The 137,388-nt window shown below is 36.3% G+C and overlaps 1 protein-coding gene across 1 annotated transcript; it reads right to left on the minus strand.

Annotated features, from left to right (window-relative positions):
• Positions 1 to 50,940: 50,940 nt before the first annotated feature.
• Positions 50,941 to 116,245, minus strand: SLCO4C1 (solute carrier organic anion transporter family member 4C1). Its single transcript, XM_047731617.1, has 13 exons — positions 115,764 to 116,245; positions 111,836 to 112,099; positions 83,577 to 83,759; positions 77,946 to 78,042; positions 75,962 to 76,083; positions 74,529 to 74,647; positions 72,044 to 72,188; positions 71,437 to 71,632; positions 65,602 to 65,755; positions 61,690 to 61,880; positions 60,347 to 60,411; positions 58,108 to 58,245; positions 50,941 to 51,327 (listed from the first exon to the last, which is right to left on the minus strand). Exons 1-13 carry the CDS (start codon positions 116,107 to 116,109, stop codon positions 51,167 to 51,169), a joined length of 2,181 nt encoding a protein of 726 aa, XP_047587573.1. The 5' UTR covers positions 116,110 to 116,245; the 3' UTR covers positions 50,941 to 51,166.
• Between the last annotated feature and the right edge of the window lie 21,143 nt (positions 116,246 to 137,388).

Here is a 137,388-nt window from a genome sequence, read left to right on the forward strand (position 1 = left end):
TGAGAGTGGCTCACTATTTCCAACTTTCTATACCCCAGGCAGAAGCAAAACTCTGGGTAATCTTTTAAGTTGTCTTTTCATTAAAAACCCAGCAATAAAGTCCTCAAATGATTAATGAAGTGTGCTATGTATGTGTTTTCATATGTAAACATATGCATAAGTGACAATGAGAAGATTTCATTTTATTCTTAAAGTTATAAAAAGTTTAATGAAGATTTTCAAAAACTCTGAAGTGTAATGTAATTTATTACAAAATTTAGGCTAATTTCATAGTTGATTTATACATTGGCATTTTATATTGGATGCCAGTGAGCATAATGAGATATAAAATTACAGGACTACATAAAGCTTGTGAAGAGGACAGGAATATATATCAAATGTAAGTTACTGTTCAAGGAATTGCTGATTACCTGTCCTTTACCCTGGGTTATTAAAGATTAACGTTTTCAAGTATAACCTGAGAAAAATATAGTCTGGGGATCCCCTCTCTGCTCTCTCTACGCACTACATGAACAAATAGCAATACTTTATGAATTTTGCTCTTCAAATAGTTCAGTGCCTTCAGTCTTTTGCCTCTTAGCATAAATTTTATAGCTTTACCTAAGCCAACTACTGAAATAAATAAGGTCTCCCTCCAGAAACCAATTTAAAAAAAAAAAGCCAAAAACCCCTGAAGAAATCCAAAGGAACCATCAAAATTATGGAGCTATCTCCTTGAAAATGTAGCCAGTGATACCATCAACACAGCATTGATTATAGATCCCAGCCCAGAAAAAGGACTGCCCACTACTGGTATGTAGTGGTATGCCAATCAGAGAACTCAGGAGAAAGACTTCACAGCCATCATAGAGGGAAGGGTGAAATCAACAGTAGCACAAGCACTTGAACTTCCTATGTGAAGAATACAACACAGAAAGGCATGCTCCAGTGTCTTGAATCATTCATCACAAAGATTAATGAGATTCAAGCCATACTTCGGTGACCACTTGGTGTAACACATTCCACTGGCTAAAATAAGTTTTTCATCAGCTCTTTTTGGGAGCTTATACCTCTTCACTCTGGATTCCCTCACATTTTGTAGAAAATGCTTAGTTTGAATCCTGAGAGAAAAATTAGCATCTTTTAAAAAATTAGCATCCTACATGGCCACAAAGAACCTTAAACTTAAGTACGGATATTTTTTGTAAGTATTTTTTTAAAGATTTTATTTATTTATTTGACAGACAGAGATCACAAGTAGGCAGAGAGGCAGGCAGAGAGAGAGAGGAGAAAGCAGGCTCCCTGCTGAGCACAGAGCCCGAAGTGGGGCTCGATCCCAGGACCCTGGGATCATGACCTGAGCCAAAGGCAGAGGCTTTAACCCACTGAGCCACCCAGGCGCCCCTTTTGTAAGTATTTTTTTTAAAGATTTTTATTTATTTGAGAGAGAGAGTGCACAAGAGAGGGAGAGAGAACACTGGCAGGGGGAAGGGGCAGAGGGAGAAGCAGACCACCTGCTAAACAGGAAGCCCCACTTCAAAGCAGGCGGGGCTCCATCCCAGAACCCTGGGATCAGGACCTGAGCTGAAGGCAGACATTTAACCGACTGAGCCACCCAGGCACCCCAGTATGGGAAGCATTTTGATTAGGATTGTGCAACAATTAATCCAAGATGACAAAGATCCACTCACAAAACTCACCAGACTCACAGAACGGGATAGAATTTTATTTTTCTACCCTCTTAAGTTACATATACAGAATTCATGGAATTTGCCCTTTGTTAGTTCTTATTAATCCTGTTGCTGTTAGAAAGAATAAAGGAACCTCTTCTTTTGTCCAAGTCTTTAAAACTTCCCAAACTTTCAAACTCTCTTTAGAGTCTATCAGGATCCTTTGCCTTCATGGAACTAATACTTCCTTGTCAGATATGCATTTTCTCCCCTTCGCACTGCTGTCTCCTTCAGCTGTCCCTTTCTCAGAATCAAACTTCTGTTTTTCCTCCCCAACTCCCTAGATTCTCAGTTGTCTGCCTCTTTTATCTATCCAAAGATGCTGATGTTTAACAATGAAATGAAACATGGGCTGTATCAGTGCTGAGTGAATAGGAATGAAAAATTTTCCTGGCAGTTAAAGATTTAAAGACCAGAATGGAAAATAGCTGCTGCAGAGACCTAAACTCAAGGATTCACTTTACTTTGAACGATGGATACTTCATATATTTTGCTCACACCAAATGCCTTCAACCTTCTTATCACATTGTTAAAGAAATAGAATTACTCAGGAAACATAGTATTGACCAATTAGGGTGTTGCGGCATTAGATTCAACCTGGAGAATATCCCATACCACTATTATAACAGGTTTACAGAAACTAGGAAGTAGCTTTATTTTTCTACAAACCTTGCTTTCAAACACATTCCATTTAATCTCCGTTCCTATTTCCCGGGTTGTATTTCATATGTATGCCATGATTTCTGAGTCCTTTTAGGGGATCAAAATCCATCATTTAGCAACCAAGATTCACATTCAGGTACTAAAAATCTTCATCTGCTCTAAGTTAAAACCTTAACCTCCTGTTCGACCCCAAACTCCTCCTTCAGCACAAGCCTGGACTGTTGTTCAGATCTGTGTAGGAGATGTACCCTCTCATCTTTCACTTTCACTTGACTCCTTTCCCTGCCATTATCCGGCTTTTCTAAAGCCAATGAGAACTCAAGAAACCAGGCAAGTTTTTATATCTGCACTTCTCCCTTTCTGACTCAGACTGGATCACCTCCGAGGTCTTAAATGGCAGGGAAAAAATGTGGTCTTTTTTGTGCAGGACAGGTAAAGTTCCTTGAGGACTCTGGGAGAAGTTCAGCCTTTCACTTTTTGTAGATTTGGCTATTACACTTGACCTGAAGTTTTGGGATCCACCCCTGTTCAATTCACCCTTGCCGAAGCATGCAATATAGCCTACTTTTGGACTCTCTATGTCCCAGCATATTACCATATTGCTTTTAAATTACTATCTTTGCCAGAAAGATTAAAGGACAAGATAGTCCTTTTCCATTATGCCACACGATTCCAGTGGTTTTCTTGCTTTTAAACCTCATGATAATTCTTGAGTGAAGTTTAAGATTCTCTCATGTAAGTGAAGTACACAAAGATAAAGGACTGATATTTCCCCAAAATATTGGCATATTCTAAAGAAGTAAAAATTGGTTAGTCTTAAATATACCACTGTAGTAAAGAAATGCAAAGTGAACAGCCAGACTTTCTTTTCTTTGAAAGTATTTTATTAATGTCCATCTAAAAGACATCTAGAAAGAAGATTGAGATTTTCAGCTCTTTACAATCTGGGTCTATCCTTCCAGGATACAGAAAAGACCACCAATGTCAAGAAGATTCTTCTTTGACAATATTAAATGTAAATACACCATTACAAATTCCCCTTACCTAAATTTATTGTCATTTTTCCATCTTTTACTTTGTAACTGACCAGCCAAGAACTTGAATGTCAATCGTATTCAGAATAACGAATTTGAGATTGACAGTGACAGAAATTCCCACTGTTGACTTCTCTTAATATAGGAAAAAATACTAGAAGGCTGTGAATTTCACAGAACCGACACTGAAGCTTTTTATCATTGGAGACCCGCAATGTTGCGCAAAGCAAAAATGCCAAATAATTCACACATGGCAAACACAGGCCACAATGAGAGAAAGCAAAATCTATGCATACACCTGTTTTCTACTTACATGCTTCTTTACACATGCTGGAGTTTGCCCGAAGTGCCGGACTTCACAACACCAGGTAAATACAGAAGCGCAATTTATATATTACATCGAATACACATGTAACAAATATTTAGCTGTTTGTATTCTATTTGTTTGTAAAATACCTGCCTACTCTAAAGAGAAGATGGTCTTGAGAAAGGGGATGTGGTCCTAGGCTGCTTCTAAGGCAAAAGTAACACAAGAAAAAATCACAGTGTAGTAATCCTTCTCCCTGCCCACACTGTTCCTATGGGTCAAACCAAGGTGAAACCAACATTTAATACTGTCCAGAAAGGATCAAAACACACACACACACAGACACACAGAAATGCCTGGGAGTTTCCTGGCATTCTCTCTACCTCTTGTATACTCCTGCCAGTTACCTCCCGAAACTTCTGTGTTTGTCTTTTTGGTCCAGGCTGAGCACCTGAATAGAAAACCTCATAAACAGCCCCTTGAAGCCTTTTGCCTTTTGTTTGGTTGAGTAAACGGAGAGCACAGCAAGATCCTGGAGGGAAGGATAAGGAGAGTGGTAGAAGGGTATTCAAGGTGCTTGTTCTCCAGCTCCCTCTCCGAGAAATCACCCGGATCGCCAATCTCCTCCCACCCCCGCTGAAGGTCACAGCTTCACTCAAGGTGGCTCCTCTCCACAAGGAGGTCTTCTTCCAGGTTGTAGAAAACACTCCCCTTTCCTTGTTTCTCCAAGTCAAGAGTGAGAGCAGCTGTTCCACTCCAGGATACCACCTTCTACCACTTTTAAAAATATTCTTCTGATTGAGCCACTCTGGAATCATCCAGTTTGGCATGGGTTATGGTTTCCTGCTAGAACCCTGGCTGACAGACAGGAGGGTGGCCAATACACCTGCTTCATTCCCCATGAGAGACAGAGTTGTCAGGATAAGACATGACAAGGGCACACAGAAATTGTTGAATTCAAGGAAGGAAGGAAGGAAAGAAGGAAGCAAGCAAGCAAGCAAGCTAGGAAAGGAGAAAAGAAGGAATAAACAGGACTACAGGGTTTACATTTAAAATTAACAATGGAGAGGCTTACCAAAAGTTCCCTCTTTTGCTTATTACCTGGGAGGAGTATCCAGACTAACTGTAGTGAGTCTCTGTTTTAAATCTTCCCTCCTCCAATCTCACCCGGACTTTAAAAACAGCTTTGACTGCTTTCTCTGTTTTGATTTTTAGATCTCCTCTAATTCGTTCTCTGTATAGCAGTTAAGATCTCTCTAAAAATGCATACTTCACCCCTGCAGCTTCCAAGCTACTCACAGGTTTGTAGGTCAAGTCCAAACTTTTGAATGTCCCACATAAAATTTGCTATCTCTGGTTCCCACCATCCTCCTTAGACTTATCAAATGAATGTCAATCCTCAAAACTGTGTTCCAGGATACAAAGCTACTATGTGAAACAGCTAATGTCCATTAACATTGCATTTAGTCACTTTTTTAAATTTAGGAAATAAAAACAAACAGTACACAAATTAGTAAGTAAGGAAGGTTAGGGACTTTAACATGTTGGCCATAGAAATAAGCTAAGGTTGATGAAGGACTAAAAGGATAATTTCACAATGTCTTTTGGATCACAAAAATCCCATTAATACAGACCTAAATTACTATACCAAAACTGAAAGTAAAAAAATCCCCCTTGAATGTTTAAATTTATCATTTAATAATTTGTTTGTGATATAAAATACAGTTCAACTTTTTAGAGGATTATTCTTCTATTTAAGTATTTTAAACTTACTTTCCTTCTACCCCCCCCCCCCATAAAGACCTGTTTCAGTGGAGGAACAGCTAACCCAAGAGAAAGCCCCATGGATTAAATCTGATACACCAAAAAAAAAAAAAAAAAAAAAAAAAAAAAGTCACATTATAAGAACTGTTCAGAAGAACAATTAATCAACAGAGTAGGACGTACTTATTGTGTTGTTTTTATCGTGATGTGCAAGCTAAACACCATGCTTTTTGTTGTTGCCATTTCACATATCTTGGAGAACATAATTACAGAATTATAGACGGTCTACTAAGGATGGATGTCTCATCTCAAATAGATCACACACAGCTTGTCCCATTTGTTTTGGTCCCTTTTAATATCAATTACAATGACTGTCAATTTCACACAATTTTAGGACAAAGATTATAAGATTATACCTGGTTATCTATCACCCACAGAAGGAAAATGCCATGTTTCTCATCTCTATTATATAGCCTTTTTCTGTCCATCTTCAACATTTATAGCTATCTAAGGAAGGGGGGGGGGGTCAAAGTGATAAAGTCCTATCAGTGGAAACTACAATAAAACAGCCGCCTATTTTCACGTATAAGCTTCTCATCTATTGGGTACACTTAGGACACTCTCGGTTATAAACGAGTTCACACAATCTTAAGTCAAAAGACAAGTGTTCGCTGCAAGAATGTTGAGTGTGACTGCCTTTTGCCATCAAATTGATGACTAGGACCCCAAATAAAAACCAGAAGCTTTAAAGCTTTAAACATTCCTCATTTTATTACAATTGACCCAATTGTTAGTCAATGCTGTAGGTTAAGTTCTCCAGAAAGCAGACTCTGAGACAGAGTTCAGTACACAAGAGCTCAAGTAGTAAGTCCTTCCTTGAAGAGATTCTAAGAAGTACATATGCCTGTGTATACAGAGCTCTGCCCCACTGAGCTGTCTCTGTGTGTCTGTTCAGGAAACAGAATCCTCAGGAATCCAGTAAGCATCACTTTCGTAGAGAAATGTTAAAACAAGAAGGTTAACAGATAGGAACAGCTGGCCAGGCCACCACCAATACTGATACTCTCTACCACTACTGGTGCTAGATTTCTCTCGAAGCTACCTCCTCTACTGGTTCCAGGGGCTTATTTGGCAACAGGACTCAAACCCTCACTCCAGAGGGGACTAGGACCCATGTTGGTATATTGTTTGCAAACCAGAATTACTCTAACCATACAGTGACAGGAAAAAAAAAAAAAAAAAAAAAAAAAAAAAAAAAAAAACTGGCTGTAGGAATATATTAGTCTAGTCAGCCCTCCCTAACAGAGTGTCACAGACAAGGTTTGAACAATAGAATTTATATTCTCACAGTTCTGGAGGCTGGAAGCCTATAATCAAGGTCAGTAGGGTTGATTTATGGTGAGGTCTTTCTTCCTGGCTTGCAGAAGGCTACCTTCTCACCAGGCACTCACATGTCCTTTTCTCCTTACATGTGCAGGGAGAGCACATGCCCTGCATCATAGCTCTTCCTCTTCTAAGGATACCAGTCTTGTTGGATTATAGCTCCTCTTAGGACCTCACTTAACCTTAATTATCTCTGAGTACTCTATTTTCAAGTGCCATCATATTAGGCCTTAGGGCTTCAGCATACAAACTTGGGGGGAAGGAATACAATTCAGTCCATAAGAAGGGGGACCCAAGGTGTACCGAAAGACCTTACCTTGCCCTGCCCCAACTGTGTATCCAAAGTCCTACAATTTCCTTATGATCAAGTTCAATTACTCCTGCCAAGATGTTATCTCCACTTCTCACCTACTAGCTTCTGGACGTAAGAAGTTCTAAATGCCCAGTTGGCTGATGAAGATTGCAATCCAAAGCTATCCAGGTAAGTGCTGCTCACTATGGGGATATGGACATCTAGCCCTAAAGCCTAGAGTTGCAGGGATAGGAACCCAGTTGCTGGATAGGAATCCAGCCCCACTCAGTAATTAGGAGTAACAGAAACCAAGATCACTCCTGCTTCTCTTTGGTTCGGCAAAGATAAACATAGCTGAGCATTGGTTAAAGTAGAGAAAACAGATTTTACTGAGTAACTACCTACAGGAAGAGAAAGGGTTGAGAGTCTTTCTGATTTGTGCAAAGGTAATTTGAGCATCTTAAGGGAGAATGAGGGAGGGAGGAGACGTTATGCATATAAAACACATTTTAAAGTTTTAATCAACATGAATTAGTTATTAATTCTATTGTCTGCGTTTCCAAAACAGATAATTGGATAAAAAATTTTAGCTGTAGCTTTGTGACAAGACCAAGCTAACTGGTTCCTGTGGATAATTACCAATGTAGCAACAACCATGACTACTACAACAAATAATAATAGTGTTACAATAACAATTTTTGCATGATGTCTATGTACCAAGGACTATACTAAGTGTTCTACATGGATTACTCCCTTAATCTTCAGGAAATTTCTATTAGGTAGTTACTATGTATGTGCATACAGATCCACACACACATATATACATGCAGACACACACACACATTCCAGATCCTAAGAAATAAAACATTCCCTGGACTTATTTAACAAATATATACCTGAATATTTCAAACTGCATAGTCCTAAATACATTCAATGCTTTTTTTTTCTCTGTAATGAATCCTACATTCTACAATACAGATTCAAGCACCTAAAAGATAAATTTTTCATAAAGTAAAGCTCACCATGTATTCTCTCACAGAGAAAAACAATGAACTCCTGATGCATTGTTAAGATGACTTTGCTATAAAAGAACAAGATTTACTGCCTTACAAAAGCTAACTCCTTGATGGAATTTACTCAGTCTTCATTTCACAGAAAAATAAAACCAAAGTGTCTGCTATTGTCCTTCAGTGCCGGTCAATGTCATTTGAAACCTCCTTGTTACTGGGTAAAGGCCAAATGCATGGGTCTGCATCAACCATTTTACTCAAGTACCTCAGAGGAGAAAAGATGGCAAAATGTGTAGTTGTAGAATCATATTGGCCCAGCCTGCATCATTCTGGCTGGAGGTCACCCATCTCCTGAACCGTGGCACAAACATTAATCTGTTGTGGGGTTACAGTTTCCAGTTCAACTTCAGTATTTGCTTAAAGTGGATTCTGTGGTCTTTATATTCCTCTGAACTTCGTAAAATAATGTTCAATAACTTTTGAATTTAAATTGTCATACTGCCATCTTGTGGCTGCAGAAGAGGAAATTGATGGTCACTGGGAGCCTCTCCCTCTGCTTGGAATTTGGGTTAGAAGGACAGGGTATCTCAGCTGCCTCATTGACTTAAGGGAGGATGAAAAGACTCTGTTGCTCTGACTGACAGCCCTAGGACCTGAGAGAGGGCAGAAATTTTGTATAAAATGGGGATGTGATTGCTGAGCAGAAAAAACATTTTCTAAATTAAGTGTAAAGTAAGTAGAAAGTAAAGTAAGTACAAACTAAGTGAAAATCTGAAAAGGTCTTGGTATGAAGTATCACACAGTGCTCCATAGAAAGGCAGTGAAGTCCTATGCTCAGGAGCCTCAACTATCTTCTTGAACTTGAACAATTACAGAATGAATGTGCTCAATAGCCTAACAGATTGCACATCCAATTCATCCTGCTAGAGATCAAATTTAAAGCAGAAACCACTCTAAGCAAAGTGTCCCTGCTTGGCTGATTTGAGAGCTCCACTAAGGCCTGGACTGAGACAAATACCAAGGTCGACTATGTTGCCTTAAATTCCCAACCGGTTTCATTTTTTCTAGGAAAAAAAAAAACTATCTGAACATAAATTGCATACCCTAGAATGGCTGCCTATTAATGTCTAATTCCATTTGCCAGTGCTTTCATTAATTCACCAAAATTTGCCAACTTTTGTGTTGAGAACTAAGAAAAGAAGTATGAAATTTGTGAAGTGCAAGTTGTTGTTTTTTAACACATGACAGAACAAGGAAATTTTCAAGAGAAAGTCGATGCATATAGGTAACCAAATAAACAGCTCTTGCTAAGTTAGCCAGTGGGGAGGGGCATGTATCCTGCTCTAGGAAGCCTCAGAGGAGGAAAAGGGGAACAAAAGACAATGCAGGGCATTTAAAGAAAATACAGAATCTGGAAGACTCGGTTTTATACTGCCTTCATTTGAGAATGTTTTGCAGTCCATGACCCGTGACCATCTCTGTGACACTCCAAGGAAACTTGAGAATAATTGGCTGTTCCCAAGAAACTGGCACCATGACGGAAATGAGCAACCACAGACTGAAGAGACTCAAAGAACTTGAACTTACCTGGTAGAGCTGCTGCTCTCCAAACACACCTGTTAGCTGCTCCACACATACTCTATTTCCAAAATTCTGTTCATCAAGTAAGAATTCTACTCATGAACTAGTTCTTGCTATCCTTCAACATGTCCCAGCCAAACTGTGGAAAACACCTGTTTGCTAGCTTTGAAGGGCCATTTTCCATTGCCTTTATATCCCTAAATGTCTACAAATCTTTCAAGTGTTACATGTTTTCTTACTACAGTCTCCCACTGACTTGATATAGGTGGATTTTTATCAACAGAAATGTGTATCTCTATCTCCACTTCAACAAAGAATTTCTACCCCCTGTATGTATTACCTGTGAAGAGGTAGACAGTCAAGATTATTATTTGGGGGAAATTCACTGTCTTTACACACATGGGTGCTCACTTTAGAAGTTAGCAGAACCATCACTCCGTCTCAGAGAATGGTTTACATTTGGATCACGTGCCATTGCTTGAGAGCGGTAACCAGATCTCGAGAGACCTTTGGAAATCAATTTACAAAACAGAGCTGCTCTTGAACTATAAGGAAACAACACAGAGAAATCATTTTCATAGGAATCAAAATTCTACTCTGCTCATATATCAGTCATCTGAAGAATACTTACTTTAGGTAATCCTTGTAAAGACAAATATCATTTCAGGAATTTTTGACTTAAGGAAATTGAAAATAACCTATAAAGAAGAGATTTTTCAGGCAAGTCAAAACACTGGCTTCAGTTTTAATGGACACCTTTATTCAGGTGCAGTAATTGGTGAAAGGAACAGACTCTGGGAAGGAAGAGTACTGGGTCATTTTAATATTTACATTACAAAAATCTACCAAATACCAGCTGAGGTCAAACTCAATGGCTGGATATTTCTGCTATTGTGTTGCAGAGGACCCAGCTGGAGTACTTTGCTGGGAATCAGTTGTTAGCCATGATAGAGGATTCCTGGAGGAGTGTACAAGCAGGTTAAGTTTTGTGGCCTAAACTAATCTTCATGGATGCATGAATTCTTAGCTTATTCTCAGACTGGAATCTGGGCCAGTTGGTAGGTGGAGCTGCAGGCATACGTAATTGAGCTATATTCAGGGCATGCTAGATTTGGTTCGAGTCCTGAGAGAATTTAAGCTGGTATCAGAAAAATGAACCTTCTCTCCCGTTCTGCTAAACACTCATCACACTGTGATGAGACTGTATCACCCATCACCCTGGGTCCCAATTTTGCAAGTATCAGAACTAGTTTCTGGCATGGACACTTGCACTCTCAAGGTGGGCATCAGCTACAGTGACAGACACACTCCCACGCTTTTCAAAACCAACAGCCACCATGGAGAAGGCCAGAGCTGCCAAGGAAGAGTACAGCAGATATCCACAAGACAACTGGAGAGGAACAAGCTTTTAACATCGTCTGCCCTCTCCTCCTCTTCTGCTGGGTTGGCGCGAGCAGCATCGTGGAGAACAAGACTTCTAACGTATAGCAGTAGCTTTTGGTTATCTGAAGGTCAAAATCCAGGCCAGAGACATTACCTTACTCCAAATCCATTGCCTATCCCCTCCTAACTGCCTCATGAATGTGTAGAGCTATGTGGGTGCAGGTTACTCACCTCAAGTCTTTACCAAGAGAAGATTAAGTATCACAGAGCAAGACCAGCCTTTTGTGTTCTAATCTTTATGCATTAGCAGAATTGCAAACTTACTCAGACTTCAGGATTTTTATTGTTGGTGATGTGTATTAATTTGAAAGCATGCAGCTTAATTTTGTGATAATCAGTTGAGCTCAAAGTACAGGCTCTGAAAAAATTATGCATTTAATCTGACAGCACAACTGATATGAAAATTATAATTGGTTAATGAATATAGAACAGTTGGATAACATTCATTTTTCTGATTACTTTCATGGGCTTCCTTCAATTTGTTTTACGATCATATATTTCATTTTTAACCTCCATTTACCAAAATAGGAAAAATACGGACACTAACTTGAATAAACTGCAGAATAACAGGAGTATATCCATTGACAGTTGCCCTGGACAACAATGAGCATGTGGCTGCTTGTGTCCCCGTGGGGCCTTGTTCCTGAGGACCGATACTTGTGAAGCCCTGAGAGAACCACATCTGAAATAAGGTCAGTCTGACAACCCTGTGAGGTCTCAGAAAATTCCAAACTACATCAGTATCTCTAACCCTAATGTCTTGTCCTCTCATGTTGCCTTTCCCTCAGCAGCAGCCTGAATGGGACTGGCAAGAAAAATAGTAAATACAGGAAGAAGAATAAAGACAAGATTAGGCAGGAAGACCACCTAACCAAGTCAGAGAAATTGGACCTTTACTTCAGCTAACCACTAAAATAACATGCAAAGGTTGTGTGATTAATGATTAAGAGTGATTTACATATCCTAGGAAAGCTACGTAAACCTATCGGGCCTGGATTCTGGACTCTGGAATGAAACAACAGTCTCCTTCCCTCCACCCTCTCCCCAAAGCTCAGGAGGCCACCTTATTCTTTTCAAATTATACACATGTACTAGTCCAACAATTTTTTTTTCAAATTTTGCTCAACTTGTACTGTATTTCAATAAGAACCACCCAAGTAATTCAAGGAAGTGGGGGAATAATTTAAGCCTGGAAATTATCTCATAGACCATCTAAACCCACAGACAAAAAGAAGTATAAACTGTATTCCAGTGCTCGCTTCAGCAGCAAATATAGTAAAAACTGTATTCCATGATTACGATAAAAAAGCAGAAATACTTTCTCTTTCCACCAATCTAAAGAATGTAACGTTTTCTTTTCCCAATTACATTTTCCTGATCTCTCTGAGAATACATTTTTCCTTGTTATGAAGAATGTAAGAGTCAGAGTCATTTGTAGTTTTGAAGAGATATGTAGCCCCGGAACAAAATTAAAACTATCATTTAACAATGATTATTGTTATTGCATTTCATTACCCATGCTTTCCTTTAATTTTATTTCAGGTGAATTCAGTTAACTACCTGTGTCATTGTTACCTACTGTTTTTTGTTTTTCAAAATCTCTAGATGGGAAATGCCATGTTGTTGAATCACACTCGTTCTAGATCATCAAATCTGAGATTTTTCACCATTAAACAAAACACTTAGACTGCTCTTTTTACTATGGTTATATTAGAATTGATTTTAGTTTTCCTATTTCATATTTCTACTTCATGATTTCTTGACACTTTAGAATTTTGTCTTCATGTATGCACTAAAACATATTTCTGTTTTTATTATTTACAAAGTAAATATCCTTTATAAATATCCTAATAAAAATTACTTTATTCGGATTACTTTAAACCACATATTAAGTTGTACATTTTTATAACTAAGAAAAATTACTTATAATTTACTTTTATTAATGGCTACTATAAAGAATTAAATTGCTCTAGCTCATATTATAAGAGAAAGACATCAAAAGAAACAACATGTTGAAGTTAGGCTAGCAAAATTTAAGACTGATTTGCCTTACTGTTGATCTTTATCTTTGGAAAATAATTTCATACCAATAGAAAAAAAAAAAAAAAACCAGCATTGGCATGCTAGAGAACTTTACCTTCCGTCTTTCCTTGTGTTTACCATGGTTCTTGAAATGTAAGTTCCTTTATTAGTCATGCTATTGGACACAGATCTATTGCTTTCTCTTCATCCCCCTCTTATATTCTATTTCTCTTTCACAATAATGATTGCCATGTTCCTTTTACTGCTACATTTCTATCTTGATTAGGCAGCTGTTGCTACATTATCTTAATTCTCACATTCATCCTACACAAAGGAAATCAAAAGTCTTTTGAACTTTATTTAAAACAGTTGATACCATTTATAATCTTATGGTGAAGATGTCTACCTTTTCCGGAAGTGCAAATAATCTTTCCACTATTAAAAAAAAAAAAGATGGTGATCAGCCTTACAAAGTCCCTGAGCAGACAAAACCAATTTACTCATACAAGTAAAGCTTTATTTAGCTTAATTTTAGGTCTGCCTTTGACCTACATCATTTCTTGCCAATGCCTCTGGGAATTATAAGCAAAATTCAAACTGTTTCCTGAACAGACTGAAACAAGGTAACCACAAAGCAATTTCCTACCATTTAAGAAAATTCTAACATTATAACAAATTGCTATGAAGAACTGTCACTGTTTTCTCACCATAGAAGCTGCTTTATAACAATATACACCTGAGCCTCATTCCGTGTTTTGGTTTGAGCGCTCGTGGTTCAGAACGTTTTTTTGGTGTCCACTCAATGAACTTTCCACAACTACTACTTCACCTATTCTTTGGCTTTATTTTTTTATTTCTGAACTTGTGACACCAATTCCTTCAAAATTCATGTTTTAAAAATATCACTGTAGGACATCTACCTCTAATGGTAAAGCATTAAATGGTACCAAACCAACCTTCTTAATAAAAACAAATCCAAAATATGAGCGAAATGAATTTAATCTATTTGACAACATAAGTGACCTGCAAAGGCTTTAAGTTTTAAGGTATTTGTGGTAGATGGATTTCAAATAAGCCCCCAGTTCTCTGCTCCTCTCATTGGTACCCACCCTCTTTGCAATTTGATGGAGTAGGTAAAGGTGGCATCTCTTCCCCACCCCAGTATGCAGGTGATTGGGGACTGGCTTTTAGCCAAGAGAATGTAACTGAGGATATGTTGTGTCAAATTCCAAGCCTCATCTCCAGGAAATTTTTGAAGTTTTTGTCTCTCATAGCTCCCAACCACTGCCATGTGAACAGGGTTAGGGGAGGAGACACCCAGACTGAGAACCAACTAACCTTTAGAAGGACATCTAAGATAAAGAAACATGTACCCCATCTAAGATAAAGAAAGAAACCCGGCTCTAAACAAAAGAAGGCCTCAGCACGGTCCAGACTAAAGTGCAAATCTACAAACTCAAAGTTAAATACAGGTTTGTTATATTAAGCTGCCCATATGCAGCATGGCTAGTCCCACAGCAGCCGCTGACCAGGGTAACACCGCAAGAAAGACCAGGACCACAACTGAGCTCCGGGGGATCTATCCTGCGACAATAAAGAAGTAGAGACATTCTCAGACAAGGGAAAATTAAAAGAATTTGTCATAAGACCTACCACTGAAGAATGGCTAGACGCGCATCTCCTCTCCTCGTTGGTCCAGCTGCCGGGGCATACGCTCCCTGGTCCCCGCAGAGAGCCCGGGTCTACCCCGCTACCCAAGCGTTCTCCTACCTCAAAGTGATCACAGACGCCTTTTGCCTGTCCTGTCTGGGCTGTCAGTGCGGGCGGCTTCCGCTCACGATCGCTGTCCTACGGTGGCAGTGGGCATGCTTGGCCTTCTGCATATTCGCCCCCGCTGGACCCGAGCCTCGCGCCGAGCACCCAGTATTCTATCATCCCCGCAAACAAGGAGCAGCCGCAGGAGCTCTACAGCACTTGGCCACGTGTTTTTCACGAAGTTGCCCCAGCTGGAGACGCAGGATGCAAAGGAGGCCTCCACGAGAAACTCCCAGAAAGGCGAAAGGTTTGAAGAAATCCTGGAGGAGAGAGTAACCTCTACCAGGAAAACCAAGGAACCAAATATAAAAGAAAAATACATTTCAAGCCAAGAAATATACAATTCCGTTGCAAAAAAAAAAATAATAATAATAATAATTAATTAATTAATGCCAAAGAAGGAATAATATTCCTTCGGCTTTAGTAAACAGACTATTCCTGAACCGAAACACCTGTCACCATTGCAAAATGCCTTCATGGCTTCAGTGTCCCATTTAGCAATGAATACTTACTTTCTCTAATAAGAAAACCATGCCTTAGATTGGGCACTGACTGCAGTCCTAGAGCAATCTCAGAGAAGTTATCTAGGAATACTGCTTTCTCACCTAAAGCTCAGGTTTCACAGCAATAGATAATTCCAGTACAGGGGAAGGACAGACTACGGTGCTAAATCGTGATCATGGTCACTTGCTGTGAATTGAAATTAAAACTGGTATCCACACACTTTCCTACCCATGACCTAGCTATCGAATCCCCCTCTAGACACTATAAAACAGAAGATCACTGCCAAAGAGAAACCAAACGTCCACAGGTGATGCTAGATGCTTCACAAATGATTGGAGTTTATTTATTTTTTTTAAAGATTTTATTTATTTATTTGACAAAGAGAGATCACAAGTAGGCAGAGAGACAGGCAGAGAGAGAGGAGGAAGCAGGCTCCCTGCTGAGCAGAGAGCCTGATGCGGGACTCGATCCCAGGACCCCGAGATCATGACCTGAGCCAAAGGCAGAGACTTAACCCACTGAGCCACACAGGTGCCCCGGTTGGTGTTTATTTAATGCACACTTTCCCTCCCAGCCTCCTCAATTCCATGTAGCCTTTTCTTCCCTTCAGGAAAACAAACCCTTAGTGTTGATTTTTTCCCTTTTTAAACACATTTAATTTCTTCTCAAAAGAGTTTGCCTCCCCCTTAACTCTTTTTGCTCAATGAATATAATTAGATACATCTTGACCATGTCTATGATCTCAGTAATAACTTCACCCTGCCCATTTCATATCCTTCCAGTTCTGTAGGCTTAAAACTAATGGTATCAGTAAGTTTTAAGGATTTCACCCAACAAATAAAATAATAAAAAGAGTTTCTAGATTTTAGGTTTTCAGCTTATTCAAATCCATTTAATTAGGGAAAAACCTGATTAGGAAAAAACTTTATTAAGAATGTAACATTTGACCTTAACTTTATACGCACAAGAATAGTTATCCCAAACTATGATTAAGCTAACTTTAAATTGAATAGCATAAGCTAGAAGTATTTGTATGAATGGAAAAGGGTATAACTTACTGTCCTATCAAAATATCAAATATCTCTGAATGAAACAATGAAAGATCTATAAGACCTCTACAAATAAGTTACAAATCATCACTGAGTAGAATTAGAACACAAATAAATGGAGAGATAGAACACTTTTGATACTGTGAATACATTATGTCTCTGTTAATTGATTTGTAGATTTGGTGTCACACCAATCAAAATCCAAGCAGTTCTTTTTATGGACATTGACAGGCTGATTCTCAAATTTCTATAAAAAGGCAGAGAGGCATGGACATGTAAGACAACATTGAAGAACATATACTTGTAGGACTGTAGTAATTAAGACCATGTGGTACGGTGCAATTAGGGCAATAGGAAAGAGTATGGCATCCAGAAAGAGAACCACATAGAAATAGAACGTGATTTATGACAAAGCTTGCTTGAAAAAAAAAAAAAGACACATTTCTACTAAGTTTTCCTGACTTTATTAGATATGCGTGAAGAAAAAATGGGTTGCTCACTATCTTACAACTTACACATGCCTTCCCACACAAATCATACCGTTCTCTAATTCATCTTGGTGGTTATTTCATGAGGTTCATTTTGGAAAAAAAGAATCACCAGACTTTACACTCATGATTTATCCACTTTTCTCCATGTGTGTTATACTTCATGTTATACTAAAAAGTATATTCAAAAAAAATCCTTATAAAATTCTTCTGTAAGTTAGCAACATTAATAGCCTCCCTGTGTCCATATATTTGCTCTGAAATTTTGTAGATCTCATATTATTCTGCTACGGGTGGTTTAAATAACCAAAGTTTATCTCTCACAATTCTGGAGGCTGGAAGTCCATGATCAAGGTGTTGGCAAATTTGGTTTCCCCTGAGGACTCTTTCCAGAGTGTACACTAGAACTCAGACTGAAACTTTTTAACTCACTGTGTCCTGAAAAGGCTTTTTCTCTGTGCATGTTCATCTCTGGTGTTTCTTTCTCTTCTTGTAAGAGCACTGGTAATATTGGATTAGGACTCCACCCTTATGACCTCATTTATCTGTAATTAACTCCATAAAGGCCCTGTCTTCAGATACAGTCCCATTGGGCATAAAGGCTTCAACATCTGAATTTTGAGGGGACACAATTAAGTCTGTAATATTACCCATTTTGATTTTGGGGCCCAGATGTGTGACTTGCTTTGCCAAACTGGATGTGAAAAATACAATGCAGAGCCATGAGCCCAGATTCAGGATAAGCATGCAACAGTGAGGAAGTAGCCAGCCATAAACACACATTTCCAAGAATATAATAAAAAGTCTTAATGACTCAATAAAAACAAAACAGGAAAAAAGGAAAGAAAGAAGGAAGGAAGGGAGGGAAAGAAAGAAAGAAAGAGAGAGAGAGAGAAAGAAAAAAAGAAAAAAAGGGAAGGAGGAAGGAAAAGCCACAAAATATGACCTTACAAACAACAACAAAAATGAGATGGAAGGAGAAAGGACAGATAGTGACCTATACTTATAGACTGTGACTTATGCCCTCCTCAAGACTTTGGCCCAGGGGACAGTATACTGGATAGTTTGAAAGGAATGTTAAGGACAGATGGGTTTAAAAAAAAAAAAATCAGTTTGTAGGTTGACCCACATGATCTTCTGGCAGCTATATTAAGGCAAGGTGAACTACATCAAGTCAGTATACATGAATTAAGCACCACCATTTGCTTAGATCTGTGCTAAATATTTTTTTAAAGTATATGGAAAATTTAAAAAGAAATATGTAGAAGATAAAATATTCTCCCTGCTTTCAAGGAGTACACAATCATTTTGGAGAAAGAAGACAATACCATCAGTCCTACAAATAATGTGCACAAGTTGTCAGATGTAGGAATTGTATAATCAACTATAGGGAAACAGCTTTTGCTAGAGTGCTGTGATGCATACCTAGTTGTAAAATTAAGATTGGTATTTAAAGGAACACCCTGCCCAAAATCTTACTGCAATATGTTTCAAAATACATTTATACACAAATATTTCATTGTCAGGGGCGCCTGGGTGGCTCAGTGGGTTGGGCCCCTGCCTTTGGCTCAGGTCATGATCTCAGAGTCCTAGGATCAAGTCCCTGGGATGGAGAGCATCAGGCTCTCTGCTCAGCAGGGAGCCTGCTTCCCCCTCCTTCTCTGCTGCCTCTCTGCCTACTTATGATCTCTCTCTCTCACTCTGTCAAATAAATAAATAAACAAACAAATAATCTTAAAAAAAATTTCATTGTCAGTATGTCAATAAAGCCAAATGCCACACGGATTCCCAGTCTCCCTTCTATAAGGCTGCACATTTTTAGTTAAAGAAACTGAGCTCGTATTAACCTCTAAATAAATGTGTATTGACTAGCTTCTTGAGAAACCCACTGACAGGTAGAAATGAAGTCAATTAAGAGATGCCTGATCTCAACCCCTTTGGATGGCTTTGTTGATTTTATACTTGTTTTAAATTTGAGATAAATAACTGGTTTATATGTTGTTGTGTTTCTACATGGCCTTAGGCAAAGAATTAGAATCTGCAGACCCTCTTTTGTGTGTAGTTTTAAAGCCAAGAGTACAAAATACACTTGGTATTTGCTTTTCACAATGCAGAGAAGTATGGCCTGTGCTGAAGGGGTCAAGTTCAGAGTACATTTTCACTACACATTATAAAACACTTATAGGATAATAACCATTTTCAATTATATCCAGTCAGCCAGCAATACTCAAAGATTATTTTAGTAAAATCTCATTCCCATTCTTTCAAATAAGCAAGTCTTTCCATCCAAAGCCATGCTTTTTAAAGTGGAGTCAAAACTTTCCACGAACATATAAGCTTTTGCCAACGCACAGAACTCTGAGGCAGTTCTGTATCCTCAATTTATCCACGATTTGTATTTTTTCTGTCCTCCTCACGTCTTTCATTGCTTCCACAGAGACCTTTATTGCTTTGCTGTTTTTCAGTTTCTCCTCTCTTCTTTTATTGGTATTGCCTTACTATCTTTTTTCCCTGACTTCCTTCTTGTCCTCCTCTCTGCTTCCCTCTCTCCTTAACACATACCCACAAGCATTATTTTCTTCCCCTCTCTTTAAACTGTAGCACATAAATAAACCGGAGCCAGATTTCAGTGTGATACGGTGTGACCTTCGAGGCAAAAGGAAGCTACTCATGAACAGATAATGATATTTCGGCAGCAAAAACAGTTCTTATTATCCAGATAATTTGTGGTGAACAGATATGGGCCTATATGCACACAGTGGGGGCCAATAAGAGCACCTCACTCTGCAGTCCAAACAGAGCCCAGTATTGGGCAAGGTGTGCACACCAGGCTATATGGAATCCTTCCCTGGTGAATTTTCTGTTACTAATGATGGAAAGGCCTTCTACCTCTCAGGATGTTCACTAAATGGACAAAACTTCCGGGATGCTCAGGACCATGCAGTCTTGAGGCTCTTAGTGTCTTCAACTGATTGAATGAGGCTCACCTACATGATGGAGGGTGTTCTGCTTTACTTAACGCCAATCGACTATAAATACTAATCATATGTAAAAAATACTTTCCCAACAACATCTGGACTATGGTTTGACCATAAAACTGGGCACCATAGCATAGTCGGGTTGATGAATACTATTAACCATTGGTGAAAGTATGTGAACAACTAATTGTGTACAGATGATTTTAGGTAAGACATTGATAAACTTTTTGAAATAGCTACATGTGATATCTGTTTTCATGTGATTTGAAAAAGCATAATTAAAATACTCAAGCTATGATATGAAGCAGATTATTGCAAAGAATAATTCCCCAACTATTTAAGATCAAGTAAATGTATTAATTAAAAGTACAAGGTGTATGTGTCAAAAATTTGAATGTAGGACTAAAATGACTAAAGTTTGGAAAATCCTAGCCTAAGACCTATACCATTACAGATGAAAATTTCCTTCAATTTTAATAAAACTAGTAGATATTTTTCAAGGAGTAGATTTTGATGAATGGAAGCCATATGCTAAGGATAGCATAGGATATACATTCTTTGTAGTTAGAAATGACCAATGAGGTAAAGGCAGAGATTGGGGAGGGCTTTGGGAAATACTTTGTTATTTGCCCTTCCTCTTTCCTACAGCTTAGAAAGAGATTCTAACTTCACAGCCATACTGGACCACAAGGCAAGCTTAGGTTGAAAGCCACATGCTACAGGTGGCAGAATAGAAAGACAGAAGTAGCTAGTGGCCCTGTTGTTCATGACACCAATATACTATTCCTTGGCTGCCCACCTCTAATTTCTTATACATGAAGAAAGAAATAAACCATTCCTTTATTAAAGCCACATGAAGTAGATTGCTGCTTCTGGCAGCTGAATGCCATCCTGGATGCTACGGGATGGAAATTTAAGAAGGACATTTCACTGGCTGGAAAGTTAGGAGGAGATGTTAGAGACAGGACATGAAAACAAACTGCTAAAATCAATTCTAAAACAGACAATAACCCCAGTAAGAAACTGACGATTTTTGAAATATTTAAGACTAGTGAATAATGTTATCATAGTATTTTTTTCCATTTTAACATTTAATCCTTCTTGAGTCTTGTTTCTGTTGAAATGGGATATAGAAATGTGATTATACTCAATAAGCTTTGACCTTGCACAGTTCAGGGTAGGGACAAGCCAAGACTGGAAAGTTGTAAAAGGAAATATGAGAGGGTCTATATGAGCTAAAGGATTAAAAATGCAAAGTATGGGGCACCTGGGTGGCTCAGTGGGTTAAGCCGCTGCCTTCGGCTCAGGTCATGATCTCAGGGTCCTGGGATCGAGCCCCGCATCAGGCTCTCTGCTCAGCAGTGAGCCTGCTTCCTCCTCTCTCTGCCTGCCTCTCTGCCTACTTGTGATCTCTCTCCTCTTTCTCTCTGTCAAATAAAAAAAAAAAAATGCAAAGTATGAGGACACACGCACACACCTAAAGAAAAAGATCACTAAAGAAAAATTAATACTATTCTTCCATTTTATGGTTAATTTAATGATTGCTAGCTTTTCATGGTCTCTACCACTACATTAAATTCAGAATAATAAAATCTGAATTTACCAAATAGGCTTATTTATATTTTTCTAGTGACTTCCTCACTTTCTGTAAGAAATTATTATGATTACTTAAATAGTGAAATTTTCTTATGTGTGAAATGATATCAAGTAACATATCAACATAAAATGAAACAATTTTTAAATAAGTACTCACTGGACAGTTGAAGAGTACAGTACTTTACTACACAGAGAATGATTATAAGTAGTTTCTTTTTTTTTTTTTAAGATTTTATTTATTTATTTGACAGAGAGAAATCACAAGTAGGCAGAGAGGCAGGCAGAGAGAGAGGAGGAAGCAGGCTCCCTGCCGAGCAGAAAGCCCGATGTGGGGCTTGAACCCAGGACCTGGGATCATGACCTGAGCCGAAGGCAGCGGCTTAACCCACTGAGCCACCCAGGCGCCCCATAAGTAGTTTCTTAATTCAGAATAAGATATGAGGTTAAGATAATGACTATTTGTACACATGGTACATAACCATGAGGACAAGCTATTTCAATAATGCAATTTCCTCCTTTTTAGTTCTTAAAGCAAAATATGTCTCCATTTTTTTTTAAGATTTTATTTATTTATTTAAGAGAGAGAAAGAGAGAGCACAAACAGTGGGGAGGTGCAGAGGGAGAGGGAGAAGCAGACTCCTTTCTGGACGGGGAGCCTGATGCAGGGCTCCATCCTAGGACCCTAGGATTGTAAACTGAGGTTAAGGCAGATGCTTAACTGACGGTGGCACCCAAGTGCCCCTGTCCTTATTTTTTATAATATTTAAGATACTATATTGTTACCTGGGATTCAGTTCTTATCATACACTTTGTTTCTTAGTTTTACTTCTTTCTTGTCTGCTTGCTTCCCATGTTCTAATCTAAGGATTTGAAGGAAAAATACATAAAAAGCAAAGGAGTTTTAAATGAGATGTATTATTAAAAATTATAGGAAGAAAGAAAGTCAGAGTTCTTAGCTCCGCTCTCAAATAGGACTATATACCTGGAAGAAACTGAGAATAGTTGAGACATTTTGAGAAGCTTACTTTCATGGATTTCTTCACCAGTGCCTGTGGCCAAACATTAGAATGATTCACCCCAGTGATACAAAACCTCATCACAGATCTAGAAAAAAAGAACTTTGTATTGTCTACTATCCTAATCTGTTTGCAGTGGAGAAACAGATCATTTAGGATGAACGGGAATGTGTGAAAGTACAAGCAAGTGAGTACATTGGGTCAGAAACATTATTGCCATCAGAGGGAGCCTGGTACATCAGAGCTTTCATGAAATGCAGACATCACATCCTGGCTGTAATTGGGTGAAGAATCAGTCCTTATCGTGAGAAAGTTATCCTAGAGAAGTAGACATTTATTAATTAAATATATGTGTTGATTGCTCACACTTCATATACACTTTAAAGTGATGTCCCACTTTTGCATCTTACTTGTCATATTTAAGTACAGAGACTTGCTTTCTTAAATGTAATGTAAACAAAGTAATATTTTCCCCCTTAAACCTATAAGTTAAATCACTTGGAACACTGAAAATTCTCATGGAATAGGGTTTTTGTCTTAAATCCTACCAGGCAGAATTAATTGACGTTTTTGTGGCATATTAACTGAATTTGGCTGAAGCTACTGCAGTGCCAGGTGAAAGGCTATGTGGCTTGGGCCAGTGTGGCAGCAGTGGAAGGAGAATTAAGAATTAATTCAGTTCAGGGTATCATTTTGAAGACTGAGATGATTTCATTGCTCATGGTTTGGTCATGGTTTGGTTGTGAAATGGAAAGTATCACTGATGGAGACTGAGGGACTCTCGGGTTTGTTGGGTGGAGGAGGAAGGTTTGGATAATGAAGTTTAATAAAGAAATCTATTACACATTCAAGTATGAAAGTCAAGCAAGCATTTATAGTTACTGAAATCTGAGTTCAGGAACACAATTAGGGCTTGAGATATGAAGTAGGGAATTACAGGTATTGAAGATGGTATTTGAAGCTTTGAGATTAGATCAGATCCCGGATGTGAGTCTAAATAGAAAAAAAAAGAAAGTTGCACAGATACACAGATAAGAGTCAGGTTTCTCAAGATTTAGTGATTCAAAGAGAAGAAAGTGTAGGTAGTATGCCACACGATGGGTAAGTCTTTCCGAACACCACAAGGGTCTCTGGCCCGATGAGTGGAGCTTGACAGTAATTCCTGCTACAAGTAAAGGGGAAAAAAATAAATAAATACGATGAGAAGAAACCAGAGAAGGAGTCTGAAAAGGAGTCGCCAGTGAAGTAGGAGGAAAAGTGTCCAGTGTTCTGAAGAGTGTTGTAGCCCAGAGGTCAAGTAAAGAAAGCATTTCAGAAAGGTAAGATAAATCAATGGTGTTAAGGGGCACCTGGGTGACTCAGTGGGTTAAAGCCTCTGCCTTTGGCTCAGGTCATGATCCCAGGGTCCTGGGATCGAGCCCCGTGTCGGGCTCTCTGCTCAGCAGGAAGCCTGCTTCCCCCCCTCTCTCTGTCTGCCTCTCTGCCTACTTGTCATCTCTGTCTGTCAAATAAATAAATAAAATCTTTAAAAAAAATCAATGATGTTAAACATTAAGAGCTCCAGCAAGCATATTCTGTGGATTACCCAGGAGATAGAGATCACAAAGCCCTTATGCGAGAGTAATTTCAGTGAAGTGGTAGAAATGAAACTGTTTAGAGTGGGTTGGAGAGAGAATAGGAAGTGAGTAAACGGAGAGAATGACTATAAAAAATAGTTCTAGACCTAATATCTGTAGATACCGATTTTGATCCTCACTACAGCATAAAATTCTAAATTATAGTGAAAAGTAAGTACATTGGGGCGCCTGGGTGGCTCACTCAGTTAAAAGCCTCTGTCTTCGGCTCGGGTCATGACCTCAGGGTCCTGGGATCAAGCCTCACATCAGGGTCTCTGCTCAGCGGGGAACCTGCTTCTCCTTCTCTCTCTGCCTGCCTCTCTGCCTGCTTGTGATCTCTGTCTGTCAAATAAATAAATAAAATCTTAAAAAAAAAAAAAAAGCAAGTACATATTGTGGCTACTAGGAAAACCTCATTCAGATCTTTCCTAAATGTTCTGAGTCACAAACAGGCATGAATAAAGATATTTACTATCCTCTCAGCACTGAAGTCTGTTATAGTATTCTATATAAATCATCCGAGATGTAATTGAATGTCTATTCCCAAATTGTGTGGTACTATACAATTTAGAGTTGAGAGATAGAAATAGAGATAGAGTAGATATATTTCCAAAAGTGTGAAGAATGGTAAGAAAGGAGCTGAAGGAACTCCATGTGTGGCAGAAGCAAGGTTTGAGCACTCCTTATGGTTGCTCATATCACGGTATCATTCATAGTGTCTCTTATTTTTCACTTACCTAGATCATTCGGACTCAGGATGTTTCACTTAATTTATCTGAGCAAAAGAGAAAGAATAACTACGTGAATATTTTAACATTACTAGAAAACACAAAGCGACAATCTGCTCTTTCAAGTGCCTTATAGGAAAATAAAAATAGGGAAATAAAAGCAGGCCATGTGTAATAAGTACTATATTTGTTGAGTATCTCCTGATTTATAGTCTTCTCTTCATAAGCTTCTTTCTCCTCCCAACCCCCACCTACCACCTCAAGAAAGGAAATAGGGTAAATATCATTACAGAAAGGAAACACCGATTTAAGGGAAATCATGGCAGAAGGCATTTTGGCAAACAGCTGGGGATGATAATAAAAAATAAATAAATAAGATGTTGAATCATTCCAAAAAAGAATACATTACCAGGTTATAAAAATGAAAATTGTTTGAATTGTTGAATTTGAATGAGTTTACTGTATTATAAATTAATATAGTGAGGTGGGCGTGGGAGGACATGAGAACTATTGTAGTCTACAAGGTCAAGGCATCATAAGAAAAATCAAACAAATTATAGGAAGTAAAGAAATACCTTCATTTGAATACATAAATATCAAAAAATATTCAACCCTCAAACATGATTTCATGTAGTGGATTTCTTATTCCTAGAACATTTATTTTATGAAGAAAGGATGCCAGTCCAATGCCTACCCTCACAATTCTTCACCCTTTCTACATATTATGGTGGGGGTGCGGGGAATGCAACTTTTCAGCTTTAAAACAAAGGTTGACACAAGGCTTTGACTCCAACAGGAAGAGAAAAGGTGAACAAATTATGCAGTCCTGCAGAATAAGATGAAAGTAGCCAAATAGCCAGAATTTACTTCACTTTCGCAAGATATTAGCTTCTCTACTTGCAAATTTCAAACAATAAGATGCAAATTTGGGAATACCAGGAATGAGCAAAAGGTTCTTTTTAAGCACATGACTTCAATTAAAGCTAGGTGGTATGTTATGCTGAGAGAGAAAATTTGATTTGGTGGGAACATCTTCTCCACCCCCAGTAGGCTTGTCCCTGCTTTTAGAACACTCACATATTGCCTGTTGCACTAAGAAGGTACTTTGCCCTAGTTTTTAGATGACTCGCAACTTGTCCATGCTCCTGATGGCTCTCCCATGTCACCTTGGCACTGTGGCGAGATTATAGCAGAAAACACACGGCTGAGCCATATTATTTTGAAGCTGTCTTTTTCTAACTAGTCACTTGTGGGCCAGTCTCTAAGATATTATCACTAAGAATGAAAATTAAGCTCCATTTTTCCAGATGACTCTCATAAAATATCAATGACAGAGACAAACAGCAAGAATCTGGAAGTAGGGCAGTACTCTACAACTAGAAATCTGTTTTTCAGTTAATTCCAAAGCTTTCCTATTATGAAGTTCCCTTAGAGGTTGAATCAATGATGTCAAGAACTTTCCAGAAACCCCGTGTTCTGTTATTTTGTGATTATAAGAAAACTTTTGCAAAGATCCTGCTATTTATTTATTTGTTTTGCTACACAAAGAAAATCTCATTCCTGAAAGCAGAGATGCTGACTTGATTTCTCTAAGCTTAAAGATTTAGAATATTGTGAAAAATGGGAAGAAAGTATCCCTGGATCCCCAGAGTTACAGTTAATTAATAGTGTATGAAAGGACAGGGACAAATAGTCAAAACAAAGAATGAATACCATATTATTATGGTAGTTATCATTACAAAGAAAGTAGCATATTATTATGATAATTATTAATACCATGTTTAATTACATAAATCCATTTTTTCTCATAATTTCATTCTAATTGACAGAAAGACAAGTGGTATACAAGCATCCAGGTTCTGATCTACTGATGCTCTTTTTTAAAAGATTTTATTTATTTGAGAGAGAGAGAGAGAGAGAGACAAGTAAAGCAAGAGAGAGCATGAGCAAGGAATAGAGGGAGAAGCAGGCTCTCCGCTGAGTAGGGAGCCTGATGTGGAATCCCATCCCAGGACCCTGGGATAGTGACCTAAGCCAAAGGCAGACACTTAACCTACTGAGCCACCCAGGCATCCCAAGATCTACGGATACTCTTAACAAATCCTTTAAATCTCACCATTAAATAAATAATAATAACTGCATTTGAGAGTTCCTTTTATTTATGGATATAGTTAATTAAAAATAAAAGAGTACCCTTAATTGAGAACTCCATTTCCTAATATCTATTCCTTTGAACTACCTAATTCCACTGAGCAAAATATGTCTAATCATGAGGGAAAAAAGACAAATCAGCAAACCTTTCTTCCTCAGTTCGAATTTTCACACTTTCAAATAACTTTGTTCACAGGCATAAGGAAACACAGGTGAGAATATTTGTGTTGTCTATAGTTTACCCTTTTCCAATTTCAAGACTTTAACGAGGTCTTTAGTATTTCCTTGATAAAAGAGTTTTGCAGGGTAAACAAAATCTTCTTGAAGCCAGTCTTTGCTCTGTCCTTTGAAAAATGTTAGTCTAGGGGCGCCTGGGTGGCTCGGTGGGTTAAAGCCTCTGCCTTCAGCTCAGGCCATGATCCCAGGGTCCTGGGATTGAGCCCCATACCAGGCTCTCTGCTCCACAGGGAGCCTGCTTCCTCCTCTCTCTGCCTGTCTCTCTGCCCACTTGTGATCTCTGTCTGTCAAATAAATAAATAAATCTTTAATGATAAATAATAATATTTATTTATTTATTTAATATTTATTTCATATTATTTAATAATATTTATTTAAAAATAAATAAAAATAAAATCTTTTAAAAAAAAGAAAAATGTTAGTCTAATGAAAAGATTATTTTAAGTGTGATGGGGGTTGAGGGGAGAGGAAGAGCCAAATCTTCCAGAAGGTTAAGACCCCTCATATCAGGAAATAAACCAAAGAAAAAAAGAGTCAAATTAATGCAATATTCTTCCCTCTGAGAGGACAGCAATCCTGAAGAGTATTTTAAGCATTTTTCAACATTTCCCACCTCGTCATATTCACCAGCAGTGATAAAAGCCAAGAGAATGGATTGAGAGATGGTAAAAAGGTCAATTGGAGATTATAGGAAGATGAAGAGGTATCTAGGGGGGAAAGTAGCATTTCTATTTCCATTCTAAATTCCCTGATAGGGGCAACACTGGCTTAGTAATCTTTGATGTGCTATAACTTCATCTCTGATTTATTTTGTGAAGAGAAGTAAAAGTTATAAAAGGTAAATAGTGATTACACTTGATTTATTTATACTTCTGTTTCTTTCATTTTATTTATCAGGGAAAAAGTCAAATGTCAAACAGTCTAGATGATTGCCTAGGGTCCTCTACTTACCCAGGGTTTCTGTTAGTATTCAGGAAATCTTACAATGTTTGCTATTATTTCTAAGTATTGAAACTCATTTCCTGGACTATGTTTACTTATAGGCCAGAAGGATTATTTACTTAATCCAAGTCTGCCTCATAAACATATTTTAAATGTGTGCTGTGTACAGGGAATAGAGTGAGGTTTCATGTTACTGTGTCTAAAGTGTCTCCTTTCATCATTTTATAGTGGTTAATTTGAATAACTGTCATTTAACCTTCTCAACTATCCATCTATTAAACCTACCTGAAAAGGTTGTGTGGTCTCAAGAGTTTAACATATGTGATGACATTTGGACTGGTTTTAGGAACATAGAAGTTTCTGACTATATCTGAAGTGTCTTGATTTCATTAAGTGCCAAGTAGGAGATAAATGATTTGCATGCATGTAATGACATATATGGCCTGTCCTGTACTCTAAATTTCTGAGCCACATTCATGCTTAGGTCAGTAGCAGACCGATAAAGCACAACCAATAAAGCTTTTGCATATTAGCATTCTGTCCCTGACAATGATTTAGGAGAGGTCCCTTATGTTCTTCCTGTCTGGGCCATCGGGAGCCTTTCTACCAGGAGCGTAGAGTTATTTCAGCACTGATTGGTCAGCAACACCAGCACTGGTGACAATATAGGAAGAACTCAAGGTTCATTGGGTTAGACGTCTGTGTAGACAACAGTGGATCAGTTTCCCCCTGCTCTCCTCCCCCCAGGAGAGGTACCTCATCCTCATTTAGTTGTGACCTTGCTTTATTGCTTAGGGAGAAATTAGCAACATGTCATAGATAGGCCACTTAGACAATAGCAAGCTCATAATAAATACACCATGGGAAAAAAATGACTGGCAGATAATGCCTTGCTGTTGGAACCAGGTGGATAGGGGACACATGCACTAGATTTGTGTGACAAGGAGAATGTAATTTTTATGATTTGTTTAAGGCAGAGATTTCCACATCTTCCTTAAAAGAATAGGCAAAATGATAAAAGAAATGTATGTTTTATGCTAGCACTATGAGGACACTTTGACATTTCTTTCCATTTTCTGACAGCTGTTTTTGCAAGGTTCTCTGTACCATTTCCATAAATCAGTAGTTGAGTATATAAAATTATGCAGTCTCTGTAAAATCACAGAAGACCTTTAAGTGACTAACTTCAATATTTTCAAAGTCTTTGTTTTATGTATTACAAATGTTAGTTTAGAATATCGGTTTACGGGGCACCTGGCTGACTCAGTGGGTTAAAGCCTCTGCCTTCGGCTCAAGTCATGATCCCAGAGTCCTGGGATCGAGCCCCGTGTCAGGCTCTCTGCTCAGTGGGGAGCCTGCTTCCTCCTCTCTCTCTCTGCCCGCCTCTCTGCCTACTTGTGATCTGTCTGTCAAATAAATAAATAAAAATCTTTAAAAAAAATAAATAAAATAAAGAATATCGGTTTACATTATAAGCAGTCAACTTCCTGGTACTTTTGGCCTACTCCCTACATGGGTCAAACCTGCTCCCATGACCCCATCCCTGAGGATGCCAGGAAGTAGGACAAAGATCTGCGAATCAGCTCCTTAGAATGTGCTGAGGGAATGTGGTTGGGCATTGAAGTAGCTTGGTATAGTAAGAAGTGCTCGCATCCAAAAGATTTAAGAGGATTTGAATCCGTGTGATTTAGAGTCAAAGAACAGAGTAAGTTTAGTCAGCAAGAAGAGCAATGTGTAGACTCTAAATCCAGTTTTGCCAGCACTGAGTATGTGATTTTAACAGGAAAATCAGAAATGCATGCCTGGGACTTGAGAACTGATTCAGGCAACTCATATACAACATAAGCAAGAGGACAAGTTGGGAACAGGAAAAAAAAGCGATATGCATGAGGCGAGAAGAAAAGCCAAAAAAAAAAAAAAAAAAAGAATAAGCTTAAAGTTTGAACAAGAACCAGATGTTTAATGAAATGTTGTATTTATTGGCATTAAACAACAGCATTGGGATGCCTGGGTGGCTCAGTCAGTTAAGCGTCTGCCTTCGGCTCAGCTCATGATCCTGAGGTCCTAGGACCAAGTCCTACATCTGGCTCCCTGTTCAGTAAAGAGTCTGCTTCTCCCTCTAATTCTGCCTCTGACCCCTGCTTGTGCTCTCTTTCTCAAATAAATAAAAATATTAAAAAATTTGATGTTAGCATGATGTAAGTTTTACAATATTAGAATTTTTTATCCAAGGCAATTTGCTTCTCACATTAATTTGGAGATGTACCAAAAGCTAATGGAATATTTGGTTTTCCAATAGTAAGTTTCATCCATGACTGATTTATGGATGGCCAAATGAAGAAATGTACATGTTAATATTTGCAAAAATAGATATACTTTCCCAAGACCTTAGTTTTCAAATATTGCCAAATAAATTCTTTGAACTTACAGGAACAACACCCTCAGGAAAACCTGAGAATATCAAAAAACTTACATTAAAACTAGGTTTTATTTTGGTTAATTCCTAGTGATTGAAAGCAAGATATTTCATTGAAAAATAGTTCGTAACCTTTGTTAATTTGTATCCACCATCCTATACCCCACTCTAGTCACTGGGTCCGAATGACTTTCCTTGCCTTTGTTCAATAGAAATGCTATTTCAATATTCAGAATATTAATTCAGAAATATCCTGAAATCATACTGCCACTGAAAAGTTAGCCATTGATGGGATTGCAAGTGTTGCTCTTCTAAATAGTGTCATACTTAAGGTCTGGGAGTCTCACATTTGTGACTAGAGAAAATATGACGCAGTAGAAGCATGTCAGAAATGTCCTAGCAGGAGGAAAGGGAAAAAAGACTGGAAGGTCCTTTTGGGGAGATTCTTCAGGCTTGTTAACTCTCATAGTGAACTGTTTTTCTCTTATTAGTTTAATGTTAAAGCTTCTGAAATCTAGATGTTAAATGAATTCAGTAGATGGTTTCTCATTTTCTCAATCTTAAAGCTTAAGACTTAATAAAGTGAAGGAGAGTTTCAGCTTTTAATGTTTGTGGGCCCTGTGTATGGGGTCTCAGAGAAACCATACTTCTACATTTACCAGAGTCAGCAAAACCTCAAAGCATGGCTCAGTTTCTGGCCAGAGTACACATTGTACATTTGCTTCATTAACAAATAACCTACAAAGAAACATTCCAAACACAAAGATAAGAGCCAAACCTCCTTAGTTCCTCTAAGATTGGAATCAAGCAGTCCTACATATACTACAAGCTTTAAGATAAGGTCTGTAACTTTCTGCAAGGTCTTCGGTCATGACGATTTGTAACTCTTCATGTAAAAACCGCGTGTAACCCTGTACTAAGTGGTCGTTCCCCATAGCACTCTTCTTTGTGACGACTGTGTGTCCTGGGGAGCTCTCCTAATGTGGGCGTGAATAAAACTCTTTTCCTTCTTCTTTAAAAAATTTTAAAGACGTGTGCTCATTTGCATTGAGAGACTACTTATCAGTAATGGAGAAAGAAATATTACTTTGATTTTCAGAGCTTTACTATTACTTACACACATTTTTTAATTCAAAGAGCTATGTGGAGCATGTAACTTTTAAGGCACACATTGACGTAAAATTTATTCCATGGGAGCAAATCACAGAGCCTGCCTTTCTGACCAACTCCTGATCATTTTCATGCCGTAAAACTGGCAGAATACTTCATTACTTGGTCAAAAAACTTCTTAAAACTCAAGATTTGATTTCTTTTATGAGAAAAAAAAAAGAATATGCATGTTGTGCACCCACACAAAAACTAGGAGTTATATCTAGCCATTCCATAGCAAATGTATCTAAAACACTTCCTTATAAATGCTAGAAAGCACTGAGTTTGTATCTATACAAGACTGAGAAACTTGGCAATGAATCAAAATATTTTTCATTGCCTTGACTGACTGCATTCTTCACTTTTTAGCTAATTATTCAGGCATCATGAGCAGACATAGAGTCAGTATATACTCCATATTTATGGGCAAATCCCAAATCTCAGAAATCAGGACTTCCAACAATGTCTTCAAACAATGTGCTTCCCCCTGAGATATATAAATTCCCAGGCAACTTTTTCATAAGTACATGGGTGGAGTAGAGTGAAACAGAGTATGCTATAAACTAAATTTTAGCTAAGTTAAAAGTAAAGGAAATTTTTAAGCATTGAACTAAAATACCCACGAAACCCTTTGAAAGTCAATGTTTTTTTTTCCCCTGAAAAAAAAAAAGTTTCCCTGCATAAGAGGCTTTTTAACTTTAATCTAATCTATATATAAGTAATATATACATAAAGTTTGAAATGTGAAATAGTTCCGAGAGCTTAATAAAAACATGAGTTTCTGCTAACACAGACATCTTTCCTCTACTCCTCGCACCCATGTACCAAGCTACTGACCAGAGGTAACTATCCCAAGTCTGTTTTCTATACCTTCTTATTTATTTACTTCTTTGTTACTAAATAATATTATTCGTTGTTAATTTGGTGTCAATTTTTGATGGTATCCATTAATTTCTTATTTAGACAGGTAAAAATATTATTTTTAATTGAGGTAACATTGAAACACAATGTTACATTAGTTTCAGGTGTACAACATAGTGATTCAACAAGTCTGTTACACCATGCTCATCACCAGTGTGGCTACCATCTGTCACCATACAACACTATTCCAACACCATTGGCTATATTCTCTATGCTGTGCCTTTCATCCTCATGACTTAATTATTCCATAACTGGAAGCCTGTCCCTCCCACTCCCCTTCACCCATCCCCCACCCAAAAATATTATTTTATTTCTTAAAACGTATCTTGCCTTCCACTTATTACCCACTATAATAATTTTTCAGCCTCTATTCAGTCATTCATTGTTTGTATTAGCACACGCTTCTAAATCAAATATTATAATTGTGTTTTTATTCTGTCAATATTGGTGGTGGTGATGCTTTCCTGGTAGTTCTTTCCTCTTTACTTTCCTTTCCCTTCCTTTTTATTTGTATATTGCTTATTTTTTAAAAAGATTTTATTTATTTATTTGACACAGAGAGAGATCACAAGTAGGCAGAGAGGCAGGCAGAGATAGAGGGGTAAGCAGGCTCCCCGCCAAGCAGAGAGCCTGATGCGGGGCTCGATCCCAGGACTCTGGGATCATGACCTGAGCTGAAGGCAGAGGCTTTAACCCACTGAGCCACCCAGGCGCCCCTGTATATTGCTTATTTTTTAATCTTAGGCTGTTTTATCATCACCGTGTCCATCAGGGTCTAAAACACATTATTAGATTATATTTTCTGGGCTTATGTTTTCAGTCCCAGTCTCACAAGTAACTATGCTGAATTTTGTTATGTCTGTTTCTTATTTTCAGCTCAGTTCCTCATCTCCGTACGCCTTTTTGACCAGTTAGGATCTTTTCTGGTTAAATTTCTCTGGAGAATATACTCCCTTATTCTGATCATTTTTGAAATATCTAGTTGAGACTATTGGAACCTCTTGTAAGAGAATTTTGAAACAAGTCAAGAAATGTAAATAATTCAATTAATCAATTTAGATGAATCAATTTCTCAAAAACCTGCTTGATATTCTGTGGGAGAAAATGGGAGGAATTTGTTGGACATGCTCAGCTGTATAAAATCATAACAACAATGATAGTATCTTTCTATTTTGTTCTAAAATGTACTACCAGGCTTCAAGCTATACTATGAAGCTGTTATCATGAAGACAGTATGGTACTGGCCTAAAAATAGAAACATAGCTCAATGGAACAGAATAGCCAGAAATGGACCCTCAACTCTGTTGTCAACTAATCTGACAAAGCAGAAAAGAATGTGCAATGGAAATAAGACAGTCTCTTCAACAAATGGTGTTGGGAAAATTGGACAGCCACATGCAGAGGAATGAAACTGGACCATTTCCTTACACCAGACACAAAAACAGACTTAAAAGGGATGAAAGACTTCAATGTGAGACAGGAATCTAACAAAATCCTGGAGTAGAACACAGGCAACAACCTCTGTGACCTTGGCTGCAGTAACTTCTCACTAGACACATCTCCAAAGGCAAGGGAAACAAAGGCAAAAATGAATTATTGGGACTTCATCAAGGTAAAAAGCTTTTGCACAGCAAAGGAAACAGACAACAGAACCAAAAGACAACTGACAGAATGGGAGAAGATATTTGCAAATGGCATATCAAGTAAAGGGCTAGTGTCCAAAATCTGTAATGAACTTACCAAACTCAATATGCAAAGAACAAATCCAATCAAGAAATAGGCAGAAGACATGAACAGACATTTCTTCAAAGAAGACGTACAAATGGCCAACAGACACATGAAAAAGTGCTCCACATCACTCAGTATCAGGGAAATACAAATCAAAACCACAATGAGATGCCACCTCACACCAGTCAGAATGGCTAGAATTAATAAGTCAGGAAACGACTGATGTTGGCAAGGATGTGGAGAAAGGGGAATCCTCTTACACAGTTGGTGGGAACAGATATTTTACCTCTTTTGTTAGATTTATTACTAGGTATTTTATGGTTTCTTGTGCAATTGTAAATGGAACCGATTCCTTGATTTCTCTTTCTTCTGCTTCATTATTGGTGTATAGACATGCAACAGATTTCTGTACATTGATTTTGTAACCTGCAACTTTGCTGAGCTCATGTATCAGTTCTAGCAAACTTTTGGTACAGTGTTTGGGTTTTCTACATAGAGTATCATGTCATCTGCAAACAGTGAAGGTTTTACTTCTTCCTGTCAATCGGGATGCCTTTTATTTTATTTCTTTTTATTGTCTGATTGCTGATATTAGTACTTCCAGCACTGAGTGGACATCCCTGGCTTGCTCCTGACCTTAGAGGAACAGCTCTCAGTTTGTCCCCATTGAGGATGATATTAGTTGCGAGTCTTTCATATATGGTCTTTATGATTTTGAGGTATGTTCCCTCTATCTCTAGTTTTTGAGGATTTTTATCAAGAATGGATCCTGTACTTTGCCAAATACTTTTTCTGTACCTATTGAGAGGATCATATGATTCTTACCCTTTCTTTTATTAATGTGGTGTATTTTGTTGACACAGACAGGGGGAAAGCAGGGATCTGACAGACACCCAGGACAAAGGAAGGGAGATAGTTCACTCTTCTGTGAGGGATTTCCAGACAGTAGCAGGTACGAACTCCCCTCTCCAGGGATGAGGGAAAGGGCTGGCCCCATTTTTCTCTGACCCCTTCCTTCCATCAGCACAGACTGACTTGAGTGAGCAGAACAGTTCCAGCAGGGGAGGCCTCAGCTTCTTACCTCAAGCCCCACTCCACTGTGCTCTGCAGGTGTTTATTAAATATTGATGAATACCCAACTTTTTTATCAACATGGACGGGACTGGAAGAGATTATGCTGAGTGAAATAAGTCAAGCAGAGAGAGTCAATTATCATATGGTTTCACTTATTTGTGGAGCATAACAAATAACATGGAGGACAAGGGGAGATGGAGAGGAGAAGGGAGTTGAGGGAAATTGGAAGGGGAGATGAACCATGAGAGACAATGGACTCTGAAAAAGAACCTGAGGGATTTTGAAGGGGCAGGGGGTGGGAGGTTGGGGGAACCACGTGGTGGGTATTAGGGAGGGCACGGATTGCATGGAGCACTGGGTGTGGTGCAAAAACAATGAATACTGTTACACTGAAAAGAAATAAAAAATTAAAAAAATATATTGTGTGCCTGAGAATCAGTGGGGTCTTTGTCTGGTTTTGGTCAAGATAATGCTAGCCTCATAGAATGAGTTTGGAAGTTGTCCTTCCATTTCTATTGTTTGGAAACGTTTGAGAAGACTAGGTATTAACTCTTTAAATGTTTGGTAGAATTGCCCTGGGAAGCTTTCTGGCCCTGGACTTTCGTTTGTTGGGAGATTTTTAATTACTGATTCCATGTCTTCACTGCTTATGGGTCATTCAAATTTTCTATTTCTTCCTTTTTCTGTTTTGGTAGTTTGTATGTTTCTAGGAATTTATCCATTCCTTCCAGATTCCTCAATTTGTTGGCCTACACTTTTTCATAATATTCTCTTATCACTGTTTGTATTTCTGTGGTGCTGGTTGTGATCTCTCCTCTCTGATTCATGACTTTACTCACTTGGGTACTTTCTCTTTTCTTTTTAATAATTCTGGTTAGCGGTTTTCAATATTATTAATTCTTGCAAAGAATCTACTCCTAGTCTTACTGATCTGGTCTGGTTTCTTTTCTGACAATATAAACATAATCTTGACCTCTTCATGCTCTGCTCAAAATGTGTTACTCCTTTGAAATTTTTCTAAGATACCAATCTCAGATCTATGAAGTTGAGTGACATGGTTTCAAAAATATTGACAAAGAAAACTATTTATCTATTCTTTCAATTTCCTTCTAAAACCACTTTATGTCCTCAATTATCAAATCTACCAGAAAGACTATATTATACACAACCGGGTAAGGTTGATTAGTCATCAGGTAACTGATAAACTCATCAAATTCATCTCCTATCTGATCAGAACTGCATTCAAGCCTAATAAAAGGTATTGGCCTGCCATATTATCCTTTTAAAATATGAAAATGAAGAGTAAACTAATAATCATATTCATACTTTGGAAATCTATGAGGTTGCCTAAACACCAGGTTAGATATACCCAGGGAGACATTGGCTATGCCTATGACATAATAAATGAAAGGGGAGAAAGGTAGTATTAAGTTCTGTGTAACACAATTATGTTTTCTAGTTTTATAAAATTAAATAAACAAAAATTGAGAAAGGACTAAAGGGATGGTGGGATTATTTGATTTGTATCAATAGTAATATAACAATGTTATAATTTTAACTAATATGGAAAAATATCAATAAAGTAAAATCTTCTGAAAGGAAGTTCCAGAACCTTACTTGAACATAATTTCTTATGTCCTACAACTTTTAACACTTTAATTATGAGGGTTTTTTTCTCCTAATTTAACCACATTTCTTCTTTAGCAATCTCTAAAAAAAATCTTCTTGTATAGGCTATGGAAAGTAGAAGGAGATATTGAAATTTAGGTGCTTAATTTGACTCTCTGGCAAGCCACATACTCTAAATTTGTTAAAGTAATGAAAAAAGAAAGTATCATACTTACCCTAGGTATTCACCTTGTCATTTTTCTGGCACGTCACATAATCCCTGTTAGATCACTCTTCTTCTCTAAAATCAATTTTTAAAAATGAGTGTGATACTTGCCTTCTAACTTTTAGAAAGTTGTGGTAATGTTATGGAATACAAATCATTTCTTCAATATACAAAAAATGAAACTGTCTAGATGTATAAATCTATAACGATAATTTGTAATGTTTGAATAGGTCAAAACTTGGAGGGGGGCGCCTGGGTGGCTCAGTGGTTAAGCCGCTGCCTTCGGATCAGGTCATGATCTCAGGGTCCTGGGATCGAGCCCCGCATCGGGCTCTCTGCTCTGCGGGGAGCCTGCTTCCTCCCCTCTCTCTGCCTGCCTCTCTGCCTGCTTGTGATCTCTCTCTGTCAAATAAATAAATAAAATCTTTAAAAAAAAAAACAAAAAACTTGGAGGAAACTTATGTCTAGCATCATTCTGAAACAAAGGCCAAAGCCTCAGGAAATATAATTAAAAACAGAATCTCCTGAGGGGACAGAAAGAAACTACACTTACAAGTTCTCTAAAGTAACTTCTCTAAGAAAACGGAGAGAGAAGAAATCTTTTCCCTTATTTTCCACAGGGAGAATTAAACCTCTTATCTTCAATATGTATTTACCTTCATACATCCCACGAGGCCATAACAAATTCACAAAGATCCTGTGGAATATTTAACAGGCTTTTTTAAAGTTTATTTTTTAGTAATCTCTAAAAGTGGGGCATGAACTTGCGACCCCAAGGTCAAGAGCCAAACACAGCAATACTCAATATCCATTGTAATCTATACAAACTACTAACGTGAGGTTATCAAAATCTTAACAGTTGACTGCACTATATTCCTTGAGATGATGTCATATATGTGCAAAAGTATGTTTTCAGCAACTACTATGATAAAAAGCAAGTACCTATGAAAATCAACGTAGGATAGGAAAAAGGGATGACCGTGTCCAATATGATTCAAAGATTTGAGAAGTTTTGCAGTGTTCAAAAGTTGTACACATTAATAATTGTGATTAACAATGAAACAAAAATATGTTTTCTTTCCATTTATGTGTTTCAATTATGTGTTGTTTCTTTCAAGTAACTATTAAACTTTTAAGAAATAAATATTTTTTAAATTATTGGACCTATGTAGTTAACCCCCATTGCTAGCCACTTCTTTGGATCTAGGTGTGCCAGGAAAAAAAATTACTGAGACACTTAAGTTTGTTGTAAACTAAGAAAGTATGGGAACCCCTGGACCAATATTTAATTTCTGAAAAACTACTGTGCAATATAGGAATGTGGTAAACTCACTTCAGGCTGTATCCCATATTTTCATAACTTTAATGATAGAAAGATATTTGCTCCCTCCCACCCACTGAAGGTTAAGGGCATACTCACTAAAATGAAAATGATTCTAAGACAGACTTGTTATCTAGGACAGTTCTGAGATGGCACCAGATTTAGGTTTTGTTTCCTCTCCCCATCCCCAGAATCCAGTGATGTCATGTCATAGGAATTATAGGAATTATTATTATAATGGGAATAAATGTATTATTCACAGTTATGTGAGCATGAGAATGAATTAATGAAAAAATTGTTTTCCACCAAAATGGAAGCATTCATTCAACAGAGGGCCAGACTTTCTGGGCCTAGCAAGTCCCTGAAAACTGGGAAAATGGTGACAATACATCCTTCATCAGTTAAAAATTATTAATATGTAAGTCCAGCAGGTGTGTGACTGCAGAAGATAAGACATTGTCTTCAACTAGATAAGCATAGCCTATTGCATCTCTATTCTACAAGGTTTCACATGTGTAGATTGTGTATTTGCAGTGTAGCTCATTATCTAGGCATTAAAGAGAAAAGAAGAAAAAGGCAAAAAGAAGTTAACCTGTATGCCACTGTATGCGTCTGTGCTCTCTTATAAATACTGGATTCGTGAACCATTGCCAATGAAGGTCATTCACTTTAACTGGAATGAAGCACAATAGCAATGTAATTTTCTTAATCTCCTGTATGACTTTCCTTCCATGCATTACATTTCCATCCCTCATTTCTTTTGTCTCATTTCATGTCTTCTATTATAGTGGCTTTAATATGCTTACTCCCCAATCTCTTATTGGCCCACATTCAAACCATTTACTGTAGGTAATTAGCTTTAGTATGTCTGAGCCTCTGTTATCTCTGCCTGCTCTGTTCACAGCAGCCTTTTATGAGAATTCTTCTTATATCAGAATTTAAGAGTCAAAGCAGGATCAATGTCTGTTGAGGACACTGTGGCTTACTTTTTCACAGTTTCTAACAACTGATTGCTCTGTTATAATCTTTTGAGTAAGAACACAAATCATTGACAGACATTGCTAATTAAAAAAAAAATAATGGGTTAAGTCAGACCAAATTTAAGAAATGCTACTTTAGGGGCGCCTGGGTGGCTCAGTGGGCTGAAGCCTCTGCCTTCAGCTCAGGTCATGATCCCAGAGTCCTGGGATCGAGCCCCACATCGGGCTCTCTGCTTAGCGGGGAGCCTGCTTCCTCCTCTCTCTCTCTCTGCCTGCCTCTGTGCCTACTTGTGATCTCTGTCTGTCAAATAAATAAATCTTTAAAAAAAAAAAAAAAAGAAATGCTACTTTATTACAGAGTCTCTAAATCCAAAATCAAATACCAAGCAACCACAGGGATATGTTATATAAAAATGTGCTCAGAGAGATGCCAGGGCAAATTGAAATGAAATCAAAGAATTTGTATCCCCTTGACCATGACAGCGTTAACATTTTTTTCTCAGCTTAACTAAACCTTAGAAAATCTTCCTGACTCTAGCCCCTGCTCTTACTTTCCTGAAAACATTAGAATGCTGGTCACTAAATTTTCTCTTGGCCCTTTTGAAATGTAAATATTTTTAAAAGCTTGCCTGTTTTACAACTTAGGAATGTCTTTCTCAAGACTTGGGAGCCATGCCTTTGAAATGTAATTATCAAGAAAGATAGAACCCCTATCCCCATCTCCCCTCATCCCCATTTTTGCAGGATAGAAGTCTAACTTCAGTGCGTTCCTTAATCTGAGTTGTAAAACTTCCTCCGGGCATGAAGATACGATTTCATTTACATGTGAAATCCATAAAAGAAAACAAATGAACAAACAACAAAAACCCAGAAACAGAAGCATAAATACAGAGAATAAACTAGGGGTTGCCAGAGGTTGGGGGGAGGGGCATAGCAAAATCAGTGAAGGGGATTAAGAAGTGCAAACTTGCAGTCATAAAATAAATTATAGAGATGAAAAGTACAACATGGAGAATATAGTCAATACTGTCCTAACACACATGGTGACAGATGATGACTACACTTATCCCAGTGAGCATAACTTCATAGATAGAATTGTCCAATCAGTATGTTAAAATAAGAAACTAGCTAACAGTGTCAGTCAACTATAATTCAATTTAGAAAAAGAGAAAGTTTACTTTTCCTTTGGTGAAAACCAGTTGGCAAATCACAGATGGCCTATGCTCTTTCTCTCACTCCATCTTTTGAAAACCATACCACCTTTTGTTTCTGCAGAGCTCATTCAGACTGAGTTCTGGTCTCTCAACCTGAATAAAGTCTTCCTTTCCTGTTTAAATTTGCCCAGTGCCATTTTTGCTTTGCCACACTAATGTGGCAATATTTTTTATTTTTTAAAATAAAATTATTTTTTGATAAATTATTTTTTTGATAAAATTGATAAATTTATTGATAAAATTATTTTTTAAAATATTCAAAACCATCAAATTTATCTCATAGCTTTTCCCCAGGGCTCCCTCTTGTCAGTGAGCTCATGTTATAAAAATGGAAAAGAAGAATTCAACAAAATGAGCATTTCCACTTCCAGTTTTTATCAGCAAGTTAATCATGTCAGATTATTAAGTTATCATAGATTCAAGAAAGAAATAATGTTTGAAAATAAAAATTAAGCCAGGAAATAAAATTTAATATTTTGTCATTCTTGATTTTTCCTCAGTTCAGTTGTTTCTTGACAATATACACAAAGGTAATGGAGAAATTAACATGTCATCTATATCTAGACACGGCATTAGGTTTATTCTGCTCTCATCTAATACAACCCAATACATTTTTACTGAAGATATTTAAAACTGTTTATATGTTATCTTTTCCTTGAAATTATAACCATTGTCTGTAATACTTGTTGCTTGTTTATAGTCAATTGTCAACATGGGGATTGCTTATGGGTTTGGAGTAGGACAGCCGATAGAGTTAGAAGACAAAGGCAGGGGAGGCTGGGAGTCAGGGGGGTACAGCCATTCATCAAAATGGAAAAAACTAGAGGGGAAGAAAGGAGGTAGAGGAGGGGTGGGGCAGCAGAGTACACGGTGAGTTCAGTTACTAACAAACTGAATTTTGACACCCTGTGATTTAGTCCCAGAAAGATGTCCTCTATAAACCTGAATATGGAAAGACAGATCAGCGCTGGTGTTGGGCATTTTGAACATATGAGGGGAGAGAAAGAATTTTCTACAGAAGGGAGAACCTTGAACTCTTTAGATGTGCAAGGAATGAAAGAGAGCAGAGACTAATATATTCTACAGAACAGAGGGAAATTGATTGCACGAGGTCCTCAGAAAGAAGATCAGGGGAACTCAGAATGGATGAAGAAACCAGGTTTGTAGTTTACCTTGAGAAATGGAAATGTCTTTTCCACTAAGTTGAGATGAAAGACAGATACATGTTAATTTGTAAGCAGGATGTAAAGAGAGGTGAATAAAACCCGAGAATAGTCCTATTTAATAGTCTCTTCTCTGTAAAGAAAAAAGCAGTATTACCTGTGGAAAATGAGGTTAGATGCATAATCAGGGCTTCTAAATGTCTGCTCCATTACAGAGATAGCTCTACCTAAACCAGCCTGAACAGAGAGCTGTGCAAGTCATTTGTGATCAGGCATTGCTTTGTAACATCACATCAATTCATCACTTTCTAAGCCACTAACACAACTGTCACCTTCCTGCATTAAAATCCCAAATAGAGTTGTTGAGTCACTTCCATTGTGTGTTCTGGAAACAATTTGAACTCTCCACATTATATTTCTTTGTAGATTTACTGACTGTAAGCACCGACTTGAGAAGGGGACAGAAAGGGAGGGACTACATTTCTGTACTAATTATCAGTGCTATGCTTGACACTAACTCCTCTACAAAGAAAAAAAAGAAAAAGAAAAAAAAAAAGACCTGGGGATAAAGCTGAACTGTATTTTTATGTAACTAATTAAATACAGTTCTATTTACAAAAGCCCATGACCCTCTGCAGATATAGACAGAGTGCCTCTCTGTCTCTATCTCTTTCTCCCCTCTTTGTTCCCCAATTTTTAGAGTTTAAAACAGCCTGGCATTAAGTAAAAGATCAGTAAATGTTTCTGGAGGTCAAATATTTTAACTTTTTGTTTAAATCTTGAATTGCTTTGTTAACATTTCATATACTTATGCTTTACTTTGCCAATTAGATGCTATTTTTTTTTTCATTTTATTTTCTTTTCGGTGTTCCAAAATTCTTTGTTTATGCACCACATCCAGTGCTCCATAAGTTTTTGAGGAGAATAACTCTAGTCACAACATTACATATTAAAACCCCAACGGCTTAAAAAGAAAATACTAAGAGAGGCAGTTTTGTAAGAAAACTACATATTTCCTGGCTAACCAAAAGGTTTTGAGAATTATAAGTACAGCTGATGTCCCTTTTAATAGTAAATAATAAGTATAAGAACATATTACCTATGTTTTCAGATTCATTTTTTAAAATTCTGTTTTGAGGAGGTCTTATAGAGACCGATGGGAGGAAAACCCAGTATAATAGTGAACAATGTTAATATGTAAAAAATTCATGCTTAATAATAGAAAGACAAACCTGGTCAAAATTTTAAGATTTTTTTTTTTTTTTGTCATTTCTTTTCTATGGTTTTAAAGGATCAATTTTTTTTTAGGGAAGGTAATTTAAATGGCTGTTTGCTATTTAAAAATAAAATATAGATTAATATCAAAATTCATTCTTGGTCAGTATCTAGAGAGAAAACCCGTGAAATCAGAAGTACGTATCATCCTATTTCTAAATGAGAAAAGAAGTCGAAGTAGCAAAAGATGAATCCGCCAAATGATTCTCATTAGTTATCAGTTTTCCTTCTAACAAGAAAGCTTTCCAGTGATCTGCAATGAGAAAATAATTCTGGAAAAATTACAAAGAGGATATGAACAACGATAATGAAAAAAATGCAAATGAAATTTTTACTGAAGAGCCAGAAATCCTCCTCCAACCAAAAATTAGGCTCCTAAAGCAACACTTTTACTAAAAACAATACCGCCACCTGCTGGTAAAAATGTAAATTGTAACCCTGGAAAGACTAGGAAAGGATTTAATTGAAGCACTTTTTTTAACAGAGCACATTTTTGTCTAGTGCCTCAAATTTGCTAACTTATTATTCATAACTTCAGAAAATATAATTTTTTAAAGATTTTATTCATTTATTTGACAGAGAGAGACAGCAAGAGAGGGAACACAAGCAGTAGGAGTGGGAGAGAGAGAAAGCAGGCTTCCTGCTGAGCAGGGAGCCCGATGTGGGCCTCCATCCCAGGACCCTGTGATCATGACCTGAGCTGAAGGCAGCCGCTTAAAGGCTGAGCCACCCAGGTGCCCCCAGAAAATATAATTTTTAGAACTGAAAGAAATATCGGATAATCCTCATAAATAAAAGTTGTGCTTTGGGTTTTAAAAAAATATATATCTATGTAGTTAACCTCAGTAAATTCTGGTGAAAAAAAGGATAAGCATGAATTTTGGAGTCACAGACACCCATACTCAAGTTCTCCTTTGATACTTATTAGAATTTTGGCTTTGAAAATTTATCTCCCTGGGTTTTATTTGTCTCACATAAGAAACAATTGATAAGACTGTAATGAGTATAAACATATAATATAACTAGCACATTTCCCCATAGCCAACTGATTAGCAATACGCAATATTTTCCACTAGAATTATCTGGTCTTTTCTATTTTTTTTTTTTTTTTATTTTGAAGTGTTTTTCAAGCAGTATTACCCAACTGGTTTTGCTGCTTTTAATTTTCAGATTTTCAAATTACCTGTCAAAGACATATGATAATATCATTACACCACTTATTCATATAAAAAGGAAAGCCAGAAATAGAATGATTTAATGAAACCAATGCAAAAGCAGCACGTATATAAGACAAAGAAGAGTAGGAAAAAAAAGAGAGTACGCATTTGATACAGTGATTTACTTTTTTTCTTTCCTTGGGTAAGCTTCTGTCTTGCTGACAATTAGAGAGACAACTTAAGGTATTCTGTCACTGGGAAGCCAAGTGCTCAGCTGTTTCCACATTCTTTGTAATATCTCAAGAACATAGCAGAGAAGCATGTACATCCTGTCTTTGATGTCTATAGCCTTAGAATCTCCATGAAGCTATGTCAATGCCGTTCTATTTCCCTTATCAGAACTTCTCACATTACAGTATGGCATGCATTCAACCCAACTACTCTTCTATCTCTCCATGAAATAATAGTGGGTATTATGTCCACATCATTACCAAAGTAACTCATTAACGCATGAAAAGAAGGAATCTAACGGTATTCTCTGAGGCTTTATTTCTGAAATCCAGAGCCTTGAGAAAAATTTAAAAACAAGTAAATTTCTCCCCATTGCTTTCTGCACCCTTTTCTCTCCCAACTCACTCTGTCCCATCCCAGAGACATGCTTCTAAGAAGAAGCCCCAGTAGTATCTCAACCCTCAAAAGGACCCCATTACTCTTTGTCTCACCTTTACTTTCAAGCCAAAATCTCCCTCCCTTAGAGATCAAAGTTGGAAATCAGGAAACATAATTATATCACTGGCAACAAAATGTGATTTGTGCTCTTTACCCCACTTTTTCAATGTGTCAGTTTTTCACAAAGCAAATTTACTGGTCCCAGGTAGGGCTTTAACACTGCTCATTTTGAAACCTCCACAGGCAACTTCTATTTTAGTCATTGGCGACCACTCAACCCAAACTCTAGTTGATGGATTTCAAAATATTAAGGAATATTTTCAAGGGTTAGAGAGGAAGAAATATAATAAAATCATGTTTATTTCCTCTGAATAAGTAAAAAGATACAAAAATAGTAAAGTAACTCAAAAGAGGTGGGACTTGTAAAAAAAAAATTACTTGTTAAGTGTCTTATTCTTATCCCGTTGCCACCTTCAAATATATTCTGTAGGAACTACTAACTCTACCCCTTTGACAACATTCTTGGATCAATTCCATAGCTCTATGGCCATTTTTAGGTATTACAAAGGTCTAATTTCTCTCACGCCCCCATCTAAGAACTGACTTGTGGAAAAGGGTCATACTAAGGGGAGCCCTTTCCATCTTCTGTATTCTTTTGCACCAGCATAGGCACGAGGAGTGAAGGAGAAGAGGAAAACGAGACAAAACCCCTGTACTACCAGAACCTACAAATTTTTTTTTTCTTGACTGATACTGACTGACTTCCATGCCAGCCATTATGGCAGGACTCCAAAAGCCAGCTTAATTATGGGGTGCAATTGTAGGTTCATATTGACTTCTGAAATGATCAATTCCCAGAGAGATTGATGCTCCCACACACCTTAGTTGCTGACACTGTCTAGTAGGACCTCAGCAGCTGTTATGGACAGAATCCCTTCACCACTGCTCTAGAATGTCACTTTTCATGGAATGAGAAATTCTTATCTTCAGATGTTATGAATGAAGTTATTCCTCCGAGGCTTCCTTTCTGGGAATTTGGTCCCTAGGCTTAGGCCAGGAATCTAATTCTGTGTTCCTTTCCTCCATTACCATATTGGGGTACATGCTCCAATCTGATGGGAATGAACTAAGAAAACATCCAATTAGGAAGGAGACACCAGCATACTTTCTTAGAAATATCCTCAACACCAGCAAGATCTTCTTAGGGCATTCTCATTAGACTTGGAAAGAACCAGCAAAAGTTGTTCTTAAACACGATTTCTTCTAATAATGGATTGGAAGAACAAATATTGTTAATATGTCTATGCTCCTAGAGCAATCTACACATTCAATGCAATCTCTATTAAGATACCATCAACTTTTTTTCATAGAGCTGGAACAAATAATCTTAAATTTTTATGGTACCAGAATAGAACCCGAATGCCAAAGGAATGTTGAAAAAGAAAACCAAAGCTGGTGGCATCACAATGCCAGACTTCAAAGTGTATTATTAAGCTGTTATCATGAAGACAGTATGGTACTGGCACAACAACAGACACATAGATCAATGGAACAGATAGATCAATAGATCAATAGAGAACCCAGGAATGGACCCTCAACTCTTTGGTCAACTGATCTTTGACAAAGCAGGAAAGAATGTCCAATGAAAAAAAGTCTCTCCAACAAATGGCATTGGGAAAATTGGACAGCCACATGCAGAAGAATGAAACTGGACCATTTCCTTATAAAAATAGACTCAAAAGGGAAAAAAGACCTCAATGTGAGACAGGGATCCATCAAAATCCTAGAGGAGAACATAGGCAGCAACCTCTGTGACCTCGGCTGCAGCAACTTCTCACCAGGCATGCCTCCAAAGGCAAGGGAAACAAAAGCGAAAATGAACTATTGGGAGTTCACCAAGATAAAAAGCTTTTGCACAGCAAAGTAAACAGACAAAACCAAAAGACAAAAGACAGAATGAGAGAAGATATTTGCAAATGACATATCAGATAAAGGGCTAATATCCAAAATCTAAAAGAACTTATCAAACTCAAAAAAAAAAGAACTTATCAAACTCAATACACAAAGAACAAGTAATCCAATCAAGAAACGGGCAGAAGACATGAACAGACATTTCTCCAAAGAAGACATACAAATGGCCAATAGACACCTGAAAATTGTTCAAAATCACTCAGCATCAGGGAAATACAAATCAAAACCACAATGAGATACCACCTCACATCAGTCAGAATGGCTAAAATTAATAAGTCAGGAAACGACTTGTTAATGTCACTTGTTAACTCACTTGTTGGTGAGGATGTAGAGAAGGGGGAACCCTCTTACACTGCTGGTGAGAATGTAAGCTTATGCAGCCATTCTGGAAAACAGTATGGAGGCTTCTCAAAAAGTTGAATACAGAGCGACCCTATGACCTAGCAATTACACTACAGATATTTACCCAAAGGATATAAATGTAGTGATCCAAAGGGGCACATGCATCCCAATGTTTTTAGCAGCAATGTCCACAATAGCCAAACTATGGAAAGAGCCGAGATGTCCATTAACAGATGAATGGATAAAGAAGATGTGGTGTATATATATAATAGAATATTACGCAGCCATCAAAAATTGAAACCTTCCCATTTGCAACAGCATGGATGGAACTAGAGGCTATTATGCTAAGCAAAACAAGTCAGAGAACAATAATTATCATATGATCCCACTGATGAGCAGAATTTAAGAAACAAGGTAGAGGATCACAGGGGAAAGGAGGAAAGATGAAACAAGATGAAACCGGAGAGAGAGACAAACAATAAGAGACTCTTAATCTTGGGAAACAAACTGAGGGTTGCTGAGGAGTGGGTTGGGTAGGGCGGGGATAGGGTGACTGGGTGATGGACATTGGGAAGGGTATTTGTTGTGGTGGACACGGTGTGTTGTGTAAGACTGATAAATCACAGACTTGCACCCCTCAAACAAATAATACATTGTATGTTAATAATAAATAAACAAAAATAAACACTGTTTCTAATATCAGTTCTTTCTGCAAATCAACTATATTGGGGCCTAAATTATATATAGTAAAATGTACCATTCTAATACGTACAATTCAACAATTACAAAAAGATATACTGACATCACAGAAAGTGGTTCTGCCATGTCATCTTGCCAGTGTGGTATTAACTATTTCTTTAATGCTAATTTGCTGGTTTAGATAATTTTTCTATGGATATTTGATATGTCAACATTTGGGAAGCTGGGTAAAGCTTACAGTATTGTGTGTACTATTTTTACAATTTTTTAAAAGTCTAAAATTGTTACAAAATAGAGTTTAAAAAGGAAACTCAAACTAAATCTAAAAAGAAAAAATTAAAATGCCAATTGAGGATGATTTTTATAAACTGTTAATTTTGTAAAAAACAGTAAAATGTTTTGATCCAATTTACCTTACAGTTTTTTTTTTTTTAAGATTTTATTTATTTGACAGAGAGATCATAAGCAGGCAGAGAGGCAGGCAGAGAGAGAGAGGAGGAAGCAAGCTCCCTGCCGAGCAGAGAGCCTGATGTGGGGCTCGATCCCAAGACCCTGAGATCATGACCTGAGCCAAAGGCAGAGGCTTAACCCACTGAGCCACCCAGGCGCCCCTACCTTACAGTTTTTAAAAATAGACTGTCTTTTATTTATATTTGATCACTCATATATAATGTATAAGTTAATGTTCCCTGCTGCAGAAGCCTGGAATGTGTTGTAGTGGGGAAAAGGACATTACCTCTAAAATTAAAGTCCAATCTGATTTCTTTAAAAATATTGTAGAGTGTTTTGCTAACCCAAGATGATTTAAATATAACCTTTCCAAAACACATTACTTTTGCAATATCAGGCCATCTGCAACTGTATCCTACTCGTATGAATCCTACATACCCCTCTGTCATAAATGAAAACTACTGTATGGAATAATTTTAGTATATGTTTCATAATGAATGTGGTTTATATTGAATTAAATACATCTGCTGAGATACCAGAAATCACTGAATTAAAATACTTTCACCAAGTTCAAAAGTACACTGATTTTCCCTTTCCCAACCATCAAATGTGTGTGTATTCATAAACAGATACAAACCCCATTTCAAAATCTGTGCCATTTAATAAGATTAAACACTTAACAATCTGGTACAAATATTCTCATTTTTAAAAAGATACATATATGCATTTTACATAATTTGCTTAAATTAAACACAATACTAAAAGAAAACAGCTAAAATTTTACTTATATTTTCTCCAATTTACATAGCTAAATCAATCGTATATAGTTCTTTCATGTATAAGAGTTTTAGATTTTTATGTCCTACAATTCAGGAAATCTAAATATTAAAAATAAGTTTTAAGATATGTATCTAATTATGTACAAAAATCACCACAGGTCGATTCATAGATTCAAGCTTAATATAAAATTAATCATATAAATTGTCAAAAAATATACTATGAAAAATTTTGTTCTTAAGGTAGCATACCAACACATATAACCTAGTTGATCCAAAAGTATAAATAATATGTAGTGTCTACACTGCCCTGTCATGAAAGGAGGTATTCTTTGTAAATAGGTAAAAAGAGTCTGACTTCTTTCAACGATCAAAATTACTTTCATTTTACCCATTTTCATTAAAAATTTGTAAAAATGTATCATCTTACAAAATTGAGTACACTGAATAAAGCAAAACCCTTGAGAACTAAAAACCATTACAAATGTCCATTATAAGCATCTTGTTCAAACTATTTGTATAGATAGGGTGACTTTTTTTTTTCTTCTTTCTAATTTAAGTATGAACTTCAACGCTTTTCTTGATCAGTAAAATTCTTGACCAGGTAGAATTATTTGTTGTTGTTCACTGATCTTTTTCCTCTACATTCTGAGTAGAAAAAGTTGGCTTAAATCTGAGCTGAAGATATGGAATGTTATACTGTTATCAGATATGTGAAATAGTTTATCTTTCAAATAAATGGATCAGTTAAAGAGTCAAGCAACCCTAATACATGCCTACTATGAGCAAAGCACTATTTAAGGTGCTATAAATAATATACTAGGTAACAAGTTTTTTAAAATGAGAAAAATTAAATTACTGAGTTATATAAACACTGATCAACAGTTCATTAAGAAATCTTTTCATATATAATTGGCACTTTTCTTTATTGAATCTGGTACTTTCTCCTGGAGGACATATAACTGAATAATACTGTTTTGGAATCACTAAAGGAAAATGCTAAAAATAGGCAAGATTAGCAAATTACTTCCTGGAATTCTTGAGTTAAAGTGACAATATGTATATATAATGCTATTTCTGAACTCACTATATACTGGGACACAAAGACAATCAACCTATATTTTAGTAGTTCAGTAACCTTCTGGGTGAAGGACAGACCAGTGTATAAAACTTAAAAACAAAATAGCTGGTTTCAAATTCCTGAGTTTTCAGTAATAGTTCTTAAAAATCATCACATATATTTGATTAGTTTACATTTTTATACCACAAATTTTCTAAATAAGCCCAAACTACTGACAATGATAATTAAACAAATTGCAAGAAGAAAAGAAATGTCATTTTGTTTCTAAAATGTAAACTTGTAGTTAATAATTGGCTTTTTTTTTTTCTAATTTAGTTTATTAGCTTGTTATTTCACACCTGGACAATGGGAAGAGTGTGTGTGTGTGTGTGTGTGTGTGTGTGTGTGTGTGTGTGTGTGTATTCTGAGGCATTTGGTGGGCTCTGAAGGCACAGGTCTGTTTGTTACATTAAAACAAAAATAAACAAGTTCATAAATGTACAGAAAACACATTTAATTATAAATACCAACTTTTAAAATGTGATTGTCCATACTGGGTAGATAATGCTGTAATGGCAATGTGCACTCTCACAAATGACGGCCAATTTTCCAGCTGTAAACTGGTCTCCATTTTCTACTTCACCCCTCATGTCCTATATGGCTGAGGTCACATTCTACTGAAACCGTACTCACAACTGGATTCTGATTTTCAAATGATGCATCTGTGTCTAATGGTGGTGGCTTATACAAGAAGACTGCAAACCCGTTGAAGAAAATGGTGATAGTTTTACAAGTAACACCTAAATATAAAAACAAAAATTAATCATGCATTTGGGCCTTTAAGTATTAACAAATGAATTGTTTTATTCAGTTTCTTTTTTTTTTTTGGCTTTCTTCGATTCCATTTATAAAGTGAAGACATATTATTTGTCCTTCTCTATCTGACCTATGTCATTTGGCATAATACTATCTAGGTCCATTTATGCTGTGACACAGTAAGATTTCTTTCTTTTTATTGCTGGATAATATTCCACTGTATATATATAAGCCATATTTTCTTTATCCATTCACCTACCAATTGACACATAGGCTACTTTCATAACTTATTATAAATAATACTGCAATAAACATAGGGGTACATACATCTTTTTGGACTGCTGTTTTTGTTTTCTTCATATAAATACCCAGAAATACCCAGAGGTAGAATTACTAGATCACATGGTAGTTTTCTTTTCAATTTTCTGAGGAAACTCCATACTGTTTTCCATAGTGGCTGCACCAGTTTGTATTCCGACCAACAGTGCATGAGAGTTCCCTTTTCTCCACATCCTCACCAATACTTGTTACTACTTCTTTTTGATAATAGCCATTCTGACAGGTGTGAGCTGGTATCTCATTGTGGTTTTGATTTGCATCTCCCTGATTATGGGTGATGGTAAGCATCTTTTCATGTGCCTGTTGGCCATCTGGATGTCTTCTTTGGAGAAATGTCTATGTGATCCTCTGCCTAGCTTTTAATTCAGGCTGTTCGCTTTTGTTGTTGTTGTTGTTATTGAGTTGTATAAGTTCTTTTTATAGTTTGGATATTGACCCCTTATTGGCCATCTCATATCCATGTATCTTCTTCTGTTCAGTAGTTTGCCTTTTCATTTGTTAATGGTTTCCTTCACTGTACAAAAAGCTTTTCAGTTTGTTGTAGTCCCTTTGTCTATTTTTGCTTTTGTTTCCCTGGCTTGAAGAGATAGATCCAAAAAAATATTATGACGGCTACTGTCAAAGAGCTTACTATTTTTTTTCTTCTAGGAATTTTATGGTTTCTGGCCTTGCGTTTAAGTCTTTAATACATTTTGAGTTCATGGCTGTGTATGGTGTAAGAAAGTGGTCCAATTTCATTCTTTTGGATGTAGTTGTCCAGTTTTCCCAGTGTGATTTATTGAAGAGACTGTCTTTCCTCCATTGAATGTTCTTGCCCCCTTAATTGTAGATTAATTGAGCATATAAATGTGGGTTTACTTATGGGCTCTCTGGTGCAACTGTAAAAGGATTGTCTTAATTTTCCTTTCTCATAGTTTACTGTTAGTACAGAGAAATGCAAAAGATTTCTGTATATTAATTTTGTATCCTGAAACTTTTGAATTTATTAGTTCCAAAAGGTTTTTTTTTGGGGGGGGGGATTCCAATACTATGTAAAATAAAAGTGGTGAGTGAATATCAGTGTCATGTTCCTGATCTTAGAAGAAAAGCTTTTAGATTTTTACTGTTGAATATTATTTAGCTGTGGATTTGTCATATTTGGCCTTTATTATGTTGAGGTATATTCCCTTTATACCTACTTTGGTTAGCTTTTATCATAAATGGATGTTGAATGTTTTTCCTATTTTTGAGACAATCATATATTTTTTTATCCTTCATTTTGTTAAAGTCATGTGTCACGCTGATTTTTTTTGTGGGTGTTGAACAAACATTGCATCCCTGAAATAAACCTCACTTAGTCAGCATGTGTGATCCTTTTAATATATTGCTGAATTAAGTTTGATATTTTGTTGAGGACTTTTGCACCTATGTTCATTAGGAATATTGGCTTGTAATTTTCTTTTTTGTAGTGTCTTTGTCTGGTTTTAAATGCTGGGCTCATTAAATGAGTTCCTTCCTCTTCTATTTTTTGGAATAATTTGAAAAGGATAAGTACTAACTCTTAAAATATTTGGTAAAACTTGGGGCGCCTGGGTGGCTCAGTGGGTTAAAGTCTCTGCCTTCGGCTCAAGTCATGATCCCAGGGTCCTGGGATCGAGCCCCGCATCTGGCTCTCTGCTCCACAGGGAGCTGCTTCCTCCTCTCTCTCTCTGCCTTCCTGCGATCTCTCTCTGTCAAATAAATAAATAAAATCTCAAAAAAAAAAAAAAATTGGTAAAATTCACCTACAAAGCCATCTGGACCTGGACCCGGACCTTTGAGGGGAGTGTTTGTTTTGTTTTGTTTTGTTTTGTTGTATTACTGGTTTAATCTCATTACTACCAACTGGTCTATTTTCTATTCAGATTTTCAATTTCTTTAAGATTTAGCTTTTTTTTTTCTATAGCTTTATTATAAAAGTCTTTAAGTCAGGTAGTATAAGTCCTTTCCTGCTCAGTTTTTTTTTTTAATTTTTTTTTATAAACATATAATGTATTTTTATCCCCAGGGGTACGGGTCTATGAATCGCCAGGTTTACACACTTCACAGCACTCACCATAGCACACCCCCGACCCAATGTCCATATTTAAGATTCAGTCTTGAAGATTATATGTTTCTAGGAATATACCCATCACTTCTAGTTTGTCTAATTTGATGGTATATAATTGTTCATAATATTCTTTTATGATCTTTTGCATTTCTATGTTGTCCATTGCAATTTCTCTTCTATCATTTCTGATCTTATTTTTGGGCTCCCTTTTTTTCTTGATGAGTCTAGTTAAAAGCCTGTTGATTTTGTTGATTTTTTCAAGGAATCAGCTCTCAGTTTCACTGATCATTTCTATTGCTTTTTTAGTCTCTATTCCACTTATTTTTGTCTGGATCTTATTACCATCTTCCATATAAGAACTTTGGGCTTTGTTTTTTTCTTCTTTTTCTAGTTCCCTTAAATATAAAGTTAGATTGCTTGAGATTTTTATTGTTTCTTAAGGTAGACCTATATCTGTATAACTATGAATTTCCCTTTTACAACTGTTTTTGCAGCATTCAAAGAATTTTGGAACATTGTGTTTCCACTTTTATTTATCTCATGGTATTTTTTAAATTTCTCTTTTGGGTTTCTTCTTTGATCTCTGGTTGTTCAGTAGGATGTTTTTACATCTTCATATATTTTTGAATTTTCCACTTTTCTTCTTATAACTGATTTCTAGTTTCATATTTTTTGTCAGAAAAGATACCTGATTTAATTTCAATCTTCTAAAACTTATTAAGACTTGTTTTGTGACCTTGCATGTGATCTATTCTGGAGAATGCCCCATGTGCACTTGAATGTGTATTATGCTGTTTTGGGATGGAATCTTCTTTATATATCTATTAGGTCCATCTAATCTATTTAATGTCATAGTTACCTTATTGATTTTCTATCTGGATCATCTATCCATTGATCTAAGAGAGGTATTAAAGTCCCCCACGAATATTGTATTACTGTTTATTTCTCCCTTTACTATTAATATTTGCTTTATAAATTTAGGTGCTATGTTTGGTTTACGAATGCTGTTGTGTTGATTCCTTTATTGTTATGGAATGCCCTTTTCTGTCTTTCATTACAGTCTTTGTTTTAAAGTTTATTTTGTCTGAGATAACTATCACTATTTCAACTTTCTTTCCATTTTCATATAATGTCTATTTCTATCCCTTCATTTTCAGTCTGTGAGCATCTTTAGACTGTAAGTGACCTCGTACAGGTAGCAGATGTAAGGGTCTTATTTTTTTATCCAGACCTTTTGATCATATACCTTTTGATTATAGAATTTAATTCATTTACATTTACAGAAATTATTGATAGGTATGTACTTCTTACCATTTTGTTAACTGTTTTCTGGCTGTTTTTGTAATTCCTCTCTGATCCTTTTTTATTCTCTTTCTCTCTACTCCTGTGGTTTATTTTCTTTAGTGTTTTGTTTAGATTCCTTTTTCTTTTCCTTTCTGTATTTACCATAATTTTTTAATGTGTGTGATTACTGTGAAGTTCACATATAACATGTATATAAACAGTCTCTCTTAAGTTGATGTTAACTTAATTTTGAACGCATGTCAAAACTTGATACTTTTATTCACACCCTCTATGTTTTAGATTTTTGATGACATGTTTCATAACTTTCTTATATTCCCCTAATTATTGTATTTTAAATTACAATTTTGTCTTTTACCCTTAACACTTGCTTTTTAAGAGGCTTATCTACTACCTTTAATATTTATTTACCTTTACTGCTGAGATTTTTGTTTTCATGTTGTATTAATTAGTGCCTTTCTTTTTTAGCTTAGAGAAGTCCCTTTAGCCTTTCTTATAAGGCCAGTTTAGTGGAGATGAGCTTCCTTAGATTTTGCTTACTTCGAAAACACTTCATCTTTCCTTCAACTCTGAATGATAACTTTGTTGGGAAAAGTATTCTTGGTCGGCAGTTTTTTCCTTTCAGTGTTTTGAATATTATTCCACAACTTTCTGGTCTGTGTAATTTCTGCTGAAAAATCTGCTAATAGCCTTATTTGGTTTCCCTTATATATAATTTTTTTTCTCTTGGGGCTTTTAAGATTCTCTATTTGTCTTTATCTTTATCATTTTAATGATAATTGGTTTTGGTGTATTTATTTTCAGGTTCATTTTATTTGGAACTCTCTGGGATTTCTGGACCTGCATGTCTGTTTCCTTCTCTAGATTAGGGAAGTTTTTAGCCATTATTTCTTCAACTGATTTTTCTAGCCCTTTTCTCCCTCTTCTCCTTCTGAGACTCTTAGAATTCAAATGTTATTCCACTCGATGCTCTCCCAGAGGTCCCTCAAAGTATCTTGTCTTTTAATTCTATTTTCATTTTGCTGCTTGAGTGTTTTCCATTGCTATCTTCCAGCTTGCTGCTTCATGCCTCGAATTCATGTATTCTGCTGTTGAACCCCCTATTTTTTAGTTCAGTTATAACTTAGCTTTGGTACTTTCTTATATTTCCTACCTTTTTGTTGAAGCTCTTGCTGTGTTCACCCATTTTTTCCCCCACAACTGGTGAGCAACTTTACAACCATTGCCTTGAACTCTTTATCAGGTAGACTGCTTCTCTCCATTTCCTTAAGGTCTTTTTTCTGCGATTTACTATGGTTTTTGGTTTAGAATCTTTCTTCTCATTTTGCCTGTCTCTCTGTGTTTATCTCTATTCAGTAGGTATAACGGTTACCTCTTTCAGTCTTGAGGTAGTGGGCTTATGTAAGAGTGTTTCATGTGGCCCCAAAACACAATCTTCCCTGGCTACAGACCCAAACCCTCTATGGACATCCCTCATGGGGGCTGCATATCTTCACTGTCTATAATAGGGACACACCTGCTATGTGAGATAGATAAGGCCTGAGGTACCCAGCCAGCCCAGTTTTAGGTTGGTGGGCTGAGTGGGTAAAGCAGGGGTTGGGATGTTCACCTGATTCAGTTGTGGCTTGTCTGCTACATTGGGAGGGTGGAGCTCAGGGAACCTGCCCTCCTGTTTGCATCTTGGCTGCTGAATGGGAAGGATGGGGCTCAGAAAGCTTGCCTATCCTAGTTGTGGTCAGATCTCCGCACAGGGTAAGTGGGGTGCAGAGTACTTGTCCAGCCTGGTTACAGTGCAAGGTGGACAGAGCATGCCCTTTGGTGCTAGCAGGCTAGAAAAGAGCATGGAAAACGGCACTCACTGATTCTGTCACCAGCAAGTTAGGATGAGAGTACAAAAATGGTGCCCACCAGAGCTTGTGTTTCTGGATAAAGTCCCTGCAGGTTCCTACCTCTCCAGAAGCCATTTTAAACTTACGAAGTGGGTCTTCTGTGCTTATATTCTGGGTGCTCTTCATTCTGTTGCTTTTGTGCTGGATCTCAGGACGAGTGGGTTTGCACACAAGCCCTATAAGAGTGGGATCTCTGTTCCCTACAGTTCCGTGTTTCTCTTGGTCTTAATCCCTATTGGTTTTCAAAACCAGATGCTTAGAGATCTTGTCTTCCCAGTGCCAGTCCTCTGCATCAGCATGCCTATTCTGGGACTCAATCCCTTCACTCGTTAAGGATGTCCTCTTCATTTTTGGGATCTCTCTCAATTGTGGAATTAACATGTCTGGGGTAAGGCATGTCTCTGCCTTTCCTACCTTACTCAATGTGTCTCTTTTGTCCTTTGTTATGTGGTGCTGTGTCCAGTGCTAAGATCCTTTTCTTTAGAAATTATTCTATACGTAGCTATAAATTTATTGTATCCATGGGAGGAGAGGAGTTCAGGGTCCTCCTGTGACCAACTTGAAACTTCTAACTCTATTTTTAATTTAAATATATAATTTTTAGGTTGATTTTAAATTTTTAAATATTAACTCCTACAAAACAGGTACACTGGTCTACTTTCTCAGTCTTCATTGTCATATATTGCTTAACCGAGACTATCCAAGGTAGACTACCAAAAGCAAAAAGGGTTAAACATCACAGCTAACCTTTTAAACTATCAAAACATTTCTTACAACATGCTTTAGAGCCAAAGTATATTTCCTTACCTCAGTTCTAAGTGCTTTCCAAAGCCCAGGTACCTAGATAACAATCATTCCAGAGAGTTTCTCAGAATTGTCTTTTAGCTTTTTGTTAGATGTTCAAAACAATTTTTGAAAGAAGTTGTTTAAAAGAAGTGTATGTGATTTTATAAAAGCTAAAATGTTATTCTCTTCAATTTTAGACTGAGTCTTACAACTCATTAAAGCCTTTCATAACTTGCTACGATAACTGATGTCTGCTTCAGAATTTCAGGACAGCCCAACAGCATGGAGTGAGCATTACAAAACTTAAGTAAGTAATAGTAAGACCTTTTTCTCTTGACATCATCAATTTAATCTAAAGTTATCAAGAAATTATCACTTACTTATGGCTACTAGCATATGGGCCATCTTGATGTTATTATAAATCCAGCAAGCTCCTCTAGCTCCACATTCATTAATATCCCACAGAATACATGTGCTGTCAATTGTGAAACCAAATATAATTGGTCCAGGTATTGTGCCTATTGTGAAATATACAATCAGTAAATATTACAGTCTCTAATTAATAGGTTTTTATTATAAATGGTTATAAATATATTTTATATAAACAATAATACAAACTAATCTGCCCATATACAAATCAATCAGGTCATGTACAAGTAAAAGGGATAGAAAGAAATACAGATAAAACATTCTGAAATAATTATATAATTATTATATACTTCCAACCAATTCAGAAAGTAATTATTTACATTAAAAAAATCTGGTATTTATTGGGTTAACACTTAGCTAGATATTTTAATCCACAGCCTTCCTAATTTAATGAATGTGCCTCTGAAATTAGTTATTCTACTTCTTTTTAAGATTTACTTATTTATTTTAGAGAAATTGAGAGGGTGAGCACAGGGAAGCATAGAGGAGGAGAAACTTTAGCAGACTCCTGGCTATGCTCAGAGCCTGACACAGGGCTTGATCTCATGATGCTGAAATTATGACCCAAGCCAAAATCAAGAGTCAGATGTTTAGGGGCACCTGGGTGGCTCAGTGGGTTAAAGCCTCTGCCTTTGGCTCAGGTCATGATCCCAGGGTCCTGGGATCAAGGCCCCGCATCGGGCTCTCTGCTCCACAGGGAGCCTGCTTCCTCCTCTCTCTATCTGCCTCTCTGCCTACTTGTGATCCCTGTCTTTCAAATAAATAAATAAAATTTTTAAAAAAAAAGAGTCAGATGCTTAACCAACTGCACTACCCTGGGACCCTAGCTATTCTACTTTTTAAAAATCAAAATTATTTGTACGTGTTATGTGCATGTGTATGTGCGTGCATGACAGCGCAACTGTGTATGTGTGTACACACACACACACACACACATCAACATGCCTGGGAATACTATCTCAAACACACCCCCTCCCTTGCATGAAGTCATGAGGTACTAAATTTTCATATATTTAAGGAGTTTCTAACTGATACAAAATCAAATACATTTCTCAAAGATTTTAGCTACATCCACCTTGTTCTTTCATGACCTGCAACATGGCAGAGTCAAAGGAGCACTGGACTGAGAGTAAGGATACCATTCTTCTAGTCTCATTTTCACCACAAATCGTATAATTATGGACAAATTCTTAAATGTCTCAGAGCCTTAATTTATTCATCTGAAAAGGGGAAAGTTGGTCTATGTGATCTCTATTGTCCCTGCTTTAGTTTTTGTTTTTATAAATGATCTCAGTATTATGTGTATAATATTGTGGGTATAATCATATACACATATAATTATATGTATAACACAATATTTCTGTCCTTCTACATCTTGCTACATATTTCTACATATTCTTTCTACAATATTTTCCATAAAATCTTCCAACAATTCTCAATTACCCACAATACTATGTCATACTTTCATTTAAGTGTTTTAACTCATTATTTTTCATTGTTGATGCAACATAATTATTTCCCAAATGGAGATAAATGCTGGGAGAAAAGGAATTACCAGAGTTATAAGTATGATTTCATCATAATTTATGTTGGTAATAGGCTTTACATGGATAGGAAAAAAATTTATGTATTTTACTATACTCTATTAAACATATGTTCATGATCCTATGCTGTATTTTAAATAAATAAGACATACTCCTGAAAGTTATATTTGGGGTTTTTGTGTGTGTGTTTTTAAAGATTTTATTTATTTATTTGACACAGAGAGAGAGATCTCAAATAGGTAGAGAGGCAGGTGGAGAGAGAGGGGGAAGCAGGCTTCCCGTTAGCAGAGAACCCAATGTGGGGCTCAATCCCAGGAACTCTGAGATCATGACCTGAGCCGAAGGCAGAGCTTAAGCCACTGAGCCACCCAGGCACCCCTAAAGTTATATTTGTAGTAGAATATAGAATAGAATTGGAAACAACTGTTAACCAATCAGGTAAATGAAAAGAAAGCCATTATTTTCTTACGTGATATATAAACAATACTACATATTAAATATTAGAAAACAGCTTTTTTCAATGACAATTATAAAGTTTTCCATAACATAAATTAATTATTTTCTATGTACATACTGTGAGGACACCAATAGCACTAATGAACAAAAATAACCAACAGTCACCAATGAATTAAGAAAAACAGCATACCTAATAATCGAAGAAGCATAAACTGTATTCCCAATGCTAGGGACCGCTGCCTATGATGAACACATCTGGAGATATCAAATACATGTTAAACCAAAAGTGGCTGTATAGTATATTTACTCTTTGAGCAAATTTATTTTTATACTAGCTTAGCATTTCTAGATTAAAGTAAATGTTATATGCATGAAATAAACTATTTGTAACAGCTCATATACAGTTCAACCTTTTGGAACTATAAAAGAAGAAAAATGACATGTGAACTAAAATACTACAAATACAAGTAATACCAAAAGGGTCAAATAAAGCTTAACAAATATATTGAATATGTATGAATTGTAACAAATGTAAAAAAGAAAGGATATTTATTAGTAAGACTTATTTTTAACTATCCCCTTAAGTCACAAGCAAATAATTCCTACTCTAACTTACTAACTTTGAGATAGAAGTCATACCTACAGGATAAGGTACAAATGTGGGTCAATGTAAAACAGTTGCTGAGGCTCAATCTTATTTTAAGTAACGATTATCAAAGATGAATGAAACGTGATGCTGGCACATAAGAGTTAGATAGGAGAAAAGAGATCAACATGCAGTTGAAAGGTAATGCAGATAATTTTTAAAAGTGAAGTTTTAAAAAAACATTTTCTCAATTCTCTAAATAACTCCAAAGTCCACATAAGATAATCTTAACAGACAACTTAATAGTTTTAGACTGAATCTCTAAAATTTCCAATTGACAAAAAATTTTGTGAAAAGGTAGTATCGGGGAACAAAAACTGAAGAGTAAAAAAGCTCGAGTTTGTTAGGAAAGACATAGAAAGGCTGATGAACTTGAGAAAGGGCAGACAGAAAATATTTTTATCAAGTGATGTAGAAGGAGAAAGAGCAACTTGAATGAAGCTCAGAAACTACTAAGAGCCGGGGGGCGGTTAGCTTCTCATCCAGCAGAGCACTGTTTACACGACGGCTGAATATTACAACACCTACTACGTAAGGTAGGATTCTGTCATTCTGATTCTGACATAGGTGTAATGCACTGTATTTCCATCACACTCAAACACAGTCCAACAGCTTCAACTGAAGCCTCACGAAAGAGGCAGAGAACAAAAGTCAAGTATATTCCAGCTAGGTAAGATTAAGACATTTTCACATACATGATCATATTTAAACCTCATTCCTCTGGGGTTTGATGAAGTAGCTTTTCCAGGCCATGGAACTAACGATTTTATGAGAACCAAATTAATATCGGAACCAATGGTCAAGAGACGCCCAACTGAACCCTTGAGTCCATATTCTTTTCAACGACCACGTCTTAGGGATGGCAAATTTCACAATATAATACATACCTTAGGATGGACACAGTTATAGGAGTACCAGCCATAAATGTAAAGATAATTGTAGCAAACAAAATGCCAAGGAAAATGGGCAACTTTGCACATCGGTTTTCACATTTTCCAGCTTTAGCTTCTAAATCAAAATTTGCCAGAGTAGGTGTCATTTCTGTATTCTTTGCAATACAGGAACAGTTGTAATATACCTAGAAACATTAGACAAGAAAATATTGAAAGTACTTATCTTGAAAACATATTTTTAAAGATCTATTTGAGAGAGAGAGAGAGAGAGTACAACAGGGGAAGGGACAAAAGAAGAGGGAGAGAGAGAAAATCTTCCAACAGTCTCCCCACCGACCACAGATCCCAACACAGGGCTCCATCCTAGAACCCTGGAATCACGACCTGGGCCCAAATCCAGAGTCAGCCACTTAATCGACTAGGCCATCCAGGTGCCCCTCTCAAAAACATATTTTATAATTTTAAGTTAGGTGCTCTCTAGAGATGGCAAACATTTTACATAGTCTTAACCTGTACACAACAAATAATGCTGAGAAAGAGTAATTAACTCTTGGTCATATTTATGGTCTGTATTTGAGTTTTGTGTTCATTAATTCAAATCATAACCTACTATTGACTATGACTTATAAAATAAATTGACAAGAATATAACAATGACCAGATCTCATATTCTAGACTACTTCTAATGGATCATAATTGTTCAAATAGTTTTCTAATATAGAAGGCAAAGAAGCATGTAGGGTGACAATCTCACTCTCTGCATTAGTTGGAAAGGACAAACACTGTAATTCAACAAGCCCCACAGTAAAATCAAGTAATATATTACAAGTCTCTAGGCGGAAAAAAATGCTACTTTCAACTAAACTACTACAACTTTTCTAAACTTTTTATAATTGCTTTACTGAAAGGAAACTATATGCCTTCTAAGATTACATAAGTATGACAATAAAAAACTAGAAGTTATTACTTCATTATCCTGAAGCCTATTTTATATGTAAATATAAAATATTAACTGTTTAATATAAATATACATATAAATTAATAATATAAAGTATTAAAAGGTAACATGTTAAAAGATCACAAGTATCACTTTTATAGGAAGAGAACTGAGAGTTTAAAAAGTTTGTAAGGCATAATTATTTTTTAAAGGTTTTTTACACCTCAATTCTTATCCTTACTATAAATCTTTTTACATGTTTAGGGCCCCAATAAAGTCAGAGTAAAGCCAAAGAAATCAAAGGGAAATGGTTCCTTTACTATTCTGAAGGCCAGAAACCTTTTCTCAGTGCTAAAAGCAATCTAAAGCCACTGGCACTGATTCAGGATGTCCAAATATGCAAATGATACTCCCAAAATGGAATTTTACATATTCAGCAACTGGATATATAAAATAATAAAGAAATACAGCCTTTTAAAATTTTAAGAGAAAAGTATTTTCTATCTCAAAGTAAATTTACACCTCTCTTAGATAAAAATATATACAATTTTGTTTGCACTATAACTATACCTAGCTGTCAGTCAATATCTGTTTTGGTGTTTGGGTCACTAGTTTAAAATATAAGACTAATATTTTTGTGAACAAATGTACATAGGTATTTACTATATTATTAACAATGTATTTTGCCTATTTGAAACATGACATTAAGAAAAAAAAAATCCTGTGAAAAAATGAGTTGTTACATGGACTAAATGGACATGAGAAAGCCAGAATGAATAGAAAATATGGAAGTCAAGATAATCTGTTTTTCCTAAATAATCCCTAGAAGATTAATTTGCTAGTTAAGATGGTAATTACAGTATTTGGAGAAAAATATAAATATCAAATTAATCATATCAAAATAACCCATTCCAATTAAAATGTGCTCTGGCTATTAGATTTTTTTTCTTTTTTGTTGGGGGTGGTTTCTGTATGCAGGGTAGTATTTGTGTCTAACATTTTTAGTTATGTGAGTAAAACCCTACAAATATCTCCTTGTTGTAATCTTTTTCTAAATAGAGTTAGTCAATAACACTTCTTAATCATATTTTAGACACAAGAAAACAATACCTATATATCCGCCTCTGAAAGGAACATTTAGCTACCTTACACTTATTTCTGACTCTGTAATATGCATCATGCTCACTGGTGGAATTCGATTCCTTGTAACTGACACAAACACGTAATTTTCTCAATCTGTTTTGAAACTAAAGCAATCCCAGAGGTCTACTGGTTTGAAGATGTCTACTGTTGAAGTCAACAGACTTGAGACCTCAAAAATCTTCCTGATCCCTTTTATTTTTCAGAGACACCTAATAGTAATGATCTAATTAGTTTAACCCAAGGATTAAAACTGCACATATGGCATCCACATCTATTAGGTCTACCATGAGTCACCACAGACGTTTCTTCCGCCATATTTTTCAATGTTCTTAGATGATCATTTAAAAAATCTATAAGCTAGGTAATATGAAAAAAATGTACCTTGTTTCTCATACTCTTAACTTCCTTCAGGAAGATCAAATCCTAGTATGTTCAGACAAACTTCTACTGTATTTATTACAGTACACATAAGACCATTACACATAAGACCATTAAAGCTATGTATATATATGTACATGAACATACATAGATTTATGTATTTATGAACATACAAATGTGTTCAAACACACACACACACACACACACACACACATCCATGTTGGTCTTAGAAGAAATCTAAAGTAATTTTATGGGTCATTTCAATTATCTATTTCTACTTATTTATATAGAAATCTTTTTTTGCAATCTTAAACTTCTCTTTATATGGAAAAACGAATGCCATTTCATTATTCTCCATTTCAAATATTCATGACTGTGCTGTTTTATCATATAATTCTTACATATCTTATTCATTGTGATGTCTTATATAATAGTATATATTTCCCTTAGGTCTTCTTAAAGTTATCACATTATCTATTAATGCATAACTTATGTACTATAAATAATCTGTATGTTATTTTTGCCCCCAACGCTTAAATTTAGCTAAGATGAAATCCAATAAAATTGGGGAAATTGGAGGGGGAGATGAACCAGGAAAGACTGTGGACTCTGAGAAACAAACTGAGAGTTTTATAGGGGAGGAGGATGGGGGGTTGGGTGAACCTGGTGGTGGGTATTAAGGAGGACACTATTGCATGGAGCACTGGGTGTGATGCATAAACAATGAATCTTGGAACACTGAAAAAAATAAAATAAAATTACAAAAAAAAATAAATAAATAAAACAGCTCACCAACCATAAAAAAAAAAAATTCTATTGGATTCTCTTAAACCATTTAACTGTTAAAAAAACCTATCTAGGTAAACTAATATGAATTTTAATCTAGAATTAAAAATAAATTTGTATTTGAGAATTAATGATATGAGTATTTTAAAATGAATCCATGGTACAGCAAATAAAAGCCACAAATATTTATTATGCTTCTATTATTATATACATGGTATTTAGTAAGAATAGACATTCTCTGACTTCTAGGAGCATAAAGTATGGCTGAGAAAAAATTAAAACTATAAAAATGTAAATATTTCACTATTATCAGAAGTAATGTTACAAAGATGAATGTGAATAACTGAAAAATTGATTTTTTTCACATTTAGTGTGTCTGAGATATAAAGGAAGAAGAGTCTTTTTCAGCTGGTGTGCTCAGGGACTTAAAATAACAAATTTAAAGCGTACATTATTATTGATAATAGGTGCAATGTTGTACAGCAGATCTCTAGAGTTATTCATCTAACTAGACTGAAACTTTATGTCTGGCTTCTGAATGAAGGAGTAGTGCGAGCAAGGGAAGATCAAGCCCTACATAATTCCGCTAGAGGGATAAAGATGGCTATCCCTACATATACAAACACACGGCCTCATTAAAGCAAAGTAGAAGACACAAGTTACCTTTAGATGTCTTTTTGAAATATAATTTTTACAACCTGCAAAGCAGGGAGAAAAATACTGGATTCCATCTCCTCCACAGACGGGATAATAATACGATCGCAGGCAGTTACAATTGCTATTACAAGGAGCAGTCAAGTTTCCCAGCTTTCCTGTCCTGTCAACAAGAAATGAAATAAGGGCAAATTACCTATGTTATAACTTAATGAACAGTTCAGAAGCATTGCTATATCTTGCCATTCCACCAATTATTTACTTGCTCAACACATATTTAATTACTTAACAAATAAAACAAACAAAATATCTGCCTTTTCACATAGAATTTAATTTCTTATGGGAGAGACAGAAGCAGTATAAACAATACTTATATAATGTATGTCCGTGATAAGAAAAATAGGCAGGGCAAGCAAATAAAACAAAGTTTCTCCTTTGGCACTAGATTATTTTTTCAAGAAGTGGCAGGGAAGGGAGGGATGATTTTGTGGATTGTAAGATGTTTAGCAGCATCTCTGGTCCCTACAGACTAGATGCCAGTAGCACCCCTCAGTTACGACAACCAAAAGGTCTGCAGACACTACCAAATTCCTCTGGGGTGCTGGCAAAATTTTAAAACTAGAAGGATGAATAAAATAATGGCATTCAACATAGTCATTTTATCAGTGGGAAAAATTGGGCCCCAAGAGATTATGTTACTTTTCTGTCTTTGCCAAAATCCTGGTTCCCAGGCTCAGTTGTGCTCCATGCTGCTTCTTAATAGGATGCAATACCTTTGGTAAGGTAAAGGGTTACTTTAAGCAAAAACATTTCTCCAGTTCTTACTTATTCATTCACTCAACCAATAAACACTGAGCAAATGCTGGGCCCTATGTTAGGTATCAGGAATACAAAGCTGAGTAAGGTCCTCAAAGATCTCACAGTCTAGGAGCAGAGATGGACACAGATAATTAGACACTAACATGGTTGAGTAGTTACAGGTATTTACAAAGTGTACTTTAGAAGCACTGAAGAAGGTCAAGGCAAAGTCTGGGTGAGTGTCTTTAGGAACTTCTCTCTGACCGAGTCTTAAATGATGAGTAACAGTTGGATAAATGGGGAATGTGTAGGGTACTTCAGAGAAGCTGGTACAAAGGCGTAAAGGGGAGAAATAGCATCCTCTACGGACAAATATGAATGATACCTGAGGCAGTGAATGATCGGAAATGTAGCTGGAGGGGTCAGAGACCAGATTATTGGGGACTTTAACCTATTTCTGAAAAGTAATCAAAGTAGTTTTACACTGGGAAGTGAGACCGTCAAAAGCACATGTTAAAGAAAGAACGCCAGTAGTGATACGGGGTAATGAATTTAAAGGAAGGAGACAAATTACAATATCCCAGGCAGTAAGTTATGACAATAGACATTGTCTATATGTAGGAGAACCAAAATAGAACATTTGATTAAAGGAGACAGATTTGAAAAACATCCTGGATGTAGAATCATCCAAAAGATGGGATGCGTGATTTGGTATTTTAAGATGGGAACAGGATGAAACAGTTGAGAGTGACTTCTACGGTCTAACTTGGCGTTTTGCAGTTTTATACACATTGAGGTTAAGAGTCTTAAAATTTGGTGAAGAAATCTGGCCTGCAGCTGGATATTTTAATATCGTTTGCATAGAAATTGGCTGATGCCGTGATAATGATAAGATCAGCCATATGAGGAGCATAGAGTGAGAGGAGTACAGAGGTCTCAGGAGTCCGCTTATTTCATGAATACATAGTGAGCTCCAATTATGTGCTAGACTCTACTTTAAGTGATGGAAACAAACCTAAAAGAAATAAAGAGAGACAAAGATAGAGATAGAGAAAGGGAGGGAGGAAGAAAGGGAAAAGTTAGGCGGGGGTGGACAGAAGGAAAGGGATAATAAAACCCCTCTTCATAGATACCGTGAAGCTAACTTCCTTGCACTGGAGGTCAGAATCGGTAAATGAGGGCTTCATCTAAAGATCAGAAGGTAATAACTGCTCTATTAGAAAGCGAGGGTATGTAAGGGGTAGGTGGAGAATAAAGAGCTCATGAAAGAGACTGAAGGACACAAAACACATTGGAAGCAAATCAGGGGAAGTTTGAAGGAAACGTGATCAAAGAGTAAACTAAATAATTTGTCACTCTGCCTGGAGTCTCTTCTCCTAATCGATTCCACGGGCTGCTGCTAAATTTCTTTATCAAGCACTCTTTTACTCACAAGAAAAAGCATTCTGGTATTCCTACAACTAGCTTACCGTATAGGCACACAAGTACAGCGACGAGAAAAATACTATCCCTTCAATCCTAGAAACAGCCTCTATACATTTTTTTAAATTTTTTTTAAATTTATTTATTTGTCAGAGAGAGAGAGAGAGAGAGCGAGCGAGCGCACAAGCAGGCAGAGTGGCAGGCAGAGGCAGAGAGAGAAGCAGGCTGCCCGCGGAGCAAGGAGCCTGATGTGGGGCTCGAGCCCAGCACCCTGGGATCATGACCTGAGCCAAAGGCAGAGGCTGCACCGACGGAGCCATCCAGGTGTCCCGAGCTGCTATACATTTTTAAATTTAAATTTTCCAATATATAATTCTCACACGACCAATGACTACTGAGAACATGAAAATATAAAACTGTATGATGAGAACTTCAGTAGAAACAGAGAAATGCAGCATATATTCCTTACTTTCAAGGTTATATAAGCCACTGAAGTCTACATATTTTATAAAGATGTACTGCCCGAGATAAAGGGGAAACTATTATTAGGAAAATAACCAATGCTTGCAAAGTTTATTAAAGGGTCTTAATATTACACGTAGTATTTTTTTAAATATAAAATATTTTAAATTATAATATTTTTGAGTATTTAAATCATATATGCATGTGTATAAATGCACACATCCATACATATAAGTAACACGTTTGTCACAAATAGAATTTAAATGTTAATTTCTTATTCAAATCCAAACTATTCTATAATTAGGCCTCTCCCATAAGCAAAGATTTCCTAAACCTATTACAACATCCTAATAGGTATGTTTCTTTAAGGTGCTGTTTCATATAAGCAAAGAAATTCTAGCTAGAGACCAGATATATAAAAAATACTATGTGTACTTACTACAGTATTTCATACTTATGAGGTTCTAAGTATAAAGTAAAACAAAAATCACCACCACCAACACTTATTGCCAAAACAGACCCAACCTGCGTGTAGATTGTCACGGCAGTAAGAGAATTATGGGAAGTTTTAATAATTAACAGATTCTAGAAATGACAGTCTCCTTCAATTGCTGTGCCCATATTAAACATTTAAAAATGAATTTATGTAGAATATTATAAATACTAATAATATCCCCTGAAATAATCAGTATTGTTGATTTTAAGTTATATATATATATTTATCTGTTTGACGGGGTTTTAAAGATTTTATTTATTTATTTGACAGAGAGAAATCACAAGTAAGCAGAGAGGCAGGCAGAGAGAGAGGAGGAAGCAGGCTCCCGATGTGGGGCTCGAACCCAGGACCTGGGATCATGACCCGAGCCGAAGGCAGCGGCTTAACCTACTGAGCCACCCAGGTGCCCCTGTTTGACGGGGTTTTAAATGAACTTACCGATAAGCCTAACTCATTAATTCAGTCAAAAAAGCAGTTTTTAACCAGCTGTGATTACAAGGCAAGGGCAAAAACTCGCATTGCCTCACTCTACTAGAAACTCTACATTTTCATTACTTCTTTCTTCCACTAAGCTTCTTAGTCTATTCTTCTTTCCAAATATACTCACATACATGTGTTTCTTGGATGAGACTATACTGACTAGCTGCCCATGCCATGTACATTTTAATACGCAGCACACAGAGCTAAAACTGAGAATTTGGGACCACAGAGACAAAACAATCTGACAATGTCTCACCTCTTTTGTGACATTAAACTCTGTCTCTATCTATATTTATATCTAAACACACACACACCCCTCCAAGCTGACACCTTCTCACTTGTCTTCCTTCCTGTCCATAGGCTAAGAACAACTTGACTGGTAGTCACTCATGCTTAAGGTTGAAAAATATCAAATAGATTCACATCTACGTCATTTATTTTTCAAGGTGATTAACTAGTGTTAAACTTTCTAGAACTTTCTGTTCTTCTAAAAGGAACATACAAAAAAAAAACAAGTGGTTTCTCAGGATATGCTTGGGCAAAGTTTGTAGGTGTGAAAGGTTGCAGAGCTCACCTCTATCCACCTTTTGACATTTCCAGGTACTTTTTTTATTTATAGGCATATGACTTAAGTCCCATTCAAACTGGTAACTGAACCTAGCCTTTACTCTTAGCATTCATCGCTAACATATTTCCTTTGCCTCTCTCTCTTCTCAAAGCTCTTTTTATCCTTAAAGAATATTTAAGTCCATACCCTTCCTGAATCTTATTAAATGAAACTGAAAAGCTCTCTTTCTTTTGAATTTCATAGCCCTTTGTATGTCTCCCATTACCTAATGCATTGTTCATTTACCATTTTGTTTCCCAATCTCTCCGGCTACATTGTAAACTCCTTTAGAATACAGATTCTGTCATAAAGGTCAGTTAGAGGATGTAGTCAACAAATGTTGAATAAATGTAGTGGATCTGAACTTAACATTGCTCAGCAATGAACAGCAGCTACAAATCTTAATCGCTACTGGCAAACTCATCCAAACAAACTACATTCTGTTTAGGTTATTGGAATGCCATATTCTACAAAACTGTGGAGTCCTTGACCTGGATGGAGTAACAGTTCCTTCAATAGCCTCAAACACATGCAATGAAACAAAGCAGCAAGGTTTAAATGCACCACTTGCAATGCCCTCCTGCCTGATCCCCTAACTCACGGTTTAGGATTTCAAAATCAAACAAACAAGACAAAGAAAGATAAAATGATCACACCACTTATAAGTAAAAACATATTTACAGGTCAGAACAAGAAGAAGTCATTTATTTCTCTACGATAAACATGAACTCCTATAGGAGAAACATACATACATACATACATACGTAAGAAACAGTAATCATTACTATAACCTCGGACTACCTCCTTTTTAATTTCTCTCCTAGACTATTTTCAACCTACCTAATACATGAATTTCATCAGAGGGAGTCACCTCTATTTTTAAAGACTTAAATCAATAGCAACATAAAATGTGAAATTCTCCCTAGGATGTGAATCCCTTCAGGAGACTCAAGATTCTGTTATATTCATCTCTGTATCCCTGAACATAGTACCCAGGATAGAATAGATGCTCCTTAAAATTGCTCTCCGAATAAATACCCAAAGTTTAGTAAGATGTCAATTATCTAAATGAAACAAAACAAACCTACATTTTTTTTTTATAGGAGAAAGTCTTCCAGTTTAAAAAAAACACAGTCTTTCATTATTTGATTCAAGAAAGCATAAACTTAGAAATATGCACATTGTGTAGGTAGGAGTGAGTCCATCATAGTAAATGAGAAGAGGAAGTAAAAAGGACATGCTGATGAAAGAATTGGGCAAGAGTGCCAGGGTGACTCAGTTGGTTGGGTGACTGCCCTTGGCTCAGGTCATGATCCCAGAGTCCCAGGATCGAGTCTTGCATCGGGGCTCCCAGATCCATGGGGAGTCTGTTTTTTCCTCTGACCTTCTCTCCTCATGCTCTCTCTCACTCTCTCTCTCTCAAATAAATAAATAAAATCTTAAAAAAAAAAAAAAAGAACTGGGCTAGCTCCAGTTATATTTCAATAAAGAACAGATGTAATTATTATTTAAAAAAAAGAAAACATGCACATTTTTTATTACCCTGATATTAATACCAAAAACACTGAAATATATTTACCCATTATATAATTCAGACACACCAGCAAATGGCTCATTTTCACAGTTGGCATAAACAAATACAAAACTCAGTGCAAACGCAACTAAAGATGTGAGCAAAGCAAACTTCATTGAGTTTTTACATGTCATTTTGAGCTTTGAAACAAGGATACCACCTAAAATCTGACCAAGAGCAGCTCCAGGAATTAAAACAGCCCCTGATGAGGAAAAAAAACAAAACACAGAAAGTAAGAACACATACAAGTACTCAGTTACTCAGATGACAACTAGAAAACAAGCAAACATCAAAAACAAATATTGTTTTAACATATGACTTACTATCACGTGATTTAGAAACCTATGAATAAAATAATGGTTATGTCAAGAGATTAATAAAATTAATATACTGAATATTAAGATCAGCAAATATTCTCTTTAGCTACACAGCCTCTGTATTTCTCATTCATACAACAGACTAATATCAGAAAATCAGAAACTTGTATCTAAATCAGTAGAGTTTAAATTTTAAAAAGTGGGGCTATCCAGAGTATACACTATTCTAACAAGCACTTAATGTGGTAAAGTAAAATTATTTAGATTAAACTCGAATAAAGAGGAAAATGGTTTACCTGCAAGGGTGGCTGCAAAGCTGGAAGACAATCCAAACTGATTTTCTATAAATTTAGGTAAAAATGTAGCAAACCCAGTAGTAATTAAGGCTTCTGAAGAAGTTGAAATAACTAAACACATAAAGACAGCATTCCCCATCAAATTCTAAGGAAAAAATATAGTTCATCAAATGAGTAACTATGATTATACTGCAAAATGAAGCATTAGAATAGCAGCATGATAAAATGACAAAATTTTAATAAATACAGCATATTTATAAAACTTCAGCATTTTCTCCAGTATAAAGGCATAAATATGGAATATTAATAGCTTTACATATATTACATTGAGAACACTGATATGTGCAGGACCTAGAGAACTGACCGGTGATTCATTAAGAGGGTGACTGTGCCTTATCATATACAGAGACTGAGTAAAGCAGGTAAAAGCAGGCATGGAAAGGTTCCCTTCCCCTGTCTACTATAAATCTCCATATATTAATTCTACCCCTTGTCTGATTTATTTCACTGTGTTTTGAATTTCCATGTCTAATAAATGAACTCGACTACAAGCACAGATGAGAATGGTCTCAGCAAATTTGTACTGTTCCATGAGTAAAGGACTCATTACTGAAGAACTTGGGTAGTTATAGAGTAATTTTAAATGTGGATTGCTAGACTTCTCAGAATCTTTTCCATCTATCAGGGGAGAGTATAGAGATATTAATAAGCCAATTTATCTAATCATAAGGTGAAACCAAATTATAGTTCTAGAATATTAAATGCAAAAAAAATTTCAATCAAACAAAATACACACAAGTACACACCCACGCACAGGAGTAACAAAGGGGCAAGATAAGAGAGTTAGAAGTCAGATCCAGATGATCTAACATAAGAATAATAATAATGACAAAAGGAGAAAAAGTATCTGAATGAAAACATTCACTATTTTTAAAAAATAATAATAGCAGAGAATATTCAAATCCTCAGATTAAAAAAGATAATGGATTCCTGGCAAGGATTAATGAAAAAACACATATAATTGAGGCATAACCTAACAAACTGCCTGAAATTGTGGAGGGCACGTATTGCATGGAGCACTGGGTGTGGTGCATAAACAATGAATTCTAGTACACTGAAAAGTAATTAAAAAAATAAAAAAGAATTGGGGGCGCCTGGGTGGCTCAGTGGGTTAAAGCCTCTGCCTTCGGCTCGGGTCATGATCCCAGGGTCCCGGGATGGAGCCCCACATCGGGTACTCTGCTCAGCAGGGAGCCTGCTTACTCCTCTCTCTCTGCCTGCCTCTCTGTCTACTTGTGATCTCTGTCAAATAAATAAAATCTTTTTAAAAAAATAAATAAAAATAAATTAAAAAAAAATTTTTTTAAAAGATGCATGAAAAAATCTATAAATTTGTAAATGGAGATACGCAAGAATCACACTAACATGGAACTTCTCATTTACAACACATTTAAGTAGAAAAGTGCAAGATAACACCCACAAACTTCTAGGACTAAAAGAATGTGATCCGAAAGTGTCCATCCTGTCAGAAATATCATTTAATATTCAAGGATACTTAGATGGTATTCTGCCCGAGGAAAACTAGAAATCAAATATAATACCCAGAGAGATCTGAATCAGAATTTAGACCTCGAGGCATGAAACTGTAAGGATTAAAAAAAGAAAGCAGCAGGGAGTAATAACCCTTGATGGCATAAGAATTTATAAAATAAATAAAGTTAGTATAAAATACAACAGTAGTTGGAATTAAAAATCATGAACAGTCTCAGGAAAACACAAGAATTTGCCTGCATGGGAGAGAACAGAGTTGGTAGGTGGGATAAATGGAGTAAGAACATTTTAGGCTTTCATTTGAGGGGGGAAATGAAAATAATTGAAAAGTATGTAATTTCAAATCTTGAAAAGGTAAAATTATAAACTCCTGCATGTATAAAACTTTAATGATGATAAATGGAAAGAATGCAGCAGACCATAACACCTGTTTCTTTAACCTCAAATCAAACCAAGTAACCACCAACTGCCATTTCTTTCACAAGGCAAAAATACTGGTTCGACATTCTCAAATATAGCGCTCGCTTCGGCAGCACATATACTAAAATTGGAACGACATTCTCAAATACATATTTACAATTCAGTGATAACTGATTGATCCATTCATTACGTGAGGAAAATGAGAAGGAATAATGATTGGCTATAGCGCTAATGAGGGACCACTGAATATTAATATTGCCAATAAGAGAACTCATGTTTTTTCAACCGTTCTACCCTGGAGTAGTTCTCATTTACTCAAAGCATAATAAAAATAAATCTGAAATTATTTATTTATAAGAGCTATAACTATAGTAAATAGGCAAACAAAACTGCATCATGAAAATATCTGTGTATATATAAATGCATATATTTATTCATGTGTATATGTAATATATACATATGTAGCCATTTATATGTGGAGGAAGGTATGTGTGTGTGTACAGTGTTACTTTACCTTTAGAGCAGCTGGAAAATCTTTCCAACTTGTTCCAAAATTCTCCTCTGTGTGTTTTAAGGAACTATGCTTTTCCTGATGAGTCTGGCAAGTTCTTTCACTATGAATTTTTGCTGTACCTAAAAAAATAGTAAATGTACTTGCTCCATCACTTCATTCTTCATTTTTTTAAATGCCTACTTTTTAACTGACACACAGTTCTACAAATATATAAATTCTGTAACATAAGAAGCCAGTTCCTCTATTTGTCGATCAAAATTGTACAAATTATTATGCATGTAATTTGCCTGGAGAGCTAGTATTATTCCTATTAGCTAAGGCAGTTCCAATTAGTCTAGAAATTAAACTGAGATGATTTTGTTCTAATGACATATTTATTCCCTTTATTTACAAGTATCTCTTAAATTCTTTTCTTCCTTTAGAGTGGATCTCTTTTTCATCCATTATATATTAAACGAAGTATATTTTCCCTTAGTCTCTTTAATCCTAACATGCTTTGCAGATGAAGTATTTACCATGTATTACCATGTCCCTTTGATTTTTAATAATGGCGCTGTGAATAAATCTGAGAAAACAGTCAATGTATGGAATTATTAGTTTGATGGTCCAGGGTAGAAAGAAATCAATGAGTCCATCTATTTCTACTCTGTCAACTTCTTCTGCTCACTCTGAAAAGTTAATCATCTATCCTGTTACACGTGACAGTAGAAAGAACTATTTACCAAATTTCTGCCTATAGAAAAATACTTTAACAGATAATGTATTTGAACTACATGACTATATACAAGCAAAATTTTACAGAGAAAGGAATGGATATTCTTTTCTATTAATCTTTTCTTTTCAGGCAAACTAATATTGAAATATGGTAAAAATGAGTACACTACAGTATTACTTTGGTGAAACTGAAAAAAGTAACTATAACTCTCATCAACAAATAACATCAATGATTTAAGGCAGATTGATTTTTGGTTAGTGAGAATTGAATGCAAACTAACAGTTTGAAAGATCCTATACCTTGCGTATACATAAAGCAAGTTTCCAGATAACACACAAGAAACAAATTTATTATTAAGTATATACACAATAATATGTTATTAACATGTTATATATTATTATAGTATTCTATAGTACATATAATGATTAACATAGTTATTAATAATATATTATTAAGTATATATAGATAGATAGATATAGTAAAAAAGTGAATACATACAGTTTACTGCTTTTGTTAATTGGAAATAAAGGAAAAACATGAGTAGTAAGAAAGCTACCCAAAATTGTCTTTTCAAAAAGACAAATATTCAAAAGTTTGCGTAGACGGACAACTGAAATTCTATAAAACAATGAATTTTCTAGGGCTCTTAGAAATTATAAGCAACGTTTGGCCTAGAATTGGAATAAAGCTCCTTGATTTTAAATAAAAATATGTTTACCTGGTAAGTGTTTTGGAAAGCATAAGAAAGGTATTATCAAAGACCAAGCAAAGAGCCAACACAGCAGAAATCCAATCCACCATGCCCCCAGCCATCGTGGATCATCTTCAGTGATAGCTATGCTGTAGGACAGAAAAACAAAATATAAAAGTCAACTCTACCTTGTTCATTAAAATGCAGTTATGGTAAGTATATACTTTGTAATTCAAGTGCATATATAAGGGAATAGTGTTATAATACCCAACATTTTAAGTTGAGTCATTGTGATGAATCAGACAACAGAGAGCAGGCATAAATGAGATCTATAAGAATAATGGTTTACAAAGTATTTCAAATGGCAATATGACACAGAAGTACAAAATATTTAATAGTAAATATAGGTATGCTGAATATCTGAAAGCATACGTAGAATTTCTGAACATTGTTTATCTAACTTTGGCTAAGTTTTTCTTCTCTACTAACTGAATACCTCTTACAGCAAATCACTGATCTGTGTTAAATGCCCATATACTGTGCTTCAATTAAGGCATACTTTTAAATGTAAAATTCATTTATTTTATTTATTTACTCATTTACTGAGGCATAATTGACATACAGTATTATGTTTCATGTATACAGTATAATGATGTAATATTTCTATATACTACAAAATGATCACCATATTAAATCTATTTAACATTGGTTACCATATAGTACAGAATTTTTTTTCTTGTTTTGAGAACTTAGATTTACTCTCTTAGCAACTTTCAATATACAATCCAATATTACTAACTGCAGTTGCCATGTTGTATATTATATCCCATGACTTAATTTTTACAAGCAGAAGTTTGTACCTTTTGACTCCTTTTACGTATTTCACCCATTTCCCACCTATGGTAACCACAAATTTGTTCTCTGTATCTATAAGCTTGGTTTTTTGTTCGTATGTTTTTTTTAGATTCTACATACACGTGAAATCATATAGTATTTGTTTTTCTCTATCTGACTATAAAGTTCTTCTTAATTTAACAGTATTTCATAATGATTCTCATAGTTTTATATCAATAGTTTTCTCCCCCAAACACACCATTCCTACAAATTCTCCACTGAAATTAAAAACCTTTCTCAAAAACTCAGCTCTCTGCTTCAAGAACTTTCTCTGCACGTATTTTACATAGTCTCTAAAATATAACCTGGGACTAACAGCTCAAAGAACAAATCAGGTATCTAACACCACATTTTCTTATTCATTACTCAGAGTCACACAGAGGACTATGCAGTTTTGATTCCTAGTGGTAAAATGAGAAAATATGGCCTCACCAAAATTTACCAACTTCTCTATATTCAGGAAAAAGAGAACGTAACTTGGCGGTTAAAAGAAGAATTTGGGGGTCAAAAAGATCAACTTGAATTCATGCCTCAGCCACTTACCAATCTCTGTGTATCAATTACTTAATTGGATTATTAAAAGGATTAAATTAAGTGGTATGTAAAATAAAGTAACATACAAAACCTATGACATATAGAAAATAGTATGGGATAAATAAACATTACCTATTATTATCCTCTATGGCCACATTTAAAATCACACAACTGTGACTCCCATGACCATACCAGAACTACTACAGAACTTAGTCTGAGGATCATAAACTCTTGAGGCTTTTCAGGTTATCTATATCCAGCTAAACCTACAAATAGCACAACCAGTTTTGATTAAATTCTTCTTTCTGAATAATGTATGGGGTCCTAGATGTGTATTTTGAAAATTTCACAGGTAACTTTTAAGCATCCTTATTTATGAATAAATGCATTATACTAGGAGATGGTACAGCATTAATTCAGGAAGTAATGTAGCTAAAACATTATGGAAAAATTGTGTGTATTCAGATTTTTTTCCTGAAAAAAATCCCTCCCTCTATCTGAGGAAATACTTTGGAAACGTTCTATGATGTTAACATTATTAAAATAAAATACATTTAAATTTAAAAAATAGATATTGCCTTGCCTTTGTCCCATACCCACATCAATGTACAAGGATAGCAGCTGTCCTCCCAACACATAGCCAACAGCAGGGCCTAATATTGACATAGAATAGCCAATTCCTAGAAGAACAAAGACATTGAAAATAGTCAACTGTACATGCTATGAATGTCTTACAGTAGTACAGAAAGATATATTTTATTGTAGAAAAATTGAAATGATTAGAATTACAACAAAATTACACATAATTTCAGTAAAAAAGAATACAATCTGAATGATACCACTTGTTAAGTCAAGGAGCTTAAAAATATTTTTAAAATAAATATAACTATAAAATACATTTTAAATATAAATATATATGTAATTCAGTGTAAAAGTTGTTAGACTATAATAATTGCAATAAACCCAACTATAAATTCAAGGAAAATTACATTATGTTAAATGGCAGCAAGAGGTAGTACATCTACTTTATGAATGATGATAATTACTGTTTGCAATTCTTATGGAAGAAAATACTGTGAAATGAGAAGCCTTCTCTACTGTGTACACACTCTAAAAGCAATATGTATTTTGCACTCCAACAGCTGATTTTAAAACCTGGACCTGGTGATTAGCCTGTTTCATAAAAGTAAGCCACCAATTTAAACTCCCGCACTTAGGGAATCTTCCATTTCTACTTGTAGCAGAATTAAAATGACCTTATTTCTCTCAGATATTTAAAACTTTGCCATATGTAACATTTAAATTTCTGCAAAAAATTATGCATACATTAATATCTTTATATATTACCACGTTCTGGATTTTTTATTAACTGTTAAGATTCTCACTCACATACACAAAAGACCAGAATCTATCATACCCAAAGCTAAGCATACGTCAATGATAAAAATGACTTATGTACTTGACCAAGTTGCCAAAGTAGAGGTCATGAAAGATGATCTTTTGAAGGACCACTGAGCCAAGATTCTGGAAAGGTCCAAAAAACTGGGACTGATTATTTCCTGGGCATATTTGCTGATTCCACAAAAGGCACTGGAAAGGTTAGCAATCCTTGCTAGTCTCTAGGAAGTAGGGACACCAAAGTTGCAGTTCAGTGCTGCTAACTTGGGAGTTAGACCTTATAAACTGTCCCCATCCTACATTTTATATTGGCACCTAGGAAGCTATACTGTAAAAGTAAGGGTGAGTTAGAAGTAGACTTGCCCACTAAGTAAGTACAGCTTTGCTTCAAATATACTAATTCTGTGAAGTTACATAGAGGGGACCCCAAATCATGTTCCCAAATATATCAGAGATTGGTAATTTATTAAAAAAACACACAGAGTGGGGTTTGGAGAAAAACTGTAGTATAAAACACCTATGTCAGAGTTAAAATGAAAGAGATACACAGCAGATTACTCAAAACTGAACTGGGGATTACCAAACTGGACAAATCAATTAGGTCAGTAAAAACTTATCGAGAAACACAAAAAATAAAAACAGAAGATAAAAAATACAGAAAATAATAAGAAGAATACATTTTTTTAAAGTTTTAGCATACATGTAATTGGAGTCCTAAGAGAGAATATAATAAGTTAGAAGTCGTATTTAAATGAATAATCATAGGAAATATCCTAAAGCCAATAACAAATACCAAACAATATATTTATGAAGTCATAAGAATCCACACAATGGGTTAAATAAAAGGAATTTTGTACCTATACACATCATATAAATAAAACCAATGAAAATCAAATGCAAAGAGAAGAATCTTCAAATAGCAAACCTATATGAAACAGTGGAAGTGAAAAGACAAAGGAACAGTATTTTTAAAGTACTGAAAAAAAAAAAAATCAATGGCCAACTAGTCATCTATTCCTAGTGAAAATATTCATCAGGGAAAAGGGTTAAAAAGACTATTTTTAGTTAAAGGATTCTAGGATATCTATGATGAGCAGGTATGTGGTAAAAGTATCAATTAACATTAGAATTTCATAAAATCAAGTTTACATATAAGGTCATTAGTAGATGAATAATAAAATAACATATAGCCAGGAAGTTGAGAGGGAAGAAATCAAATAATATTAGATTATCCAAAAGAAAGAAAAAAAGGGCAAGAAATAAGAAGATAGAGCAATTAGGAAGCACAGGTTAAAATGAAAGATTTAAACACAAAATAACATTAAATGAATTAAAATGTTCAATGAAAGAACAAAGGGAAACCCAGGGAAAGCATCAAAGAAATAAAGGAATAAAGGGTGAATGACCTGGAAAAGTTCGTGAAGATAGATATGTCACAAATGCATTCTAAAAAGAAGGAGATTGTGACCATTTTCATTTTGCCCATTTTTGCCTTGTTAGCATAAAATGTGTCTCATAGAAGAATGTATGCTATCAGTAATAGATGTTGTTTTAAAAGAAAGAATGGTGGACGATTTTGAAAGTGGGGAAATTAAAAGTTATAAAAAAGGAAGGATTTCATGCAAAAAAACCTAAGTATCTAGTGAAAAATATGGTTATCTGAAAGTGAAAAAAACAGTATATAAGATACTGTGATTAAGATAAGCGTTTATATCTTCCATTAACAGAAAAATAAGAGATAAAATTAAAATGAGTGTTGCAGTTTTGTTACTTTTGTTTTTTTTCCTTTACTCAAAAAAAACCCTGCCATTTGATGAATTCCTATAGTACAGGAAAGACTTAACATAGAGGCCTGTGACTGTTAACTTTAGAAAGCCATGTTGGCAAGGTTGGCCCTTGACTGGCGTTTGGGATTTATTTAAGTGTCCAGAGGGATGCCACTGTTCCACAACTAATAAGGGTTGCTCACTGTGTGGACTTTGCATAAACAATGTGGTTTTGCTGACCACCTGTATTCCTTTTGAGAGTCTAGAACTTTGATAGATGCAAGGCAGAGTGTCGTGATAGGATCAACCCCCAATAAAATCCCTGGGCACTGAATCTCTAGTGAACTTGTGGTAAAAAAAAAAAAAAAAAAATCAAATTCACTGCCGGCAGGATTAATTGCAAGCTGTATGGCTCCGCTAGGGGGAGCTAAATCTTGGCAGGCTGCACCCAGTTTTTGTCTATACTTTGCCTCCTGCATCTTCTCCCCTTGCTGATTTTGCTTGGTTTCCTTATGCTATAATAAACCATAGCTACGAGTATGATTTTATGCTGAGTCAGTCTTCCTACAGATTTATGGAGTCTGGGATGGTCCTGTGGGCCTCTACGCCACCGACCATGTTTAAATAATTTTTGAAAAACTTCTATTTTGTGTGTTATCAAAACATAAAGATTAAAATTGTCTTATCAGATATATTGATCAGAAGAGCACATCAGAAAGGAAATTTATTGAACTGGGAGACTGGAAAGCATCATCACTAGCTAATTGAAATAAATCATTGTTAACTTAGCAAATGCAAGAAAAGCTGTACAGATCAGCTGGGAGATGAGAGAGAGAGAGAGAGAGAGAATCAGAGCTTGCTGAGAGACCAAGGCAAACAAGTAGAGAAAATAAACAGAAGTGTAGTCATTTTCATATTATGGAAGAGCCTAAGTAGATTTAATGGTCTCTGTCAGGGCTACGTTGAATGTATTTGACTTCCAGGGACGATGGCAATAGGTTCTTGCTATAGACTGAATGTTTGTGTCCCCCGCCCCTGACAAAAGACTCCTGTTGAAACCTAATCCCTAATATGGTGTGAGAAGGTGGGACCTTTGGAACAGATTACATCATGAGACTGGAGACTTCATAAATGAGATTAGTGCCCTTATAAGAAGATACCCCAGAAAGCCCTGTCCTCCCATGTGTCATGTGAGGACACAGGAAAAAGATGAAATGTCTATAAAGTAGGAAGGGCCTCACCAGACACTGAATCTGAGGGTACCCTGATCTTAGACTTTTCAGCTTCCAGAGCTGTGAAAAATAAAATTTCTGTTGTTTAGAAGTCAACTAGTCTAGGATATTCTGTTTTGGCAGACTGAAAGAACTAAGTCCCCTTTATTAGAATAATAAACTGATAAAATGAAATGTGAAACACAGGCATTTAAGACAAGGCCATGAATAGCCTAGTAAGCTCTACCTTGCAAGAGTATCACAGAAGGAATTAAGAAAAATTTATGCTACCAAAAATTAGATTCCCTGCCCCGCAAGAATTGAGCCACATATAAAAAGGATTGATCGGGGGGGCGCCTGGGTGGCTCAGTGGGTTAAGCCACTGCCTTCGGCTCAGGTCATGATCTCAGGGTCCTGGGATCGAGTCCCACATCAGGCTCTTTGCTCGGCAGGGAGCCTGCTTCCCTCTCTCCCTCTCTGCCTGCCTCTGTCTACTTGTGATCTCTCTCTGTCAAATAAATAAATAAAATCTTTAAAAAAAAAAAATAAAAAAATAAAATAAAAAGGATTGATCGGAAATGAAAAATTCCATAGAATTTCTTGTCATTTCTCTTGTGGACTCTAGTCAGGTCCATGTAGGATGTAGTAAATCAGGTAGAATGGGAGAGCTCCATCCCCCACCCTGTGTAAATTAGACAGAACTCAAGTAATCTAGACAGCCTACTGCTTGGATGGCACTTCTAGGAAGGCTGGCATGCCCAGAACAGGAAACAGAGCAGGAAGTCAACAAAACTCATAACTGCATTCAACCAAAGGACATATGTCAGTAAATAATGAAACAAAAACAGAAATATTGCTATATCTGCCATCTATTGGGAATCTAATGGAAATACCCATGAAATTACAACTTTTTTTTTAAATTTTATTTTTTATAAACATATATTTTTATCCCCAGGGGTACAGGTCTGTGAATCGCCAGGTTTCCACACTTCACAGCACTCACCATAGCACATACCCTCCCCCCAATGTCCATAACCCCACCCCCCCAACCCCCCTCCCCCCATCAACCCTCAGTTTGTTTTGTGAGATTAAGAGTCACTTATGGTTTGTCTCCTTCCCAATCCCATCTTGTTTCATTTACTCTTCTCCTACCCCCTTAACCCCCCATGCTGCATCTCCTCTCCCTCATATCAGGGAGATCATATGATAGTTGTCTTTCTCTGATTGACTTATTTCGCTTAGCATGATACCCTCTAGTTCCATCCACGTTGTCGCAAATGGCAAGATTTCATTTCTTTTGATGGCTGCATAGTATTCCATTGTGTATATATATCACTTCTTCTTTATCCATTCATCTGCGGATGGACATCTAGGTTCTTTCCATAGTTTGGCTACTGTAAACATTGCTGCTATAAACATTCGGGTGCACGTGCCCCTTCGGATCACTACGTTTGTATCTTTAGGGTAAACACCCAGTAGTGCAATTGCTGGGTCATAGGGTAGTTCTATTTTCAACATTTTGAGGAACGTCCATGCTGTTTTCCAGAGTGGTTGCATCAGCTTGCATTCCCACCAACAGTGTAGGAGGGTTCCCCTTTCTCCGCATCCTCGCCAGCATCTGTCATTTTCTGACTTGTTAATTTTAGCCATTCTGACTGGTGTGAGGTGGTATCTCATTGTGGTTTTGATTTGTATTTCCCTGATGCCGAGTGATATGGAGCACTTTTTCATGTGTCTGTACAACTAACTTTTTAATAAGCCTCTATTATGTTTTTACTTATAAATTAAACAAGCAATAAAATGAAGTGATACTGAAACAATATTACAGAGAAAACTTACCAATGTAGAGAGAAGATTTGTGTGTGGGCACAGACTCATCAATAAAGGCTGTTCCTAGGGTATAGAGAGGAGTTCCTCCTGTTCCCAGCAACAGTTGTCCCAAGATGAAGACATACAAGTAGTTAGAAAGTGAAGAATTTGAAGAGTTACAGTTGGTTCTATTCCTTGTTGTTATGCAAGTACCTTTGAGGGGGAAAAAAATTAAATTGTGAATTTATGGAAATTTAGCTAAAAATTGACATATCTATTTTTATCAATTATACTTGCCTAACAGAACCATCTTTATTTCCTTCAATCACTTCATTTTGATTAAACTGTTCTTAAAATATATACATTAAGAAAATTTAAGAATTATCATGTTAAAATTTAGACAATGTAGAATAAAACTGAGAAATGTTACTTTAACAATCAAAATTAACAAATTTGGGGGTAAGTTGAAATAAACACAACTGAAGCAAGCTGTGCCTGGGAAGGAATTTTCAGATAATGGGAAAAACAAAACACAAGAAAACTAGCTTTTATTTTTCTTTCCAAGTCATAAATACAGTATGACCAGCATACTGAATTATCAATAAATACCCTGAACACATATGAAAAGCGTACTTAGGTTACATGACATTTTGGTCAAAATAGTAATTTCTTAATATTCACTACAAAGCCATAATACTTGAAGTTATGTCTAGTTCTTTCTTATAGCTCAAACTAGTTTACTAAATTTATTTTTTGAAGCAACCTTCGGCCCTAAAGAATATTCTTCTGAATATCATCAAAGGAAAAATTGTTATTTTTAAGATTTCATTAAAATCTTAAAAATCACAAAGTCTGGATATTATAGTAAACCCATATTTCCTAAACTCACCTGATAATATTAATGAATAAAAATGTTTGATAAAATATATTCCCAGTACCTTCTTTCCCTTTGAAGCTGGTAGTATCCAGGAAACTGCATTTTAACAACAGCCTTAGATCATTCTATTTTCATTTCCTTAATATCAGATCAAGATGTATTACTTCCTGAAGAGTGAGATGAGTAAGAACCCCCAAAGCACCAATCTTGAAGACTCTTTAACTGGTCCATGGTCATCAGATTTTCAGATGTAAATTTTACGTGTAAAAAACTTACTTTAACTTAAAATGTAAAATATACCCTATAATTTAAAATATACCCTATAATATACCCTCTTATAATCTGACTATTATAAGAGGTTGATGAATATTTCAGCAGATAATTTGTATTCATAACCGGGCCAAGTCTGCATTATTTGTCTTACCTCCCTGGCCATGTCAGACATTTGACCTGTGACTTCTGGTTTCAATATTCACTTTTCTGGAGATAGCAGATTGGACTAAGAATGATCTCTTATTATTTGATACCCTGCACAATTAAATATACTTACACGTATTTCCTGGTTTATTATTTTTTCCCATTTCTTTTTATAGTAGAGAAATATCTCTTTGTAGTAATCTACTTGATATTTTGACCATGTGAGTATGCTGTGGGGTTTGGTGTTTGTTTTTTCCCGAGGAAGTAGTCCATGAGGTTTCAACATGTTTAAGTATATTTTAAATAGCACAGAAAAAGACCAAGAGAAATACAAAACTCTCCCTTCCCCCTGCCTGCCTCTACTTGATACTCTCCCATGTAACTCAGATGGAGGTAATGACCACTGTCAACAGTTCCTTTTATTTTTTTTCAGGTATTTTCTCACACATTCACACATCTTATATCCATTTACTTTTTTTACACAAGTATTGTCATACTAACCATCCTGTTCTCATGCTCAACAACTTCCAGATTTCACTCTTGTGCTGACATCCTTGATGTTGGAATTTAACTGTATTTAAATTTCTTTGTGGGCTGCCATAACATCTCACAGCATAAATGTAGTATATCTTAATCCACAACTTACACTTAATAATTAGTAACATAACATTTATTATTATTATATTGTACATATATTTAGGTCATTACAAACATGTTGTGACAAGCATTTTAAGAATTTCCTTGGCATATTTATGCAAGCCTAACTGTAGTACAGTTTCTAAAAAGTGGAAGGTCAAAGTGTGTAAATACTTGTATTTTGATATTGCCAAATGCCTTATCAAAAAGTTAAACAAGGGACGCCTGGGTGGCTCAGTTGGTTAAGCAGCTGCCTTCGGCTCAGGTCATGATCCCAGCGTCCTGGGATCGAGTCCCACATCGGGCTCCTTGCTCATCAGGGAGCCTGCTTCTCCCTTTGCCTCTGCCTGCCATTCTGTCTGCCTGTGCTTGCTCTCTCTCCCTCTCTCTCTCTCTCTCTGACAAATAAATAAATAAATAAATCTTAAAAAAAAAAAAAAAGTTAAACAAATACGCAATCACACCAGCAATGCAGCAACACTTTGCATAATAAAATTAAACTACTTCCAATCTCTCTGGTTAAACAAATACATGCACGTGTGTGTGTGTACGTATTTTTTAATTCAATTTTTTAGGATCATCAATACAATGAAGCATTTCTTATATGTCTATGGCCACTTGCATATATTTTCTATGAATTTTTCAAATTTACTTCATAGGTTCCAAGTTTGATATCTTCTTAATGAAAGTCTTCCCTTCTCCAAGAGTACATATAAATTAACATGATTTTACCATAGAATTTTTCTTACTTTACAGTTGACCCCAGAACAATGCAGGAGTTGGGGCACCAGTCCCTGCACAGTCAGAAATCCATGTATAACTTTTGACTCTCCCCAAAATTGAACTACTAACGGCCTGCTGTTGAAAAGAATCCTTACTGATAAATAGTTGATTAGCACATATTTTGTATGTTTCATGTATTAGGTACTAAAGTTTTACAATAAAGTAAGCTAGAGAAAAGAAAATGTTAAGAAAGTCATAAGGAAAATATATTTACAGTAAGTACTGTACTATATTTATCAACAAAAAAATAACAACCCTGTGTACAAGTGGACCCAACACAATTCAAACTCAGGTTTTTGTGTTTCTCAACAGTATTTTTAATTCATATGTAATACAGTTTAGTGGGAAAAAAATTGGAATGTAGTATTCTGTCTGATTAACCAAATTTAACCAAATTAAATTTCTTGGGTGTGGGTTTATTTTTGGATACTGTTTTATGTAACTGATCTCGACAGTCTTTCTCTGGACCAAATCCCTTGTAATTACTTCAGTTGTCTAGGCTTTGAGATATCAACATGTTATCCCAGTTATGACCTATTTCAAGTACTACATGAAAAGCTTGGTAACAATTAACATCATCTTGTATCGTTTTTCCCAAGTAAACAAGGCCTAAGATCTACTTATGAAAACTACTATACCCAATATATTACTCTCAATATTATTTCTGAATAATTTCTATTGCTTTTCTTAGAATTGATAAAAAGAAATGACATATCAAGCCACAGAAAGGCTTGGATGAATCTTAAATACATATTGCTAAGTGAAAGAATCCAACCTGGGGAGGTGGGGTTAAGATCACATAGTAGTAGGAAGATCCTATGCTTGCCTCTTCCCTCCAAAACAGCTAGATAAAAATCAAATCATTCTAAAAACCCAAGAAATCAGAGAACTGAGAGATCGAAATGCACAACTAAAGGGAGAAAAGGCCACAACATGGAAGGTGGTTAGCATAGAGATGAGACGTGACTTTGGGGAGCGGGGAAGGAGCCCTGATGATGGAGAGTGGAGACAGAGAGAGAGGGAAAGATTGAGAGAAAGAGAAAGGGAGTAAGCGCACACAGCATGCAGGGGATTTCACAAGAAAAATACTTCCCCCAAGCTAATACCAGGGAAAATGAGAGGCACTGATTATTTTTAGTTTTCACAACCAGTGTAACTCAAAAACTGGAGTTTTAGAAATCCGTGCCACTGTCAGTGTGGAGCCCAGCCAGCAGATAGTGCTTCTGGGTTGCGGGGGCGGGGGGGGGGGGGGGGGGGGGGGGGGGGGGAGGGCAGAGACCTGGAAGCAGATATTGCAATATGAGGATCCCCTGGGACAAACTGGGGGAGACAGTTATTCCTTCTTGGAGTGCATGTGGGAGAGGTGGCATTACATCTCAGGGGACAAATGTGACAGAGGGCACCACTGTGCTGCCCAGTCCCTTAGCACAGACACACCCACTGAAAGCAGCTACCCTGGACACCAGCTTTTTGCTCTGCTTTTCTCTGAACTCCAAGCTCCTATGAATTGGTCTGGGACAAACTGGCACCAGCCACAGCGTAGGGAGACCCTCCTTCAGAAGACCAAATATAGTCTGTGTTGAGCTGGGTCCCTAAAGTTTAGAGTTTTGAAAGTCAGCTGGCATGCCTAAGATAAAACACAGTGCAGTGCACTGCTAGGAAGGCAGACAGTCTGGACACAGACAGGATGAAGGCAGGGACCTGAGGAATGCCTGGGACACATAAGGAGAGAGTGACCCCTCTTCTGCAAGGGCTTCCCAAATAGCATCAGGCACAAACTGTGGAGACCAGACCCCCTGGCTGACACTATTTTTCTCTGCCCCACATCAGCATGGACTGACTTAAGTAAGCAGAACAGCACCAACAGTGAAAGCCTCAGCCGCTTACACAAAGCCCCACCAACCTGTGCTCTGCAGGTGATTCTTTACAAGGGCAAGTGTGCCTGAGAACCAGAGCACCAGAAACCCAGCACTCCTCCCCCAGGAGACCGGGATGAACCTCCCACAGACACCAAGTCCACTGACCACAGAATGCTGCAAAGCTTCAGCCCTAGTGGAAACAGGATCCAGTCCCTTTTAACAAGCAGCCCATAACACACCTAGTTAAAACTCTCCACACTTTGGACAAGGACCAAACATTCCCACTGCTGGCAAGGACAAACTCTGCAGAATGACCTGAGGGAAAGAGCAGCCAAAACACAGGAACAGAGTGCACACAACATACACCAGAAACACTGCCTAAAGTCCCAGGTCCTGGAGGTTACAGTCCCTCTTCTTCATAAAGCTATTACTCTCGGGAGCAGGAAACATAGCAGGCTTTCTTAACACAGAAAAGAAGACAGACACTGAGATAAAATGCCAAGGAAGAGGAATTCATCCCGAAAGAAATAACAATAAAAGGTCATGGCCAGGGATCCAATCGGAACAGATAAAAGTAATATGACTGACCAAGAATTTAAAACAACAATCATAAGGATACTAGCTGGGCTTCAGAAAAGCAAAGAAGACACCAGGGAGTCCCTTACCACAAAGATAAAAGACCCCAAACTAGTCAGGCTGAAATAAAAATGCTATAATCAAGATGCAAAGCCAAATTTATGTAATGGGCACAAGGATGCAAGTAGCAGAGAAACAAATCAGTGATACAGGAAACTCAGTGACTACATGAAACATAGTAACATTCATATCATAGGAGCCCCAGAAGAAGATGGGGAAAAGGGGGCAGGAGGTTTATTTGAGGAAATGATATCTGCAAACTTCCTTAATCTGGGAAGGAAACAAACATCCAAATCCAGGAGGCACAGAGAACTCCCACAAAAATCAACAAAAGCTGGCTAATACCAAGATACATAATAGTAAAATTTGCCAAACACAGAAAAAAGGAAAAAATCCTAAAAGCAGCAAGGCAAAAGAAATCCCTAACTTCCAAGGGAAGACGTATAAGGTTTGCAGCAGACCTATCAACAGAAAACTGACAGGCCAGAAGAGAATAGCATGATATACTCAACATACAGAATGGGAAAAAAATGTGCAGTCAAGAATACTTTATCAAGCAAGGTTGATAAAAGAATGTGAAGGAGAGATAAAGAATTTTCCAGACAACCAAAACTAAAGGAATTCATGACTACTAAACCACCCTGCAAGAAATATTAAAGGGGACTCATTGAGTTGGAAAGAAAGACCAAAAGCAACAAGCACTAGAAAGGAACAGAGAAAATCTCCAGAAACAATGATCTGATAGATAACACAATGGCACTAAATTCAAATCTATCAATAATCACTCTCAATGTAAACGGACTAAATGCTCCAAAAAAAGACAGTGGGTAACAGGATTTTAAAAAAAAAAAAAAAAAAAAAAAAAAAGACCCATCTATATGCTTCCCATATAAGAGATTCTTTCAAACCTAAAGACACCTGCAGATTCAAAGTGAAGAGATGGAGAATGAACATCAAAAGAAAGCTGGAGGGGCACCTGGGTGGCTCAGTGGGTTAAGCCGCTGCCTTCGGCTCAGGTCATGATCTCAGGGTCCTGGGATCGAGTCCCACATCGGGCTCTCTGCTCAGCAAGAAGCCTGCTTCCCTCTCTCTCTCTCTCTCTCTCTGCCTGCCTCTCCGTCTACTTGTGATCTCTCTCTGTCAAATAAATAAATAAAATCTTTAAAAAAAAAAAAGAAAGAAAGAAAGCTGTAGGGGTACCTGGGTGGCTCAGTTGTTAATCGTCTGCCTTTGGCTCAGGTCATGATCCCAGGGTCCTGGGATAGAGCCCCAAGTCTGCTCCCTGCTCACCAGGAAGCCTGTTTCTCTCTCTCACACTCCCCCTGCTTATGTTCCCTCTCTCACTGTCATTATCGCTGTCAAATAAATAAATCTTTAAAAAAAAAAAGAAAGCTAGAGTAGACATACTTGTGTCAAACAAACTAGATTTTAAACCAAAGACTGTAACAAGACATGAAGAAGGGCACAATATCATAATAAAGGGATCTATCCAACAAGATCTAACAACTGTACATATTTATGCCCTGTACATATTATGTACATATTATGCTAGGAAGCATCCAAATATATGAAACAATAACAAACATAAAGAAACTCATTGATAATAACACAATAATAGTAAGAAACTTTAACACCCCACTTACAACAATGAACAGATCATCTCAGCAGAAAATCAACCAGGAAACAATGGCTTTGAATGACACACTGGACCAGGTAGACTTAACAGATGTATTCAAAACATCTCACCCTAAAGCAGCAGAATATACATTCTTTTCGAGTGCATATGGGGCATCCTCCAGAATGGACCACATACTGGGTCACAAATAGGCTTCAACCAGTATAAAAAGACTGAGATCAGACCATGCACATTTTCCAACTGCAGCTTTATGAAACTTGAAGTCAACCATGAGAGGAAAAATTGGGAAGATCACAAATACATGGAGGTTAAAGAACATCCTACTAAAGAATGAGTGGGTCAACCAGGAAATTAAAGAAGAAATAGAAGAAATACATGGAAACAAATGAAAATGAAAACATGATGGTCTAAAACCTCTAAGATACAGCAAAAGCAGACATAAGAGGGGAGGATATACCAATACAGGGCTACCTCAAGAAGCAAGAAAAATCTCGACTATACAACTTAACCTTACACCCAACAGAGCTGCAAAAGGAACTGTAAATGAACCCTAAAGCTAGCAGAAGAAAGGAGAGAATAAAGATTATAGCAGAAATAAATGATACAGGAAAAAAAAAAATGATAGAAAAGATCAATGAAACTAGGAGCTGGTTCTTTAAAGGAATTAATAAAATTGATAAACCCCTAGCCAGACGTATCAAAAAGAAAAAAGAAATCACCAGTGAGAGAGGAGAGACCACAACCAACACTAGAGAAATACAAACAATGACAAGATTTCATTGAATCATCAAGAATACTGGGAAAAATTATATGCCAACAAATGGGGCAGTCTGGAAGAAAAAGGATGAAAAGTTTGAAGTCAAGGAGGGGTTCTCTGAGCTCTTGCTGGCTTTAAAGATGGAGATGACCACATGCCAAGGAATGCAGAGAGCTTCTAGAAGCTGACAGCAACAACCAGTGATGACTGTCAAGGAAATGGAGATCTCAGTTAAACAATCCCCCAAAAGCATTACTTCCAACAGTTTAATGAGCCTGGAAAAGGAGCTTCTGAAGAGCTGCAAATGAGAATGTAGCCAGCTGACACCCTGAGTTTCAGACTCTGAGCAGAGAACCCAGCTGAGCTGTGCCAGACTCTTGACCCACAGAGATAGTAAGATAGAATTACTGTGCTGTTTCAAATTCAGTTTGCATAATATGTTATGCAGCAATAAAAAACCAATACGAACATCTTACAAAAAGTTAACCAAGGAAGAATTTGCTTCCTTGAACGGTGAATAATAACCAAAAAGGAAAACCAAAACACACGGCAGAAGAGTCTCCACAAAAACATCACTATGATGTAGATTTTTCAATTACCGTAGTTCCATGCTTTAAAAGTGATGACAACAATTGCTTCTTAAAATCAAAAACTGAGGGGCGCCTGGGTGGCTCAGTGGGTTAAGCGGCTGCCTTCGGCTCAGGTCATGATCTCAGGGTCCTGGGATCGAGTCCCGCATCGGGCTCTCTGCTCAGCGGAGAGCCTGCTTCCTCCTCTCTCTCTCTCTCTCTCTGCCTGCCTCTCTGCCTACTTGTGATCTCTCTCTGTGAAATAAATAAATAAAATCTTTAAAAAAAAAAAAATCAAAAACTGAAAATGAGGATTAAATAAGCTCATAAATGTGATGAATAAGAGAAGGAAAAAATAGATGGAAAAAATTCAAGGCAAGACATGAAATAAAATGAAAACTACCATAGAAATGAAAGTCACATCAAAATGGGCAAAAGAAAACAGGACTCTGAGAATTACAAGGAGAGAGAATACATATCCGTGACTTGAGAAATACGAACAAAATTAAATAAACCAAAACTAAGACTTAAAAGATTTGAGAGAAAATTACAGAAATGAGACCCAGACAAAGAAAATCAAATATGTGCACAATCAACCAGAATAGGAAAAAGTATATACTTTGAGGTAAAACTTAGGAAACTTTTCTGAAATAAATGATGACCGATCTATAATTTAAAAGGGCATAAGGCATCCCAGGAAATTTGATGCAGGGCTTTCAAGACTATTCCCTTATAAAGTTATCAGATTTTAAAGATGAAGAAACACTTGTGCCATCAAGAAAAAAGATAATAACTTATGGAGAAGGAAATAAAAAACACTTAACTGGCATCAGACTTCTCTAGAGCAGCATTAATCTCATAAAGCAAAGGAAATTATTTTTAAAAAGTAATCAGTGAAAGAAAAGGTAACTCATAAATCTTAAAACTATCATTCAAGTATAAAGGCCAAAGACAAATATTTAAACACATTATAAATCTCATGGAATTACCCTTTCCTGAAAAAAAAAAAAACAAAAACAGCAACTACTAGAGGGTTCCGTTCAGCCTACCAAGAAATACTTCATTCTGAGATGCCACGGAGACATGAAGATTATCCATCCTAAGTAATATTAAATAATTTATTACATTGCACCTGTTATAAAACAGATTTTTCAAACAGCTAGGTTTACCTATTACGTGAATTACGCAGTATTATTAGCTGAAGAAAGTGCCTGAACCCAGAATTTCAACATCTAATGAGAAATAAAACAATTCCTGGCAAAATACGTTCAACACTAATTTTAAAACATTGTTTTGACAGTACGCCACAAGAGGGAGCGCCTGCGCTCTTCATGAACAGAGGGAATGTTGCCAATAAAACTAAGGCTTAGAACTTTGCTTAAGCGACAAACCAGTGTTCAGTCCTACCCACTAATCTGTGCAGCTACTAAAGGTAAAGGAGAAAATGAAAATCTACATACCTGGACATTTATAAGTTAAATATCAAACTTAGTCCAATCCGCATCCCCACTCAGAGGCTCACAGCCTGTTTCTCCGCAGGCATTGACCTTCAAAACCTGGACGTTAAGAAATCACGTTTTCCTCTGGGCCCATCCTGCGGCCAAGGGTAGGGCAGGATGCTGCAGGCTGAGATGGGATTTCACTCCCCCAGTCACAGGGGGAGTGGCAGGCAGAGGGAGAAGCAGGCTCCCCGCTGAGCAGGGAGCCCAATGCAGGACTCTATCCCAGGACCCTGAGATGATGACCCAAGCCTAAGGCAGTCTCTTAACCAACTGAGCCACCCAGGCATCCCTAGAACCATATTTCTAATGCCAAATTTCTACCTCAAATGTCTGTTTACAGAACTCACCATTCTCAAAAAACCATCTTCTCTGCCTCATTTCCTTATATCTGTTTATGTTTTTTAGTTATCAAGCTTAAAACATGAGAATCACTCAACATTATATTCCTTGCCTAAAATGACCACACCATATGCTTTTCCCACTGTAATCATACCCATTGCTCAAGTCTGGCTCAATTTCCACGTCTCCCAAATTGCCCAAAGGAAACGCTATCTTTATTTACTATTCTCTTTCTCCATTCAGTGACAATGAACCCTGAAGTTTTAACTGTCTATATTACTCACCAGGTTCTTGCTTATCATGCCTTACTTACATTTGATCCTCACTTATGTTATTAGCCATAACTGTGATCATCTTATGCAAGATCCTTCCCTATCATGTATTATCTAATTCCCAGAAACAACATATGAAGGAGGTACCATTACTGTCCACATTTTACAGATAGGCAAAATCAAGATTAGATTATCTACTACCAAAATCTCTACGACTAAAGAGCCTAAGTATTTAACAGATTCATCGCATGGTTAATGGTAACATAAAGTAAAATTAGTTGGTTATTTAAATAGCTTGGGATATAATTCAAGACATTTCTATAAGGGTTTCTATCAACATAAAATAAGGAGAAAAACTTAATATAATTTCTAACAGCCAACCTTCTTTTTTAAAGTAAGTGGCCATAACTCACTACAAGATAAGAAAAGTAGAATCCTGGGGTGCCTGGGTGGCTCAGTCAGTTAAGTGGCTGCCTTTGGCTCAGGTCATGATCCCAAGGTCCTGGGATCGAGCCCCGCATCATGCTCCCTGCTCAGCAGAGAGCCTGCTTCTCCCTCTCCCTCTGTCTGCCACTCTTCCTACTTGTGCTCTCTCTCAAACTCTCTGTCAAATAAATAAATAAAATCTTTAAAAAAAAAAAAAAAGGAGGAAAGAAAAGTAGAATCCAACACACCATGAATCTCATAGGAATGACCACAAAGGCATAAAACCCTTTTTTAAAACAGTAGAAAATTCTATGTATAATCTTACACCAAGAAATTTGAAAATGTCTTAAAATTAAAATATTGACTTTATATAAAATTTGTACATATCTATGATTCTGGAATAAATTGAAATGGGAATCAGAAGTCTACCTCTAAATATTTTTTTTCTGGAGAATTTATATCAAAACTCAACCAAAAACAATCAACCCTTGTATGTTATTTAAACTATTCCTATATAGAGAAGAAAATACAAAGTTTCCCAATTTGTTATAAAGTATTAGCACTACTCCATTTCAAAACAGCAGTCATTTGGAGGGGTGCCTGTGTGGCTTAGTCAGTAGGGCTTCTGACTCTTGGTTTGGGCTTGGGTGTTATTCTTAGGGTCATAGGATTGAGCCCCACGATGGGCTTGTGCTTGGCTCAAGGGTCTACCTGGGATTCTCTCCCTCTGCCCCTCCCCCTACTCACTCTCTCTCTCTCTCCCTCTCCCTCAAATAAATAATGAAATCTTAAAAAAAAAAAAAAAAAGTCACTTGTAAAGAGGAACGTTAAATCAAAATGTTTTTTGAAAGACTATAAAGCTAGAAAATATGTATGCATTTTTTTTATGTATCACAGAAGATTGTAGTAGAACACAGACAAAAAGGATAACTGAGGGAAATTTAACATTTTTTATGGGTATGGATTTTTTACAAAGACAGAGTTAAAGGGAATAAATAGTAAGTGCCAGTACCACTAGGCAGCTGCCAAAACACTACAAAAACTGTAGCTTAGTTATATAAAGGCACACAGTAACTTATGCACCAACTCTGGTGGGAACATACCAGGAAAATAAGTATTACGACCTCTTTCTTTCCAATATGCAAACTCCCATTGGCTAAACCCAATAAGAATCCAGGTAGCAAAGTATTGAGGCAACATAGTCCATGGGCCTTATTCTATTAAACTGGGTGATAAAATGAATGACAGATCTGGAAAGACAAATAGAGGATATCCATCCAGGACTATCCATTTTTTGTGGAGTATTTTTGGTATCTTAGCATCCATTTTTATCCTTCTCCAGATGAGAAACACTATCTCCAACCAAGAAATCCACAAGAATCTATCACTAAAACATCATCATGGGGTAACGTCAATCCAGTTATTATCCTACCTGAAACCAACACTGAAATGTTGGTCCTCATCAGTGGTCTTCATGTAACAGGCAGAGGAAAATAACAGTAGGACAATTAACAAGCTCCACAGTTCTTCCTTCTAGAGTTGGTCGGAAAGACCGAGTTGACAAACATTGCTTCCTTTCCTATCATCCAGGTTTTGCTCCCTTTACTTCCTGCCTGTACCTCAGCTGGTCTAGGATTTTACAGAGCATTTGTAAGTCTTCAGCTGTTTTATCTCTGGTTGCCATAGTTATCCTTTAACAAGTATTATTGAGTGTGGGAGTGTGAAGAGGCACCCAAGTAAATTCCCTCAGTCCAAAATATATTTTTTGGAGACACTGTGTAGAAACAACACAATTTCCCCTGAGTAACTAGGACCTATCACTTCTGCCAGTTCAGTGACCATCTTCTCTTCCTGTTGATTATTTAATATAAATAGATTAATATATAAAAAAAATATATATATATACACACACACACACACATACATACATACATACATACACACACACACACATATATATAAAATTAGGGTACAGTCTAGGCTTTGACTTTAAGGGAATAATGAATGGGTTATCTGATGAAAGCTTTTTATCTCCTGGGGACTAGGACTCAACAAGACCAAGGCAGAAAGCAAAAATTCCATAAATGGAATTTTAGATACAGTAGGAAGAGGCACTAGTCCTTTGGCACTTCCTAGCTCCTTACCCTATGCATTCTGTCTATAAAGGATCCAGCAAAACAGAGTGGTTTCTGCCTTATTTAACACATGTATCATGTTCTAAGAAAATTCTGTTCTACGAATTACAACACAATGAACACATCCCCACAAGTCAGTTTTTTCTGGGTTTTGGGTACAGAGTAAGACACGCAGGTGAATTTCATGCGCAGGACTTTGTTACTATATCTCTTTTGCTGCAAATAAGTTTCTTGGTCAGAAGTGGTGTTGTATAGAATATAATTATAATGAATAAGGCATTCTGTAAGTCAAACAATGTTGAGTGTTGGCAGAGGCATGGAGAGCAGTGAGAAGAAATTCCTATCTAGAATATATAGTTAAGTTAGGAGGATAATTTGCAACTAGTAGAGACATATTTTAACTGCCTTTGGGTATATTGGTTGCCCTGGGGAAAGTTGGCATATCAGAAGCTCTCAGAACACACCCCTAGAGTTAATAAATCAAGCAGTCCATCTGCAGTGAGGGTAAACAGACCAGTCTTGATGAGGGAAAGGCATCTTTGTGGATCCATGCTTATGTCATTATGGCCACTCTTTACATGGTACTATTCCACAAGACACTGAATGACATTCCCTGCACAGACCATCTTTTATTCCTCATTGAGAACCTCTTCACAAAGGATATGCCCAAATGAGCATTAACAAGTGGCAGAAATATCTTTACATCCATCTACAAGGCAATAAAAACAAGCAGCTTGCAAATGTGAGATGCTTGGCTATATAGTTACTTGTGCTTTCCAAACCTACTTGTATCTACCATTTCATTTAATAAGAAATACTGTTTCACATGTCTAATTTTATTATTTGTTATAGTAAATAACAATACTTCATCATGGGGAGTTCAGATCATGATCATGTTTACATCTAACATACCAACATCTAGTAGTAAACCAAGAGCCACTTTTCAAATGGAGAATACTGTAAGCAGAAGAAAGCATGGTCTTACTACAAAAACCTGGGGTGCTTACAGTGATTTCCCTGTGAAGACTTGTCAGAGGCTTCTGACATCCTCCCTCTCTGCCAAAAATACTGTCTATACCTGCTGTAAGAAATTTACCTTATTTCAGTTCCTACTCAATTCTGGCAATCTTAGGCATTACCTAATAAATATGTTAGATTAATGTATCCAATGAGGTAGGTGAGGCTTCCCAAATCCCAAAAGATACACCAAGAGCTATGCAAGTGCAGAATGTGGAATGTGCAAAGAGGGTACTATAACATGGCCTTGGCCATACGTTATGGTAGGCTCTTGATGTTTTTGTGGTTTTTCTCTAGCATGCATATATTTTACTGAGGCTTCTAAAATACAATAAGTAAATAAATAAATACTTAACTGGCCAAGTCCAATTAGCTTAATACCATCAATATAAGGTCCAGCAAGACATTCTGTGGAATAGTAAGATGATCATGGTACCTCTAGACTAGATTATCACAAATGTCAATTTGGGGCAAGATAATTCCTTGTTGTGGAAGGGCCTCTCCTGTAGGCCTTGTAGAATGTCTACCAGTGTCCCTGACCTCTACCCACTAGGTGCCAGTAGCACCCTCCAATACAGTCATAACAATCAAAAAGTTCTCCAGAAAGAAAAATTGGCCTCAGTTGGGAACCACTGCTCTAGACCATATTATACCAAAGAGCAAAACGAGTGTGCAGTACTGATAGAAGAGAATAGTGATGTACTCCTGTTCTTCCATAGAAAAGCAAGTCATCTTAATTATTTTGTAGCTGAAAAATGAAACAAAACATGTGCCAGATCAGTAACTATATATTAGGTATCAGGTCTTTGTCGATTTGCTCTAGAAAAGGTACCAAATCTGGAAACATGGCTCTAATTAGTATTATGTATACTCTATGATTATGAAGTAATAAAAAAATAAAGTTATAGTTTTAATTATGTTTACAATGGTCTAAAGTCATTTTCTATGATTTTATCATGCATTTACACCAAATTCATAAAAAAAGTGAGAATATAGTAGGACTTACCACCCTAATATCTTTCAAATCTTGATGGCATCACTAAACTCCACAATCCTCTTAAGAATACCATATTATTTCCAGTTTACTATTTCATTCAGGGGTTTTTAATTATTTCTTCCTACAATAATATCTCTCAATCCACAGGTCAGGTAACCAGTGTGGAGATTCTTCAAGCTAGTATATCTATCCCCTTTCTCTATCCTAAGACTAAGAAAAATTACAGGATGGGTTCTTACTGTGATATAGAGCAGCTTGGGGCCAAGTCTATTATTGGACCTCTCTAAGTCCCTTTCTTATCAGTGGACCATGGCACTACTCTAGAACTCCAGAGATCAGATGAGTTCAGAGCTATTATCTAATCATCTCCAATGAATATGAATACTACCCTTCCCCCTCAACACTGGATAAAATGTTTTAGGGTAGGTTTAGGGAAAGAGAAGCATCATATACTCCTGGCTTTGTTGTAAAGTTCTTCAAAGATATCTAGCCTTCCTATCAATAATGAATTCTGTCTATGAACTAGTGTAGGTCTGGGAATTGGTAAAAGGATTGTGAAACTCTATAATATTGATTCAGATTGGGTTTCTACCCATAAAACTTAGAATTTTCCCACTTAAATATGTCAATTTGGTCTCTAAAACTCATTCAGTAATGGAGCCGACCTTGCCTCTGAAGGTTAGCATAGCCCCAGGATCTGGATGGACAAATATCCAATGGAGAAATATCCAATACAACTTATATCCTACAGGTCTTTTTGAATTTTCAAAAAAACAAGGGTTACCACAAGAATATAAGATTTGGGGTGCCTGGATGACTCAGTCGGTTAAGCATCTGACTCTTGTTTTCTGCTGAGGTCACCATTTTGGAATTAAGAGATCAAGCCCCGCATCCAGCTGTGCTCAGCACAGACTCCACTGGGGATTCTCTCCCCTCCCCTTGTCCCTCCCCCACTTACCTGTTCTGTCTCTCTCAAATAAATAAATAAAATCTTTTTTAAAAAGAATATAAGATCAATTAACTTTCATAGCAAAAAGCCCTGGGTGTTAATTCAATGTATTAAAAATTGACATTTTAAAAATATATTAAAAATTAAATACTGAAAATGATGAACAAATTATAATTCCTACATTCCCCCAAAATTCTATCTGATGTAGCAATAACAGTAATGGATACTATAAAAATTAAAACCTGACAAATACAAAATTTATAGCCTCTAAGTATAATAGTAATAAAGTAAACAAAAGGAAAATAAGAATAAATACCAAAAAATGAACTGGAAATGTCAGAATATAACAGATTAATATGAAAAAGAACAGACAGAAATCATAGATTAATAATAGTAATAAATGAAATTTATATGCTACATTAGGACTAGAGAATATATTTCAGTTTGAAGTAACCAGCATTCGGTCACAGAAACTGTATCCTAGAAAATGTCATATTTAGCAAAACCAAAAGGACCAATATTTTATATTTTATACCTAGTTATTATGATCACTTCTTAATACCACTGAGTCTATCTTAAAAACTCAGACATAAGGTAAAATATTTTGTATTATAGCAATTATTTGCTCTAATAAAACTGAAATTGGAAACATGACCACGTTGATAACAAAATGGAGATAATAGGAAGTACAATCTATGAAAAGAAAATGGCACAGTTACAGATAATTTTTCAAGAAAGAAGTGTTTTTCACATTATCCCAGGGACCACATGAACAATTTAGTATTACTCAAGATCCTCAGAATCATTTCAATAAAGAAATCCTGTAATTTATTTATTCACTAACTTTCTGAAACAGTTCCTTCCTCTCTTCTGCTCTTTTTCAATGTGGCAGGCTTTTCTGTGCATTACAGGGGGTCCTCATTCAACAAATACCTACTATCTACCCTTTGCCTGATGATATGCTAAAAAACAGTGCAAGCTTGTGCTGAAACTCTTTTTTAAGTAACATATTTTAACATCCTACAGAGATTTATGGGTCATTGCCTTTCTGACCTCTTCCAATAACCCAAATAACTGACAGTAATGACATTGTGGGTGATCAGTGGATCTGTGCCAAGCATTCTGGATGGAATGAAAGAGAATAGGATTAGACTTCAGAGTTGGAAGAGACAACTGCTTCTCATCCAAATCCTATAAAAGATAAAATTCAGAAGTCCCTTGTGAGTAACAAAGGTCAATTAAAACAGACCATGTCAAGGATAAAAACAAGGCCACACTCACTGTTAATACCATTAAATGGATTAAGATGGTGCCAAGCAAGTACTTTTTTTTTTTTTAAAGATTTTATTTATTTATTTGACAGAGAGATCACAAGCAGGCAGAGAGGCAGGCAGAGAGAGAGGAGGAAGCAGGCTCCCTGCTGAGCAGAGAGCCCGATGCGGGGCTCGATCCCAGGACTCTGAGATCATGACCTGAGCCGAAGGCAGCGGCTTAACCCACTGAGCCACCCAGGCGCCCCCAAGCAAGTACTTTTAATTGGAAAATACAGCTTAGAGAAAAGGACCTAAGGGTATTACTCTCCCATTAGTCTGATATGCTTAATTAAGTCCAGAGAGAGACATGAGGTTAAGAAAGATAAGACATACAACAAAACTATAAGTATGGCTATTGGCACATATACCCAAATCAATTAGATAACAAATTGGTTTCTGAAACTGTTGCATCACCAAATGAACCACCAGCCTCTTCTCAGACAGATTATAACTGAATGAGTATGAAAATAACCCTTAGTTCCCAAATTTCTACAGGTAAGAAACAGGCTGATAGAGATTCTAACTATCCAAGGAGTATACCCTCCATCTGCCCTCTCAAATATAGCCAAAGATGATTAAAAAACCAACAGAGAACAATAAACGCCTTCCAAGAGGCAGCTTTACTCAAGGAACAAGCATACCATCTTCCCAGTGGGATTTCAGGATTTCTCTCAACTAGTGACTGCTATGTATTTTCCTCTTTCCAACCAGATGATTATCGTGACAAATAGGTTTCTTACATGTTTGGTATATTAAAGGAAAAAACAGAGAATGCTAGTGCTAATGGGAAGACAAAGAGAGTCAAGATTCAAAATGTATCACAGATAAAAATGGAAAACTAGAACTTTAAAAAAAAAATAGAAATTCTCTAGGATCTAGGACTAGGTAAAGAATTCTTAGACTTGACAACAAAAATATAATCCATAAAAGGAAAAACTGGTAAACTGAACCTTATCAAAATTAAATCTTTTGCTTTTATGAAAAACCCTGTTAAAAGTATGAAAAGATACACTATACACTGGATGAAAATATGTGCAAATCACCTATGTGACAAAGATCTAGGACTTAGGATACATAAGCAACTTTCAAAATTCAACAGTACAAATTAAACAATCCAGTTAGAAAATGGGCAAAAATCATGGACAGACATTACACCAAGGTTAAACAGATGGCAAATCAACACGAGCAAAGATGCTCAACATCATTAGCCATTAGGAACATGCAAGTTGCAGCCACAGTGAGATTTCACTGAAACCTATCAGGATGGCTAATATAAAAAATAAAGACAGCACCAAATGATAGGGCCACTCATACTTTGCTGATGGGCTATAAAATGGTACACTCCCTCTGGAAAATAGTTTAGCAGTTCTCAAAAAAATAAACATAAAACTATCACATGACCCAGTTGTTTCACTCCTGGGCATCTATCCTACAGAAATGAGAACTATGTTTACACAAAAATCCATACAAATGTTCATAACTTTATTTGTAACAACCAAAAAACAGATCAACTCAGATGTCCTTTAGTAGGTGAATGGTTAAACAAACCATCTCTGATACATTCATTACATGAACGACTTAGTAATTAGCAATAAAAAGGAATGAACATTGGATAAACCACCATTCTGGTGAGTTTTTAGAGAATTATCCTGAGTGAAAAAAGACAATTCTGCAATGTTAAATACTGTATAATTACCAAAATATAGTAAAATCTTTAAACATAATCAATGTTAGCATGAAGTAATTTACAATAGAAAACTTTTAAATATAAATATTCAACTTCATGAGAATAGTTAAAAAGGAATGTTATATAAGAAAAGAATGTTCAAAGTTTGCAAACTATACAAAATATTATATTAACTCTATAAGAGATAGGCATATCATGGGGCACCTGGGTGGCTCAGTGGGTTGAACCTCTGCCTTCGGCTCAGGTCATGATCTCAGGGTCTTGGGATCGAGCCCCGCACTGGGCTCTCTGCTCGGCAGGGAACCTGCTTTCCTCTCTCTCTGACTGCCTCTCTGCCTACTTGCAATCTCTATCTCTCTGTCAAATAAATAAATAAATAAATCTTTAAGGAAAAAAAAAAAAATAGGCACGTTAAAAACATTAACACAGTCCCAAATTTCTTTTCCTTGAGAAAAAACAATGAATTGTTTTTTTTTCTCTTCCTATTCCTTAGTATTGTCCAAACTGTCTGCAATGACCCATAGGACTTCTCTAACCAGAAAAATGTACTAATAAAAAAACACAACAAAAGAGGGCTGATTAAATAGGTTATCTATAAAATGAATATAAAGACATAAATAATTTGCAACTCTGTTCTAACATATAACAATGACCAATATATGTTCTTTTTTTTTTTTTAAGATTTTATTTATTTATTTGACAGAGAGAGATCACAAATAGGCAGAGAGGCAGGCAGAGAGAGAGGAGGAAGCAGGCTCCCCGCTGAGCAGAGAGCCGGACGCAGGGCTCGATCCCAGGACCCTGGGATCACGACCCGAGCTGAAGGCAAAGGCTCGATCCCAGGACCCTGGGATCACTACCCAATCGAAGGCAGAGGCTTTAAACCACTGAGCCACCCAGGCACCCCACCAATATATATTCTTAAAGAAAAAGTGAATATCTATAAATTCAAAATGTTATTTCCTTTAAATGTACATTTGAATGCATATGTGTAAATGTGATCCAAGATGTATGAATATGTAAGAATGTTAGAGTGTGTGGATGTGAGTAAACATGACTGTGTGTTAATGACTGTACTGTAAATGTATGTACTATGTGTGACTATTTGTGATACACATACAAACGTATATATACATAAAGAAAACTGAACAATATTAGCAGTGGATAATCTAAGATATGGTATAAAAATTTCTTATTTCCTTCCTTTTTGTTTCATTTATTCCATTTTTTTCCTTTTATTCCATTTCTTTCAGGTTTTTTTTTTAAATCTTCTGAATGGCTTGCAAAGGATGTATCATGTTTAAAATTAGATAAAAAATTAAAGATATTTAAACAGGCATTTTGACTATTTAAATGGTAGTATTTTAGTGTACTATTTTCAGTGGATCTTTTTAAGCTAAACTACACCAAACAAAGTTATCTTCTTATCTCCTAAGAATAAAATCCTGGAAACATACCTAATTAAAATCCTCTCTAATATATTACTTTGGAAGTGTTTAGCCAGACTTTTGAGATAAACTAAGAAAGGTAGTTTTTTGGGGGGGAGGGGTTGTTTATTTGTTCCTTCTTTTGAGAGAGAAAGAGAGAACAAGGAGGGAAAGCTGAGGAGGGAGAGGGAGAAGTAGGCTCCCAGCTGAGCAGAGAGCCCCTCACTCCATCCCAGGGATCTGGGATCATCACCTGAACTGAAGGCAGAAGCTTAACCAACTGAACCACCCAGGCATCCTAAGAAAGGTAGTTTTTTAACATTAGTATAGCTGTTACTTAATTATCATGAACATCACTATTATTCATTGCTACTATTTAATGAGCACTTACCATGCACCAGGCACTGCCTTATCATTATGGTATAGTACAGTATACAGTATCATACAGTCTCCAGTGAGGAAGGGGTTATTATCATCATCGTAATTTATAGTAAAGCTTGTCCAGGCCACACAGTTCTATCACACAGCATTTGAGCAAAAATTTAAATTCAGTTTTGTCTGACCCTAATATCCCTGCTATATTGCTGCATAATTTCTCTCAATGTAATGTGCTAATAGTAATTAACTGGGGAAAAAATACATTAAAACACACAATACCTCTTTGGGCATTTTTTTTTAAAAACAGTGACTTAGAAAATAGAATTTCCTCATTTCTTTCTTGCTACAAACCACATTTTTACCAACCTTTCTGAGGAAGCAACAAAAGCATTGCTTAATTATCACCTCCCATACACTATACCAATAAGACACAACTATGCCTTTGGTCAACTTGAATGCCTTATCAGAGCATTTCCTTTTATTTTATACATGAAAACAAATAAGGATAATCACTACTAATAGTCTATCAAGAAAAAATCTTGGCATTTCAGCATCACCTTAGAAGCATGGTAGCTACACAGGGAAATCAACAGTTTAGCAAGTAATTAAGACAAAAAACAAAAGTAGAACATCAAAACATTGTGTTACTATTCCTGAATATGCTTCTCGTTTTAGCTTCCTTTTTCGCACTGTAAATTTTTCAGATCCCAAATCTTACCCATAAAGATCATCTATGCTCTGCCTCTGATAACACAGTTCCTCCCAAAACTCCCCTCGGTGGCGAAGAGAAAAAAAAAAATGCCCCATTACTCTTTAGGCCAAGTTTATGGAAAATGTGAACAGAGCATCCCAAACTGCCTCTATCTGACATTAACTGCTCTTACTGCCCTTCTACGGAGGGGAAGTCATTAGACTCGTAATATGCCTCCACTGAAAGGATCCATTCATTCATTAACATATCTGACAACTCAACAAACATTTCTTGAACACCTATTATCCATCACAGGCTGTTCTAATGCTGGCCATAATCAAGATTCTAAATTGAACAAGGGCTTTCAAAATGATGTAAGACAGCACAGAACAGATGTCCCCAAAGCCTGCTCACCAAAACACTTATCTGGGGGAGAAAACATGAAGTGAGCAGCAGAAGCAGAGTAAAGGAGCCAAGCAGTGGAGTCCTTTGGTACATATCACATCCTCTTAACTACAGATTCAAAACTGCATTAACTTACAGGGATGTAACAGAGACAGCCCTTAACTTTGATTTTCCCAACCTCATTGAACCATGAAACATATTTTTAAGATACTCTTAATATCTTCAGAAGCTGGGCTCTGCAGATCATACTTTGAGAAACACCGGGACATTATATTCTTTTGGTCAAGGGCATGTGTTTTTAAATCTCTATTTACAAATTATAGCTGTGAGCAGAAATAAGTTTGTGCTAACAACTCACTGACACATGCCTCCTATTTAATTTTCTCTGTTTCCTTTTTTTCAGAAGCTTGGTCATGTGAATTTCAACAAAACTGGCTACATTAAAGTATCTAGTATTTCATGACAGTTGTGAAACTTCTATTTTAAAGGAATTTATAAAGCAATAATCCTGAAATGAAAAAGAAACCTCTGTGCCCACAGCTGAAACTGTACAAAATAATTAAGCACCAAGCTGGACATATGTTTCCCCAAATGGACTGATAAGATAACCTGGTTAGTTTCAAAAAATATAAATTCCTGAGTCTTACTACAGACTTGCTGAGTCAGGGTCCTCAAGGGGCAGTGAGTGACGGCAGCAAGCATCTAGGGTAACTCATATAATCTGGGAAGTTTGTGGAAGATTGAAGTGCCTTGGATATTAAAAACTATGCTAGTTTCATCTGGAGCACTGACTACCCCTAAAAGTTAGTTCTAGCTCTTTTACCCTATGTATGGAATTTTAAAATCTTTTGAATCATTTGTTTTATTACATCATTACATAGTCTAAGATACTACCTTTCCTTTTTTATTCATTTGTTGCAATTAAATTGAAATATAAGAAAAATAAAACTGATTCTTTATAAGGAAGAAGAAATATCAAGGAAGAAGAACATTCAGAGGCCTAGAGAAATTATACTGTATTAAATTAGCAACTGTAAAACTGTAAGATCCTTGGCCCTATGTCTTCTCCAATCTAGACAAGTATTCCATGTTTAAAAAAAAAATCTTTATGAATACAAGATAAAAGGCAAAACAGTAACTAAAATTAAATCACACATTTGAGTCTCACATTAATCATTTTCCCAGTTCAACATTTTAAATAGTCACTTTGCATAACCAACATCTTTCGGTACAGAATTCTTCCTGAAATACCAATCTAAAACATTAGAAATTTAATGCTGAAGTAAATGTAAAGTGTTAGAGCTATCTTTTCCTGAGAAAGGAATGGAAAAGAGAAACATGAAAATAAGATGACTTAAGAAAAGTTATCCAACTATTGGTCAGTAAAGAAAAAGAGCGTCACTGGATTTAGTAATTACTTACCTATAATTTCTAAGTATTTAATAAGCATCCCCTTCCCAAAAATCTCAAAGAGACAAAGAGATTATTTTCCTTAACACCATTAAATTAACACTCATCCACAAGGAATTAAAAAGTGCTTGGATGAAAACAAAATGTTATGTGGTAAAGATTTACTTATTATATTTTTATAATATTTGAAAGATATTAAAATATTTAATAACAAGTTAAAATATATCAAAAGTGAAAGTCAAATATTATTTACTTAGAAGTATTTTATGACAGTATTCTATTTTCAGGCTAACATATATAAAAATTAGTTCTGAGAAGCATTTCTCTCAATTTTAATTCTTCCCTTTTTTTGTATCCAATAACAACCAAAACTTCCCTTTGATAAATATCTCTGAAATTAGATAATCACCTCTAACCCTTAGGTCTTCATAAAAGTTTCCCTTTAAAAAATATTTTCCCAGGGGCGCCTGGGTGGCTCAGTGGGTTAGGCCTCTGCCTTCAGCTCAGGTCATGATCTCAGGGTCCTGGGATCGAGTCCCGCATCTGGCTCTCTGCTCCGCAGGGAGTCAGCTTCCTCCTTTCCTCCTCTCTCTCTCTGCCTGCCTCTCTGCCTACTTGTGATCTCTGTCTGTCAAATAAATAAATAAATAAATCTTTTAAAAAAAATTTTTTTTCCCAAATTTTATTTTTACAGAATAGAAAATTCAAGCTGTTTTCAAATACCCTTTTCTACCTTTTTGCTAACTCTTTACCTCATTTGTGTTTTTCTATCACCTATGGAAATTATACAGGCTTATCATATTTCACATTTTGTTTTCCTCTAATTACCAACTATATTATATTACATTAATCTCCTCTTATAGAATGATTTCGTCCTGAGCCCTAACTTTTTTCAAAAAGGCACCCAAAGGAAAATGCTAATTCTCTCAATGTCATTTTCAAATTAAATTATACTATAATTTCAATTAATAAAATGATTTCTTAGTGAAAGGTTCTTTAGGTTACTTATGTTATATTACCTAACAAGATTGTACATGCCCTTGTTTCTAATCTATTTACAGAGAGTTTTCAACTCTTTTGTTTCTTTTCCCACTCATATTGTTTTCTTGTATATTCTCCTTAGACTTGGACAAATCATGAAAGAGTCCAAATTTATAGAGTCCAAAGTTTACAAAAGTGGATTAACTTACTTGAAAAGACCAGTTATTATGTTTTTAAGAACGAACAGACCATTATAACCGGCTATTCGAAATTGGAGAAAAATGGTTTAAATTCACAAAAGTAATTATATAATATGTAAACACGTAAGAAATAAATTCATAAAAATATTAAAACTATTCAACATAGTTAATAAACCTATGAGAAATTTAAAAAATTAAAAACATTAAACAAAGCACAAAAACTAGTATTAGTTTTAGCTGTTATTGACTGCTTTATGAAATCACTATGAAGCCATTTCACCTCTTGTCCTAGAGGTGTAAAAGAAGGAATTTATGATTTCTAACATTCCTTCTGTTTCTAAATGCCTGGATCCCTTTCCTTTAGATATGTAATACAGTTTCAGTCCTGAGTTCTGTATCGGTTATATTTGAATACCTACACATACACACAAACATACCACAAAGACACATTCCTATTAAAGAACACTTTCAGGGAAAAAAAAACGCAAAAATTCAAGATAGCAACTAGGCATTTTCATGTATTGGCTGTGAGAGAGTAACTGGTACATCCCTTCCTAAAAGTCAGTGTGGCATTACCTATCAAAAATTAGAATGAGGAAGACCTTCAAATCCACTATGAGCCCTTCTAGGAATGAAGACTAAAGAGTAACTTGCACATTCATACAAACATGTATTTTCAAAGATATGTATTACAACACTATCGAGATACATAATATTCAGCTCCCACTAATTCCAAACCTGATTTCTTGATTTCCACTCTCAATGCTATTCTGCATTGGGAGTGAATGGCTCCAGTTGGCCAAGCCAGGTATCAAGGAGTCATTTTTCACTCCTCTTTCGTAATCAATCTACCAAAGAATACGCTTTTTCCTTGAAAATACATTGAGAATCATTCACTCCTTTAAATCTCTACTAATACAAACCCAGTCCAACCACCTTTCTCTCTCACCTGGACTCTAATAAAAAACCCCTAGGTGATTCTCTCCTATTTACTCTCATCCTTCAGAGCCAAAATGATCATATCAGAATGTAAGATCACGCACGGCACGTCCCTTTGGAAAACTTTCGCGGGGCACCTGGGTGGCTCAGTCAGTTAAGCATCTGCCTTCTGTTTAGGTGATGATCTTGGGGTCCTGGGATCAAGCACTGCAAAGTCAGGTTCCCTGTTCAGTGGGGAATCTGCTTCTCCGTCTCCCTCTGCCCATCCCCAACCCCACTCGCTCTTGTGCTTCCTGCTCTCTCTCAAATAAAATATTTTTAAAAAGGGGGGGAGAGGGAACTTCCTCATGACTTCCCACAGCACTTAAAGGAAGATCTAAATGCCTCATGTTGGCATCTACCGGTCTCTCCAAGTTCATGTCATGCCATGTTCTCCCTTGCCTTGATCATGCTGGCCAAAGTGACAATTCCTAAAACCTGCCAAACTTTTTCCCCCTCCAAGGCCATTTATCATGTTTTTCTCCAGCCAGGAAAGCATCTTTTAAAGCTGGTTCCTCATTATCCAGTTATTGTCAAAATGGCCTTCCCTTGACCACATATTTTCTCTTTTATGCACTATTACTTCATACTATTTGTTCTTTCATAAAATCACTTTAATCTTCAATTATTTCATTTGTTTATGAACTTTGTATTTCTTCCCACTACCACAGAAAATCCTGATGGCATGAAACTGTTTCGCTGTTTATCGCAGCACAATGTAGAGTCCAAAGCAATATTCATTGTATAAATGACAGAACACAAGGGCAACCTGAGATTTTGTTTCCATTTGCCAGTGATAAGCTATGATTTAAATTATGCATCTAATTTAGACTAAAAACCTCACAATCAGCCAATTCCTCAAATCTACTTCAACTAAAATAATAAAAATATCAGTAAGACATATCAAAAAGAACTTGGTTAAAAACTTACATAGTACAGTATAATGTGACCTGGTTTTAACAATCTTCTTGGCTTTATCTCTGTCCCCAATGACACACACCTTAATTTGCGGCCATTTCCCCTTGCAAATTATAAATTGTTCAGATCAGCTACAGTTCAAAGTGTGTCTGGCAAGAGATGAAGCTAAGAAGATTGTTGAAGAGAGATCAGGCTTTGGTACTGGAACAGGTGTTGTGTTTTAGTTTAGAGAGTCAGAGATATTATCAGAGCTCATATACTTTAAAAACAAGTAGGGCATCTGATCAACTGGAAGACTGGGGAATTTGATTTAGTACAAAGATTACCATGTAAATGCTATGAACAGTATTTTTGCTATCACAGAATCAGTATCATGTTTCCTATGTGAAAGACTCAAGGTTAGACTTTAGTGTTACGATTTCAAAAGTGTCATTCTAAAAAGCCTAGTGTGCCTTGTTCCTAAAACTACCTCCAGGGAAATTATGTGACATTGGCCTTACAGAATCTTGTCCAATCTAGAATCAACAAAAGTGATCTTTTCACTGATAACATACTTTCCTTATCTCATTTATTCCAAACTCTACCAAAACTCTTTAAAAACACCCTCTATAGGGACTCCTGGGTGGCTCAGTTGGTTGGACGACTGCCTTCGGCTCAGGTCATGATCCCGGAATCCCGGGATCGAGTCCCACATCGGGCTCCCGGCTCCATGGGGAGTCTGCTTCTCCCTCTGACCTTCTCCTGGCTCATGCTCTCTCTCACTGTCTCTCTCTCAAATAAATAAATAAAAATCTTTAAAAATTTAAAAAAAAAAAAAACACCCTCTATTGGTCCTATATGCTTGCATATTCTATTTTTATTTCCAAAAGGAAGACTGCTTACCTAAGTATACCCCTAAAACCATGCTGCATAATTGTTAAAAATATTATTGTTAAACTGTTAAAAATATTTTCCTATTGGTTGTCATTCTATAATTTGGAAGTTGGTCTTAGGAATGTTAATACTTTAATATTAATTTTCAATATTGAAACTCCACAAATGTAAGAACCTTAACTTTTTAAAAATAATGCCTATATTGCAACAGGCCCCAGTTCTCCTTTCTTCTTACTCTAAGCCTTTTCCTCACTTATCTAACTCCTGAAAGTTAATTTTATAACCCTCTTTTTCTCAATATTTCCTATTAAAAATCCCAGGAAAGACAATAAAAATGTTAAGGTCTTCGTTAGAACATCCCTCTGGCTCTACCATAATTGTTTTCTTCATTGAAAACAATGTTGTTCTTTGGGAGAACAACAACAACAAAAAAAAAACATAGAAATATAGTCAAATTTCCTTTTGAGTCTTTGAATAATGTACTTTTTCAACTAACCAGAGCAACACGTTAGATAACTCATAAAGTTCTATGTCTCTAGTATAGTCATAAGTACAGCTAGCTTCAGTTCTTAGGAAAGGCTTCAGTTCTATAAATTTCATCTCTCTTTTCTCAGGAATCAGGAAATCAACATGTCCAGAGTACAGAGCTGTAAGCACAGCAAATAAAACCAGAAACTGGGGGTTGGGGGATGCCTGGGTGGCTCAATTGTTTAAGTGTCTGCCTTCGGCTCAGGTCATGATCTCAGAGTCCAGGGAATCCCGACATCCGACATCCCGCTCCCTGCTTAGTGGGGAGTCTGCTTCTCCCTCTGACCCTCCCTTCTCTCATGCTGTCTTTCATTCTCTTTCTTTCAAATAAATAGTAACTTAAAACATACACACACACACACACACACACACACACACACACACACGGGAAAACTATAGCTCTTAGAACCCCGACGACGTTACAAATGCAAAGGAAAACTGATCATTGCTTTTTGAGCAATGAGTAATTTGGGGAATGAGATTCAGAGGATTAATAACGTGAACAACCACTGAAGCAATGAATAATGCACTAATCTACTTCACACAATTCACATCAAAACAAAGCAGTAAATAGTGAAGGAGACTAAGTCCTTACCCTTCTCACCTGTACAAGTAAGTTGCAATATAGAATTAAGGGCCTTGTTTTAAAGTACTTCTTAAATTAAAACAAACAAAAACATAACAGAAACTTACCTTCAAAAAAGGACCCCAGTTGGTATCTTCCACTAAAAAATTTTGGCATTGAAAACACAAGTGCTCCCAGTCCTATCATAAAGGATGAAAATGCAAGCCATCTTGGTTTGTGTCCTCTTTCACCAAAAAATGACACAAATAAAGACAACAAACAGAATGAGATATCATAGCTTGATGATATCAGGCCCGTCAGAGAACTCTTCATTTCATAGCGCTTCTCAATAGTGGAAATGCTAATATTTACAAGGCCATTTACTATAATACCTAAAAGAGAGAAAAGAAAATGTATGTACATGATTCTTATTAACTTCCCCATATGGATTATGAGTTTTAAAACAACATACTAAAGTCTGATTATGACTAAAGTTTGAGTGTTCATTTATATTGATTTTTTTTTAATGTGCCAAGTTTAAAAGTCCCAAAGTTTCAAAGTCAGCAACTCAAACAAACTTCCTTAAAAATCAGTTTGCTTTTAAATGGTACACTTGTGAATTTTCAGGTGTTAAATAAAATCGATGCTTACCATAAACAAAATTGTAGATAACTTCATTTTTCTCTATATAACAAACAAAAAATCAGACTGGTGAATTCTCATGAAGCCAGTCTGCGAGAGAGACTCCAAGAGTAACATACTCTCTTAGACCTCACTCACAAGAATACAAAAAAGTACAGGTGACTCAGAGGTCATTAAAGTAATGCCCAATTGCTTCCCAGGTTGTTCAATTATTAAACGTATTTATATATAACTAGAGATCCTTGACTTATTCTTATGAAAGGTGAAATTTAGCTTCAAACATCTTTTCCTCTAAAACTTTTATAGACATGAAAGTTGTAACTTAAGAGAACCTAGAACAAAAATAAACACACACTGAGTCATTTCAACTACTGGCATTCTAAATCATATGCAAAGTAAACGAAAAACTATACACTTCATCTGTTAATTACAACTGGGATGGAAGACTATAATGTAAACAACGAAAAGCTGGAAATCTAATTGTGACTGACTTAACAAAAAGGTTTTGTCCAGATACAGATTAAATTTACAGGAGTTTAAACATTAGTATAAATTGAAAATAAAAAGCATCTGATCAAATTATAGTTTTTAACTAGTTACTCCCTTTACTTAAGAGATACCATGACTCATCTTCATTCATTAGTTAACAGAATATACACAAGTCATGATTTCTACAACTTCTTTAAATTTTGCTTTCTCAAGACTGCAACTTAAATATATTTGAAGAAAACCAATATGACAAGTTTTAAAAGTCTTAACATGATGTTATTTTTATGCCAATTTAATAAGTCAAAAGCCAATTTACAGTTCTTAAAATTTAAAGGTATAGTGTCTAATGTACCTAGGAATGACATGCTTATGAGATAAACTTATCTGAGAATATGAAACTTTCCCCATCCAAAGATCAACTCCCCCCCCCCCAAAAAACCAACTTCCCAACACACTTGTCATACTGATTAAAAGTTAGTCATGAAAACTCAACTGTCTTTATGGTACAACTTCTCTGAGAAAGTAAATTTATAAACTCTTATGGAGATTTAGCACTTAAAGCCTATGAATACCACTCTGAATTCAATGCTACAGAAGTTCTAAGAACTCTGCTTTAATAAAGGAAATTTCAGGAAATATTGCACACTACATGTCTCTATTATACATACATGAAAATAGGAGGCACATTAGAAGGTTAAGTGCTAAGAGAAACCCTGTTTATCTTTGAGAAACTCTGGGTTAAGTAAACTAACCTGACAAGATAGGGTTTTTGTTTTTCCCAAACACTACTTAATATACCATGGAAATGGACCTCCCAGGGATCATGTCTGAGAAACATGATTAAGTAATAATTCAAACTTAAATGGTAATAATTCAGATTTAAACTGAAACGAGAATTTATTGGGTCACTTTCATCTAGGATTATGCTTGTTAAATTGGGGGCCTCTAGATAGATATAACTCTAGCCTAAAGCTGACCCATCTTTCTAGGGCTATCAATAATATTTGTTAATAACTTTAAATAACAATTTACTGGAGACTTCCTTTGGGAATTCAAGAATGTGCTCCTGAATACAGAAATTTCTGAATAGGTTTCAAGGTAAAACAAGAAATTTTAATTGTGTCTAACTTCTTTGAACTTTGCATTCCTATGGCACTGAAATATTTGGTCACAGATTTTGGACAACTAAGACCAAGACGTTGAGAGAAGGCGAACTTGGGTGGGGGCAAGAAAGGTGGAAATGGAAATAACTTTTTGGCACAAAACAACCTTTGGCAGAAAAGCTGCAGTTGACCTGCAATCAATGCTTGCTTACTGAACACCTATTATGTGCAAAAGTAAAGGGCACTGAGTTCTGAGTTCCTTTCAGACAGGGGAGCAGGAATAAGAATAGAAAGAGTGGAGTGGGGAGGGAGGGAGGGAAAAAATGAAACAAGACGGGAAGGGGAGGGAGACAAACCATAAGAGACTCTTAATTTGAGGGTTGCTGGGGGGTGGGAGGGAGGAAGAGGGTAGCTGGGTAATGGACATGTGGGGGTGCGCTACAGTGAGTGCTGTGAATTGTGTAAGACTGATGATTCACAGACCTGTACCCCTGGGGCAAATAACACATTATATGTTAATTAAAGAAAAGAAAAGAACGAATATATTTAGATTTACTCTTCAGTTAATCTTAAAAAACAGCAATTTCCTTCCAACTCCTCCCCCTCCTCAAAAATATTTCTTGGATTACACTTCTTCCAATCGGCCCTGGTTGGCCTTTTTACAAAATACTTTGAAAATAAGGCTCAGGTGACCAAAAAATATCTACATACCGTCAAATTCTAACTAACCTTCAGCATTTCCTTTAGGATGCTCCATCTTAATGCCCACCTCTCCTCAGTGAGTCTGTCACCTTAGCCTTCCCGTTTTTTCACCCCCTGCATTGGGCAACACAGCAACGGCTTTTACCTTCTCCATGCTTTCTTTCCTGGGACCCATTCTTCCTCTATTCTACCACTCACTCTTCCAAACCAGGTCTAGACTGCAAACTCCTAAGGGTATAAACGTGGACTTTATCAGTAACTCCCAAGAGACCCTAAAAGAGATCCTGGAGCAAAACACACTGCACAACTCCTTTGCGTTTCAAAAGCCTCACCCTTCAACAACACCTCGGGCCTTTGCTAACATTCACTGGGTTCCACCTGTGCCCACACACAACTCAAACTAAACGTACTCACAATACATGAATGCTGCTACCTAACCTATCCACAAATTTCTCCTTTGAGAACCACCTTACCCTCACCTGTAAATTAACCCTTCCCTTCCAGAAACAATGTAAAAAATAAAATAAAATAAAATCCCTTTAATAAGGAGTTTAGCAAGATAACATGCTTTTGTAGCACAGAATAGATACCCCCGGTGTAAACTCTTCCCAAAGGAAGGCTCCAGTAATTTCCACTTCCTTTAAGGAATCGGAAACGGCTAAACTGGGATAGAACACAAAAAGAGGGAGAAAAGGGACGCCTGAGTGGCTCAGTTGGTTGAGCAGCTGCCTTCGGCTCAGGTCATGATCCCAGAGTCCCGCATCGGGCTCCTTGCTCAGCAGGGAGCCTGCTTCTCCCTCTGCCTCTGCCTGCCTGTGCTCACTCTCTCTCCCTCTCTCTCTGACAAATAAATAAAATCTTTAAAAAAAGGGGGGGGAGAGAAAAAGCTCACAGGGCAACTTTTAAAAGTTGGTACAAAGGAAAAGCTCGAATGCGGATGCCTGAGCCCGCGGACGTCTATGGGAGCGCTTGCAAGTCCCCAGGCCCGGGGCTGCCTCGCCCAGCGCGTGGACCATGCGGGCTCCGCCGCACACACCTGCCCTCTCCGCCCCACCAGCTCCGCGCGCCCCTCCTCGCCCTCGCTGGGCCCCTGCCCTCTCCAGTGGGCGCTGGCCATTACCTTGCGTGAGGGCCAAGAGGCAGTAGTAAAGCAGAAAGCCCTGGGGCGTGTTGCAGCGCTGGAGACTCTGCGGTTTTAAGTTCCCACACCCGCAGGGTCCCTCCTCAAACTCGGACAGCGACTCTGGAACGGACAGCTCTTGGGAGACAGCGGGATCCGCAGGGGGCCGGGGTGGCTCCGGTGACTTCTGGGGCTCCGGAGGCTCCCGCGGCTGCGAATTCTGTCGCTGGGTATTGATGGACAAGTCAGAGACCTCGACATGAGAGGGCGATACAAACAAACGGTGCGGGGTGTCTGGGCTGGAGGCGACGAAAGCCGGGTTCTCGATGCCTTTGCTGCCCTTCATGGTCTGGATGGGTTCTCCCAACTCCAGTGCGTTCGAGCGGCAGAAAAACTCGGTTCCTCTTTGGCTCCTCCCCCGCGCAGGTGGCAGCGCCCCCGTGCGGGAGCACTTCCCGCCTCCGTGCCGTCGCTCCTGCAAGGCTAAGCCGCCGCCGCCGCCGCCGCCGCCTCCGCCGCCGCCGCCGCCGCCGCGCTGCCGCCGGGATCCTCCTCCTCGAGCTCGCCGCTGCCTAGAGCTCGGAGCGCGGACGCCGGGCGGGCTGGCTGTGTGATTGGCGTTCGGCCCGGCCTCACCTGTTGCCGCAGGGGCCAACTGGAATGCCGGGCGCGGCCGTGCCGCCCGGATGCCGCCTGGTGACCCCGCGAAAGGCCCTCAGGCCTCCGCGCTGCTTCCTGGAGCCCAGGGACTGGGAACGAACTAGACGTTGTGAGTCTGGTGGCCATAAAGCTCCCTCTGGGTCTTGACAGGAAAGCTGCAAACGCAGTTGCATCAGGAGATCATTCCAGAAAATATCCTGCCGGTTTTCTTCCTTTGCTGGCTACCAAACCGGACTAGGTCTGAAATGCCAAGAATCGGGTAGCCCAAAAGACAATACTTGGGATTTTGAGCATCATGGTGAGACTTTTACCTGTCATCCTCCCTAGAAACGGATATCCCCACCGGCCTACTCCCCATGACCACGGCCATTAACGTGGCAACATAACCACCTGCTTGGTTCGACTACCCCAAAACTGAAGATACAGAAATTAGAAATCTTTAAAAGCCTATATATGATATTCTTTCTGCTGTATATTGCATAGCTAAGATCAGCAATACTAATATTCATGTAATAATTTCTACCTGTGGAATAAATTTTAAAACACACACTCTGAAGAACCGAACATTACGCCATAGTTAAAAATTCCTTCATTCTTTCGTTCATTCATCAAAAAGTGGTGGACAGGAAAGGCCTCACTGAGTCTGAGCAAAGACCTGAAGAAGATAAGGGACTCGAGAGTTTCCTGTGCAGAAAAGAATGGCTGGGGTGAATGAAATGGTTGGAGAACAGTAGGAGTTGAAAGCAGGTGAAGGGGTGCAGATGGGGGGCGGTGGGAAGGGTTGGGGGAGAAGTGATTGGGGCTAAACCTTAGAGGCCATAATAAGGACTTTGGCTTCCATTGTGAGTAAATTGGAAGGTATGGAACCAAGGAGTGACATGATCGTGACATGATTAGGTTTTCAAAGGATCCAACCTCTTTGCCTTCTGAAGATAGACTAATGCATACTAAATTTTAAATGAAGACATTTTTAAAGCTATATCAACATCTCAAGATGTTTATTTTTCCATAAATGTGTATTGTGATAAGGAACAGAATATAAATCACATATATTTCCTTTTTGCTGTGTAATGGGCCTATATACACAAAGCTGTTACGTTTCATAAGACTTCAGAGTATTAAGGAACCTACTTCCTCAAATTTAATTGTTGATTATAAAACTTCAAAACATTGTGTCTGGACTACCTTTAGCAGTTAATATAGGTCTCAGATGTCCAAATACTATACCCACTATATTATATTGTTGTCAATACGCTAGTACTATTATTTATTTATAAGGGTCCTTTCATTAAAAGATTACTTCACTAAAAATTAAACATAATCTGGAGAGAGTTTCCATATTTTGCTGTCTTCATTAAACATCTGGCTGATTGCCTGTCCAAGAAGCTACTTCTAGATTGAGTGCTAATACCTCCTGAATAGCAATGATTTGGTAGTATATAATGATCATATCCAAGCTTAGCCTTAATCCTAGAGAAGAGAATATAGTGATGGAAAAGTTACCCCCATCCCAAAACAAGATGTGTTTATTTCTACTAACTATAGTAGCTAAGCTCATTTAAAATGTCTAGAGGAATGTTTTCAAACACTTTTACTTCTTAATGAGATAAACTAGAATTCAGAAGAAAATGCACAGTGCATGACACATGATAGCTATTATTTTGCGAAAATTTTGTTTCAATTATATCTGCTTTATTTACTGAGCTGGGGATTGAGATAAAAAATACATATATTTTACTTTGAATAAACATACATCTTGTTCCTTCTTCCCTGGCAGTCTAGACTGATCAAGAACATAGGGAAAGAGTAGAAGTGGGAACTATCTTTTTTTTTAAATCTCTCCTATATATTCCATTATTAACCCTTACTAGAACAGTAGCTATTATTATCTACCTTTTACATATTAAAGAATCTGTATTCTAGAAAGGATTAGTAACTCTCCTAAAGCCATATAGCTAATAAGTGGCCTGGCACTTATTTAAGATTTGAACTCCAAGTTCTTTCTGTCAGATATCGTCCCTGGACCTTGCATTTTCTCTCTTTGAATTGCTACAGCCTATCACTGTCGGTTAGAATTTTTGCTAGCAATTCTAAGAGATCGACAGTCATGTGATCTGATGTTGATAAGTTTGGAGATTAATTCTGCTCTGAAGTGCAGATATTCAGATTTTGCAGATATCCAAATTAGGCTTGGTATGGAATTCCCCCTAGGCCTTCAATTGTAAAAAGTTTCCATGGAAATGAACTTAGAATGATGTCTAAAGGTGTAAATATACACTTTGTCTATGAAATATGAACTAATTTGAACAACCAGCAAATTTTGCTTTGATGAAATATGATAAACACAGTCATGGCTTAAGACTCTTTTGCACAAGCTTTGAATTAGCAAATTCAAATTATAGTATCAAAATCAAAGTAGCATACTCATCGTGCACTTAAGTCCATACTGTGTAAGGAGAAATCTTCACTCCTGCAGTGCATGATATCTTTTTAAAGATTAGTGAAAGTGCTATTGCTTCATCTTAAATACATCTTGCTCTTGCTGAAAGTGTTATCAACACCACTTTCCTGTTCCCTTACATCCTTTGTGATGCAATGTTGGAAGGAAGGGGGTTCAGGTTTGCAACAAAAAACAAAAAAACAAAAAAAAGCAAAACCAAAAAATTTTGATAGATTTTTTTTCTAATTCTGTGGAAAGTCATCATTTTTTAATTCTTTGGTCAATGTAGGGTAAATCTAGTGAGCATAGTCAAAATATACCATGTTAAATTTGAGAAGGGAATTAATAAATTGCTATTCTTTTAATAGATTTCATTTGATGTATTTTTAAAGGGTAGAAAATGGGATAAAGAATAGTATTCAAATTTTGTAGTAAAGCTCCAACAGCATACACAGGAGCAGATGTCCCTGCCTATGGATCATTCTCTGGAATGTGCAGTAGGTCTTTCCCTTCAGGAACTGGATAAATCAAGATAAAGTGGCTTAATGATAGGAGCTATCAAGATGATCACACCAACTCCCCTTGCTTTGATTCCATGCTTTAAAGAAATCTCATCGTTATATGTTGGCCTTCCATGTAGGTGTACCTACTGGATGGAAATATACTTATATGCCTATCTTGGTACTTTATCATTTTTCTTTCTGTGTGCTTTTAATAGTGTATTAGTTCTCTTTCAGTTGTACAGTGGATGTAAATCCTTTAGTAATATAACACTATGATGCTCACAGAATATTAAAATTACAGGATCTTGAGAGAGCCTGAATACAAAGACGGTCAAGTGCTGATATTGTTGTGGTAACTAAAAATCCCACTATTAAGGACTTATTAATACTCTTGGATCTTATATTTATTAAATAAAAGCAATGGCACAATCTAAGTGATCTTAGTATTCTTCATTTATCTTTTCTATTTTAAACGCTCTACAAAATGTATAATTAAAAATCAATTATATTTAAGAAAAAATGTAATGCTGAACTAGATTATTTTTAGTACTTTTTGGTTGCAGTTGCACAGATACATTTATGTTTAGAAGAAATAGCAGTTATATTTTCTTTAGAAATCATTAATCATTAAGTAACCATAAATCATTAAGAAAGACATGTATCTATGAACATGGATGATTATAATTTTTAAAAAACAAAACATGTAAACATTTAATACTATAGTTCCCATAAGAAAGCTAACCCAGTAGGCAGTGAAAAAATGTATTCTAGCATAAAATTTGCTGTAGTATCAAGTTAAGCTTTTCACTGATAAGTAATTACTATTATAATTTACTCAAAATACTGTGAACTCTATAGAAAGATATTTATTATATAAATATAACATTAGGTATAGTGAAGATAGCACAGTTGGATATATATATATATATATATATATATCTCAAGAAATGCTTTAAGCTAGAAGAAATTCTACAGCAAATGAATAGTGTATTTCTAAAACATATTCTTTTCTACTCAAAATCTGATTTTGATGCCAGGAAACGGTCTTCAATGTTATCGTTTTATAGAATATATAATCACAATGTCATCCTCATGACAAAATGCCAGCTTTATTGACTAGAGAAACAGCCATGCTTCCATTCTTGATAGTTCCGTCATTCCCACAATTTAACCACTACCATTTCTTAACAAAGTGGATGATGACAGTTATTAAAATTTAGACTTACAGAACTACAAGAGACATCAAGATGTCATTTGTTCCAGCAGCCTATTTCTAGGCAGATTGATGTCAAATGCACCCAAAAGCTCAATGCAATCAAAAGCAGGAAATAGGCCAGTAACAGGAGGAGTGTTAGTGGTGAGTGAGGAATTATCATATATTTCACAGTAATCTTTTTACAATTTATTGGGAGTTGGTAGAAGTCTAGTGTGAGGTTGAGGGAGCTAACAGGCTAATATTACTTAGTAAAATAAATACTTGTAAATACTTGTAAATACAAATAAGAGCTTTCATGAACAGTGCTCAAGTCAGTAGACATAAATAAAAAAAAAAAAACAAACTTAAAAAAACCCTTATATTTCCACTTTATAACTTGTGAAAGTTCTCAGCGCATGTTCCTAAAGGACAGGGACGAAGATTTTATACTCTACAAAAGAGATAAGAAAACAGAGAATTTCTTAAGTGAGTATGAGAGACAATCCACAGAATTAAAGTGTCTTTGTTGATTGAAGAGAAGATACAAAGATTACCATACTTCTGCTTATCAGGGGAGAGGAAAATTTGCTAGACTAGACAGAGAAAAGAATACCAAAGAACGATAAGAAGTAAAACTTCTGAGGCAGTGATGAAACAAAGGCAAACTTTTAAAAATACATTTTAAAAATGGGCATTAAAAGTAGAGCCAAATGGAGGGACTTCTGCTTCGAGACAAGATGGGATAATGGCAAAGACCAGATTTAACTTCTTGGAACACTCAAAAGAAACAAAGAAGAAGAAAAAAATACATAAGGAAAAAAGTTTCAAGGCACTGGATTTCACGCCTGGGTGGCTCAGTCAGTTGGGCATCTGCCTTGGGTTCAGGTCATGATCCTGGGGTCCTGAGATGAGTCCCGCATTGGGCTCCTTGATCAGCAGGGACCCTGCTTCTCCCTCTGCCTGCCATTCCCCCTGCTTGTGCTCTCAATCTCTCTCTGACAAATAAATAAATAAAATCTTAAAAAAAAAATGTCTTTAAGAGATGGGAAGTAAACTAGGTGAGCAATCTACTGCCTTGAGAGAGTTTTCAAGGGATGGTGTGGGAAGGGTGGGGCAAGATGTGAAAGGCACAGAAAACCCAGCAGACTCTGAGTTCATGGAAACAAAACAAGGTCCAAGGACACCAAGATGCTTGGAATATATAGAGCAGAATCCTAGAGAGGAGATAGCTGCACAGAGTTGATGTCAGAGGGATCCCTCAAGTATCCAGCAGAATACAGATGGCATGTTCATACGAAGAAACCACCCTTGACAACAGATAGAGTCATATGAAGGGATTAAAGAGACGGCGGCCAATATTCAGAAAAAAGCATATAATAACAAAAGTTTTCAGGCATTAAAAAAAAAAAAAAGGAAAATAAAACAGAAATAACTGGATACCCAGAACCCTACATACATGTTAAAAGAAGTCCTTCAGGCAGATGGAAAGTGACACCATGTGGAAATAATGTTTTATTTATACAAAGGAATAAAGAGCAACAAAAATGAGGAGATGTAGTTTAAGACTGATAAAGAAATATATGTGATTTTTTAAAATTTCTGTCTCTCCAAAAGATAAACTACTTAAACAAAAATTTAAAAGTATTGTGATATTCATATGTTATGTAAAGGTAAAATGTATGGCAATAGTGCAAAGGCCAGGTAAAGAGAAATGGAAATAAGTAAGTAAATGGAAGTATATTATTGTAAGTATTTTATATCTGAAACGATATACTTGCCTTACATGTGAAGTGATATGTGAAAGGTAGAATATTATGGGGCACCTGAGTGGCTCACTGGGTTAAGCCTCTGCCTTTGGCACAGGTCATGATCCCAGGGTCCTGGGATCAAGCCCCACATCAGGCTCTATGCTCAGCAAGGAGCCTGCTTCTCCCTTTCTCTCTGCCAGCTGCTCAGCCTACTTGTGATCTCTCTCTCTGTCAAATAAATAAATAAAATCTTAAAAAGAAAAAGGTAGAATATTATAATGACTTGTAAGTCCTACAGCAAGCTCTAAAATAGCAACAATAGAAGAGCCAATAAACGGGATAAAGTGGAATCCTAAAAAAATATTCCATTAATCCAAAAGAAGGCAGAAAAGGGAAGAAAAATGGAGCAGACAAGAAAGAAAACATGTAACGAGGTAATGATTGAGACCAAACTATATTAATAGTTACATTAAATGGAGATAGAGTAAATGTTCTAATTAAAAGGAAAAGATCAGATGGGATATTAAAAAGCAAGAACCAATTAAATACTGCCAATAAGAAAAACAATTCAAATATAAATGCTAATTGGCTGAAAGTAAAAAGTTGAAATGATATATTTACATTAATCTTCAGAAAGCTGGAAAGACTACATTAATAACAGTCTAAGTGGACTTCAGGGCAAAGAATATTACCTGAGATAAAGAAGGTTATTTCCTAATGATAAAGAGGTGAACTGGTGAATTCACCAAGAGGATTGAAGAGTCTTAAAAATTAGGCACTTAAAAACAATGTAAAATGCATGAAACAAAAACTGATATAACTGCAAGGAAAACTAGGCATAACAACAATTATACTCAGATTTTAATATCGGTCTCTCAATAACTCAAAGAATAGATAGAAAATCAAAGTGATATGGTATACTTGAACAAAACTATGGTATGGTATACTCGAACAACACTATCAACAAATTTGACCTAAATGACATTGACAGAAATTTCCACCACCAACAGAAGACTACACATCTTTCAGGGTGCACATGGAACACTTATCAAGATAGACCAGATCCTGAGCCATGGAAAAAGTCTCAATTTTAAAGGGATTCAAGTCATACAAAGTACATTCTCTGATCACAAGGGAATCAAATTAAAAATCATTAAAAAAGATAACTGGAAAATCTCCAAATATGTAAAGAAAAAAAAAACACATCTCAAATAACCCATGGGTCAAAGATAAAATCAAAAGGAAAATTAGAAAGTAGTGTAAACTGAATGAAAATAAAAACAAAACATCAGAATTTATAGGATGCTACTAAAAAGCACCACTTGGGGAAAACTTATAACCAGCCCATATTAAAAAGAAGAAAAGTTTCAAATCAGTGACTTCAATTTCTACCATAAGAAATTAAAAAGTGAAGAACACATTAAATCCAAAGTAAATAGGATAAAGGAGATAATAAAGACCAGGAAGGAAATTAATGAAATAGAAAACAGGAAAACAACAAACAAACAAACAAAAAGAGTACAGGAAAACAATAGAGAAAATTAATGAAACCAAAATGGAGTTCTTTCAGGAGATAAAGTTGGCAAACCTCTAGTGAGACCAGAATAAAAACAGATAAAACACATATTTCCAATATCTGAAATATGAAAGTTAATAACACTACAAATTCTACAGATATTTAAAGGATAAAGTTATACCTAACTCTACACTAGTTTGGCCATATGGATAAAAAGGACAAAAAAATCCCTCTAAAACAAATTACAAAAGATCTTTCTAGAGGTAATAGGTAACCTAAACAACCTATGTCTATTAAAGAAATTGAATTTGTAGTTAAGAATGTTCTCACATGGGGCGCTGGGTGGCTCAGAGGGTTAATCCTCTGCCTTAGGCTCAGGTCATGATCTCAGGGTCCTGGGATCCAGCCCTGCATTGGGCAGGCTCCCTGCTCAGCAGGAAGCCTGCTTCCCTGTCTCTTTCTGCCTGCCTGCTTCTGATCTCTCTCTCTCTCTCTCTCTGTCAAGTAAATAAATAAAATCTTTAAAAAAAAATGTTATTGGAAGAACAAATATTGTGAAAATGTCTATGCTACCCAAAGCAATCTACACATTTAATGCAATTCCTATCAAAATACCATCCATTTTTTTTCAAAGAAATGGAACAAATAATCCTAAAATTTATATGGAACCAAAGAAGACCTCAAATAGCCAAAGGAATATTGAGAAAGAAAGCCAAAGTTGGTAGCATCACAATTCCGGACTTCAAGCTCTATTACAAAGCTGTCATCATCAAGACAGCATGGTACTGGCACAAAAACAGACACATAGATCAATGGAACAGAATAGAGAGCCCAGAAATAGACCCTCAACTCTATGGTCAACTAATCTTCGACAAAGCAGGAAAGAATGTCCAATGGAAAAAAGACAGTCTCCTCAACAAATGGTGTTGGAAAAATTGGGCAGCCACATGCAGAAAAATGAAATTGGACCATTTCCTTACACCACACACGAAAATAGACTCAAAATGGATGAAGGACCTCAATGTGAGAAAGGAATCCATCAAAATCCTTGAGGAGAACACAGGCAGAACCTCTTTGACCTCAACCGCAGCAACTTCTTCCTAGGAACATCACCAAAGACAACAGAAGCAAGGGCAAAAATGAACTATTGGGATTTCATCAAGATCAAAAGCTTTTGCACAGCAAAGGAAACAGTTAACAAAACCAAAGACAACTGACAGAATGGGAGAAGATATTTGCAAACAACATATCAGATAAAGGGCTAGAGTCCAAAATCTATAAAGAACTTAGCAAACTCAACACCCAAAGAAGAAATAACCCAATCAAGAAATGGGCAGAAGACATGAACAGACATTTCTGCAAAGAAGACATCCAGATGGCCAACAGACACATGAAAAAGTGTTCCACATCACTCAGCATCAGGGAAATACAAATCAAAACCACAATGAGATATCACCTCACACCAGTTAGAATGGCTAAAATTAACAAGTCAGGAAATGACAGATGCTGGCGAGGATGCGGAGAAAGGGGAACCCTCCTACACTGTTGGTGGGAATGCAAGCTGGTACAACCACTCTGGAAAACAGCATGGAGGTTCCTCAAAATGTTGAAAATAGAACTACCCTATGACCCAGCAATTGCACTACTGAGTATTTACCCTAAAGATACAAACGTAGTGATCCGAAGGGGCACGTGCACCCGAATGTTTATAGCAGCAATGTCTACAATAGCCAAACTATGGAAAGAACCTATATGTCCATCCACAGATGAATGGATAAAGAAGATGTGGTATATATACACAATGGAATACTATGCAGCCATCAAAAGAAATGAAATCTTGCCATTCACAACAACGTGGATGGAACTAGAGGGTATCATGCTTAGCGAAATAAGTCAATCGGAGAAAGACAACAAGGAAGGAAGTGGAGATGCAACATGGGGGGTTAAGGGGGTAGGAGAAGAATAAATGAAACAAGATGGGATTGGGAGGGAGACAAACCATAAGTGACTCTTAATCTCACAAAACAAACTGAGGGTTGCTGGGGGGAGGGGGGTGGGGTATAGACATTGGGGAGGGTATGTGCTATGGTGAGTGCTGTGAAGTGTGTAAACCTGGCGATTCACAGACCTGTACCCCTGGGGATAAAAATATATTATTTGTTTATAAAAAATAAAAAATTAAAAAAAAAAAAATGTTCCCACAACCTCACAAGCAATGAGTTCAGTAGTGAATTCTACTGAGCATATAAGGGAGAACTAATACCAGTTCTACACAAATTCTTTCACAAAATTAAAGATAAGGGAACACAGGGAAGTCTGGGTGTCTCAGCTGTTTAAGCATCTGCCTTCAGCTCAGGTTATAATGCCAGAGTCCTGGGATCCAGCCCTGCATCAGGCTCCTTGCTCAGTAGGGAGCCTGCTTCTCCCTCCCCTCTGCCTGCTGCTTCCCTGCTTGTGCTCTCTGTGTCTGTTAAGTAAATAAAATCTTTTAAAAAATAAATAAATAAATAAATAAATAAAGAGATCACATCCCCAGCTCATTGTGATGACAGCGTTGCTCATCATTTATCCAAATTTCACCATAGCATCTATCAAAAGTTATCTTGTATTCTTGTGGGTAAGATAAGTATGGGATAAATGACGGCAGGGTTAGTACAATTAGTACGGCTGAAGTAGTATGGTCTTTTTTGATTGAATGACTATAGAAAAATAGTGACTGAATAACAGATTAATGTCAACATAGAGTGTTTTAATAAAGCTGAGAACATTTAGTGGCATAGGTTATCAAAAATCCCATGAGCTTCAAGCAACATATAACACTTTCTAGCTCATAGAAGAATCAAGATGGATTTCCCCTTCCGGAAGCCTCTGTGGAAAGGTTTCCTTCAAATAGTGAACTCAGATCCATTCCTTCCACTTTCTAGTTCTCTCAGAGTTCTTCACTTGCAGCAAGTCAATTATGGGGAGACTACAAATATTTATACTGCATGTTTCTGGCCGGCACTGAACTGTACACCCCGCTGACAAGCACTCAGTCTTAGGTTCTACCTGGATTCAAGGAGGGCTCAGTATATGGTCATGCTGCATGTCCAGGAGGAAGATGAAAAAGTTTGGTGAATACTATCTGCCATAAATATTATGATATACTTCATATACCATCAAGATCCACAAGCTAAAATGATGATCCATCTTCTAAGAAGATGACAGATTTTTTTTTAATTCTATGTATCAATTAAAAACTGTAAAATAGGAAAGACTTAATATTAGCAAGTTAAAATCTGGATCAAATTGTATAGAACTTAAGAGACGTGGAATCCAGGTTAAGATTTTTTTTTTCTCAACTTCCCAACATTCAGACTATCTTGAAATATTGTACTCAACCCTAATTGTTACACCAAAAGAACAAATGACTAATGAGTGCAGGCCCAAGGATAATATAACTAAGACAGAAAGAAAAATTGAGATTTGTCACATGAACATTAGTTGAAAGAATTATGAAGGTTGATCCTGAAGGAAAGATACAAGGTTAACAACAGAGTTGTCATAAAATATTTGAGTGGTGATACCGTTTGAGACAGATCAGACTTACTCTTTATGGTTCTTGAGATTAGTACAAGGACCTTAAAAGTAGAAGAAAAATATGGGCTCCAAATAAAGAAAATCTTTATAATTAGAGCAGTGATTCTCAAAATGTTATCCAGGATACCCAGGGGAAATCTGAAATATTTTCAAGGGCTCTTCCAATTCACAATTATATTCAAAATGATACTGGGGTGTTATTTGCCTTTTAGATTCTCATTTTCTCATGAGCCTACAGTGATGTTTTCCAGAGACCACTAGACATGTATATCACAAAAAGAAGAGAGAAGAACCTCTTAAGCCAGACATAAAATAGATTTGAAAAAAGGCAAAACCATTCATTCTTCTCACCATAATTTTTGAAAATATATTTTTCCAACTTTATTGAGGTATGATTGACAAACAAAAATTATATATATTTATGGTATACAACATGATATTTTGATATATGTATATATTGTGAAATAATTACCACAGTCAATTAACATATCTATCAATTTTCACATAGGTATCTGTGTGTGTGCGTGTGTGTGTAAAATACTTGAGATCTACTCTCTTAGCAAATTTCTAGTCTACATTAACTATAGTCACTGTGCTGTATATTAGATCTCCATAACTTGCTCATCTTACAACTGAAAGTATATAATCTTTGACTAACATATCCCTTTCCCCCCACACCTCCCATGTCCTGGTAACATCCAGTCTGCTTTCTGTTACATGAATGCAAATATTTGTTTTGTTTTGGGACTTCACATACAAGTGAGGTCATGAGATAGTTGTCTTTCTGTGTCTGGCTTGTAATTATTGAATCTTAAAAATATTTGTTAATATATAAATATATAGCTATTTAAAATGAATCATTAAAATTGTTCATTTTAATTTCCAATATGATAAACATCAATAGGTATATCCCACAAAAACAAAAGCTCTTTGCAATTCTAGTAAGTGCTTAAAGTATAAATGGGTCCTGAGACAAAATAATTTAAGGCCTGTAGAATTAGAGCTTTACAAAATGAGATCAAGTAGATTGAAGCCTTTGAAGCCCATTCTAAATCTGAAATACAATGATGCTAAAAATCTGTAATCTCCTGTTAATTTAATACAATATTGGCATGAACATAAATTTAGTTAAATTTGTTTCATCAAACATCTATTTACTGTCGGAACCATACTTAGAACTCCTTTATCTTCTTACTAGACCACTTTTATTCCTTTGCCCTATCCTATTCCCATAGTTTAGCTTACGTTAATCTCCAAACTTTGGCCAAACAAATAAATGGACCGTGATGTATTTTAACTGGAAGCTTTCATGAGTTCATTGCCTAAGATGTTTGTTGGTTGTAACTACCTTCCTTTCCTAGTGCTCTTTCACTGAATAGACAAAAGATTTCTCAGCCTTCTGATACACTGTTTACCTAGACTCTTGTTTTCTTTATGTGTCTAAGGCATTCGAAGTACGTATTAGCAAAGAAAGATTCAGTCCTGGGATGTGGGTAGAAAGTAAGAAAACAAGAATGAAGCCAGATGAGGATACTACCTGCTTTTGAGTTTATTCATGAAGTGGAATGAGTCATAAAACAATAAGCCATACACAAAGTGGAATGAGTCATAAAACAATAAGCCATACACAATTGTATACTAACAATTTCTCAAATAATGTACTTGAATATAAGAGGTATATTGAACAAATGCCACATGAGACTTACTGAAGTATGATAAGTCAGTAAGTATGGTATGCTATAATCATGATGATACTGTAAGCATAAACAATAATTGGTTATTATGATGTAGGTGTCATAATATTCAAACATCACAGATGGTCAAAACTTTGGAATCATTTATACGTTCTTTAATAATGTCCATGGTTGAGAAACTTATACCTAATATTTCCTTGTCAAAAAAGAAAAAAAAAAAGTCAAGGGGAAAGGCAAACATCCTAAGGTAAAATTCAGCCAGTAAAATAAAATTGCCATGGGATACCTGGAATGACACAAGACAATAGAGGGTGATCTGGAAAATAGTTTCCCATTAACCAATAGGCACTAATCTGTGGGTCTCCTAAACATAAACACTACAGATAATCTTAATAGTCCTCCCAACATTTTTGCTGTTATTATCCACATATTTGAAGAGAAAGGAACCTAATTATTATGATTTCTGGTTCTTAGTACGTACAGATACGTCTTTCTTTGAATCTTAGAAAAGTAAAGGCCAGTATACCATTTAGATGTTTTAAATAGAATAGATTTGATCAGAATAATACAAAGCTGGCATTGTCATATAATTTTCAATTCACCTGAAGGATGTATAGAACTTCCTTGCACTCTTCTTGTAAGTTTTCTTTATAATTTTGCAATGAGACCAAAATTTGTAAAAGTAAGATCTTGTTATTACCTTTCATAAAACTCTCCAATGCTTTCCATTATACTTAGAATAAAATACTGTTCTTCCCACGACCTACAAGGTCATATATATTTTAACCCCTATCTACCTCCAACATTAGTTCATAACACTTTACCCCTTGCTAAATATGTTTTAGTCCTAAGGTTCTCCTACTTCCTTCACAAAACAAATTCTTCTCTGCCTTGTGGACCTTGAGCTTGCTATTCTATCTATAAAGCTGATTATTTTCATATCATGCAATCTCAGCATAAATGTCATCTCAGGAAGGCTTTTCTGTTTGATTTAAATAATCATCATACATGCACACAAATACACATTCTTTATCACCTTGTCCTGATTACTTTCCTTATATTACATATCGCAATTCACAAATACTTCCTTTAAACTTTTTTATTATTATCTTCCTAAACCAGAGGAGTTTCATATTTCCACTTCTGACAATAATAAGGGGTCTACAAATATTTGTTTAATGAATCAATTTGAAAGAATGCCACAAAATAGTTATCATTATAATAATCATCATAGTAGCTGCCTTTCATCTTGACAGCGACATAGTAAGTCATTTATATGCATTATTGTATCCTTACCTTATCTGCATATACATCTTTACTGTACCTACCACTGAATCCCTACATTTCCTTTCATAGTATGATGTGCAGTTTCTGCCATGACTCTCCATGAACCCTATCTTCTGTTATTTATGACATTCTTTCATTCCCTTCTCTTGTATGTACTGGTTAGAACAATGACTTGTCACCAACAAACAAGATAGGCCAAAAGTGGTGCGGGTAGGATGATAAAAAAGGAACTTTGCTGGAGTGAAACCTGGTGTATACAAACTTGACCAAATGATCAAGGTTAACAATACTGGCAATACATGACATCAGGTGTCCATGAACAGATGCAATGGGAAGGGCAAATCACTTCTGTATTATCTTTCCCATAAGGCAAAGCTTCAGTGTAATCATGAAAAAATATCGAGCAAACCCAAATTTAGGGGCATTCCACAAAACCCACGAGCATGTGAAGGAAAGTGATCCCACAATGTAGGAAGCCAAAGAGAAAGGTATTTGGGTTCAACAGAAGGGCCAACCTGCTGCACCCAGAGGAGCACACTTGGTGAGAACCAATAGAAAGGAGCCTGAGCTGCTGGAATCCATTTCCTGTGAGTTCATGGCATACTAAGTGTAAGAAAATAAAAGATCTCAAGGCTATAAAAAAATTTTTGATGCTATGTCAATTCTGAGACTAGTCTACAGAAGGCAATTTTGCTTGTGCTTACTCTCTGGCTCTTCTAGCTTGCTGCTCTGATGACATAAGGTCTATGATGTGAGCCCACAGGGACAGGCCCACATGACAAAGAACTGAGAGTTGCCTCTGGGCAAGAGCTAGTGATCACTGAGGCCATTGGTCCAAAATACCTTGAAAAAACTGAATCCTACCAACAAACGTGATGACGATTAGGCGATACCACTCAATAGCTGAAAGCAGGGGATCTGGGTCACAGAGTTCCAAAGGGCAGCAGCAGTTCAGGAAGCTTTATAGCTACAGGAGTTATTTTATCCATGGCTGGCAGTTGCTGGGCACTGTTTTCCGTGATACACAAAGCAAGCCAGCTCCAAATGAACAAAAATCTGTTTATTTGGGCTATGCTAAAAATATAACATCAGTTTGTAAAAATTTTAATTTGGCACCCATGGTCTTTGGGCTAATAAGTCCCAGAACTCTATGACAAAATAAACAACTCAGGGGCCGCCTTTGGTTAATTTAGTAACAGATTCACACTAAAGTTCTTCTATAATTGACTGGATAAAATGTCAACAACTTGCCTTTAAAAACTTCTAGGTGGAGATAAAATCTTAACTTTTAGTTCTTAGAGAACTCTCAACTGCTAAAGAAATATTTGTTCAGGCATATGAGAGGCTCAAAGCTCTTTGAGAAATGTCTTGCCAGGCATTACTATAGACCCTGCCCCAGCCACTTTCATGAAAATGTGGAATTATCTCTAAGAGAAAATTTTTCTAAAAATCTTTAATGTTAATAACTATATCTTATTCTGCTACTGATCATTTTTCATAAAGAGGTATGGCTTTTTTTCAATAAGATACACAGTCTTCCTTTTAATCACTGGCCAGAGAGCATAATTTGGAATTGGAAACCTGTGTGCTGAAACTGTAGACAGTCTAAGTGAATGTTAACCATGAAGTCTTCTAAATTTTCTGAACTCTTAAAAATAAAGCCAGAATTCTAGAAATCAGAGAAACTTAATCCCTGATCTTTACTAAGCTATAACTTGGTATCTGTATTTTTTTTTAGGATAAACTACATCATATTACAGTACAAATTACCACTCAAATTGTGGTGGCTCAACATAGTAAAGCATTTTTGTCTAGTTTCATGACATGTTCAACAAGTGTTTGAGTGTGTCTACTCTGCTATACATACACAGTCTGTGGCCCAGGGTGACTGAGGACCTACCACCTTGTAGTTGTACCATCTGAATCACACAAACAGAAGAAAAGAATCTGAAAGAGATCCATTCCACTTCTGTTCATATTTCATTGGCCAAAATGAGTAACATCCAGCTTCAAGGAGACTGGAAAATGTGAGTGTAGAAAATAGAATATTTGATGAATATCATCTCTATGACAGTGTCATTCTTGTAAGCTTTTAAGGGCTAATATAATGGGTGTTATTCATTTCCTATAGCTGCTTTAACAAAGTACCACAAACAAGTGACTTCAAAACAACAAAAATTTATCATTTTATAATATGAAAGTCAGAATTCCAAAAGGGGCCTTGCTGGATTATAATCAAGGTGTTTTTGTCTCATAGTTCCCTTTCCTTCTCTCTTCAAAGAAAGAAATGGGCTTTTGAGTCCTTCTCACATCACATCACTCTGACACTGACTCTTCTGCTTCCCTCTTCCACATTTCAGGATCCCTGTGATTACATGTAACCTAGAAAATCCAGGAAAATCTCTCTATTTTAAGGTTACCTGATTAGAAACTTAATTCCATCTCCAACCTCCAGAGATCGGGAGATAGATGTTTTTGAGAAGCCGTCATTTTGCCTACCACAATAGAACATGAAAAACATTTGCGCAGCTTTAACATACCTGCCATAAAGAGAATTCTTATTATGTCATGCAATAACTTTTATATAAAATTCACATTTAAAAACTTTAAGAATAAGCCTCCTTTTATTAGTTCATGGGAATGGAGTAATACAATATGTTTTCCTTTCGGTCTTAGAGACAGGGAAGAAGAAAAGTGAATTCAGTAATACATTGCCATATTTATATAAGTTCCAGAACAAGTTAATCCTGTTTTCCTAGGTAGTCCTGTAACTTTATTTCTCCTTAAAAAAAAATACTACCTGCTGCCTCCAACACTTTGAGAAGCAAAAAATATTAAAAATCACATTAATAGGAAAAATGTCAGCTTTGTTGAATTGAAAATTATAGAATATGGATTACAGATTGAAAGGAAAATAAATATTAAGCATTATTCTGCAGAATAAACATTTTCTTATGTCTTAATTACAAATATACAGAGAGCAAGACATATATATACTTGGAAGAAAGAAAATTTAGGGACACCTGGTTGGTGCAGTAGATTAAGCATCTGTCTTCAGTCCAGGTCATGATCTCAGGGTCCTAGGATACAGCCCCAAATCAGGCTCCCTGTTCAGCCCCTCTTCCTGTTCCTGCTCTCTCTTGTTCTCTCCCTCTCTCTCCCAAATAAATAAGTAATATCTTTAAGAAAAAATTTAGAGGAATAAAACAGAATCCCTTCCCTTAAGGAGCATAACATTTATTTAGAATGGCAAAATCATACACATAAAAGGCATAACTAGCTACACCTAGTATGATATAAGCAGAGTAGTGTCTTATAGATAAATACTATAAGTTATATCAGCAAGAAAAGAAGGGGAAAATGAGTAATTATATGGGAAAAATCATCTGATAAGTCAGGAGTAAATTTTTTTATAATAGATTTTATTTTAAAAAAAAATAGATTTTATTTTTTTAGGGCTGAGTTATAGGTTTATAGCAGAAATGAGAGGAGGCACAGAGATTTTCCATACAAACCCTAGCCCCTGTCCCACCCATTGATAGCCTCCTCCACTATCAACATCCTTCACCAGAGTAATACATTTGTTACAATTGATGAAACTACACCAACAAATTATTATCACTCAAATAATTATACTTTAGGTTTACTCTTGATATACATTTCATGGGTTTGGACAATTTCCTAATGATATGTATCCACCATTATAATATCATACAGGGTAGTTTGATTGCCCTAAGGATTATCTGTGCTCTCACTATGCACACCTCCCTGCCCATTAACCTCTGGTAACTGTTCACCTTTTTACTGTTTCCACAGCTTTGCCTTTTCTGAAATGTCATATAGTTGGAATCATACGGTTTATAGTCTTTTCAGATTGCCTTCTTTCACTTAATATACATTTAATTTCCTCCATATCTTTTCACGGCGTGAGAGCTCATTGTTTCAGCACTGAATCATATAGCATTGTCTAGATGTACCAGTTTATCCATTAGCTACTGAAGGACAGCTTGTTTGCTTCCAAGTTTTAGTAATTATGAATAACCTGAGGTAAAAATCCATGTATAGGTTTTTGTGTGGACATAAAGTTTCAACTCCTTTGAGTAAATGCCAGTAAGTGTGATTGCTGAGTCTCATGGTAAGAGTTTGATTACTCTTCTAAGAAACTGCCAAACTATCTTGCAATGTGGCTGTCCAATTGGGAATTCCCAGCAGTCATGAATGAGAATTCCTTTTGCTCCACATTCTCACAAGGATTTGGTGTTGTCAGTACTCCAAATGTTGGCCATTCTAATAGATGTATAGTGGTATTTCACTTTAATTTACATTTTCATGATGACAAATGATGTGGAGCCTCTTTTCATATGCTTATTTGCCATCTGTATATCCTCTTCCATGAGATATCTGTTAAGGTCTTTGGCTCATTTTTTAAACCAACTTGTTTGTTCCCTATTGTTGAGTTTTAAGAGTTCTTTCATGTTTTGGTTATCAGTCTTTTTGCAAATATTTTCTTTCAGTCTGTGGTTCATCTCATTGTCTTTTGAAGAGCAGAAGTTTTTAATTTTAATTAAATCCAGCTTATCAATCATTTTTTTCATGGATTGTACCTTTGATATTTAATCTAAAAAGTCATCAATATGCCCAAGATTATGTAGTTTTTTCCTATGTTATCCTCTATGAGTTTTGTAGTTTTGCATTTTACATTTAGGTCTGTGGTTCATTTAAAGTTAATTTTTGTGAAGGATATAAAATCTGTGTCTAGATTCATTTCTTTGACAGAATGCCCAGTTGTTCCAGCACCATTAGTTGAAAAGATTATCTTTGCTCCATTATATTTGCTCCTTTGTCAAAGATAAATTGAATATATTTATGTAGATCTATTTCTGAGCTATTACGTTCCATTGATCTACTTGTCTATTCTTTTACCAGTAGTACACTATCTTGATTACTATAGCTTTATATTGTCTTGAAATCAGATAATTTGGTCCTCCAACATTGTTTTTCTCCTTCAATATTTTGTTGCCTCGTCTGAGTCTTTTTGCTCTCTGTATAAACTTTAGATTCAGTCTGTCATATCTATAAAATAGTTTGTGGGAATCATATTGAATCTGAGGATTAATTTGGGAAGAACTGACATCTTGATAATATTGAGTCTTCCTATTCATGAACATGGAATAACTCTCAATTTATTTAGTTCTTCTTTAATTTCTTTCATCACAGTTTTGCAGTTTTCCACATTATACATCTCTTGTTAGCTTTATACCATAGAATTTTTTTTTTCTCTTGGTAATGTAAATGGTATTGTGTTTTCAATTTCCAATTCCACTTGTTCATTTTTGGTATATAGAAAAGTGACAGACTTTTGCATATTAAACACGTATTCTGTAACCTTGCTATAATTGCTTACTAGTTCAGGAGTTTGTCCTTTCTTTTGGATTGTCTACATAAATGAATATATCATCTTGTGAATAAAAACAACTTTATTTCTTCCTTCCCAATCTGTATACCTTTGTATTTCCTTTTCTTGTCTTATTATATTAGCTAGAGCTTCTACTATAATGTTGAAAAGCAGTGGTGAGGCTTTCCAATTTGTGAGAAAAATATATCCCTAGTTGGCATCGTGGTTGTTATAGTCACCATTCTTAATTTAACTCTTTCATTTCATGATCATATACATCCTGTGATATCTGTAGTGAATGAAATTCCACGCATAGAAAATGGGCTCCAGGCTTTACCTCCAGCTAAATCAGAAGTTTTCAATTAGTTCATAGAATAACCTACATATATTTAGTAGTTGTCCTAAATCAGGTTCCCAAATTCACTGTTCCCAAATTCTTGTTTGAGACTGATACTCCCAAGGACATCCATAACCTTTAAGAGATTACAAACTGTTTTAGAGACTGTTTAATAAACTGTAGTCCTTTTTCTCTCACCTATTCTTTGCCAGTTCAAACTCTCATCTAACTTTCTTGATTCAAATCCCTGGGATAAAATACGTTTTAATTGTCTTAAATATAAAACCTAGAAGAAAACATAGGGAAAAACCTCTTTGACATTGATCTTACAGATTTTATGGATATGACATCAAAAAGCATAAGCAACAAGAATAAAATAAACAAATGTCACCACATCAAACTAAAAAGCTCTGCACAGCTAAAGAAGTAATCAAGAAAATGAAAAGCTTACCTACAAACTAACAAAAATATTTGCAAACCATAACCTGATAAGAGAATACACAAAATATGTAAGAAACTTGGGGACCCTGGGTGGCTCAATCATTAAGCATCTGCCTTCAGCTCAGGTCATGATCACAGGGTCCTGGGATCGAGCCCTGCTGGGATCTAGCCCCGCTTAGGGCTCCCTGCTCAGCCCTTAGAAGCCCTTAGAAGCCTGCTTCTCCCTCTCCCACTCCCCCTGCTTGTATTCCCTCTCTCATTGTCTCTCTGTCAAATAAATAAATAAAACCTTTTTTTAAAATGTGTAAGAAACTCATACAATTTAAGAGCAAAACACCCCAAATAATCTGATTTTAAAATGGGCAAGAGACCTAAATAGGCATTTTTCCAGAGAAGATATTTAAATGACCAAGAATTACATGAAAAGATGCTATTACTAATTGTCAGGAAATGCAAATCAAAACCACAATGAGTTATCTCTATCTCAAACTTGTTAGAATATCTATCATAAAAGAGACAAAAGATTAGAGGATGTGGAGAACCTCATACACTGTTGGCAGGAATGTAAATTGGTGCAGCTACTATGGAAAATAGTACAGAGGTTCCTCAAAAAATTAAAAAAGAACTACTATATGATCTAGCAATCCCACTTCTGTGTATATATCCAAAGAAAATGAAATCACAACAGATCTTCCTCAATTTAGGGTGATATTACCTCCAAATAAGCCCATTATAAGTTGAAAACATCCTAAGTCAAAAGTGTATTTACTACATCTAGCTTACCAAACGTTATATCTTAGTCTGGCCTACTTTAAATGTGCTTAGAACAC

The sequence above is a fragment of the Lutra lutra genome, chromosome 5 (genome assembly GCF_902655055.1).
Source record: "Lutra lutra chromosome 5, mLutLut1.2, whole genome shotgun sequence".
In the NCBI taxonomy this organism is placed as follows: Eukaryota; Metazoa; Chordata; class Mammalia; order Carnivora; family Mustelidae; genus Lutra; species Lutra lutra.

What these genes read in the sequence shown, in the direction of transcription:
- SLCO4C1 (XM_047731617.1), bottom strand. Translation starts at nt 116,109, where the DNA reads ATGAAGGGCAGCAAAGGCATCGAGAACCCGGCTTTCGTCGCCTCCAGC. An exon ending in CAAATCTTCTCTCTACATTG is followed by an intron (nt 78,043 to 83,576) that starts GTAAGTTTTCTC and finishes TTGTTCTTCTAG; the next exon opens with GAATTGGCTATTCTATGTCA. An exon ending in ATAACTGTGTCCATCCTAAG is followed by an intron (nt 60,412 to 61,689) that starts GTATGTATTATA and finishes TGATATCTCCAG; the next exon opens with ATGTGTTCATCATAGGCAGC.